At 44.0% G+C, this 121,896-nt stretch overlaps 3 protein-coding genes across 7 annotated transcripts; 1 reads left to right on the top strand and 2 right to left on the bottom strand.

The window, feature by feature from the left end:
• Positions 1-754: 754 nt before the first annotated feature.
• LOC103814651 (myosin-M heavy chain-like) lies at positions 755-44,805 on the bottom strand. Of its 2 annotated transcripts, XM_050977085.1 has the most exons (8): positions 44,724-44,805; positions 15,384-15,502; positions 12,015-13,751; positions 6,158-6,332; positions 5,240-5,444; positions 4,196-4,818; positions 3,170-3,315; positions 755-2,346 (listed from the first exon to the last, which is right to left on the bottom strand). In XM_050977085.1, the coding sequence occupies exons 3-8, from the start codon at positions 13,580-13,582 to the stop codon at positions 1,551-1,553; spliced, it is 3,513 nt and encodes a 1,170-aa protein (XP_050833042.1). In that variant the 5' UTR covers positions 13,583-13,751; positions 15,384-15,502; positions 44,724-44,805; the 3' UTR covers positions 755-1,550. The 2 variants fall into 2 exon arrangements, with proteins under 2 accessions (XP_050833042.1, XP_050833043.1); XM_050977086.1 differs by lacking the exon at positions 6,158-6,332 and having other exon boundaries at positions 756-2,346; positions 13,708-13,751.
• A 5,160-nt stretch (positions 44,806-49,965) lies between these two features.
• On the bottom strand, positions 49,966-69,066 carry IQCB1 (IQ motif containing B1). 4 transcript variants are annotated; one of them, XM_018911353.3, is made up of 14 exons: positions 68,719-69,065; positions 68,342-68,571; positions 67,360-67,522; positions 65,574-65,703; positions 62,974-63,067; positions 61,819-61,918; positions 61,265-61,437; positions 58,711-58,823; positions 57,502-57,611; positions 53,429-53,571; positions 52,852-53,000; positions 52,279-52,407; positions 51,730-51,886; positions 49,966-50,618 (listed from the first exon to the last, which is right to left on the bottom strand). In XM_018911353.3, the coding sequence occupies exons 2-14, from the start codon at positions 68,433-68,435 to the stop codon at positions 50,389-50,391; spliced, it is 1,785 nt and encodes a 594-aa protein (XP_018766898.3). In that variant the 5' UTR covers positions 68,436-68,571; positions 68,719-69,065; the 3' UTR covers positions 49,966-50,388. The 4 variants fall into 4 exon arrangements, with proteins under 4 accessions (XP_018766898.3, XP_018766899.3, XP_009086089.3 ...); XM_018911354.3 differs by having other exon boundaries at positions 68,861-69,065; XM_009087841.4 differs by having other exon boundaries at positions 68,877-69,065.
• Positions 69,067-69,174: 108 nt separating this feature from the next.
• Positions 69,175-81,836, top strand: EAF2 (ELL associated factor 2). The gene is made up of 6 exons (XM_050976707.1): positions 69,175-69,368; positions 71,662-71,756; positions 72,434-72,570; positions 73,309-73,454; positions 76,727-76,993; positions 80,999-81,836. The coding sequence occupies exons 1-6, from the start codon at positions 69,266-69,268 to the stop codon at positions 81,043-81,045; spliced, it is 795 nt and encodes a 264-aa protein (XP_050832664.1). The 5' UTR covers positions 69,175-69,265; the 3' UTR covers positions 81,046-81,836.
• The last annotated feature ends 40,060 nt before the right edge of the window (positions 81,837-121,896 follow it).

Raw genomic sequence — 121,896 nt, 5'->3', positions numbered from 1 at the left:
TCTTCTGTCTGCCTTCAGTGCTGACCTTTGATACTGGTTGATCTCTGGAGAAATACATAAATGTGCTTGTGTGAATCCTCCTGTGAAATAAATGCCTGTAATAAAAACATTTTGTTGGTAGTGAATAAAACTGATTGGCTTTGTCTTTACCCTGTGGGCCTAAAAGAACATTTACAGGCTGTCCTCCCAGATCCATGGACCAAAATTTAGGCTCCTTTAGTTTAGCTTCCAGGCTGAAATCTGGCCTTTGCTTTGTAAGTCACAGCGTGACATTTTGCAAAGTAGCGGTCAGTGTTAATGTCAGGCTGAAAAGGTTAACCCCTGTTTGCTTTTTTACCATTGTTCAGCTTTGAGTCATTTCCCTGCTAAGCAACTGAGAGAGGCTGGACCTTATGGGGCAGGCCTCAGTTGGGGCAGTTATTTGTGGCCTCAGTTTTGGCTCCAGAGCAAAAGGGTTTGTGCCAATTTGTGGTTGCCTAGTGAGAATTTGAGTAGCAGGTTTGTACCATTCACCCAGTCTCATTTGGAGTAGCCCTGAATTCTGTTCAGGGAATCCACAGAGCAGATGTAGGCACATTGCTCATCTGAATGCCACCCATATGAAGTGAAACACATACTCCGTAATACAAATATTAAAAAATATCCACCAAAAGTAACTGAAACATAATTATTAAAACATTTTATGTTACTCTACATTACAATGTAAATTGTTTCTTTCAATTAAATTTTGAAATACACTAGATTACATAATTTAAATAATTGCAAACTCTTAAATTCACTATCAATGGTAGCATAGCTGTATTTACATATACTTCTGAGATATTTCAGATGCAGCATTATGTTCCAGTCCCTAAGTCAGTTAAATAACAGACTCTCACTGGGAGTGTGCTGCTCTTCCACAGGTTCTACACACATGTGGGGTTTATGTGTTTGCTCTTTTTTTCTCTTTCCTTTTTTTTTTTTTTTTTTTGCTGTGTGCATGCAGCTGAATCTGAGCAAATTGATACCTACTTGATTTGGATTAAAGATGAAAGGCCTTTCTTTTTAAACAAGTGTTTTGACTGAATATACAGAGGTGAATAATGAAACACAGTCCTTAGGAGTAGTGGTGGAAAACAATTTTTTCCAGCTTTCATCCTCTGTTGCATAATACTGCACCTAATTGTGCTGAATACCCGGACTTTACCTAATGCTGATGAAATATAGTCAATAGTGGAAACCTCTCTCATTGTCAAGACTGGCTTTCAACACGATCCATGCAATGTCAAGCATCATACATCATTCTCCTGCAGTGCAACATTAACAAGTTAAATTATTATCCTTCGGTGATCTCGAGTGGAGCCCATCTCTGTATGTACATGAGCCACAAACAATTGTGAGTCCAGGGGTTGGAGTTCAGCACCAGGCTGTAGCATTTGCTTCCAGCGCTAGTCAGAGTCTTTGGGGATCAGGCTCCTCCCTGTGCTGTCCATGGAGCAAGTTCAGGCCACTGGGGCTCTCAATGGTCTTTGCATGTGGCACTGGTCAAGCCAAGCCTGCCGGTGCAGGACTCAGGGCCTGGTGTGAGGAGTGCTGATCATGATGTTGGGCAGCGCATTCCGCCGCTTCTTCCAGGAGCCCAGCTCCCTGGAGTAGCGCCTGATCTGCCTGAACCAGTGGTGAGTCCGTGCCCGGTCGCTGTCCCGGAACACAAACGCCTCCCGCCTGATCTCAATCAGTTCGAAGGTGTCGTCGCAGTCAGGATCAGTGGAGACAATGCAATTACTCAGCCTCAAGGGCTCCCTGAGCAAATGGAACTTCCCGTTATTTTTGTCCCTGATGAGTACCAGCACTGCGTCCTTCACAGGCCCTGGCTCAGCTGATTCCAGACTGGACTCGGACACACGCTTCATATTCACAAGGAGGAGGACCTGCATGTTCTGGAACTTCAGGGTCTTGCTGCCTTTCTTCACCCACTGGCCGTCGGGGGGCTGGGCCAGCTGCAGAGACCCTTCCATCACAAACCGCGTTTCCTCCCGCAGCCAACCGACGGTTTTGAGGGCGGTTTCTCTCATCTCGATGTTGATGACTTCCCTCTTCTTCTTGCTGTCCTGGCGGAAGGATCGGAGGGTCCACGTGTTCCCCTCCTGCTTGGTTTTCATGTTGATGTGCTCCAGGTGGGACTCGATGCGGCTCTTGGCCTCCCGCAGGCTGCCGTGGTCCGGGTGGTACTCGGTGGTGGCCTTGATGATTCTGCTGAGCAGCAGGGGGTACTTGGTGACCCTTTGCAAAGGGGCCATCAGGAAGGACCTCAAGTTCATCCGCCGCAGTGCTGTGTTGTCATTCTGGGAGACATTGAGGAATATTCTGCAGGGATTTAAGAAGACAGGATGAAATAGTGGTTGTTCTGCCAGCAGATGCTGCAATCCTAAACGCAAATGAATAGCATGGTGCTGACAGCTGCTGGGCACGGCAGCCCCCCCCCCCTTTTTAGCAACCTTGTGAATTCTGTCTTATTAAAGACTAACAACCATTTCTGCAGCTGTGTTTAGCTGCAGAATCCTGATGAGGTGCCTGGGATACTTGCACATAACATTCTAACAGCCTTCTATTAAATCATAAAATAGCAAGGGTGTGATCTTTCTCTGGTACCTACTGACGTAAACATGAGGCAGATACATCAGTTTATATCAGATTGCATTAACTTGTTATGCCTTTCATCATTAGATTACAAAGCATATTAAACAAGAAATTGGCTGAGCAGTGGAAAGAGAAATTACTTGCCTGACATTGCCCAATAGACCAAGGCTAGGAATGGGAACCAAATTTCAGTCACGTGTGCCACAAAGTGGCTTTCTGCAGTGGAAACCCAACCTGGGCTCCAGCACAGGGATTGAGAACTGATCTCAGCTGAGTATTATTTGGTGACAGTTCAGTGCAGTGGTCACTGGGCAGATACTGCTAGTACAAAACACAGAGTACAGCTGGGGACCAACTGGTTGATACCAGTGGAGATATGCAGGATTAAATATTTTTTGAGAATAAATGACTGTCCTCACCCCAAGAGGGAGCAGCAATAACTGAAGAACACTAGCATCAGACTTTGATCTAGATGGGCTGGCAAAGGCTTCACCCTCAGCCTGCTGCCTTTGTGTCCCCAAAGGATCAATGTGCTCATCCCCCTTCTCACCTGAGCAACTCCTTCTCCTTCTCCAGAGCATTGAGCATATTCACAGAGGAGGACTGCTGAAGACAATATGTCTGAAAGGCTGGCAGCATGTTCACAAATTCCAGGAATATTTCTCCAATGCACACGGTCATCAGGTCATCGTCCCCCTGCAAGTATGCAATAGGGCCCTGCTCAGTTAGCTCAGGAGAGGCAGAGACAAGGGACCTGCCTTCAGTCCTATCAGCATGAACTGCTGCAGGATCAGCTGAGCACCAGACCAAAGGTGGAGCTGGGCTCATCCTTCACAGTTGAAAGGCAGTTCCTGAAGGTCTGGGGGGAGTCAGTGCCTGGGGAGGGGAAGGAAAGCTGGTCTAACTGCTTGCTTTTCCACATGCAAAGAGGGCTTCTCTCCTCCTGTGGTCTCAGCCAGCCCATCAGAGCAAGGGCTTGAAGGCCAGAGTGAAAGAGGATGTATTGTGCCCATGCTGGTGGGGCAGGAAAGCTCCTTATGCAAGGCAAGGTGTATCAGTAGAAGTGGCCATACACAGCTGTAGAGCAGGGAGCAGCCTGCACTGCATGGTCCCATAGACAGTCTAGAGCCAAGCTGCAGTAAACTGCAAGCCAAGGCAAACACAGCCAAGCCAGCATGAAGCCAGCCAGCTCAGAGCTGCAAGAGCACAGCCTAAAAGACAGAGCAAGCTGAGCTCTGTGCCCCCATGGTCACATCTTACCAGCAACCAGGCCAACTGGCCTAAAACTAACTTTGATAATGGGACCATTAATACCTGTTAATGGGATAAATGAGCAAGACTGCTGATGTCAGTGGCATCACCATAGCACAGTGAGTCGAACACCTGCAACCTGGCACAGAGCTCCTGAAATCTGCAGGAATAGCCAAGAGAGTAAGGAACTACATAGCTGATAGCTGACCATAACCCAGGAGTACTACCTCCTGCTCCTCTGCTCCAACTATGCTGACCCACTAATACGAAACCTATTCCAGTCTGCCCAGTCCAGCCCCTTTTGAGGGCAGAGGCAGCATCATACCTGATCAAAGGCCTGATCAATCTCTTCTTGAAGTATCTCCAGGAAACTCTCATTGAGGTCAATGAGCTCCTGGATGTTGCTGAAGATGCCCTGGAGCTGCTCCTGGCTCAGCAGGCCAGCTGCCTGCATGGGGAGGTAGAACTCCTCTTTGATGATGCGCAGGTCCTCTCCATAGCTGGCCTCCGTGTTGACAAACTCCAGCACAGACTCCTTGCGCTCCGTCCTGCGCTTGCGGCACTTCTCGCAGAGATCAGCCCGCCTCTGGTTGCAGTTCTGGACATCTGTCTCCACTGGGAGGTCCCTTTCTCCACAGTCGGTGCAGGGACGGTGGGCTTCCCAGGCCTGCAGGGAGCTCAGCGTTTCAGATGCCCTGTTCCTCCACTTCCTGGCTGGCATCTGGCCAATGCCACTGTCTGCTCTCTCCACATCCGCTGACTTGGTCCGGGTGGCCACGGTGGGATCCAGGTCATCCCGGGCATCATTCACACCAACAATCCCGCTGTCCGTGCTCAGGCTGCTGACGTTGCTCCAGTGACGTCTGGAGCGGAGGGAGCCCCGTGGGGTGCGTCGGGTCTCGTCAAAGCTGCCACCATAGCCAAGGTTGGCTTTTGCTACCACTGGACCTGAGAACAGACACAAATCGTTACAGGCACTGCCAGCTGCACAGAGTTCACCCGAGGAACTCGTGCTGGCACAGCCATGAATGGCAGGAACCCTGGGGGGACAGGCTGGTTCTAGTGAAGCAGGGCTGTGAATGCCTCCCGTTTTGCTGCTGAGACTGGTGGGAGTCAGAAGTAAACAGCTTCCAGGTGAAGTCTGGGATCTGTCATCTCTGCACTGCCCATACCTGTGAACTAATTTGGGCTGCATCTTCCCCTGCCATCTACCAGTTAGGGACAGAGCAGAGCAGATCCTGATTTCCTGCACACCTGGGTACAACCCAGGATGCTACCCTCCCCAACTTTTATAGTTACTCCACATTTTCAGCAGCATGGCAGGGCGCAGCATCTGGCCCATAAGCCCCCGCGTGTGCAGTGTGTGTACCACAGTCCCGCTCCTGCCGGCGCTTCTGTGCATGCTGCCGCGCTGCAGCCGCGATCTTCAGCTCCAGCTGCTTCCTCTTCACCGAGTCTGTCGGCATCGGGTCACTGAAGTGCGGCCGCAGCCGGCACTCCCGCTGGGCCTTGGCACCATCCGTGCTCTCATGGACAATGTCAGAGCTGGATCGGCGACAGGCAGGACTGGGGGTCTGCAAGAAAGACAGGAAAGGGTTTGGAGCAAGGCTGATCTCAAAGCAGCACCTGGTTTTGCATTCACTGCACTTCAGTTGCCAAAGGAGGGAAAAGGAAACTCATCAGTAATGGGATGGTAAATGTAGCACTATTACATGATGATAAAGAAATCTGTCCCCCTGAGTCCCTCTGTCTTGCTCAGCCCTAACAAGTAAGGACCCCTCTCCCTTTGCTGTTGTATAGCTCTGAGTACAGCAGCTCCGAGGTGGTTGGATCGCGGCTGTCAAATAACCGTGAAAAAGTCAACAGCATGACCCTGGCTGTGTGTGCTGAGGGACCTGAGCTCGCTTGCAGCTGCTCTGTGAAGGTTTCAGCACTGCAGGGCAGGAAGTTCAGCCTCTGTGCCCCATCTGCACCAGCAGCTTGCCCAAGGGGGCACTAGGAGGGAATCTGTCTGAACCCCCAGAAACACTGGAAGCCATGAAGGGGTTATTGCTAAACTCCCTGCATGAAATGCAGTGGCACAGGCAGAGGCAAAAAAGTCACACCTGTTTTACTGAGTGTAATAAAAAAGCTTCTAATGCTTCTAACAGCATTTAATCACTCATGGGAGTCTTCCAGATTGCCATCTCCCAGCCTGCCCAGTTCCTACAATGAAGGGACCCTTCAGAGCTTCTAACAAGGAAAAAATCCTGAAGACATGCATGAGAGGGGAATTCCTCTCTCTTACATTCCCTGCAGGTGGAATGTCACTGGATGTCTCATTGCTTGGTTTGTCCTCCCAGGTCTCTGTTGCCATGGACATCGCTGTGGGCTGCTGGCTGTCCTCCAGAGGTGGGAGATCAGCTTCCCTCAGATCACACTGCCCCTTGGAGGGGGATTTGGCAGCAGTCTCGGCATTGCAGCTGCAAGGGAAGAAGACTCCATTGAAGGTCATGGATGCAGTTCTCCTGCTGTTCCTGACACAGATGAGACTGAGCAGAGAGCCCAGGTTCAAACAATGATCTGCAACAGTTCAGGAAAAGTGCAGGCAGGGCTTGTGACTGTTCAGCATGGATGGCTGTGCTTGTGTTTCAGGGGCTCTAAGCAGTACTCAGTTAGACATTGCAAGCTGGGTAACTGCATTCGTGCCAACATCAGTCTGGGTTATCAAGTCTTGGCTGTTCACAGGGCATTTTTGTGTCCATAAAACATGAGGTGCTCCACAGGGACCAGAAACACTCCTTTCTAAGTAGGCCACAACTACATTTGCTGCTATTTAAGGAGATGCTGCCAACACAGAAACCATATTGCTCATCTGGAAGAAAATCACCTGCTATAAACCATTATACTTTGAAGGGATTAGAGGATTAAAAGAGTATTCCCTCTGTTTTTCATCTCATATGATCCCAAGCCCACTGAAGTCACTGGAAAGATTCTATCTGTTTTCAGTGAACTCATGATCAGGCCTTTTGGAGAGCTTGAGACCTGAAAAGCCTGGCAGTGTCTGTTGCTCTCACTTGTTGCTCTCCCTCATTCATGGCTGTCCAGTGCTAACAAGGGCCTGGCCTGGCTGATACAGGCAGCCTGTCCAAGCCCACATTCCCCCCTCTGAAGACAGCATCGCTCTTCAGACAGACTCAGTCTGGTGCAAAACCACTGACTTGACAGAGTAGTTGACAGGCTGTTGTTTGTGATACTATTTGTGATATGTTTTTTTTAACAGGCTTTCTAAGACATCTTATTTCCATGCATAATGAAGCCTGTTGGGAAGAAATTTTTTTTTTTTTGTTTACTTAATTTTTATGGACTTGGATTCCTTTAAAAAGGAAGGTTGTGAGGACTGAATATGGATGCTTGTATATACAGGAAGCCAGTGTCTGGAACATATTTCAGGTTCTGCATGTGTTTTATGCTTAACAATAATCTCCTATGAGAAAAATCTGCTTCTTCTTAAAGGCTTCACTTGTGAACTTCTGCTGGTAGGTCACACTGCTAACATGCAATTCCAACAATGTCAGCTACAAGCAAACACATGAGACAGATGGGCATTCTCCTTGCAGTGAATGACAATTGGCTCCAATAACAAACCATCAGCCAATACTAAAATGACTGAAGAGGGAACAAATCTCCCAGAACACAAACTGGCTCAGTTGTCAGGCCAGAAAAGTTGGTTTGCATCTCTTCAGTTGATGCTTTTTCATCTTTCTCCATTTACGTTTCCAGGTCCCTGCTGACACAACCAGTTAAAAAGAGTTTAGCTACGGCTATGTGACAATGGCAACAGTGTCAACAGCAGGCTCCTGGCATTTGCTTTTTTGCGGTCCTTCTCCAGGTCTCTACTCCCCAGTCTGCAGAAAGGGGATACCAACATCTCTGCTGGCACAGAGCAGTCTGTGGCACTTACAAGGCAGCAGTAAGAGCAGCACAAGCTCACAGCAAGGCTACAGCCTCCCCATGGTACTGGCCTGGCCTGGTCTGGCTTGAGAGGTTCCTGTCTCCTTCCTCCCTCCTGTCCCCAACCATGCTTGGGGTACCACTCCTTAAGTGTGTGAAACTGTCTGTGTGGCCATGATCTAAAATCAGTCTTGAAATTATATGGGTTTAAAACCCCTCCCTCATGTATTCTCAGACAGATAATGTCATCTGTGTTTCATTGAGTTGTGTACAGTATGAACAGATCCACTGGGCATACCCATGGAGGTATGCCTCCCTTTACCTGGGAGGGAAGGCACAGGTAAAGGAGCAAGAGAACTCTTGAAGAGGATGTGCCACTGCTGAAAACCACCCTTTCCAAAAGCTGCTCCTGCTCAAACAGCTCCTGGTTAAAAAAACACAGAAAAGGGACCATGCTGGGGCACAGAGAGGCAGTGGGATGCACCCAAGGTTAGAAGCAGAGCTCATAATAGGAATATTATCTTCTTGATCACCCCAGCTCCCACTGTACAGAACATATTCTCATGAGAGATGCTGAGCTTTCATTTGTCATTTTCACAGTGCTTCAAGATCATCCACTTAAATATGGGAAGCACTCCAGAGTATTGCTGCTCCTCTAAGTGAAGCTGACAGCAGCTCTCTGCTGATAGGGTCTACAGACCAGATGCCACCACTTATTGCGGTTTGCATAGCCCAAAAGGGATATTCAAAAAAAATCTCCAGACGTGATCTTCAGTGGGAACAAGAGCCAATATTACCCAGAGAGCTGAGCTAAGGAAACATGACTGAAGATTGAGAAATTCAACCTACCCATGGCTGATCATCTGGAGGTAAGAAAGGCAGATATGCAGAGCCCACACTGTGTGAAAGGAGGTTTCTTCATCCCTGGTTTGACTGCTCTACTTCTTGTCATGATAAGATCCCTCCTGCTTGATGTACTGGCCACGTGGTTGGGGCAAGTGCTGCTCCACACACCACTAGATCAGTTTGTGATCAGAGGGATGTGGGCAAAACAGGGAGGATGCAAGCAGTTTTGTGGAACGACATCTTAGGGCTGCTCCTTTAACATTTGCCTCTGGCTTAGGAGGAAGAGGGGACATTGCCAAGAAAACAGCATATTGCCCCTTTCTCTAGTCCCCTCCTCCTGGCAGAGATCTGTGCAGCCAACAGGTTCACACCATTGCCTGCTCAAGCAAGTCAAGCCCCCTCTGTCCTCACAGAGGGGTGTAGAAGGGGGGACTCCAGCAGCATTCCTTCTGTTGGACTAAATCACTTATACGGACAGGAGATTGTGCCTGGGGTTGGTATCAGTTTTTCCTGTTCTCCCCAAGAGAGGTGATGCACTTGGGCCAACATAGAGAGGACCAGTTATTTTTGAATGTGTTTTTAAACTTCTAGCCATCAACTCTGAATTTCATGGAAGTGGAGGTACTGGGGATGGTATACAACTGGAAATGCACCTGCTTTCCTTCACTGTCTCTATGGGCCTCTTCATGGTTTTATCATTGTCCAAGCCAGCAGTTCTCAGCCCTTTCCAAACGTTCCTGACTCTTTCTGACTAATGGAAACATTTTTGTGCATGTCTTCCCTGCTGTCACCTGCCTTCCTGACTTGGTGGCAGTCCTCTGCTAGGGGAAGCTGGTATTGTACCCACTGTCCTGTTGTCACCCCACATATAGCCCTTCACTCTTTTCAGGAAGCCTTCTTTCTCAGTCATGTGCTTGGCTAAACAGTGCAGCCTTCTGTTGTCACCATGTCCCTCATTGCACAGACACAAACCTGAGGTATTTGCATGTCCTTATCCCAAACAATTCCCCACTTAAGCAATTTCAGAAAGTGGACGGTGTACTGAAAAGCTTACACCTAGATAGCAACACCCCTTCCCAGCCAGGACTACAACCTAAGTTAAGGGTATCCAGTGACCCAAGAGGGGGCTAAAGCCACCCTAATTATGAGACTGACAATCAAATCTTCGCTGACAAAATATTAAGTAAATTGACCTAATCTTAAGTAATTAACAATTAATTACTATGGCGACTGCTAACTTACAGACAAAACTGCTTTGTAAAACTGACACACAGAAGCACTAGAAAGAGAAGACAGTTTTAGCTATTTTACTCTGTGATGCTCCATCACAACATCTCTATCAGAGACTTGCTGAGCTGAGTATCTGTGGAAACAGGACCAAATCAGCAAAGTAGCTTTCAGCTAATTTAATTTGAGACTTAGAAAGAATGTGGTCTGGATGGCAGTGATTGTAATTTAGCACCCAAAATGCAGACAAAAATCTCCCATCTCTGCAGTGAAAATCAGCTGAAGTAGTGAATATTCAGGGACATTATGGTCTCAGGTGAAAATCATAGAAAACTGATAAATTTCAAAACAAAGGAAACCAGAGTTTCCCAACAGCCAGTGCTTTGGCAATATCAATTACCATTAATTGTTATTAGTCTGAAAACAATAACACCAGGGTGGTTCCTTCACATATAAAACTACCTCTCTAATACTGGAATCATTGTCACTCACATTTTTAGATCAACTATCATTTTGTTGTTAATAAAAATTGCTTCACAGATTTTAACAAATCCAACTAGGGAGACTGAACCCATTCACAGAAACAAAAACCACTGTGGATATTAAAAGCACAGAAACCACACATAAAGGCCCTGGGCAGGAAGTGTTTGGAGGCTGGGAGAGTAGTGGGAAGGAAGATCATATGCACTCCTCATTTCCTGTACTTTGCTCTGCATGCAGCTTGGGCTCCAGATACTGGTACAATCATTGATCTGCAAAGAGACAGCTGTTCTTGCAGCCTTACTGCTTGTGCCATTCTGTGTATTTCATTTCACATTCATGACAAAAATAGCCTAATCCATTAAAATGGTTGCATCCCATAACTTTCTCATCTACTTCTTCATTGGGTTTTCATACTGTAGAAGAAAAAACTAAGGCTGGGCTGGACAGCTGAGAGAAGCGCTGAGGGCTCTGATACCACCTCCACTACTTTGGATTATAAAGTTGCAGCATTATTTCTATTGTCACTCTTGCTTCAGCCCCACTAAAGTTCTTTCAGATGACTCTCATTCCTGTGCAGAAGTCTCTATTATCTCCTCCAAAACCAGAATCCAGTCTCAGACCAGGCATTCCAGAAATAAAAAGACAGCATACAAGGTTGATGCCCTGGCATTTCACACACCTATCTGTGGATTGCAGAAGCAGCCAGGAACCAAGTCTAAAGAAATTCTTAGCAAATCCAGCCATGAAAGCCACATGCATGGAAACAAACCACTCCACCAACACTTACTCCTTCTTTTCCCATCAGCCTCATCTCATGATATGACAGTGATAACTACTCCAAATTCATAGCTTCTAGAACTTGGCTGATTCCTACTGTGCCACCCTGCATAGGAAGGGATTCCCACTTCTTAGGCAGGAGGGAGGTAACAGGACTGCAGTGTCCAAAACCAGGATAGAGAAAGCAGTTGTGAACATCTTACCCAGAGAAGGAGAAAAACCCTGGATGGAGAAGGAGGAAGGCTCTACAGAAGTATTTTCTCTGGCCGCCTACACAGAAATGGCAGAAGGCCAGTATTTACAAGTACTTTCACTCACTGCCTGTGCAGGTCTCCAAGAGGGGGTTAAAGACTCACAGCAGCCATCTTACCCTTGTGTGCCTGTTCACTACCATCAGGCAGCAAGTGAAAGCACTTGCTGCTGCATGTCACACTATCAAAATTCGTGTCCTGCAGTGGTGGGACAGACTCTACATCTTTATTCAAAGGAATCATATCAGTACTTTGTATCCATTGGTTATCTTCTACTTTTAACAGATGCTAAAAAATAATAAAAAGAAGACATCCTGACAATTTAATATAGAAATAAAATGCGTGGGAAACTAGGTGTCAGGACTACTAATGGCTGTTGTCTTTACAGGATTAAGGTGCACAAAAATGCAAAGTCTAGATGAAAATGCTTTCTGATGTTTAATTCCCCACAAGGTGAAATTTAAGCTGAACAGGTTTAAAGACATGACCATGTGGCTATCAGAGACTCCAAGATGAAAGGCTCTGCCAACAGCACATTATGCTACAGGAATTAAAAGTACCTATCAGGAGAAAGACCAGATCATTAACAAAGGAACTGCTTTCAGGTGACCCCATGGAGCATGTTACCTTTTCTTAATAAGTTCCAAGGCCGAACCTATGAATTCATCCTTCATTTTTTGTAGCTTAGCTCCATAGCTGGATAAGTCTGTGGCTTCTAACAGCAGCGATGAACAGCAAGAGGACTGGGCTTCAGAAGCCAGTGACTGCCCTGCCAGGTGGGGGACATCATTTAATTGTCTTGGCTCTCCTTTCTGCTGCTCAGTACTGAAGATTTCCTGCCCAGCACTATGTATTGCTCCTGCCTGTAGAGGTGACCGTGGAATAGGACTGGAGCAAATAGGGACTGGTGATGTATCTGGGATGGAGGTCTGGAAGGTTCTGTCCTTCACCTCAAGACTGCTCATCTTGAAATCATCCCATGTGGCTGGGTTTTGGGAAAAGCCAGCAGAGGTATGGTTTTCATGAAATACATCATCATCCTCCTCTGCAGTGACAGCAGGTTCATTCACAGCTTTGGTTTCTGAAGCTTCTGGACAGACATTCTTACTGTTTTGCTCCTCCATTGCCTGGTTTGCAGGCAGAACCCTTTTCAAGCAATCTGCTGGCCCACTGCTGATGTCAGATGAAATTCCCTCCTTACTTCTCATTTGCTTGAACTCCTCAAAGGTGGGTATGTAGAGCCTCCCTTTGCAGCGGCCTTTCTTGCTCTGTCCCAATGCGACTTCGCCATCTGTTTCCTCACTGCACTGTTCTACAGTCTCTGCTGTTCTGGATTTGCCCATCTCATGGCTTTCCCCAGCATGCTGAAGGGGCAAATTCGGGGAGCTATTCTGCCTTCGGAGCTGAAGCCTCCTCTGAGCCTCCTGCTTGATGTCTTCTGGACTGATGATCCTGTGTGCAAAGCACAGTCCCTGTCCTGCTGTGAGGCTGTGCCTGAGAGCAGTGTGTTCCACCAGAACAGTGCAGCAGTTCACAGCACAGCCGTTCCTGCACTGCCGGCACACCTGGCATCCAAAGCACTCCTGGGCCATCAGCTCAGGCAGAGCCACCTGTGGGCGCACTGGCTTACAGGGCTCTGCCACCTTACTGCTGTGCAGCCTCAGCTTCTCCTTCAGCTCTTTTCTGGCATCCCCGGGTAGGGCTCTTTCCTGTGCGGAAGGGAAGAGCCACTGAGGCACTTTGGCAAAGGGAGGGAGGAGCACATCCTGTGCAGATTGAGACGTCTGTTTAGCACGGAGAGAAAGGTTCCTCAGAGAGTCTGATGCACTCTGTACTGGGGCCACATCCACACAGCCTTCTGTCCACTGACTGGTGCCTCTATAGTGAAAGATGATCTCGTTATCCAGGCTCCGGCAGTGAGAATACAGCCCACAGTCAGCAACTGCTGCCCAGTGCAGGTTTTCCACACTCCGATACATCCGGTTTTCCACAGGACTGGCCAAACGTGCCTTGCCTGCGTGGCAGGCAAGAGTGTGGAAGTCCCCAGAAAAAATATGAGTATCTAGGTTCTTTAGTGGATGCATGCTGCTAACTGAAAAATCCTTTAAGCCATGTTGTGCACAGAGCTGATTATTTTGGCAGCTCGAGATCACCCGGCAGTGTTCCTGTCTCTCATCAACACTGATGTATGTCATAGCAAATGCACATGGAGGCTCTAGGACAGTGGCGTCTAGGGGGAGAGGAGGGAGCTGGGGTGTCGCTTAGATGCCAGTCAATGTCCACAGCCCACAGACAGCAAAGTGTGCTGCTGGGCACTCACATAAGAGAGCTCTCACATGGGTGGAGTCGCCATGCGTAGAAGACCTGTGAATGGAAGGAAAGATGAGTTACTGAAGCAGCCGGGTGCTGACTCGCAGGATGCAGCAGCAGGTCTGCTTCCAGGCTATGCAGAATCCAACACCAACAGCTTGGGCAGGAGCAGAGCAGCGTAACTGGGCGATGAGCTGTGGGGCTTGGGGCAGGGAAGCTTTTTCTTTTCCAGCCAAGCCAAGAGTGGCCTTACACTACCTGTCTGAATTTGGAGAAGTTTATCCTACCTACCATCAGTAACCCCCTCACAATAACATTGCTCAGCTCTAGAGATAAATGCTCAGAAGTGCTTGCTGCAGGCCCAGCTTACTCACACAGCAGCTCTATGGAAACAGCAGGTTTATAAGAGATAGTGAGATTTCTTCCCTAAAATAGGGTGCAGACAAGAGTGTATGAGTTAAGGGGGATGCTGGGGCTGGGAAAGGATGACACAACTGTGGTGTCCTTGAAGACTCAAGTAGCAAGGAGGAAGAAGAAGGCTGACAGGTCGTAGTTTTGTGCTTGACAGTCAGATTACAGCCCCTTATTGCTGATTCATCCTTCAGAAGGAAGATGCATATGGTTTACTGACTGCATATGGTAGCCAAGCATTGCCAAGGCCTTTCCAGTGCAGAGACAAAGGTATCGTACAGACTTTCACAAATGCACCCTCCTGACTCCTTAGCCACAGGCTCAAATGATCATCTTCCCATTACAGCTCAGCAGAAGCCCCAAAAGAGAAAGCTGTGCTTTTCAAGGCTCCTCCTATGAGCTGTGTTCAGGGAATCTAAGTGACTAAATCACATGTTTGGAGTGAAGAATTAAATCCCTAAACTCCAGTTTGGGCCAGCAGGATGAAGGCTAAGTGACTAAGTCCTTGCTGGAAGTGGACAGAGCCTCCTTACACTGAATGGAGAGACTCTAGATTTCTTTTAGAGATTTAGGCCCCATGGACTCTCCAGCAGTCACACAAGACATTAGTGTCTGCTACAGTCTAGTCCACTCCCTTCTTTGGCAATCAGAGGCAAAGGGAATGAGTGAGTGCCATATGTAAAGGAGAGTAAGATTGGACAGGGGATATGGGGTTAACCTGAGATTTGAAAGGGCAAGATAGAGCTGGGATGGTGGGGCATGAATCTTTAATAATAAGCCAGGCAAGAACCAACCAGGTTGAACACACAGGAAGAGGTCTTGATAAAGCAAGACAGAACCAGTTACATCCCAGACTGTTCTGTAGTGCAGCTGGATTCCCCACATGTGGCCAACTATTCAGGCAGCGCAGCCACCTTGATCAGGAGGGGAATGAAGAGGTTTGTTTCTCCCTGAAGGCACCACAGGCACCTAGCCATGTGATGCACCAACAGAGATCTATCTGAGGGGAAGTCTGAGGTACTTTATTGCCTGGATGATAATCTTGCTAACACACTATGAAGTTGATTCATCCCTTGCTTAGAGTGACTCAAATTAGCATATTTTCCCCGCATTAATGAAATTATGTCTAATCTCATCCCAGAGAGGGAAGGCAGAACTGCTCCTGTAGTTCACCACTGAATGAAGAACATAATTTGCATCCTTCATAACTGCTAAAAATAAAAATTAAAACTAGCTCTCAAAGTGTGCTGTTCCCCAAAAACAGGCACTTCTCACCCGGTCTTCTCATGGTGGGGCTGGAGCTCCCCCTTCTTCACGGCTCTGGAGGAGCCCACAGGTGACAGCAGAGAAGCGTGAGGATCAGGACTTTCTGTGCTCATAGGTTATAACATAATCTGTCAAGAAAGAAAGAATTACATGATGTGAAAGCCAGTCACTGAGCAGACAGCATGGCTCCTGGTAGTGCCGGAGGGCTCCTGTGAGAAAGTGCTGTTAATATAGGATGCCATGCCCTGTCAGGTTGGTCTGTGATCAGGTCACAGACACTGGACTAAAAGCCACCACATACTTTTGGCACTATGTTTTCAGAACAAGAAGAAAGAGAAAACAGCCCTTGCTGCAGTGAGAGCAGAGAATGCAGCTGCCCTTGGCCAAGGCAGGGAGTTCCACAGAGTAAGACCTGAAGAGAAAGCAAGGCCCACGAGAGGCAGGATCCTGGGCTGGACACTGGCTCGCAGGCTCTGCATGCGTGCATGTGACAGCAAGGGGCCAGAGGAGAAAGTGCACAGGCAGGGGCAGAAGCAGTCAGGAGAGGAGCAAGGAAGCAGAGGCACAGAAACAACAGGGTGGGATCTGTCTGTGGGTGCTCCATTCACCAAGAGACGGGCAGCATTGGGAAGACAATTGATTTTTGCCCTCATGATTCTCTTCAGGTGGAAGCTCACTGTCAGGACTCATAAAGCTGATCCCTCTGTGGGCTGCAGGTCAGCGACAGAGATGCCAGGCATGGGAGGTCAGGGGCCACTCTGTTCCTGCTCACTCAAGTGCACAGCACAGGCCATGCAGGGGGGTTTACACCCCTCCATTTCTCAGGGGAATGTCCCAAACCCTCCAGCAGGTGAGGGTACCCCTCTGCACTGCAGAACAGCACAGGCCCATTTCCCCAGCAGCCATGAAGGTACCAGTGCTCTCAAGCACTGCCAGGCAGTAGGAACCTGCTGCTGCTTTGTCAGGCAGGATTTTCCAGAAAATGTGCATGTGATGGCAGAAGTCACTTCCAGGGAAGGAGCAGCTGGAAGAAAACTGCTGTGGGCACAGTGGGGCAGGCAGAGTGAGGGACAGAGAGTGAGAGCCAGAGGCAGGTTTGCAGAGCAGAGGAGCCAGAGAGAGCAGAGAACAGACAGAGCTGGCTGTGAGACAGCAGGGGACAGAGACTTTCCAGAGGAGGCTGCACAAAGTTTGCTGAACCAAAATTTACAGGATTAAGTGCAGAAAGATGGGAATTTTGTTCCCAAATAATTTATTTTAATATTTTTCACCCATTGGGGGTGAGTTTTCTTTCTCTGAACAGTGATTTTTTTGGTTTAAACACTTCTAACACAGTCCTTCTGATACTTCCAGGAGAGCTAAAAGCAAAGGTGCACATGGATATAGCTCACAGGTAGGTAAGCAAGGGGGTCTTGTGCCCTGGCTGGAGTGAGAGTCTCAGAAATCAGTGAGTTCTGTTCACCCTAACACCCGCAGGGCAGCTGTGGAGATCTCAAAACAGCCAGCTCAGGCAGCAGCACCTTTGTTCCCCGTCACTCCACTCTTGGAAGGACCACCTCTTTCCAGCTGAACTCTTGTGATCTTGCCTGTTCCTCCATGTCACTGCCCTGAAGGCTGTGCACAGCATGTCAGGCAGCTAAGCTTAATTTCACTGAGCACCCAAGGCAGCTGCTGCCCGAGTCACGACCTGGACAGGGGACTGGCTGAGGCACAGCCTCCTTCCCCCACTGCTCAGGGATGCTTGGAGCAGGAGAAAAGCAGTGGTCTCTCTAAAGCTTGTAACCAGGAAACATTGAGTCTTTCTCCCTCCTTCCCCTGTTCTTGTGCTCCATGGCACACAGCAACTGCATCATAGTTTCAGCTCAGATGCCTGCATTTGCCAGGTCATTGACACTCCATTATATAAAACGTGTGCCTACACACTCAGCTCCCAAGTACCATGGCCACAAGCCAGTTGTAGGCAGTCTACTGGAGGAGAGCACAAGATGGAGACAGAAAAAAAACCCAAACCAAGTTAATATGCTTCTGGCTGATAAGCTAGAGATGACCTCTGAGCACATACTTGTGGGCCCATGGCACATGCAGAGTATTTAGCTGCAGTCTTATATGGTCACCAACAAAGAAACTTTGGGAACCACAGCAATTTCAAAGTTTGTCCTTCCACCACCTCAGAGCTCCAAGTACATGCTATAGCTACAGCAGGTGATTCCCGGCATTGACTAGCAAAGGTCAATGAAGTGCGAGGCAACAGAAGGAAGGAAGGAAGAAAATGCTGATTTATTACATGGTGACCCAACTCTGGGTCATAATTTACCCTCTCCTAAAGGTGCACAGCAGCCCTAATGTATCCTCTGCTCTCCTCCAGTTAGATCAAGCACTGAGTTGCCCATCCTTTGTCACTCCCCAGTGTGTGTGAGCACTGTGGATTGATGCTCCTTCATTTACCCCCCTGGGCACTTCAGGCACTCTTGTCCACACTTATCCAAAGCTCAGGCTTTATCCTAGACCAGCAATCCTCCAGGCCAATGGTCACTTATTACAGACCAAATAGCAAAGCAGAGTTTAGGGTTGCTGCAGCATGTCATTGCTCCTCAATCACATTGTCTGTGACAACACTTTCCTGTTCCCTGGCTCAAAGACTGAAAAGTTTCTAGTGCTTATGAGCCTCATGCCTTAAGTGAGCATAAGACTACGGGCAATGTGTGCTCAGCTTATTTTCTACCATGTGATTCTGTTTAATCAACTTCTCCACTACTCTGATAAGTGCCTGCTTGGAGACTTGCCATTAACCTTAATTTTCCTGTAAAATCCCCCCCAAGAACTTATTTCTCAAGGATTAAAGCTTGAAGGATAAATTATTTCTTCCCAAACACATCAGAACTGTTCTGCCTGGCTGACCTTCCCAGTAAAGCATGAGACAAAGTGTCAGGAGGATGAAGCAGGCACGCACAGGGTAAGTAGCTCATTGCTGATGAAAAACACTGTGGAGAAGACCAGACATGTTCAAGGACTCCAGGAATACCAGGACAAGGGATCACACAGCCTCACAAGGCCTCAGGAAGAGAGGCCACCAAATCTGGCAGAGCTGAGTAGGTTTACTGGTTTACTAGGTTTACACAAGATTTACTCTATAGACTTCTCAAACATGGACATTTGTTCCATGAAATGGTGGAAAGCAGCTTGCATCTGTCTGGCATCTCCTGCTTGATCAGAGACATCAAGTGAGGCTGGTACATTTTCCACTTTCCATATTTACAACATTTCAGACATGAGCAAATGAGTTTCTGAGTCATGGCCATCACACCAAACTCCTGCGTCCAAGGGAGGGGAATAACTGCAGATTCTTACTCCATCTTGAAATAAGAGACTACACTAACCTTCAGGTTTTATTCTAATGTCTCTGCATTAGGTTTTGCAAATTGCAGCACTGAACAGGGGTTGGTTTATTCCAGACTACAATCTCCCTTTTATTTCAGAGATCCAGCCAGCTAGAGGGATGTGAACAGCACATTTCAAAGAGCTAGCTAAAGGATTTTAGCAAGCTATTTTACTGCTGTGAGCTTTGTGCTATCTGATACAGCAAACCTCATGGTCACAGCATGATCTGTTTACTGACACATCATGCACATCACTTCAGCTGCCTAGCAGAGTACCAGCAGTCTCAAGGGAAAGAATGCCAGATGTTTTATTTTTTTAATATTAAAGGTTAACAAGAAAAAGAAAGGTGCCTTTGCTGTATTTGCTTTCTTAGCTGTTCTCTTAACCTCCAGAAACTGGTTGATGAAGATAAGGTGGCTGCAGTTAAATTTCTTGGGGTTTTTTTTGTCTGCTGTAGAAGCTGAAACAAGAACACAGCTTATATAGTGTCTGTTAATTGCAGCAGGAGAGGTACAGCCACAGCACAATTTCCTGGGTTTCTTTCTCCTTCCTACTGTAAACATAACTTTCCCTGAGTTCACAGTATTATCACTTTCATTGTCCTCTGCATGGCATAAATCAGGATGGCTAACAAGAGGAACAACTGCCAGATTGATTTCAAAACCAGGTAATATTGGGAACACAGTAACTTTATAGTCTGCTCACTGATTTATAGTTCTCACCTTAAGCATAAGCAACAACCACAAAGTCTCAGAGACAGCTTGGCATGGGGAACCCCTGATACAGCCCAGGATCAAGAGGGTGCTGAGAGGACAGGCAATGACATTAAATTCTGCTGTGTTATAAGCTGCTTGCTTCAAGTGGTATTGTCTAGCCATTTTACTCCTTTCACATCTCTTTTCCTAATCCCTTTATGGATTTTTTCCTGCTTCTCCAAGTCTTCCTCCATCCCACTGCATTCAACACAACACAACAACTTGTTGTTAACAACTTGTCCAGAAAAACGGTCTTGGCCACAGTCAGGGCTGGCTGGTCAGAGCAGCCCAAAGGGCACACATGTGCCAGGCAGATGTGTCACAGGAGAATCTGGCCACAGTATCTGTTGATCACCAAAGGAACATCCTGCAATGGGTCAGCTTAGTTCCAACAGGGAGAGTGTAGGAATCACCATAACTTCATGTGAGTTTCTATTAGGGCCAGATTGGCTCTGAAATAGTCTCAAGGCAGTGCAGAAGCTACTCTCAAAATTTTATTGACTCACTTAAGTATTCTTGGCTCCTTTTCTGTAGGATTTTTAAGCTGTTTGGAAACTATTTTTATTGACATAAAAGGTTTCACCTGAGAAGCTCTACTGCTCCACACACCTATGCACTTGGCAGCAGTGCCTTTGATAAATTTTTCTGGCTTCTCTCTTAGTCTCAGCCTCACACCCATCATGGTTTTCCCCTTGTTCCTCTTTCAAAAAGGCTATGATGAGATAATGCTTCCATCCTACCTCCAAGGGCAGGCATTCCAGCACACTGATTTCAGGTAGAATACTTGCAAGGTGACTTGTGTTCCCTCTTGATTCGCTGCTTTGGGAAAGGGTACCTCCTTTTGTCTCAGCAATGCACCACTCAGTCTCTTGGAGGATACTGCTCCAACAGTCCTGCTGATGATGCAGCAGAGGGACTTGGAGCTTCAGAGGACTGACATTCATCTTGCAGCAAAGGAAGGCTGAGTAGATTGATTCTGTAGCAAATGCTCCTGGAAATATCAGTGTGACACCCCCATCAAGTGTCCCAGCTGGAGCTGCTTGTCATCGTCAGCTGTGAAGCATCCTAAGAGATGGCAGCATCCACCATCTGCCAAGCTTTCAGTGACTCAACACCCTGGCTGACCACAAAGCTCCTTTGGATGACTCCCTCTCAGGCGAAGCAAGTTCCATTTACAATGAAGTCTTCTCATGGGAAGATCACCCACAGCACCTATGAATCTGCAGGGTACATCTGACTGACAGATGCTGCCCTCATCTGTAACAGTGTGAGCCATTCTGCTCCCCTCTTACAGCTGGAGAGGGAGTCCACAGGGTTATAACCTGCAGAGACAATGCTCAGGCTTGAGTTAGCTCACGTTCAGGACCAAGGTGGTTTCCCCTGACCTGTGCAGACACCATGAACCAAGCATTTCCAGGCCTTTGGGTCAGACAGAGCAGATCTTACCGACCACCCCCCTTCATGTGGCACACACACACATCACTCACTATTGGCCTTATGAGGAACAGACATGATCTGAGCACCGGCTCTGACCTTGCTCCATACCTGGCAAAGACACAGGCAGTTCTCAGAGGCAAACCTGAGCCAGGAAAACCTACCCATCCCCCTGTGAGATCTGGGAATTATAAAGCCATATGTCAGCTCACTTTACAAGCTGGCACCTTCACTTCCCCTTCAAATTCCCACTCTGCATAGGTATAACATCAGCACTAACTGCAGAAAATGGTTCCAATGTGGCTACAAGTGAATTTGTTATTTCTTGGGAAGTAGGGAGAAGAAAAGATTAAGGCTGTGACCTGAAGCTCAGTCCCAACAAAGGGTCCAGCATCAGTTGTGACTTCCCAGTGCCAGCTCCAGACCATTCTTGTCTGGCTCCCTGCCAGAAGTGTGCCCCAGCCCAGCCCTGATATGCTCAGTCAGTGACTCACACAGCTTTGAGGCAGCCCAGTACTGCCAGCCCAGTGCTCTGCCTCCAGCTGTGGTCAGCAGCACATCCTTTTGGAAAGAGCAACACAGATGGAGCATGTCTGCAGCTGAAAAATGATGAGGCGGGAAACTACACCTCAGATCATCTAAAACTGTCTTGATCCTCTCTGCATGTGTTTGAGGAAGGCAGAAGGGACAGTGCAAAAAAAGCAGGGCACAATGGGTCAGTTGAGTATGAGAACTGACAGGGAGAAGTAAAACAAGTCAGTAGCAGGAAAGGGCTGGCTGCTTCCTTCCCCTTGCAGCATGTGAGGAGGATCAACAGAGCCTTCACCTAAGCTGAGTGTTGTCATCTTTTGTGCACTGAAAACTGGCATTTCAACTCACCATTTTCATTCACTTTCTGGCAAGAAAGAGGTAAAAAGCCAAGTCACACTTACTGGGAAAAATAAAATCAAGTCCTTTTTTAATATTGTCATTTGATGCTGGATTTCTTTCAGGGTGGAAATACCCCTGGCTGAACTAGCAATACAAGACCTTCACACACACAGAAACAGCACTTCCCATGCCCTATTACATTGCTTCCACCAGTCCAAGGACAACAGAAAAGCAGTCCTATCCAGCTGGCTTCCTCAGGGTGTCTGAAGGTATTCCTTCTTCCTTGTTCTACAATTGTCCCAAGAGTCTCAGCCTAATCCTTAAAATGCATAGGGCACAGGAAAGAAATCACAACCTAACTCTAAGAATAAGCTGCACGTCCGAAGTTCCTACTCCCTTCCTTGTACCAGGAATATGTTTTTTTGCAGCACAGCCACAAATGTTAAGCTTTGAGTGCACCAGTGACTCACTGCATCACTATTTCCAACCAGGCAATATGAACCTTGGCTCCCATCTTACTAGTGGGGAAAGAAGCCCCATAACTTAATTCTGTTGATCCCAGTTTATTAACTTTGCACTGGAAGCCACTCCAGTGCTCCCCAAAGCTTTGGGTAGGTGGATGAGCAGAGCTCTTCCATGCCAGCCCATGTGAGATCAGAAAGAGATCCTGGGGGAGGATGGTGAGGGACATGTATGATCTCATCCTACACCTCGCTTGGTTACATCCCAAAGCTGTCAGGTACTGTGTCATACTGCTGGCAGGCAGGTTTGCCATGAGGAAATGTGCATGAGAGCAGTGCCAGTAGTCCTGGCCGGGCATGGATGGCCACAGGCAGTAACACTTCCGGTTCCTTTGGCTCTGGAGGCACTCAGCAGTGCCTCTACAGAAAACCAGGCAGTACTGTGCCCACCACCTGTCTCAGCTGAGGGATGTATCCTCAGATGGTCCAGCATTGCATGTTGCCCACTACGAGGCAGTGGGAGTCCTGACAGGGAGCTGGTGCAGCTGGCCAGGCTCCGCCTCTGCATCAGTCCCAAGGAACATCACAAGCTCTTCCCTACCTACCAAAAAGGATTTATTTTCTTCTTTTTCACATACTTTCAACTCCTCGCACAGGCCTCTCTAAACAACCTCCTCCCTTTTAGATGCTGATGCTTTTCAGCTGATTAAACTGTGGACCAGACCATGAGCTGGGTGTAAATCAGTATTGCTTGTCAATGCTAATTTACACCTGCTGAGAATGTCCCTTCCTTCACCATTTAGCAGAATTATATGACATGTCTTTTATCTCCTCTCACAGTTTAGCCTGCCATTCCCCTTTCCTGGCCCCCGAGCCTCCCGCTTTGCTCTGAACTCCCTGGAGGTTTACAGGATAAGTTGCTTATTTGCAATGTAAAGTGTCTCTCAGAACCACAGCCCCGTGCAAACAAACCCAAGAGAGGCACATTTATCCCTACTTGTGCAACAAATCCAACCCCATCTTTTCCTGGCAGCTGTTCCCTAAGCACACACTGCACAGAACTTGCTAAGGGAAGAAGTATGTCCCTTATTGCCATTACACAATGCAGGATTTCTCTGGGGAGATGCAGAGGATGGAGAATGAAAGGATTGATTCCACAGAGACCCTGAGCTCTTTCCTTTCTCATTGAAACTGATGGTGATGGCTTGCCACCCAGATCAGCACCCTGTAAATTCTGACTGTCAATAGGCAGGACACCATTAATGACTTCTTGTTGCTATGGTGATATTGATGGATACTCTGTGCTGTTTGTGGGAATCCTGTGGAAGCTAGCAAAAAAAAAAAAAAAAAGTGGGTCAACAAAAATGTGAGTTTGCCTGCAAATGGGCAGTTATGTGACATACTTGATGAATTCAGTGGCACTTCACACCTCTTGCCTCCTCCTGTCTCCTGCAAGAACAGCAAGGTGCTCCCCAGAGCCAGTGCAAACCCTCCTGCTCGCAGCAGGGCTCTGGTGCAGAGGTGCAGTGCTGCAAGTGGATTTCATTACTAGGCATTACTTTTGCAGCTTCACCCTGGCAACTCATTTCACATACAGAATAAAAATCTTGGCTTGGCTCCAGTGAAATCACTTGGACCTGTGCCAGAGGGCACAGAGCCAGGATTTCCCCCAGCTCTCAGGATGCCTTATCGCAAGTGACAATTTCATTCAGCTGCCTGGAGAGCCACTGGGAACCCCCTGCCTCTCCAGAGCCGTTTCAAGCGTGGAAATGCCACTGTTGCAGTTTTTTGCTCTATTATGCTGAGGCTCAGTGTTGTGCTCTCTTTGAAGGTGGTGTCATGGGCTCTCTCTTGGCTTCCTACTTTGCAATGTGCAGTTTAGAGCAACCTTTCCCCTTTCATCCCAAGCAAGTGACCACTGGAAATGACAGGCTGGGCTCCAGTCACAATTGGGTCTTCTCACTTTGCACAAGTGTTCTTGGGATTTGGAGCACAAGAGCCATCTTCCTAAAATAACACTTCTCTCTGACCTTGTTTTCTCTGGGAAAATCATTCCTAACTCATGTTGGTGGCACATCAATGAAGAAGTGATAAAGATCCAGTGGAACTCCTTATTTCACTAGATGCTATTTATCTAAGCCCACCAAGGAGTGCACAAACTGCAAGATGCCTTGTTTTGGAGAAGATTTTAGTATGATTACCAAATTTTAGACTATCCTTTTTGTCTTAGCAAAGACTCTTATCTTTTCTGCTTTGTTTTATGTCTAGGAGTACATACAAATTTACTAAAGAACCTTTTATTCCTAACAGTAGTACCACTCCAGGCATGTATCACTCCATCACCTGACGGGCACTCTTAAACCAGAAAGTTTTTATTCATTTGGATCTGATATTACAGAAGAACTGTATCCACAGGGGAGCATTATCTATAGCAATACCATTACATGGATAGTTTTGCTCCAGTGCAGATCAGATTCAATGGATGTTTCAGTGTGTTCAGATCCTTTGCCTCCATATGAACTCAGAAACTGGAAACAAAATTACCCTGCCCCTTTCTTTTGCATCTTTTGATGTCCCTAGATCTAATGGCCTACAGAGTCTGAAAGCACTTTACATCAGGAACAGATCCCAAGAGAAAAATTCAGTTCCTTTCTCTACATTACATGTAGCTGTTCATCAAATTTACCGGGCAAGGTTCCTGAGCACATGGAGGCTGGACCAGCACTGACAGAAGGTCTCTCTTGTATAGCAACCCTTTGATCAGACTGACAGCATCATTTATTTACTTTTGTTTCATATATTTTTCCCAGTTGATTATCAAAGGCAAAAGCTGCCCTTTCAAGTTGGATTTGCACCTCTTCCCTTCCCCTCCATTTCAATTAGCTATGGAAATTACTTGGATTTTCTTTTTCTATCTCCTCTTGCCTGTCTGTCTATACAAGAGGCTTTAGGAACACTGATGGCTGGAGAAAACTTCAGCTGATGTTTTCCCTGTAGGAAATGTTGTGACTTGCAATTAGCACATCTAAGTGCTCTGTTTGACCTACTGCTGGCAGGGTGGAGAGCACAGATCCAGCTGCAGTGTCCCGCCTTTTCCCCTGCTAAGAGCAAGGGGATGGAGGGCTGTGAGTGCTGTGGATGGAAGAAAGGAGGTATCACCATAAACCAGGAGGGACAGACAAGGACAGAAACTGGTGTATTACACTGGAAGACAGAAGGTGATAGGAATGTAAAAGCTTCTTGAAATAGGATCTCTGCCTGTGGGGAACTGCTGTTCTGCTGCATTTGCAGCTATTACTTTTCTGCAAACAATTCTGTGACTGCAGAGACACAACAGGCAGTGAACTGCCCTGAGCAGCTTAGGGCTGAGCAGAAATGGCATTTGGACTTGCTGGAGCTCTGGGCTCCTCCACATGGAGGTGCATGGATAAAAGTCTTTAGGCACAAATCCCAGCATGCTGCGAGGAGCACACATTCCACAGGGCAGCTTTCCAAGTGTGATTTGCCCTAAACAGCTGGTCACCAAAGGTTTCTGAGATTACAATATCAGGACTTAAAAACACATAAGATTACAATATCAGGACTTAAAAACACATAAGATACGTTCAGGATAGGAGAATCACTCTAGGCTGTATTTGACACCAGCTGGGCATTAACACCCAGATGACCCCACAGGAACAGCATTTGTAGAGACTGGAGGCAGTACAGATCCATGGGATTTCTTACCACACACATCTCCCCTGGACACATCATGTCACGGTTTACTGGAGATGTTTTAAAATCATCATTAAGAAACAAATTCTAAGACTGATTAATACCAACACATATACTATTGGGATGTTCCTAACCACATCTATATATTCTAGCTTATCAACATTGCCATGGGACTGATCCTTTTTGGTTTTCTGCCAGACCCTATGCTATAGTGAAAGATGATGGAAGAGGAGGCAGGACATGCTCCTTGTTTAAAGCCAGCTGTAAGAAAATGTTTTTATTTGCTCAGATGTATTAGACACTTTGTGCAAGCTGCATCTTCATGCAGTGCAGGTTTGCAACTGTAACATGGCGAAAGAATAAATGCAGCAATTTTGCAGCTCTTCCTAAGAGAGTGAGGGAGAAGGATAGTGAATCAGATTCCTTCTCCATGTGCTGCTGGTGTTAAATATTTGCTACATCATATAGCCTGTATGACATTAAATGTGATGAAGAACCACCCTGGAACCAGAATCACAAGACACTCCATGTTACTTCTTATGCCGGTAACTTGCTTCAGGGTCTGAAGCTGGAAGTTTCCAACCAGCTCTGTGTTCTCACAGCCTGAGTTAGGTATCATTACTTCCATGCCATTTCGCAAAATATTCCAAGAGCCTAATGAAGGTCACTACATTCTTGTTAACCTTCCTTTTCTTTTACAACTGGGAAAAAATAAGACATAGATCATAGTAGCTGATGAGAGTTCTTGCATGTACATTTATTTTACCAAAATAAAAAACTCTGATGCTCTTGGTTTAGTTTTTAGTGCTAAAAACTAAACCAAGAGCATCAAGGCAGAGTTGCAGGCAACCAGCCAGGTTTTTTTTTAATAACACAGCACTCAGTGTTTGCAGCTTTTGTGGTTGTCACAAAGTATACACACCTATCCAAAGCTGCATAGCAAGGAGGCAAAACCACCCCATTGATACAACTTCACAATAACAATGAAAAGAAAGGAAACATTGTCCATGCAGACATCTAATCCTTCATGGGAAACAGGCAGGAATCCCTTGTAAACACCTTTTTTAAGGAGTACTCTGAGAAGATAGAGTGGAGGTGCTGCAGCCAACATTGTGGTAAGAGTCTCATGCAACACAGCATCTCAGAAAAGAATTTAATCTCAACCTCATAAGTACTGTCCATCAACAATTCCTGTATGTATCTATAACACCTCAGAAAGTTTAATTACCACTTAAGAAATGGAAGACTAAATGGGCCATGTGACATTTCCCACCCCAGACCCTGTAGGTCAGCATTATTTAAGACAACTGGGAGCTTGAATAGCTAAACATTAGGGTTGGCAGATGAACAGATGGATGGATTGCTGCCAACATAATCCATCTTCCCACTTGCCTCCATAGGCCTGGGTGACATTCAAAGCTAACTACTTCCCTATGCAAAGAGAAATGCATGTGGTGCAATGAGTAGGCTTTAAAAAGGACACATCAGCTGGTAGGACCAGTGGCAAAATGCTTTATGGCAGCTGTTTAATGTGCAGGTGAGGCTGTAAAAAAGAGGCATCAGGCTGTGACAGAAGAGGGGACTGTAGTGACCAGAGTGGGTTAGCTGTATGACAACATCTGAGCAAGCTGCTAAAATCTGTCAGGATGCTGCCCTTTCTTCTTTGTGCATAAGAGGTCTAAATCTAATTAACCTTTTAATCAGAGCAGATAAAATTGTGGTATTATCATCAAAGGGAATGCCTTATCTACAGCTTCATGAAAATTTCCATCTCTGCTCAACTTGGATTTGTTTTTTTTTTTTTTTTACTTGAGGCTCTATGAGTAAATCCCCCAAACACAGAAAAATAAAAAATAGTGAAGTAGGAGATGTTTCAACACAGCCAGTTACTATGCAGATACCAGCTCATCTGATTCCAGATGGGTCTCAGTTCAGAACTTTCAGCTCAAATACCTGTTCCTGAGCACAGGAGAAGCTCCTTCTCCCTGACTGAGGCAGGCACAACAGGAGCTGTGACACACTGTGCCAGTATGAATCATGCCACCCTCCCTGACCAAGGACACTGAAGCCCAAAAACTCCCACACACCCAGAACTTTCTGGTTTTCTGCAAGGATTCAAACAAAAGTAAAACAAATTCATACACCTACTAGCTATGGCAGGCTGTTCTGTCAGCTACTAGACTACAACATAACTTTTCTAAATTGATGCAAATAACTGTGACTTGTACCTTTGTACCTACAGGACCCCAAAGAATAAAGGTTGCTGTGTCTAACTGGTCTACAGTATAACCCAGATCAGACTGTATGTTGTGGGATTTTTCTTACAATGGCTGAAGTCTTCAAGATTTTCTATATCTGCTGGCAAAAATTAGTGCTGTTGACAAAGTTAGCCAGCACAAGCAGGCGCAGAAAAATCCCCAATCAAGATCTGAACCTGGGACTCCAGATAATGAAGCTTCCTGACTAACGTACTGGCACAGCTGCTTCACTGAACTTGCCTGTGTAATCTGAACCAAAAACCTCACTCACTTCCATTTACTACTGCCCATATGTCACCTCTAAATATACTTGCATACTAGCATTTATGCAAAGTTCAGTACAAAATCCATATGGCTTCTTTCAGCAAGCAGCAACAAGGATAACTTGCAATTTGAGTCTGGAGATGGAGCTTCTAAATATTTCTTTCTAAGCACCATACAACATTTGCCGTAGATAGAGGTGGAAGAGTTGTTACAAACTGCTCCAGATGGACCATGCTTTCTTCCTTGCATGAAGCTAAAACGGATTTCTTTTCTATGAAATGTCTCCTAGTGATCACTCTGGAACAGAATTTAGGTAGCCTGGCAGATTCAAGCTTAGGCTGAGGAGTTTTGTAGAGCTGCCACTAATTACTTAGGCCAGTCTCATCTGGGACCTTCACCCTTGCCTCCTGCCACCCATTGGCCTGGGAGCTGCATTTAAGCCTTTGCCCAGGCCCTTACATGGCTTGTGCTGTGTGTGCCTGTTCTGACATGCTTGGCTTTACTTCTTTGGTGACATCAGAGCTGTGCTGGAACTACAGGTTTCTCTCAGGCCTTTTGGGTGAAAAAAGATCCAATCATGGGACCCACTCAACCCTTCCTGTTTAGGTGCAGTCAGAGCAGTAAATCATGGGCCTTGTGCTGCTGTTGCTCTTAGTCTTTTAGATGATGGGTTCTTAACTCCACAAATTGTTGTATCCCTTGCGGACACATGCTGTGTTAGACTTAATCTTGACAGATAGCAAGGAATTGATCACAGACATAAAACATAACTGGTTGCTTAGTTACCAATGATCACTACACAGTTACATTTGCTGTGTGCAAACAGAGCCCTGTGCAAACCAATTACCCCTCATTACAAGTCTAAAATGTCAGCGTCAGAGAGCTGAAAACAACTGAGCCAGGTAATGAAGGGAAATTCTAGTAGAAAAATACAAATGATAATTGGGAACTTTTTCCCCCCTAAATGTTCAAATAGGCACAATCCTGTGGCTAAGGAAAGTAAATATATTGGTTTAAAAAAATAGGATTCTTGATTATTGGAAAAGTGAAACCAAGAATGTTATGTCTGTAAACACTGGGAAAGTAGAAAGCAGTAAATAAAAATGACAAGCTAAGAATTGCACAAAACTGAGTGGGGGAAAAAGACATAGGGAGAATTAAAGAACTCCAGGATGAATGATGGTATAAAGGAGCTGAAATACTTTGGGTCCAAAAACCAGCATGGTGTTAACTCCATAAATGAAGTGAGGGGTGTGGTGATTAGGGGTAATGGCTTAGGCATGGGAAACAGCCCTAAGTCTTTGTGAGGCAGACTTGAACAGCCAGCAGGTGCAATGGCTGCAGGATCTGCAAACATCCTGCCCACTTCTTGAAACACAGATATATGACTATTGCTATTTAATACACTGTGAGGAATCACCCTCATACTTCTCACAATTAGGTGCTATTCTTTTATGGTCCATCCTCAAAGAGCAAATCAATAAACCTCTCATAACTTTGACCTTTCTTTAGCAAGGTCTGTCTTTCATCTATCAATCAAACAGAGCTTTGGTGCCAGCTCTGTGGATAAACTGCTCTGCTTGGATGCCTCACCAGAAACACATTCATGAGAGGATGCACCACAGAGATGCTGCTGGTTAGATACTCATGGACTAATCAATGCACTGAATTTATCACCAGGACTGTAAACAATTCATTCTTAGCATTGCTTGTGTCCAGCCTCTCTCCTCCTCAGCAGTTCATCTTCCTTCTCCTAAAATACATGATAATAAAAGCACCTATGGAGAGTTCTGCCTTCCCTGCATGTGCTGTAAAGTGCAGCTATCTGATTGTGTCCTCATGACAATGTAAGTTCTCTGAATACAGGAAGAGTCAGAGCTGGATGCAGCCACAGTAGAAATGGGTTTGGGCTGAATGCGCTGCTCCGCTCAAGTAAAAACTGCATGGCTTGTGTATAGGAGGGACAAGGACCATAAGTGCTAAATCCTCTACAAGACCTGGGGTGGAGAAATACCCTACCCTGGGTAACCTGCAGTTTACAGAGGAGAAGAAATAGACCCATTTCTTCTTTTCTCACCTCTTTATGCAGTGCAGCACAATGTAATAAAAAAAATTCTACAGGGGACGAAGAGCACATTTTTGCCTTTGACTCCATTATGAAATTGGCTCCTATGTGGTCAGGAGAGAAGCAGAAAACAGAATGTGCAATATTGAGGCTGATAATGAACACAGAGAAGTGTGTTCCTGTCTATTCAAGAGATGTACAGAAAGTGCTACGACCACTTCAGTGTCAGGAAGCATTTTCTGTTGTTGAGTTTGAGCAGAAGCTCAGGGAAAGACACTTTACAACAGCCACCAGCTCAGCTCAGTGTTGGGAACTATTGCTCTGTGAAGAAGTTTATCAGCAGCCTGGATGGGATGTCTGCAGTGTAGGAGAGGTGCTGCTTGTATTTACATTAATAGTTGTGTGGGGCAATGCATGCATGTGTTACACTGATGGCTGATCCACATGGGATTGCTTCATAAACATCACAGTGTGCCTGCCCTGGAGAAACATTAGAGCTGTAGGAACAATGCCATGAGAGTGAGACTGTATGAAAAATGGGAAGTGCCCCTGAGCTGCTGTGGCGTCCAGGCCATCTGCCTGAAGGGTGACACTCTGCTCTGGGGGTCAGCATGTAGCAGCTGAGTCTGTTTCTGTAGAAGCAAAGCCACCTTCCCTGTGCAAGGAGAGAGCTTTGTGATCTCCTGAGAGATAAGGGAGTTCTGTTGTCTCTTCTGCTCCCTGTAGATCTACCCCAAGTCAGCACTGTCTGCTGCTAATCCCTTGGTTATTATCAAGGCCCTCAGGTATGTAAACCTGGACCAAATGAAAAAGGCCTCAAGAAATAATGGGCTTACCTCATCATATCCCAGCTGGCAGCACTGCTGAGGACATGGTGGAAAACTTGATTTATTAAAATTGATGAAGGAACTGGCTAGTCTTGAATAATTCATTACATATCAGCTGCTGCTGAGGTAATAGGAGCTCAGCAAGATCCTCTTTAGCACTGCACAGTGCCTAAAATCTTTAAATAAGATGAAGTCAAAGACTGGCTAGTTAAAGATTGAAGGGCTTTCTCCATGTGAAGTGAGAGGCCCTGGCTCCTGGTGCTGAGGTCATCCAGCTGCGAAAATCACCCACGTCTCTCAAATGGAAGCCAGCCTGCTAATGTCACTGATATTTGCCAGGGCATGAAACATTCTGCCTCAGCCATCAACTTCTGCAGAATATAATAGCTCCATTTTTCCCAATTCTTACTGGAATCAGGTTTAGTTTTCAATATTCACCACAAGCTAGGGATGTCTGAGGGTGTTGGCTTGCTTTTCTGATCATTATGCTTGAAAAGAAATCAGCCTGGTACACTAAGAAGTAGGCACTACTGTTTGAGTACACAGATTTTGAGGTGCAATCTCTGCTGCTGCTCAGGGCTTTTGTCAGCACCAGCAGAATCAAATTACCCACAGCCTGGGCAGTGGCTGGACTGGGTTTTGGAAGCATGTCAGAAGCCCTAGAACAAAATCCTGCTAACTTAATCAGGTCCCACTTGACAAACCAAGAGCTCTTTTTAACTCCACTGATGTCAATGGTAAAACCTTTGATAAACATGTAAAGCAGCAGCAAAATAAGGCACTGTTATAAAATGGCTGATACACCTCTTCCTGTATGTCATCCTGCAGAAGTCAGAGGAATTGTAGTTAATAAACAATTGGAAAAACCAATTGATGTAATGGACATATTCATGCTTCTCAGCTGCTGGTATGGGATCTCCAGTACCCACAGTTATAGACCCTCTCTGAAGTCCAACACTTTCTCTCTTTCAGCTGGTGATGATGGAAACTGGCCTCACAGCCAGTACTATTCTCAGCTTCAGCTCTGGTTTGCATTGTCTTCCTTCATCCTCCACCAGGCACCTAGGAATTTATGACGTGCTGATGGTACTGTGCCTCTAGATCATTAAGACAGCTGAACACAAGACAGCCTTTGACTTAAGGTCCTAATGAATACAGAGATTGTGATGCCTTGTTGATTTCCTCAAGCCAGATTTTACTTCCAGATGCCATTCCTGCTTCAGCCAGAGCAGACGATTTTAGCCAGTGTCTGAATTACATTGGTAAAGGTACTCTGATGTACCACTGGCAGAATGAGACATTTGACATAGCACCAGAAGACTGTCAGTTTCCTCTCCTCTCCAAAAATACTGCTGCATCAATCACTTGTGAAAGTGTTTTAAAAATTAAAGCCAACTCACCCTTGCCTTGAAATGCAGGCAGCACTTTCTCTTTCTGCTGTCTGTTAATAGCCTTTCTGCAGGAGGTCACGCAACACTGATTTACACTCCTGAGCTTTTTGTGGACATAGGTTAAGATCATTTGAAGAAGCCACTAACTGAAGTTGTGACTTCTCACCCTGAAGTGTGTGAATGAAGCAAATACTGTAATTCTCACAGCTGCAGAGTGGGAGATATTGTGAATAAACTGTAACTTGGTACATATGAGACTGATACCTGCTCCCCGATCTCCTGAGACAAGACATTCCAGTTCCTGTGTTTCAGCTCCACTACCTGTAAGAGGCCTAAATAAAACTGCCTTCCAGCATCTGCAAGAACTCTCCTGGCAGTCTCTGAGAACCAAGGAAAATCAGGTAAGATTTCCTAAAACTGAAGTGTAATTACTTGAAATTAACCTAATTCTGAGACCTGTGCTCAGGTGTAGGAGCTCCAAGCCACTGTCTGAGCACAAGCTGGCATGGCCCAGGGACATGTGCCCTGAGAAACACATAGTCCCTGCAAGGACACACTATGGTTTCAGAGGAACAGTCCATGACCCATACATCCTCTCTTTACCCAGCATAACTCTGGGTGCAGTTCTGTCTTTGCAGCTGCTTTTGATCTTTCATCGTTATTTTCTTCTTCTTTTCCTTATTTCTTGCCTTTTTTTTTCCTTTTTCTTTTTTTTTTTTTTTTTAAGAGTCATCAGTTCTTTTCTGGAAAGGGCACCTGACTAGGCACAACTGCTTTGGGAGCAGGTTTAGGAGGCACAGTGCCCCTCTGATCTGCCAGACAACAGCAGTTACTATATGGCTTCCTTTGCTTTATTCCTGCAGGAGATCAGCTGGTATTTATAGCATTTCCTCTAAGCAAGGCATCATCCCTGAGGTACACTCAGGTGAGAGTACGTCAGAGAATTCCCACTGGGGGGTGAGAGTAAAGGACTTTATTATTTAAAAACCCAAACCAACAACAAAAACCACAAAATCACAAATCCTGGAGGAAATGCCATTTCCTTTGAGGTGATTCTGTGAGGTAGGGACTGCAAGAGAAGTAGGGAAGCAAGAGTTTTACCAGTTCCAACACAATCTCATTTGTTTTCAGGAAGATATTAAAAGTCAATTTCAATGCAAACCCTTCTGGGTAAGGGTGGAAGCTGAAGCCTGTTCAAACATACACCAGGTTTTAGCTGGGATAGAGTTCATTTCCCAGCCTAAACAGTGAAAAAAAAAATTAAGAGAATGGCATAAAGCAACCTACTTCTCATTCCAGGCAGAAAGGAAGGCAAATGGTATAAATCAAGAGTAGGAAAACTTAGATGTTTTTCTCAAAGTTTGTTTGTTGTTTTGGGTGTTTTTTTTTAACCTAAGAGATATAAAATAGATGTAATTGAGTTGGCTAGATTTTTGGGGACAGTGGAGTGGCAGGGTTCACTAAATAGTTTGTTAATTGCCTGAAGAGACACATTTGTTTCTCGGGGTTTAGTAAAAGGGGAGGGAGTAAAAGGGCCTTTCTCCCAATTCTGTCCTTGGTGGTGGTGTGCTGAAGGTACACTCAGTGCCACTGATGGCCCAGCTAAGTGAGAAAACTGGCTTTGTCTATACAGCAAAAAGAAAAAGAAATGTTAAATGCTTTTCTGTTTTCTCTAAGGATATTGCGGAACTAAGCCAAAAACCTGTATTTGTACTGCTCTGCCTAAGGCAGCAAAAGAACCTTCTCTGGTGAATCACTAGGCCCCTAAGCTTTTACTCCTCCTAAATGAATGCCAAGTATCCTGGGGAAGTGCTGCCAGGTACAAGGACATAGTGACACTGCTGTGCTAATGCATGATGGGTGTCCATGGCTGAGGGGTCTGCAGGATTCTACCCCAAACTCCCTAGGATGATGAGGTTTGGGATCTAATCCTTTGTATCTGACTTTTCACTGTGCCCCAATTCACCTCAGTTTTTCTGCTTAATGCTATTTTCTGATCTTCTAAAATGCATTTGCCAAATATTTTGCCCAGTATCTTCTGTAAAGCTGCCGAGAGACGTTCCTCACTGTCAGGGGCCTGCAGGATGTTGGCAGGAAGGTGCACAGGGTATCTTTGGAGATCAAGGAAAACAGAAGATTGCTGCCACCATGCTTCTATGGACAAAGGACACACAGAAAAGTTTGGAAATGCATCTTCTGCCAGATGGAGATAAAGGGTGCAAGGGCAAACCCACTGAGATAAATTTGAGTCTTCCGTTGTGACTACAACAGCCATGTTGACATGCACTAGGTTAAGACCAGACTCAGCTTTTTGATGTTAATTGCCTGGCTGCTTTAACTGGATATAGGCTTCTGAGTCCTGAAGTCAGCTGTGTGACACAACCAACTGATATTTACCTCTTCACTGTTATATCTTGCCCAGGGCTGCAGAGTCAGTGCACATCTTCCTATGCATTAGAGTTGTCCACAGAACTGGTAGACTATTTTGCAAGAGAAGCAAGTAACATTTCACATCTGAAGGGACTGTTCAGACTTTCATTTCAGGCAAAGCTACTCTGGCCTAGGCTCAGTTTCTGCTCCAACAATAGATCCAAGGCACTGATAACCATAAGCAGCCAGACAATAATCACTGACCTGTTGGGCTACTCACTGGCAGTGCAATGACTGCATCTGGACACCCAATGGCCTCAGACTGGTGATGTGACACTCAGGCAATGCAGTCAGTGTCCCTCTGGACTTGCTGAGGGGACAGAGGTCTCATGCTCTAAGGACACACAGAATACCACAGAGTAGTGGTTTGAGCATGGCTGAGGATAAGGAAGCTTTCTAAGATGAGCCATGAAACACCAGGATTCCTGCTGCAGTGCCAATGGGCTGGCATGTGGAGGGATGCAGGACTGCTGAGTCCAGCTTCTTTCTCCTTTGAATCTCTCCCATCCAAGATGATGTAGGATAGGAACACCATGGGGGGACAGAAGACACCCCTACTGCTTCCAAGCACTGCACTGCCCTGTGAGCTGGCTCAACTAGGTGGAGCACCAGGTCTGCAGCCAGGCCCAGAAAACCACCAGCAGCTAGGAGCAGCAGGTTGTGTGGTGGAGAGATAGCAGGTGGTTCCTGGCTGGGGCTGGTCATGCACTTGCACCAGTGCATGGGCACACCCAGCCTGGCTCCACTGAGCCAGGGGTGTCACTGATCTGTGGAGCAAATTCCTGCTAATGAGACTGCAGATCATCTTGTAGTCATCCCTGTTACAAGGAGCAAGACACTGTCTCAGCCTCTTGATCTCAACCTCTGTTAGGGTTTTGTATTAAAAGAACACAGGCTCAATTTCTCATCCCCATTACAACTTCAGTGATGTAAGAGTAGAGGAAAAAAGACCTTAAATACTCTGCATCAAGCAGTGCTGGGTCTTTTTCCAAATAAGGTGGAGGAGGATCCCTCAGTAGGGTGTAGTCCCACACAAGCAGCTTTGATGACCACTCATCTGTCCTCGCAGTCAGTACACCAAACAGAAAGGCAGCTGGGAGACTCAGACTACTGCATACAGGGAACCACAGGCTAGTGTTTACCCTCATTTGCATAGATGTAAACAACCTGCTTGGAAGCAAGCAAGGATACTTGATTTTTGCTACTGCCAGTGTGAGGAGGACACTGCATGGGGTACAGAGCTACCAGGAGAAGCTACAGTGAAATCAGCCCACCCTTCTTCAAGCCATTTACTGCAACATGAGGCAGGATGAATCAATAATATGTATCGAGCTGCGAAAGTTAATCTGCATCCAGAGCATCATAACAAATTAAAAGGAAATAAAATCAGTACAATTCCACTGGCTCTCATTATGAACACAATGGAGAGTAATTAAAATCTATGGGGCGAATTCAACGCTGTAGGAACTCTCCTGAAGCCAAAGGCACTGTACAAGGGCATTGCTTTTTCCAGATGCTATATATTTCCAACAGCAGCAGGAATGGTAAAATGGGCAGAGTGGATAGGGTAGAGTAAGAGCACAATCTCCTGAGGAGCCAGGCATTGCACTGCTCACTCTTCCTCATGTGGAGTCATGCTGCACACCTGCTGCTTTGGTGCTTGACGTGCTGACTTTCAAAAGCTTCAGGCATTTGCATGTGGGCTCCCATTCAAGGACTTCCCAAGCCAATACACAACCTCCATTCATCAACTCTGGCTGTCACCTCATCCTGCCTGTTCCCTGCTCCCCTGCGTTATCCTGCTGCCTTTGCACTCCTCTCTCATCCCCACTCCTAAGCACAGCCACCTGTGCTACATGCTCTCTTAGGTGCTAAAGAAATGCCACAGAGCACCTTCTGCTATCCTGCTGCCTGATAAGACTCTCAACCCACCTTTCTGTGCTTTCCTACAAACTCCTTATCCTTAGACCCACACACATCCCTGATGAAGAAGCTGAAGGAGGACTACCACCTGCCCCAAAGCCACAGCCACTTGCACTCCCATTACAGCTCTGCTCCAGTCCTGTGTTATTTATAAGCTGGAGCTGTGCTAATTCCTGTTAAGGCAGGAATTCAACTTGAAGCAGCATTCACTGCCCAAACTTTGATACCTTGACTCTGTGCGAGGCCCTACTGCCCTGCAGCCGAGGCACTGTCGTGACTCAGTGGAGCGCCTGATTCCCATTGAGTGGAAGGAGATGTGTGAAGCACAGGAAGCACATTCCTCATCACTGCACACAGCACTGTGTCCAACTACCCAACAGTGCAGCACAAAGCAGCAGTGCAGCTGCCACACTGGCACCCAGAGGCAACTGATGGTGACAGCCAGTGGCATGGGGTTGCACGTGCAAAGTTTGGTTCATGGGGCTTAGGAGCTGGAAACTGCCATTAAAAGAGAGAGGCACTAGATGGAACAAATCAGTCTGGGGAAGTCCAATAGATGGTGTGTAGCAAAAGATTTCAGCTCAGTGTGCTTGTCCAGCTTTCACCTTTATGAACCTCTTATCTCCCGTCACCCCACCCTGTGCGTGGCTTCCACCTATGGAAGCTATGCCAATGTCAGCAGGATGATGCAGCTGCTAAATACAATGTGTGGCAAACACCAGTCTGCACACATAGAGTGCTGCTGAGGGCTCTTCCACATGGACATGTTTACCATATAATAATTATGGTAATCTACAGAGATAATCCAAAGTGGATCGTTACAAATTGATGTACTATGGTTCTGCAGGTGGAACCATGGACTAAGAGTTGTATTTCCAGATATACCATGATCTTGTTTACTGACTGGAAAAGTGGAGGTCTCACTTGACCTGGTCTTACCTCACTATGCCTTTCAGAACTTCAACCACTTTATTACCACATATCCACATCTGTAACCATGTTCAGATTCACCAATGAACAGAACAAAAGCCTCATTCTTAAAAGTCTTAAGCACCTTAAAAGTCACAGCCATATTATCACAAAATGTGCTTCAACATTTCACCAAAAACAGGTGCTTGCATCTTTCAAACAATCCAGCAAGGAAAGCAAACAGAAATCTGCCCCTTAATAAGCACCTATCTACTGGCCAGCCTCCCTCATTTTTCTAATTTCCACCTGAAAATAGCAGACCTTCTCTCCAGATATATAAATCTCATCTGCCTTTCTTATTACAACAACTTGGAGCTGACTTGTATGATATTTATACATTCTTCAAAGGGACTGCTCTTTAAGGTAGTGTTAGCTTGAGGTACAACTGGAGTTTTGATCTGAATATTACCTCACTCAAAAGGGACTGTGCTCTCATGGTCTTTATAGGAGGTGAGATACAGGTAGAAGAATGGCTTTTAGGCAAAGAGGAAATAAAGTTTCTGAGTCTCATCCCTCTGTACAGGCCAGGGGGAATAGGAATCTTCTTCCTATGGAGGTCAAAAGCCATCCTAAATGAAAAAAACATCTAAGTTTTTGGGTATGCCCTAATGTATGCTGCACTGTTGTAAGCACGAACAGGATTGCTGATGTGGTTGTGGGCTGCGCTAGTGCCTGCAGCTGCTTTGGCCAGGTTAGCTCTGTTTTATGGATTTACTTCATGATACTGCTGTAATGAAGAATAGCCTGAGGAGTGTGCTAAGAGCCAGAATAAAAAGTGTTGCAGAGTTATTGCTCCACTGTCTGCATGTGACCAGAAATATCACAGCACTATGTAGACAAGCAATGACTGTCACCCTTCGGAACTTTGTGGTATCCAGGTAAGAACAGAACCCAGAATAAAGGGCAGAAGATCCTCACTGAGAGACAGGACTGGCTGTTGAGTTAGCAGACCTGGTTCTCAGAGCCAGGAATGAGACATCGACTCTTCCTATTGGAAGGTGCTCCAAAACTCCAGTGGCAGATCAGATAAAACAAGTGAGCTGTGCACGTCAATCTTAAAAAGCTGATCAGCTCAAAGGCTGCTTAGCAGTGCAAAGGAGTCCATGGCCTACCCATTCCTCTTTCAAAATCAGATTTTCTTTTTCTTTCTTTTTCTCTCCTGTGACTTTGGCTGATGCTTGTTTTCAGTGATACCAAGCTTTTAGGGAAGCTGAAGTACTGTGTTGTGAGGTCTCCCCACTGCAGGTATGGCTTCTGCAATCATAAAGCACCCATTTCTAAAGCTGTTTCTCCTTTAAATAGGAGAAGTGCCATACTGGGGCTTACTGACAGGTTATCTTGTGTTGTGGAAACCTGAGCCCTGATTGTCCACAGAGAACAGAGCTGTTGCAACAGCTGTGGTAAAAAAAGGGGCACATCAGTGCAAAACAGTTCAGCACCGCAAACCAAGACTCCTGAGGGAGTGCTCTCATCCGCCTGTAACTGAGAGGTCTCAGCTCAGGCTTGAGGGGGGTTTTTCAGGTTAAACTACCACAGCACAGATTAGCAGTGAAACTCTATTGATCTTTTATGAGATGCAGTTACCTCCCAGGTTCTTACAAGGCACTTTCTTGGAAAGGCTCTTTCAAGACGGACCTCCTCTTAGAAGGGCTTGCTTCTGTGTACTCTTAGAAGCAGGCTGGAAGGATCAGCCACAAACAACAGCAGTATTTCAGCACAGAGCTGACTGATATCTCCAGGCACTGACACCCTGTTGGTCAACGGGGCTCAGCTTCAATCCAGTACCAGCCATGGCTAGTGCTAATTCTGCTCCGGCCAAACTCTGACCCACTGCTCTGTCTCTAGACCTCTCTGCAAGGTGTGTTTATTGAGAAAGATGCTTGAGATGTAATGATCCTTAAGATAGGCAAGGACTTGAGTAGAGGGAATTGTAGGGAAGTTGTCCTTTCAACAAGCTAGGAAGCCAGCAAATAAATCTGACACAACAGCTCCAACAGGCTGTGATACTAGAAATTAATGAGTATCACTTCTGTGCTAGGTCTGAATGGAGCTGTCTCTGCTCAGTGTCTGAGGGTCTTTAATTCCCTTTTTCCTCAGGGAAGAACCTTGCATGAAAAGTTCAGCTGTGTGTACTCTGAGTCTCGTGAATCACTTGATTGTGGTCAAAGCCACTGTCATCTTTCAGTTGCTAACTGGCTTCCTAAAAATGCCTACAGAAACAGTAGGATTGCTGTGTGGTAAACAAATTACTTTTGACAGGAGACTGCCAGCACTGCTCCCAGACGCCAGGGAAGCCACAAGATGGGCTGCACAGTGTCTGACTGGAGCAGCTCTAGCATTGCATCCACAGCTAGTGCAATGTCAGGCTGCTTCTGCAAGCACTGACAAAGAACCGAGCCTGCAAACTCCCACCACCATCTGCTGAAGCTTCATATCCCAAAGGAAAAATAGATTTTTGCTTACACGTATCTTTAAGCATTTCAACAGCAGAAAAGGCAAGGGCGTAGACACTCTCTCTAGCTAAAAACACAAAGCCAGGTTTTTTCTCTGTAAGAAAAAATTTACTGCTGTTCCTTGACTTCCCATTTAGGACAGGGTTTCTTTCAAAAGCTTTAGAACCTTTAGTCTCCTTCTGGAGAGAAATCCTTAGGACAGGTACCACTGAGTTCCCAAACAAGTTATTTCTAGAATGTGAAAATAAACACAGGTTCCAAAAGGTTTGCCAAGGGCCCTGAGATGTCACACGGCAAAGTGAATATCAGCAGACAGTGGAGATTTTTTTCCCCTTGTGCTTCACCTTGAAGCAGCTGTCAGCAAAGACAGAAAACTCCTCTGCCCCTTGGTGTATTTAATACAGCCTTGGCAAAGGAAATGCAGTCAGCTCATGAATATGGGAATTGCCTAATTCTCCAGCTATTCTTATTACCTCAGCCCGAGGATCCCAGCTTTTCATAACTAATTCCTGAAATCACAGATTTTCCACTGTCCTTTCTGTCCTTGAGCAGCAAATCACTCCTCCTCATGTAACAGATGCTGGTGCCTGCTGTGGTGCCACCAGTTTTCCCAGGGCCCTTCCCTAGCAGGGACAGAGCTGTGGACAAGGTTACTGACCCCTGCACAGTTCCCAGAAATACTCACCCTTTGTTGCTGTAACTTACAGGAGCATGTCTGGAAAATAACAAATGCTGCACAGCCCTGTGCAGTGGCTCGGGCTGGCTGAACATTCTGAAGCCTGGGCTGGGGCTGGCAGCTGTAATGCAATCTGTCTCTGGCAGCAGAGATCTCTCACCCTGTTCCTACAAGCCGACTCCCTCCACATCCCACTTTGTCTGTGACTCCCACAAAGACTCAAGATTTGCAGTGCCTCCCACCTGTCACTTCATTTTGCCCTCATTGTCATATACATTCTCAGCCCACCTTCCCTCTCTGTGCCCATGTACCTGTTTTTCTACCTCTTTATTATTTTTTCCTTATCTCACTCATCCTGACGGCCCTGTCCATCCTCCCAATACTCAGAGCTAAAGCTGTTCCTGTGCTGGAAGGTGATAATGGCTGCCAGGAACCAGCTGTGAGGGCCATTGCAAACAGAAAAACAGATGGAAGATGAGACTGGGCTAATTATGAAGTAGGGACTGCAAACTTGTGGAGATGTTGGGCAGAGGAACCCAGTTTATTCCCAGAGACAAACGGTATCTCCTTTGAATGCTGGCAGGTGACATGGGAGCAGAAAAGTCATCAAGCTGTGGACAGCTTTCCAATCCTGGCTATGGAGTGCTGCATGTGATGCCTCCTCATCTCACTAACACCCATGACTGCTGCTGCCAAGCTGCTCTGGACAAGGAAAATGTGCTCACTGCAGTGGCAGCTGAGGAAATGTCCAGGCCGGTTCCAAGGGCTACACTCCTGCAGGGCCCAGGAAGTTTAGATCATTTGTTGTAGGCCAAGAAGCAGCTACAGCAGCACAGGTTATACTCCAACAGGATCTTGGCAAGGTGGAAAAAATCCTGTTAAGATCTTCCTGTTTCTTTTATGATAGAGGATTTTTTTTTCCCCCAAGAGCTTGCCAAACGGGTAACTGCATCAAGAGAAAATAAAAACTGGATTATGTCCTCTAGTAGTTTATTTCTTAGTTCCAAACTGGCCCATTCAAAAGCTGCAGAAGAAATCACCTCCGAAGTCCATGGTTTTGTCACCAGAACCTCCCGTTCAATTAGTCATGTTATAGGGCTGTAAACACAATAATTCCATCAATACTATGGAACAGTCATGTTGCATCTGTATTAACATAAATGTGTGCTGATGTGCCATAGAGCTAATCTGATATGACAGTAATTGGCTGATGCCCAGCCATGGAGGCCCTGGAGCTATGCTTGCTGTCTCTCCTCTAAAAGAACTGTCCTCTGAAACACTGGAAAGGAAACCAACTGTGATGCTGTATCTTGCCTGCCATCAATCAGAGTTGCAATGCAAGCAATGCTTCTTGCACCTGCATCACTGAGGTGTTTGAGGTTGGATGGTAACTGTTTAGTTGGGGAAGCTGTATTTGAAGTGCAATGTGATATCCTACAAACTTAGATATCAGGATACAAACTTAAGAAATCAGGATTTCCAGACTATCTTGTTAGACTAAATCAGACTCAGCAAGCTCGCAATGGATAATAAACTCAGAAAATCCATAAAAGCATTCCTTTCCCTTTTCTCTCTGGCTACTGGGAGCTGTGCATCATCACCTAGTCTTATACAGATGAAGCTTAAGGAGCTTAAAACTTTATAAATGCTTCGGGGCTACCACTGTTACCTTGTACAGTGCTCTACAGACAGAGGCAAGCCTTATATCTGAGACTGCAGCTAGGGTTCTCTGGCTAAAGGCCTTAAAACAAATCAATAAAAGCAATGCCTAAGGATGTGAACCAGATCTCAAACACAGTCCATCTCCTGTCTGGGCCATGAAAGCAAGTGGACAGACTCAAAAACCAGGCTAGGATCAGGAGTCTTTGCAGTTGCAGGCACAATAGGAATCACTTATTTTGCTTTTGGCAATATACCCTTCAAAGAGCCTTAGTGAGGAGAGACTGTGTCTCTTTTTAAGGGATTCTACCAAAGAAACCCCAGCAGACACCCAGGCTTTCTGTATCTGGCTCATCAGCTCTGTGTAAGCTTTGTTGCCTTGCTAATGCATCCTTGTTCACAACAGAGCTCTTGGGTTCTAGCTCAGCACAAACCAAATAAGAGAGACTTGTTTTACTCAGAAACTATTATTCTCAACAGTGTGGCACTAAAAGTGCATCACTTTTGGCAATATACAGGAGCAGTATCTCAAAATTCCAGAGCATACGTGGCTGACACAGCCTAAACCATCTTAGGGAGCAGCCAGTGAAATTAGGAGAAAATTTTTTAAAGTAAGGTGGGGAACAGCACCCTAAATAGGGAATTTTGAATCTGTGCTTAGGTTCTGGATTTGACTTAAATCTTTCTAGGTCTCTTATCTGCTCCTTCATCTGTAAAATGAGATCAATAAAACCTCCCCAGATTTGCAGCAGTGCTCCCAGTCTTAATTGATGTCTGTGAAGCATTTTGAGATCCATGAGTGAAAGAAACCACTACCAAGACCTCAGGCCTTACTATAATACCAACAAATGAGCAGAGCTGTTTACAATGCTTTTCAGTGCCACAATGACTATGAAATGAGGAAAGGCTAAAGTGTAGATGCACCCAGTGCTGCCTTGCTGCAGTGTAAATGTAAATGGTGGGAGCAGATTTTTGAGATTTTCCTCCAGGAAATTCTGTTTTCAATAATGCAGTAAAACTTCTACCTCTCGGTATTCAAACAGATGCTCCTGCTAACATCTCAGGTATCAAAACCTATTATGAATTTGGGAGAATGCGTCTTGGAGCTGAAATCACATGGAAATTAATTAAGAAATGACTCACTGGGACTTGGCAGATTTAAAGAGCCAGGGGCTGCCCAGCCACCCCTTCCCAACGATTTAACTCAGCCTAGTACCGTACCAGTACATGATATCCCACCTTGCACAGGACAAAAAGCCCCCAGGCATCTCCGAGGCTATCTCCTGCCGACCGCAAAGCTCTCTGTCCCTGCGGGTGCAGTTTTAGGAGCCGAGAGCTGCGGCCGGGCTCGCCCGGACCAGCTCACGGGCAGAGCGCTCCGGCCCGTGCTGCGCCAGCGGAGCCCCCGCTGCTGGGGCGAGGAGAGAGCGAGTGCGGGCACATGCGGGACTCCGGCAGCGAGCAGGTGTCAGCCGGGGCAGGTGTGGAAGGGCTTGGGAAGCGCGTGTATCCCCTCGCTCCCGGTCCCCGCGCTGTGCGCCGAGCTGCCGGTAGGACCCGAGGGGCCCCGCTGGACCCGGGGAACGAGACCCAGCGCACCGATAAACCACAGAGCGCTCCATGAGCGGACCCCCAGCCCTCCCCGCCACGCAGCCATTTGCCTTTGTTGCAGTCCCGCGCCCGCAAGGTGAGGTGGGGCCGGGGCTGAGGCTGAAGAAGGAGCTCGCTCCCCGGCCGCTCTCCCCTCACAGCAGGGCGGTGGGGACACGTCCTGCGGGACTGGCTGCCGAGAGGGACCCGCCCGCCGCCCGCACCTGCCTACCTGCGGAGCCCGCCCGGGACGCGTCGCCCGCCGCCTTTGTTGTGCATGCCCGCCCCGGCAGCGCCGAGCCGCGGGTCGGCTCCGGCCCGGCCCCTCGGCGCCCGCCGCTCGCAGGCCCGGCTTAGCCCGTCGCCACGGCAACGGCGGGCGCGGCTCGGGCGAGGTACCGGCCCCAGCGCCCCGCCCCGAGAGGGCCGAGGGGACAGAGCGGGCGGTGCAGAGGGGACGGAGCGGGTAGTCCCCGGAGGGCCCGCCCCGAGCGGGGCTGAGGGGACGGAGCGGGGCGTCCCCATGGGGCCGGGAGGTGGCGGTGCTGGGGAGACAGGTCAGAGGGGTCCCCGCGGGGCTGGGAGGAGACGGCCCTGCAACCTTGGCTTTAGGGCGCTCGTCTCTTGGCGCCCGCCCTTCTCCCCAGCCCTGCGCCCCTCCTTCCCCACAGTGCCGGGCAGTTCCGAGCGCGGCTTAGATTAGCCCTCGGTTTCCTCTTACGGTGCTTGGGATCCCTCATTTTCCATATCCGGTAGCTTTTCTTTAGACTGGCCACCTCGGGAGTCCCTATCTCCGGTCACAGATCGCACGTTCTTTTGTCCTACAGCAAGCACGGCTCTGGTGACTCTCCTGACTATCTTCCTGCATCAGCCGCTACAGGCTCTACACGTGACGGGCAGTCTCTCTGGAAAGAGGGGAGCTGCTGTGAGAATAAAGCCAAGGCAGTGGTAACGCCTCCGTTTATCCCTGTTACTGGGCGAGGAACGAATTGTATGCTGAATTTACAACTGTTTTAATTTACCATTCATTTTAGGGATAACTATGACAGCTTGAACCTCTTCCCTTTCAGTCAGTAAGGACTTGGCTAATTAATAGTTATGTTGATTGTTTCTAGGATTAAGTACTGCAGTTCACTGGCTCTATCAGGTAATGCTAGATTGAGCTGGCTCTTGTTACCGGACTTATACACGTGTGCCTGTGTTCATCTCATTCTGAACAGGCAGGCTCTGGACTGGTGAGACGTGTTAAAAGGAAGGTCTCTGATCAGAATTGCTCACGTTCATGAGTTTTTTTAAGCGATCCAGACTAAGTAAAGGCATTGTTTCTGTTTGAAGACATTAATTAGAAAAAAAAAACCACCTAAACTCTGCAGAGAAAAGTTGATTGCAGAGAGAAATAAATAGCATAGCAACCCTGAAGTCTTTCTGTGTGTTCAATGCCTGATTATACATTTTCTTTCTGGGGTCTGTCAAACTCCTATTTAACCTTAGTAGAAAGGGATTTCAGTGGTACTGGGCTTACGGCATCCTCCAGTGAAGGCTCTTAAATTACGAATAAAACATATGAAACCTCTTCAGTAAGCCTCATGTGTCAGAGGAAAAGACAGAGATAGAATGTGCTTAAGGTTGCAGAGATGTTCTCTGGCTCAACTGGGGAAAACTGCCAGAGCTGTGGTGTCCTGTCCTTGGTCTTCATCCACCAGACTTTGTCATTCTGTCCCAAGAAGGCACCTGGGGTAAACCAAGCCCTACCTTTAGGGAGAGCAGGGGAGAAGGGACAGGGGGCAGCTGTCCTTTAGTTCCCCTTGGTCAATCTGGGCCCATATATTGCTCATTTCAGTAAACAATCTCCTCCTTATAGGGTTTTTCACTGGACACAAGGACGCTTGGAGGATGATCTGGTGTTATTGTACTGTAAAGAAGGATGATAAGGAGAACTTGGAGATCTATTGTGATGGTCTTTGCAGCTCCCCCTGCAATGAGCTGCCTCCTTTTCCGTTGCATGCTAATTTATAAATAGACCAGATTCCGCTACTCGGAGAAAGCTTTTGTCTCTCCTTGTACTCAATATATGTGATACTCTGCAGTGGAGAGCAGATGTTTCTACCAGATTCTGCTCCCATGGAAATGGGCAGTAGAAGACTCAGAGGCAAAGGGTGAAATAGCATCAGGGTTATCTCTTGTCCTCAGCTCAGAGCTCCTGTTACAGCCAGTCTGAAAGGCCAGAAGATGCCCTTGGATTTAACAGCACAGTCTCAAGTGCACGCCTGTCTCTGCAGGAGATGGACATCCTGTTGTTTGCAGAGTCCAGTTACAGCTAAAGCTAAAAAAAAAGCGTCTGTCCGCATAAACAGGAATTCTCCTCAATTGCAGGAGCTAGCAGAGGACACTACTTTGTCTCTGTCTCTGAAAGGGCTGAGTAATGTTTTCTTTGTTTGTTTTGTTCTTTTTGCTGCCTTCTTCCAGCTCCATGACTTTGGTGGCACCTTTGGCAGAAGAACAGTTGCCATTGCTCCCATTTTATCCATATCCACCAGAGGATTTTGTTTTCCAGATTGTTTGCTGTGGCTGAAGCCTTAGCAATAATTCTCCTGTATAGCTTTACTTAAGGGAGGGGAGAAACAAAACCACATGACAAATTGGTCCAATTTATCACAGCAACAGAAACCTGCAATTCAGCTCAATCGCCCCCACAGGCCAGCTTAGACAGCATCAATATTTAATGACCTGAGCTCCACTGCCTTCGGAGGTTAGGCTCCACCTCTGCCCTTGCCTTGCTGCAGGTACCCCCCAGGAATGTCACCCCACCAGTATGGAGAGCACCCCCAGAATTCCTCTGGGTGAGCAGAGTCTGTCTTCAGCCTGCCAAGTCAAGCCTGCTTGCTACCCAAAGGGGCGCAGTCCAGACCTGTTGAGTATGACTAAACTCCCTTTTTCCTGCCTGGCTGAATGACCCACACTGTAGGTTTATGCCCAAGTAACATCTCCAGGCTTTCTGAGCATGCCTGTGGTCTGTGGCAAACAGGAAAGCAGGAGTAGCACTGGATCATCGCAGCTCATGGCATCTCCTACAGTCTTTTTTTGGGTAATTGTTTAAACCAGACAGAACTGTTCACTTGGTAGCAAGCTGGAGGAGGCTTCAGTTCAGCTGTCTATATCTGTTCCCATAATTAAGGCAAGAGTATTTATTTCCAGAAGGGGCTGCAATGAAATAAATGCCAGCAACGTGCCCAGCACGTGGTGCAGGAAGACTTGAAAAGAGAAGTCAATCTACACCAAATCCCTCCCACTGTGAGCCAAGTAGGGCATCAGAGGAGGTTGGGAATCTCTGTTACTGGGCTCAGGCTCTGAACTTGGCATCCAAGAACATCTCCCAGCTCCATCCCAGCATGTGGCCCCTTTTCGGCTTGCTCTGCCTGGGACAGTAACAAGTCACAGGTTATGCAGCTATATACAGCCATAGCCATGTACCCTCATGGCTCTCTTGCCTCAGTTTCCCTGGTCTGTAAAATGGATGTGACTGCAATCTCCTGGTGACAAGCACAAAGTAAAACAAAGCATTTATATCAGGGCTGTGTTGGGGCAGAGGAATTTATGCTGCTAGACCAACAACTTGAATTCCTGCAGCAAAACAGCATCTTCCAGTAGTAGGTTTTCTGTTCACTTGAAAACCCCCACGATTTAGCAAATTGCATATTTCAAAGGGGGAGCTCATTATCCACTCCACTGGCAGCCAGTGACAGAGGCCATTACAATAAATAGCATTTTGGGAAGATGGCTCTCTAATTCACTTGGTATTTAACACTGACCATGGGGGCTCAGATCTTTATGTAAGATACATTCAGCAAAGCTCTTTTGTGACCATCTCCCTGTACCCAGGAGCTGTTAGAATAAGGGTGATTAGGAATAAATGTAAAAGCAGAGGTTTCTGCATCAAAATAGTTTGGGCCAGAGGCTGTATGGCCAAGGGGATGATGATATGCACCGAGGACTCAGGCATTTAGAAGGGAAAAGCAGGCTTGCTGCAGTTCATCCAGAGATGCTGGGCCATTTCCAGTGCCAGAGCTTAGCTGCTGAGGGATATCTTCCACCCCCTGGAGCATTTGGTGACTGCACCCAGACCCTCTGCTCTTGTAGTTGTAGGGTACCTGTCTTGTTATGGGCATGGCTCAAAACTAACACAGCAGAGTTGTGCAGCTCAACAGACATCTGCAAGTACCCTAGAAAATACTTAATTGATTGTTCCATCAATTAACTGGCCAAGAAAGGAATTGTGAGCCAATTCAGTGCATTCCAAATCACAGTTCTGTGAAAAAAAGTTAACAGAGAGCACAGCTCTTCCTCCTGGCCGCCATCCAGATATTAATTTCCATGTATCAGCTGCATCTGAATGGGCTTGGTCTTCCGCCCACTGTTTCTATTTATTTGTTTTCCATTCATCTCCACTAAAATTAAAACTCAAAGCCTTCCAGAGAGACTGGAAAACAAACATGTTAAACCAATACTGCTGTGCACATACAACCAGCACTTTTTCCTCCTTTTAAGACTCTGGCCTTTCACCTGAAAAATAGCACAGGTAGCTATGGCATTAGCACAGTCTCAAATTCTTGTTTCAGACACATCAGTAGGCAGCATCCTTCAGCTCTTGGCTCTGGGTGCTCCAGGTCACAGTGACTGCAAAGACTCAGTGCTGGAGATCTTTCTGCATGAAGCAACTTCTGCATGGTTTAAGAAGACAGAGCTGATGGTCCAGATCGTCGCATTGGCTGAGAGTTTGTGGGTCAGGGTTAAAGGGAAGGAAGGACTGGTGATATTATAGTAGGGATCTGCTTCAGACTGCCTGAACAGGAAGATGGAGCTGATAACCTCCTCTACAGACAGATAGGAACAGCCTCACTTTCACAAGTCCTGGTCTTCATGGGGGACTTCAACTATGCCAATACCTCTTAGAGGGACAACACAGAGGGGACAGGCAATCCAGGAGGTTCCCAGAATGCACTGCTGATTACTTCCTTCTCCAAGACGTAGAGGAACCAACAAGGAGAGGTGCAATGCTGGACCTTGTCCTCATCCACAAGGAGAGGCTGGTGGGGGAATGCAAAGCCCAAGGGCAGCCTTGGCTGCAGCAGCCATGGAATGGTAGAGTTCAAGGGTGGCAAGGAGGGTGCAGAGCAAGCTCACAACCCTGGACTTCAGGAGAGCAGACTGGCTTCTTCAGGGTCCTGCTTGGTGGAGTTGCCTGGGATAAAGCCCTGGAGGGCCCAAGAAAGCTAGTTAATACTCAAGAATCACCTTCTCCAAGCTCAGGAGCAATGCATCCTAACATAAAGGAAGTCAGGCAAAACCACCAGGATGCTTTCATGGATAAACAAAGAGTTTCTGGACAAATTTAAACAAAAGGAAACCTACAGAGGATGGAAGCAAGGACAGGTAGTCTGGGAGAAATACAGAGAAAGTACCCAGCCTTCCTCGTGTTTGCATGATTTCCTTTTGGTGTCTTGGTTTGTTCTGGACACATTTTTATTTCAAAGCACATCACCTGATAAAATGTTTTGCTATAAAAATCCCAGGCTTTTACAATGGCCAGATTCTTTATGCATCCCAGTGTGAATAAGAACTGAAAAGCCAAAGGTTATGAACTTACTTTTAAAGAGATACAAATTACAAAATACCTTAATTTAAAATTACAGTATTTAAATCCTATTTGCAACAGCACAATCAATAGAATCCAACTCTTGATGTACAGGAAGGGATTCTTATTAAGTAAACTGGACTAAAATATGGCCTTGGTCTTTTTCAGTCTTTTTCAAATGTTTTCCTTTCTTAAAAACATACACAAGTGAGTGCATAGTGCTAGATATGAGTCTGGTTGAATATTAAATTCTTCTGCTTGTTACCTAAAAGGATTTCCTTCCTCCAATAAAGAGAGTTTCCAGTTCTGTGTTTATAGCATCATCAGGAATTACATCATCCTCCATAAACTCATCTCCAAGCTTCTTCCACCATGGCCAACGAGTGTATTTTAGCATAGTGTTGTGGGCTTGTCTTGCCTTGGTAGCTACAGGGATTGATCGACTCATAAAGGCACCAAAATCTTTTTCTGTGGTCTCTGCTAAACCCGGGGCATCTGCAAGAACAGGAAGAAGAGTTTTCTGTATTTTGTTTGTGGTTTTACAAGTATTAAACAAACAAACAAACAAAACAACAACAAAAAAAACTACAAAAAAAAAAAGGGGAACATTACCCTCCCACTTCCCACTATCCTAGGCCACTCCTTTCCCTGTGCTGGCATTGCAATTTTATGACTACCTGATAAATCATAAATCTGATTGGAGAGGCAATCCAAATAAAGGCTAATCTGGCAAAAGAAATACACAATGGGGTAGAAAGAAGAAAGGGAAAACATGGACTACTTCTTTCAGGTGCAGTGGTGGTATCCACCAAAAGGACTTCTTGTGGAGGTTCAGACCTCAGAGGATCTCCTGGTGACTACTATGGATCAGTGCTCCTGGTGCAGGGTGACATCAGCTTGGTGTTTCCACTGCTCTGGTGCAGCAGCCTTGTGGCTTCCCTGCTTGAGGGACCCAACACAGTGTAAGTGTGTTGCTGATTTGCCTCCTCAGGGAGTGATGAGCTGCAGTGACACAGCACGTGACAGACTAATGGAATTCAGTAACTTGCTGAATTCTGCCCAGCTTGGGTGCTCTCTGGTGGCTGCAGTTTGCTACTCTTGCTTTTTCATGCAGCCACTTGTCTGGAATTAAGATAGCACAGTAGTGAATTCTGTTTCACTTAAAGCCAGGCCAGAGAAAACAAAAACATGGAAATCACAGCTCAAAGATTTCCCTCTTCATTTGGAAGGGGTGAGAGTGTTTTAACAGCAGCTTACTCACAACACAAGAAAACAAACGAAAGCAAAACAAATGTGGGTGAATAGGTTGTGTGAGATCCCCTTTTTTTAGAAATTCTATTGCCTGTTACAGTGCCATTGCTTTTCTTGTGAACATATCAGAGACTTTCAACAGAAGAATAAAGATGCTCCTTGAAAAACCAGTGTTTATCCTGAACCTACAGTAGCACTTGGATAATCTCTAACAAAGCCTGGATCTCAAGATAAGGCATTTGAAGGAAGATATTTCAGTTTTGAAATGAGGCTTTACCACTACTCAGTCTAATATTCCCTCTAAACTGGTTTAATCCAAATGGTAATCAAAGCCATGAGCAGAGCAGTCACATACTCATTAGCAGCTCCACATCGGTGTTGACCTGAGCCAGCAAAGCCTCTCTCCGCTGCGCTGCTCTCTGATCCAGCCTGTTCCTCAGCAGGAACTGTGCCAGCTTTGCCTGAGCCTGCATATGCAATTCTCTACTCGTTTCTTCTGACATTTGGGAAGCCTGGAGGAAAGTAAGTTTGTTACCATTAGGAGCTGGTTATTTTGATACAAAAAACTGCCTACTTCTGGGGGCAGAATAATGCCTAAACAAGGAATGCAAATGCTGTTCCTAATTGTTAACTTTGTAATTTTGCTTCCTCTGCAACTCTCTTCAAAATTATCCATCATCATGTATATAAATTTTCCAATTACCGTTTGCTTTGACACTTTTTGTTAGATTAATGGTTAAAATCCCCAATATCCTAGTGCCTTGCTGCCAAACAAGCAGGGTTAATACATACATACCTCAAATGGATTATCTTGATCATAATTTATGAAGATGAATATATTTCATCCCTACAGTATTTTATGTTGCATCAATAATGCAAATTATGAAATGACTAAGAAACACACCGGATGCAATTTGATGTAGTCATCCACCTTCTGCTGCAAAGCTAGTCTCTGCTCATCAGTCAGTCCCTTGGGTTCTTTCCAAGGAGAGAGAGGTCTTCTCCTCCTTCGTTTCTCCAAGAATTTACAAGCCTTTGCAAGGAACATATGAGAATATGACAATCACACAGAGGAAGTTTGTCTTTCTGCTTTGTTTGTAAACAATCAGTGAAAGTGTTTCAGTACTGCATCTGTTAAAGTCTAAATGCAGCCATGATGTTGAAAAGACAACATACAAAGTCAGCATGAACACTAAATAGTAACAACACTCATAATAAGTTAGTGACTCATCTGTAGTATGGTGACATTCCAATCCTGGGTTTCAAAGCTTTTTTTTTTTAGTTGCAAGACTGTATTAGGCTTTGTAGCCTATACAAGGTTTAACCCTTTAAAGCAACTTGTGGCTCTAGACTATCACCCCGAGTAATTTTTAATAAATTACAGCTATATTGACAGTAAGAGAATAAACAGTTTTATGAGGCTTCACAATAATCCACTCAGTCCTATCTACTGTTAGAAGAAAGTATAAATACTTACTGCTCTTTGAATGATGACAGCTGCCTTATACTCCTTAAGAGATTGTTTCTGCTGATGAAAAATTCTTCTTGCTCTATACCCTCGCCAGAATCTCTGGATAGTTAATGCTGATTTCTCCTCCATTTCCTGCATGTATTTATTCACCTGACCTACAAAGGAAACAAAAATCCACAGTTAAAAGACTGCGGGTTAGGTTCTCTTAACAATTTACATTGTTAATTCTCAAGCTAGAGAGCACCAAAAAAACTTGAGTGCTCTCAGTTAAAAGCCCCTCTTTCCCCAGGGTCTCCTGGCTGTGGGTCAGGTCTTGCAGATCATAGCTGCAATGGAACTTTGTAACACAAGAAAACTGTCTCTCTCTTACTCCTGCACCATTTTGAAAGCACCAGATCTTGATCAGTAGTTACTGAGCCCTGGAGGAATTAGCACATTCTCTTTCAGATAATTGGGTCAGGAGAAGAGACAGTAAGACTACAGTGCAAATAGACATGCAAGATTGGGAAATAGATTTGGGGAAATTGTTCCTAAGAACACCCAGACACTTTAATTTTCTGCTATAGTTTAATGTAAATCATACTGGCATGGACAACTTCCAGTAAGGCCAGCTGTCGTTCATGGAAGAGTCTCATGGCCCTCTGTCTCTGAAGTTGCATTTGCAGTTTTAGAGCTTCATCTTCCTTCTGTTTTGTTAAATGCTGCAGCTCCTGTTCCCTTTTAGCTCTGCAATACACAAATACATTAACAATTACCTTAAGTTGTACATTTCTTTAAAGTATATCTCCTTTTCTTTGTGTTAAATGGTCCAGCATTGAGAAAGAAAATCCTCAAAACAATCTGCTATGCCAGCTGTTGGCTCTTCTGCAAACTAACAAATTACCACATTATCTATAGTAACGAAAAACTCTGAACCACTCTACAAAATCAAAGTATGAATCTTTACTTAGGATAAAGTTCTAAGGACTCTGAAGGGAGTGATGCTTCATGTGGGACATTCACAGCCAGAATGAACTGGAACAACAATTTTGATTCCATCATCTGCTGAAGAGGTAAAGCAACATTAGCCATCTGCTCCAGTATCCACCTTTTCCAGTCCATCCATCAGCATGCATGGCACCTGCTTCCCACAAAACATACAATTATTTTTGTACTGACTGCAAAAGAAGATCAGAATGTTGGCTGCCAAGCTCACTTCTTAATTTTGGAGGGATTTTTTTTTCTCCAGAAATACAGACTGACACATTTGGTCCATCAACTTTGTTAGAGAACACTAGGAAATAATTTTCTTGCAAATTCGTCCTGATCTGTTCTAGATGTGATGTTAGGATGTTGCCCTGCTGTGCACTGGAAAATCTGCAGCAGAAGTTTCACAGATGAGACAGTTGAAAACTCTGCAACTGGCCCTGGAGTGTTTAAGCTACTAACAACATGTACATCAATGAAATACACAGCAACATATCAATATAGAGACTAACATAAAATACTTAATATACTGATGTATTGATACTAATAATTACTGAGACCACTTGTCCATGGTCTCAGTGAAGTATGAGGAGGCGTGAGCTAAAGCTCCCCTTCCCTTCACTCTCCCTTCTCATCCCAATGGACCCAACCTAGCAGCTTAAGACCTGAGAATGTACAACTGTACCCCATAACAAGGTAACAATGGGACTTCTCTGCTCCTACTGCTGCAAAATCACTTTCCCAGTCAGGACCTGACTACCCTCACTGGGCCCACAGCCTAGAGTTCTGCTGTCGTCTAGCACTTTTCTGGGGACAATGAAATAAGTGCTTTAAGCACTAGGAAAGAAAACCAACCAATGGACAGAGCAGAGGTATAAGGGATGCCAGAGGAGGAAAATGTCCACAGACTAGACCTAATGTCCAGGTAATTCTGCTATTGCTGCATGGCACATACCTTTAGACTCATAATACTAATGAGCTATTTGTATTTCCCATCACTAGTATAAATTGAGCTATAATTTTTCCACCAATCATACCTTCTCTTTAATCTCTAAAACTGGGAGAGATTGGGATGGAAACTGATGTGTAAAAGAAATGCTCTGGATTTAAAGATCTGACCTCAACAGATAAAAAAGCCTCCACCACAATATGACAGACCATAATCCTTTTACAACTGTAATGCAGACTTGAGGTGTGTGGGCACACCTACCTACAGAGACAGATCAAGATACATGTGATTATATCAGAATGTTTTCAAGTAAACTAAAGGTTTTCAGCCCACACATTTCTACAAATTAGAGCTGTAAATTTTTATCTTTTTAATTTAGGTAATTAATAGTTTAGCACAAATATTATATTTCTAAGTCAAATGAAGTCACAGGATCAAACAAGACTTGTTCACATTTTCTTGATAAAACTTTTAATATTTTGCCCATCAATTTTTATCAGCTTCACTAGGTTGAAAACTACAAAAATGTTTCCTGAACTTTTCAGATGCACAGCTGCGAAACCAAGAGTGTCTGTCAGGTATTTAAATGATTCTTTAATACTGATTCTTTCCTGTATAGTCTGCAAAACATATTTGTCCTCTGTTTCTCCTAATGATAAGATCTATTTGCTTGCACAAGACCACACTGTGACAGGGAACTGCCTCTGAACTAAAGTAAAACATACACAGGGTAAGATCCAAGCTTCCCTCTGCAGTTCATGGCACAGAGCAGCCTCCCTCTGGTCATCTCTTTAGAAATGTAAAATGGTTTCATTTTTGATGAATTATTAATAAAAATTATTGCCATTTAAAATGTCCTACAATTAGTTCACTAAGTAATAGTGAACTAGCTTCAAGGAGAGACCACAGGCTTTAATATTCACTGAGGAGATATTTCTGAAACCACAGTTTCAAAAGTTTATAACTTGCAGAGTTTTCTGCAGCTGTAGGTGAGCAAAGTTTGGAGTTTCAATCTCGGCACTATTTAACCACACTTGTTCTAAAATAAAGCTGTGAACATAACCAGAACTTTATTGCTAAAAATTAAAAAGTCCTCTTAAAAGCTCTTCTGAAGTCATGTTTACAGTGTTCCAAACACTATTTTTCAGTATAATGTTTTGAGGTAGACGGAAGAACACTGGCACTGTACAGTTACTGTATTTGCTCAGTGCACTGGGACTGAGTGAGCCATGAACACACACAGCTGTAAGGACATTAAGTTTCCACTCCTCTCAATATTAAACAAAGACTTTCAAAAGTCCATTTAAATGACTCGAGAGCTACATAAAAGGCACGCACTAATGTTTACAATATTGAAAATATGACACAAGGGAGTCAAACATCTGGGTGATGGCTGATAGTCTCACCATCCTTTCCCTGCTGCTTTTCCATGTTAAATCTTAGCCAATCATCCAAAATTTCTGGGCTACAAGTTTAGCTTGCAGGCTTGCAAGCTGCCTTATGAAGGAAGAAATATTGGCTTCAAGTGTATGGTGGAGTAAAAAGGAGTGACAAGGAGGTCTGACTCCATTACAAAAGTGACAAGGAGGTCTGACTCCATTACAAAAGTGCAGTGAGCAGTGACCCTCAACAGACACACTGCTTGCCCCTGCAAATATTTCAGCATTTAAAAACTACACCTTAGATAGTCCAATATCCTCTTAAGGCTAGTCTAGACAATAAAGCATAGTTGTTTGCTTTGTATTACTTTGGTCACAAAGCACTGTGATTTGACAGTTATTTATAAGATCTACTTTCGACACAGTAATGATCAATGTGCAAAAAGAGTTTGAAAAAACTTGTTGTGGAGTCTACACTTGATTTTAATCCCTTAACCTATGTGAAATTCAAACTAAATTTCTCAAAACAGTTAGCCTAACACATGCTAACATTACTGCTACAATCTTATTCAAGTGAGACAAGCATTATTTACATAACTTCCTTCTTCTCTGCTGCTCCAAGGCAGAGGATACTATTTCTAGGTCACTGAAGTAACTCTACTTCTGAGAGCCAAAGCTTTAAAAATTAATGAAGAACAAGGTCTTGCAAGCACTACACTGGCACTATGGGCCTTGGTTTCTGCAGCACTCTGGCATGCGCAAGCTCCACGATAGCTCCAATGTAATTTACAGGGCAATTTTGTGTCAAGTTAACTGTTAACCAGTTATCTGTCCTGCCACCAGTACATCATCATCTAGTGCTGTTTAGTGAAATGGGAGGGATAGAGACTGTCCAAACAGAGACAAAATTAGGGCCATGGAATATAGGATATATAAGGACAGGCAAGGTGTGTTTAGCCTAAAGGAAGGCAAATCTGTCTCTCATTACCTAAAGAAGTGTTAGAGAGCAGACACAGCCAGATTCATGGGGATGTTCAGAAAAAGGACGAGAAGCAGTGATAAAGAGTGCAACAAGGAAATTCCCACTGCCTGTAATGCAAGAATTCTTCAGAAGGCAAATCATCCAGCACAAGGAAAGGGATCAAGTGAGATGGTAGGATCTCCATCCTTGGAGACCACTAAAATGGATGTGGCCCTGAGCATCCAGATCCCATTTTAAAGCAGGGCCTACCTCAAACAGGACACTGAATTAGATGACCTGAATTTTTCCTCCTCCTTTGTGACTTGAGAAAACCCAGCCCAACCCAGACCTTCATACTAGATCCTGTTCTTTTCTGTTTTTCACAAAGTCATACTGTTTACCTGAAGCTTCTCTGTAAAGTGACCACTGCTTGGGGTAGCTTTTTCAGCCTTTTCCTTGTCTGAAATCCCCGCCACGCTGCCTGGATTATACAAGCTGCTTCATGCTGCTTCTGAAATTAATTAAACATTTGGTAGAATATTGTCTATGCATATAAAAACACTTTACTACTGCTTGCAGAATTGGACAGTATCAACATTTGGGCAAACCCCACCAGTTTTCAAATGCATCAAATTGGAGAATTTAATGTCTTACGAGCTAGTTATTAGCATGAACTCTATACTTGCCCCAAAAGCAGCTAATCTGATCACCTGTATTGATGCTGTCTGTGATAAACAAATGAATCTACAGCACAAATATATATATATATATATATATATATATATATATATATATATGTAAAATCAATATGAGACATTTGTATTCTGAAGCACTTGATATTTAGAATGGTGATTCAATCAAAATACCTACACTAGAGAGGACAGAAAGACAGCTTTGGAGAAAGAGCAGCAGGAAAAATGTTACATTTGCAGTACGATCAGAAGTCACTGAAATGCTAACACAAAAAAAATCTATTCTCTTCTTAAATGGATTTTTAAAAACAAAACACAAACAAACTGAATCACAAAACACCCTGCTCTGTAGAAGATGAAAGCAGGTCTCTGCAAACATAACTAATTTTCATTGAAGTATTGTCTCTGAGAAACCTGCATGCAAATCTTTTTTTAAGATGCTCCTGAAACACACATTGTCTCTTTTATTGGGAACACAGTCCAGGTGGTGTTCTTACTGCACACTTCCAGTATATGATGTAGTTCTATGTAAATGCTACCTAGAATTCAGAGATCTAAATTTGTAACACTGATGTGAGAAAAGCGGATGCAGTTATTTTGATAGTTATCAAAAAAATTAATTATTTTCCCCCTGTGATTATATTGAAATCTATTGTAAATCTGCACAGAAAGCCAGTCTCTTGAGTCACAGTCATATATTTTAATTACTGAGCAATTTCTTAATGTTTTAAAAAACTACAATAAAATAATTTCAAAAAGGTAATTAAAAATTAACATAGTGAAATAATAACACAGGTTTTGAAAAGTGTCTACAAAGTGATATAGTAAATCCATTCTAAACATACACAAATCACATGTAAATAGGATTTCACATCTAAATAGGATTTCACATCTGAAAGTCACATTAAACTTAATCACCTGCATTTCTCCTTTTCCACTGGATTGTTCCAAATACAGCAGGTCCAAGAGTTGATTGACCTCCCTGTCAAATCCTTTGCCTGTCCACTGTTTACTTAAAAGCCCTTTTAATCCTAAGAGAAAGAGAAGATGCTAATTCAGTAACGTGAATTTATCCTTTCAGGCTCTCAAAGTAACAAACTATGAATCAACAAATTAAATCTGATTCGATGTGCAAAGAAGTGTGAGAGCTGAAGACCATCAGCCATCTTTGAGTGTCAATGCATAATCTTATCAAAGAATGTCTGGTGCTCCAACTATTACAAAGAAGTATTATCCAGTGATTTTGCTTGTCCGAGTCAGTATTGTGTTTATATCACTGACAGTCAAATTACCAACGTGCTTTCAGTGTCTTATCAGTAAGTCATTGAAAGGTGCTAAAAAGAATTCAAAGCACCACACAAGTGCTGGGTGTTGCTAACACCTTTTTCATATTTTTTCGTAGTAAAATTTATTTATTTCCAACTGGAATTGTTTGATGTCTGCACAGAATCATTCACCTGTGAGTACATGTGCATTCAAACCATGAAACAAAAGAGCTTTTTGGGTTTGCAGTAGCTAAAAAGCACCATTGTGCTCCTCCCACAACATACACACACTACCTATGCAAGTAGACAGTTTGTGTCAAACAACTCCCAGTAGAGCCTAGGGGCTCTACAGGGAGTTGAAGGGAAGAGGAAGGAGCGCAGGAAGTATGTGCATGCTTGCCTCCTGAAGAACTGAAGATTCAAGCAACTTTTACATCTTCAAATTATTGTCCATAAACATATTCATACACTGGGCAACTCAAACACAATACTCACATGTACTTACAGGATCTGGAGCACACAGAAATGGCACCTCTGTGGCACCATGTGCACCATTTTAGGAAAACAAAGACAGTTAAACACTTCAGGAGAGACAAGCAGGACTTCAAATGGGCGCCCCAAGGCTGCCTGAGCTCTGCAAAAGCAGGGAGCCAGGCTACACCAGAGAGCTCCCTCACACAAGTGCTGTGGGTCTGACACAACCAACTGACAGTCTCTGTACAGAGCCATATGCTCCTTCTGGCTACTGACAGGGAGTACCTCCAGTGTGCCTTACAGATGTGTCAACCCATGCAGGACAAAAGGCCAGGCCCTCCAGGGAACCTAACATAGGGACTGTGCTGGTCTTGGAGGTGCTCTTACCTCCAGCAGGCTGCCTTCACTTGGCAAAGCTCACACCAAAGAACCTCAAACTGCCACTGTGAAGCCAAGGGACTTCAGTGAGATGGCCAGATGGTGGAAAGGCTTTCTCCCTTGATTTTATTCCTCAAAGTCTCTAAAGGATTCCAAAGCCCAAATTAAAACTAACAGAAGTATTCTAACTTAAAATAATAATAATAATAAAAGTAGAGAAAAAAAGATTTTTTTTTTTTTCTTTTCTAAGTAGAAAGAAGAAACATGTACAGGAGAGAGAGATGAAGAGTTTCTAAATGACTGTGGCATACTGTGATTCTAGAGCAAAATAAAGCATCCTTTGATGGAGATCCATACAACTTCAAACAAGCCAGCATTCTACAGCTGGGATGATCAGACCATCAAGGCATCTTCCCAAGAATCTACAATGTGATAGCAGCCTTAGGCACACTATACTCAATTCCACAATACAAGGAATCCCACCTCTCAGGTCTGTAGGCAAAAGAGTGGCAAAGCTGTTCATCTGCTCCAGAAACTTATCTGGCTGTTACTGTATAATAAGTAGTCAGCACAAGTGAAAAAAATAGGAATTTGACTTCTGCTTTGCATTTCTTCTTTTTACGGTCTTTGTCCTCTAAGGACTGAGGCTGCTCAAGTAGTTCTGACCCATAACAACATCCAGAACATAAAAGACATGGCAAAATTTATGCCTGTTCCTTAGTCTCCATGGGCATGATAGAATACAAAGGGGTTTCCTGGAGCTTCCTCCTATGCTAGAGACAGGAACATTAAATGGGTCATCTAATTAAGGAATGAATAACATAGAACAAATTATACACATATTCAGCCTTATCATATGAAAACATTGAGACAAAATGATAAATTAATTTAATGAATTCTTGGAAAGAGCTCATTCCAATTACTTGGATATCAAAAGACAGTCAGCTCCAACTAAACAGCCCCCTATCAGATGAGCAGAGCTGCAACAGCCAGGGTCAGGAGGTCACTAAGTAAAACTCTGGATTAGTGAGCCTTAGCACTGTGGCAGATGTGACACAGGGCTCTCTGACTGTGGCAGTACAGGCACCCTGCCAGTAGATCCCTCAGTGACCAACCTACACAGGGAAACAGAAAGAAGCAAAAGCCCATCAGGCTGGAAATCACAATCAACAACTTTAAAAGACAAGTTGCCACATGCAGAGTGCTCAGTACACAGAAGAAAATAAATCTAGGAAACATTGCAGTTTCCACCTGTACTAGAGGGTTATTGAACCACAATGGGAAACCTCTGTCTTTTATTTTCACAGGGAATGTAAGAGGAGGCTCAGTGATCAGTCCCATGCATGTTTACAAACCTTTGTAGCGAGCTGTGAATAACTGCACAAGCTGTTTGCAAGATTTTGCCATTAACAACAGCAGTTTTGTGGCAGCACTTCCTACAGCAGGATTGGTGGTAGAGGAAAGCTTATAAACAAGTTCATCCAAAACAGAGTGAAGGGTCTCTTCTTCAACTTGAAGCAAGACAGAACTTAAAAAAGAATTTTAAATAAGGGGGGGAATGGGACAGAACAGAAGTGTTAATTGAAAAACATGAGCTTTTTAACAGTGACTTATTTTTAGCTATCTCAGGCTATATACAGCAAGCCAAGATGCCCAGCTAGCTGGACCAGGAATATGATCCAGACAGCACTACTGTTTCAATCAACCAATTACTACTCCCTCAATTTAAGAAGATTAAAATCCCAGCTTTTTAATGGTTTTAATTTCTACTACAAAGAATGGGGGAAAAAAACCCCAAACAATAAAACACAACAATGCTTGCATATGAAATGATTTTATTTTACCAAGCAGTGATGAACTACCTTATATATTTATTATTAAGAAATATAATGATAAGAAAACAACCAACCTATTGATCCTCAAAATATTGTGTAACACAGACATCATTACAATTGCTGTTTCAACATCATCTGTTATTAACAACTGCAGGAAGCGATCATTTTGTAGTACTGTAAAGAAAACCAAAAACAAGCAAACAAGGAATCATGCAATCAGAACTAGACTTGAAAACACCATAAACCAAATAAACTTCATCATAAGTCATAGCAAGTAAAACCAGACACTGTTTCTGGAACAAACTCCCTCATTTATAATTCTTACCCTGAAACTTACCGAGATAACTAAACTACTTCAACCTCCAAAAAACACGGTGAATCCTGTTTTTTCTGCCTTTGGACATCCCTCAGGCACTGATGTTGCAAGGGAATGAAAGCTTTAAATCCCTTTATATTACCATAGTATCTTTTAATTACAACAGCAGTGCAGCAGTGGAATTAACACTGGGGTAAAAACATCCAAAAAAGTTAAGGACCTCAACCTTGACAGTTTGTTGACCCAGATTATTTAATGCAAGCACACAGATGTCAATAAAGCACCATCTTTTTTATTATGTATTCAGTAATTTTTCTGACCACGTGTGTTTTTAGTTACACATCTTATGATCCTTTGGCTTTTGTTCAATAATAGAAACAAAACCAAATTCTGCTTTTCAGAATCAGTGTGATTAACATCAGTTTAAATGAAAGCTTATTTTGGTCAGAAATATATAGTGAAGTTTGTTAGACATTGGTAAAATTTCCTGTCATGTCAAAAACTTCAAAAATCTGTCTCCAAATCTATCTACTGATAAGGTCTAGCAGTGTACTCTGGTCAAATTTCTGCATATTTCAATCACACACAGGAAAAGATCAATTGTCTCTTACTGGGGGAAAAAACCAAACCCCAACAACCTGATTTTTAAAAGGTATAGACTTACAAAGAGAAATTACAGGATGACACTTTAAATATTTATCTCTGAAAGACTAGAAGGGGAATTTTGAGTATTTCCCTTTAGTGGATATTTACCATTTTAGATATTGTTGTTGAGCTGACTACTTAAAAAGACTGATTTAACTTCTACTCAAGTTTAGAAGACTAGGTAGAGATTAGCTTAAGAATGAATTTTGATACTTGTAGTTGCCATAAATAAATGTTCAGGTGCTCTGTGTGTTGACATTTTTCTTACCACGTGCTGCTAGTTGAATATGCCCACCGAACAGCCAGCAGATGGCATTAGTTACCATTTGGAACCAGTGTAAAAAGTCTTGTTTTTCTTTATCCTAAACAAGAGAGAAGTAGGTAAAAACACGTGTATGTATCTTTATTAAGGACTTCATCTTGATGTCATGGGAAGGTTTGTATGCCTCAGGGATTTGGTGACTAAACTCCACCAAATTTCCAAATGAAGTTGGTGAAACTGTAGGAACTAGTAAAAAAAACCACCCCAACTTGTGAAACCTTTGAGGTCAGAGATCAGTCAAGGAGATCTGAGGATACTAAAAAAAATAAAAGCATCCATTTGGGGAAAAAAAATCAAAACCATGAGAGAGAAATCTTGTTTACGCCTTAAAGATATTTGATAGCATTGGAGGGATAAGACAGATAATAGCTAGTAAATATGCATCACAGATTTAATGCACTAAGTGGGAAATATATTACTTTAAAGAAGAGGGGGAAAATAAAAAAAGGTATGAAGTGGCCAAGGACACAGTCAAAATGAAAAAGGCTCCTGATAACTGGTATGGTGAAGCTTCGGAAGCACCTCCTAGTTGGCGGTGTGGGAGCAAACACCAAACCACTATAAAGCTGAAATTTGATCTGTTTGCCAAACAGACTACATCATGTGCTTGCCTGTGATAGCACTGGACTGGAAAAAAACATAGAATCAATCATAGAAAGGTAGGAAAGGACCTAAAGTCCATCTTGTTCCAGCCCCACTGCCATGGGCTGGGACACTTAACAGTAGACCAGATTTTGCAGAGCTTCATGAAGCCTGGCCTCAAATGCTTCCACAGATGGAGTATCCACAGCTTCTCTAGGCAGCCTGTCCCAATATTTTGCCACTCTGACAGTACAGAATTTCTTCCCAATACCTAATTTAAAACCCCCTCTTTCAGTATCAAGCCATCACCCCTTATCCTGTCACTACATGCCTTGTAAAAAGTCCCTCTCCATCTTTCTTGTAGCCCCTTTAGGTAGTGGGAGGTGATATAAGTTCTCCACTGAACAACCCCATCTCTCAGCCTTTCTTCGCTGCAGAGGTGCTCCAGTGCTCCCCTCTGACCAGTAGGAATTCAGGTTTTAATACGTGACTGCACATACAGATACACATTCCAGTCTGTATTCCAAGTGTCAAACACAGACTACTGGAAATCCGGAATCTTGGTGCGTGGAACAGCCAAAGGGTTTTTGACAGTACCACACTGTTGCCAAATGTTGTTACAAAGCGCATGGTCATACATCCCACACTCATTCAACCTCCCCGTGAAGCCTATTCCTAGATCCCAGCTGGAGCCCCAGCCCTCAGTCAAGATTTAACTTTGTATTTGGTTCAGACTGACAAGGAGAGATACAAAATAATAGTAATATGTTAAGCTGTAATATAATCTGTTCAATGTTTTGGCAACATGTCAGATTCTGAAAGCCATATCACTACTTTCCTAGACTTCAAAAACTTGTACAAAAAGCCAAAGAGAGTAGAATAAACTTTAAATCTCTACTGGTAGACTGGATTTCCAAAATTCCACTGAGGAAGCATCAAGTCTGGGTGCCCAGTCACCTCCGAGACCACGAAGTTTAAAAGCCAAAGTACTAATTATAATGTAGACTGCATTTGCATTCAAAAGAAATCTTTGCCCACAAGCATGACTCAAGTAGCATGTAGGCTGAGACATAATAAGAAAGTATGGGGGAAATTACATATTGTGGATAAGAGTCTCCTGGGATGTCATTTAGGAAGCTTCCTTGTCAAGCCCAAAATGCACTTCTCAAGTACAGCACTAACAGAAACTATGTTATTGCACTGATGCTTTCTGAGAATTGATTGTCTGTGGTGTCTATCACAATACTTTGTAGGAAAACTTTGGCTAAGTGCAAGAAGCCAGTAAGCCAAGAAATGAGATAGTGTGAAGAAGTGGGGATATTAAAAGAAACTATCAGAATCCATGAAGATGGTAATTTAAATTACTTGTGGGTTTTTGTTTGTTGGGGGTATTTTTCCTTCTGATTCTAAAACTCAGAATACTCCAGAAGCATGAGGGAACCTCACTGAGCAAAACCCTTCTTCATTGCAAAAAAGGAGGAAAATGTGAGAAAGTGTTTAAATCTAAAAATTCATGAAGTCTGCCTTTGGCATTCTCCATTTGCAAATTCAGAAATAGTGAGCATTCTTAGAATTTTTTTGCCAATTATGCAGCAGAAATTGAATGACAAAACAAACTTCAGCAAACCTGATTTAAAATCTTAAGACTCCCTAAAGCATTTTTGTAGAGCTGAATAAAATTAATGAGAACTAAGTCATTATGAAGGCTGAACTAATTATATGCAAAGTTAAGACACAACTGTGACTGGGATGCTGTCTTTTGTAGGGCTTTTTGTAGTGGCTTTGCACAAGTCATGGAGCAAATGCTGCACAATTACAGATTTCAGCTTCAGAGCTCGGAGGCATAAGAAAATCTACTGCAATTTCTACAAAATAAATTTTCCTAATACCATGTCCCTAGAATAATATCCTACTTATCCAATATACAGAAAGTTTGCAGGCATTCTCTGCTCTTTTAACCATACCTTGATTGCTCGGATAAATCGTACTTGCAAGCGTTTTCCCAAAACCAGCAGGCTGTCTATAACTGAAGGAAGAAACTTCCTGTAAAATTCCTCAGGATCTTCTTTCACCTCTAGCCCTACACAACAATGACTGAAATGGAGTAAAACAAAACAGAACAAAACAAAACAAAAAAGAAAGAAAAAAGGGAAAAAAGTCAACCCAAATAGTCAAAGGCCTGTTTGAACAACTTGAATCAATGTCACATCATCAGAGAAATGCTTCAGCGGCATGGGACAATTTCCCCTGAACAACAGCTCACTGCTGTGACTGGCTCCAAGGTGGCTGCCTCCAAGGAAGAGCAACCACTCGCAGGTTGGAGACCATATTACCACTTATTATGGCATTTCTCAGTCAAAAACATATCCAACACACTTTCTCCTTTAGCTTCATAGAATCTGTTCAGGCTTGCTCCATATTCTAGGGAAGGGCTCTGATGGTCATAAAGAAGAAAAAAAAGTAAAATAGAAAGGTAGAAAAAAACACTGATAAAGGAAGCCTGATGATGAAGGAGGTGCACATTTGTCAGTAAAAATATGTACAAAAAATATACCACAAAACCATCGATGATACCATCTACAGCTTTTCACAAACTGAGGAAGGCATGCTGGCTACAAATCAGTTCCCCAGATCTCAGCTCTCTTATTTTACTCACTGCAACACGTCAGTTATTTCTGGAAGACTTTTTACAAGAAACTGCATGTTTTACAACTGGTAAGTTGTTTCAATTCTGTACTCAGCACTGATACCATTGCAACAAAAGAGCCTTTCTGACTTTTTATGAATTTTGCTTTCTGATATCTTATCTAGGCTATATTAACATTTTGGGAATGCACACACATAAAGCTGTCTACCAAAGCCCTTGGAAAACAAATTCTAGGCATGAAGCTGAGAGTCATCTAGCTACAAAAGGACATTTTTAGAGCTAAAATAAATTTCAGTATTCTCTGCAACTGAAACGGCTTTTAAGGGATGATTTAAGTATCACACTACTCTGGTGATAACTCTTGCATCCCTGACTGAAATTCCTCATTATGAATTAAAAATTCATACTAAGAGATGGTCATAGAATTACTTCATGCCTTAGAATTTTACTCCTTAGTTAAGCCAAAACTGAACTTGAGGAAAATTTAAAATGTATTATTTTTCCTCCTGACATTTAAAATTGAGATTGGATCACTGGGGGTTTGAGTTTAAAGTTTTCTTATTTACAATGCCATTCTCACAATATCACTACATCAGGTTATCTAGTCTGTATGAATTGTATCATGTATTATATTTATAAATGTAAATAGATATTTCAAATTGGTATATTATGTAAATATTTAAATACAGTTAAGCCAAGCAGTGAGTCAATCGGGTTGAAGATCTTTGCAAGATGAAATCTAAGCACACAAAATAACAATTTTTAAATAGCTAAAATTCAACATTATATAATTACTGGGTAAAAACTCTTGCACTGGTGAGTACTGTCCACAAAAAAAGGTAAAGCCAACACAAACACTGTTCCCACCTTAGCTCCCCCAGCTCAATGAAACACAATGCAAATGAATTAAATGGGACCAACTAGGCTACGCCTGACCCCTCTGCTCTTGACTGCTTCCCTGCACTTTAACCCTGGCCTTGCCTGAACAACAAGCCTTGTCCTGGATGGGAGCCAATGTATTACAGCTTGAAAAGAGAAAGAGCAAGACGAAAGGACAGAAAGAAAACTAGAAGAAAACTTCTTACCTTTTTTTTTTATTTTACCTTAGTATCTCTGCTAGCTGGGCAGCAGTAGCCCAGGCTCCATGCAGCTGAGAGTGGTCTTGTTTAAGGACCAGCAAGCAGTACTGAGTAAGACCATAATCGTATATATCTTGCTTAATTTTATTTGATTCTTCACATCCTAAGGAAGGACTGCTTAAAATTCCTGTGGGAAGAAAGCAGGAAAGAGACAAAGAGGAACATAAGATTTGGATGTGCAGGGTTTTTTGTCCTTTTTCTAAAATGTAAGAAGAGTATATATACACAGAAGTAGGATCCAGATTAAAGTAATTGCAAAAGTGCTAACAGCAGCATTAAATATTTTGTCAGCAATTCCTGCTGCTACAGCTACAACTCATTTTTAAGATTATATGACAATTGGGAAGGATAGCTAAACTTAGGTTTCCATTTTCTCTCTACATATTTAGTAGCAAAACATACATTACCTGGGATATGAACCATTTGTATGAATTTCCTAGGCCAGATAAAACCACAGCCACTGGGAAACATATAGCTTCCTTATAATTACATCCCAATTTAGAACAGGACCTGACTTGTTTCAACCATTCCTATGAGCAGTGGCTGTATAGCAGAAGGAAAGACAGGGAAGTCACACAGGAGCTCAGGATCTTGTTTCTGTGTTAAGATTTAAAAACTGAATACGGAAAACAACCCTGGCTCTCTGCCCAAAGAGTGCTGGGAGAAATGATTTTACCAAATGTAAGATCCTTGCCGGTATCAGCAGGGAAAGGGCCCACATTATCAGTGTAACAGCTGAAAAGCAGAAAAAAAAATCTGTCCATTTGCTCCTCAATTCCTCCTCCTTATTTTTGCCAAGTCAAACGCCACTCTCAGGAAAAGCTGCCGTATAAGCCTCCCTGAGAGAGTTTCAGAAAAAAACTTCTGTATTTAAGGAGGTAGACAGGAGAAAGATTTGCCATAGTTCACCAGCTCATAATTTTATTTTAGGAACGTTATGAATTACCCTTTAACTTCAACAGCAGCAGGGGGATGTCCTGTTCTCTGCTCTCAGTGATCTGAGCAGCCAAGGCCAGGACCTGGGGGTCCGTGGCTGCCATGGAGAACAGCCGGAAGCGCACACGACCATCGATTCCAGCCTATTTCCTTTTTATGTTAAGGCGCGGGGTCCTCACGCAACTACTTCATCCCAGCTCCTGCAGCACCAGCTGGAAGCCTCGGGCTGCAGGACTCCCCCTAAGAAAGGAAACAAACATGGAGGAAGCCCCACTCGCGCTCCCTCCCGAGGCCGCGGGCCGCCGGACCGGCTCCACCGGCAGGGCGCACCTCCAGCCGGGCAGCCCGAGCGCGGCCCCACGGGGCGGGCAGCAGGAGCGGCCTCACCTCACCCAAGGCCGGGGAAAGGGCAAAGGGAGCGGTGCCCTTTCCCACCGGCGTCACTATCCCCGGGAGTGGCGGCGCCGGTACCGCGAAGCCCTCAGGCCGTGGGGCCGCCTCGGGGCGCTCTGAGGGGACCCGCACGCACCCGCGACCCCTCTCACCGCCGCGCGGGAGCTCCCCCACTGTGGGGGGAGGGAGGGGGGATTGGAACGCCGATCCCGCCGTCTCCAACGCGACAGCTCCCCCACGCCCCCCTCCCCTCGCATCTGTGTGGTCGCGGCCTCTCTCCGCCAACCAGCGCTCTCCCCTGCGGGAGGAGGGTATATTTGCATATCCTCGTGCGGGCTGGCGCCTCCGACACCCCACTGGCGGAAATCTACATGGGGACGCGCCCGCTGACCAATCCGGCTCGGGCGAGGCGGGGCTCTGCCACTCACGGCCTATCGGAGCCCGCGTGGGCGGGTCCCGCCGGCCCGGGCGGCGTGAGGGATGCTCGCTGCGGGCGGCGGCGGCGGCCCCAGGGCCCGCCATGGTGTGAGGCGCTGCCGCGATGAACGGAGCGGTCCCGTCGCTCTACGATCCCAAGGCGAGGGTGCTAAAGCTGGGGGAGAGCTTCGAGAAGCAGCCGCGCTGCGCCTTCCACACCGTCCGCTGTGAGTGCTGGGGTTGGGTCAGCTCTCGGGGGCTGCGGAGGTCGGGGAGGGGTTCGGCGGCCCCGGTGCCCGCAGTCCCCTGGAGGGCGGGGGATGGCTGCGGCCACTCTCGGTGGCTGCCTCTGTCCCGGGATTCTGGGGCGCAGCTGGGCGCTGAGTTCCGTGGAGTGCTGGTCCGGGATTTCGGGAGCGGTGCAGGTTTCAGTCGGTGCTGGGAGCACCTACGACCATTGTATCCTAGAGCTGCCCCTCGCTATCCGCTGGGCACTAACTTCGCTTTTTATGCCTTCTCCATAGTGTCTCCCCGCGGTTCTTCTGGAAACCGAGCTAACCTGTAGCTCTGTCTTCTTTGCTTGCGCTCAGTTTTTAGAAGTTCCGTGTAATTCAGCAACCAAAGGTTAAAGGCAGGCGGTGTTAATCATGGAGCCAGTACGCCCTCCCTGAGTACATAATTACTATCTAGAGAGGTGTGTGCTCAAAGATTCTGAGGGTAGCTAGGAAACAAATGCTCCCAGGATTATAGTCCTTGGTAATTTAGGACTGCAGCTTCTGGTTTTGTTGTCTGGTTATTTATAGAATGATATCCCCAAGATTCAGAGAACGTATGTTCTCTGGAGAGAGTCCGGTGTGCAAGATGGGTAATGTGCTCTCTGTGAGCAAAGGGAACGGCACTTAGATTGTCTCCAACTGTAGAAGCGGAGGGGGGGGGAAGCTATAAATGGATTTAAACAAATGCTGCAATTTGATATTTACCCTAATTTTAAAGAGGACTAACAACCCCGTCTGGTACCTCCTACCCTTGGCGTTTCATGCTGACTCTTCTAATGTGATGATTTATTCTCAAATCTGTTTTGAAATCTCTATTCCTTTCCAACAAATGAGCCATAGAAACTGGCACGTTCATCAGTTCTATCAAATGCACATGCAGAAGAAATATCCTCCAACACCTGACTTTTTAAACAGTTGAGTAAAAGGGACAACAGCTGTTGGTTAGAAGTTAAGTTTAGAAGTATCAATATCTTCATTTTCTCAATTATTAACAGCCCAATGGTCATATATAAAAGCAAATATTCTCTGATTTGATGAGAAACTTTGGAACTGTTGTATCTTTTTTCTGTAGGACATTTAGGGGTTTGCCCAAGCAAGGTTAGCAGGGGCTGTCACCTGTGTCTGAGCTGCGAGCCTCCTCCTGCGCGCACGGCCCTGCCCAGCAGCTCCTGCAGCCTGGTTTTCCTGCCCGGTTGGTGTGCTGGCTGGAGCCGTGCTTCCCAGCTGTGGTCTGTGCCGCCGGGCCCGTGGCTGCAGGCCGAGCTAGGGAACTGGGAAGCTCCCCAGCTGCAGGAATGCCGCCGTCAGTGACCAGCAGCGTGTGAGATGGGGCAGGAGCGGGTGCCGGCCGATGGGTCCCCTCCGAACCTTCTCCGGCGTGCGAGGCAGGGCACCGGCATCCCGGGGTGCGAGACTGGCCCTGCCGTACCTGGAGCCGTGAGCTCAACCCCACATATGTTATCACAGGCCTTGAAGAACCTCTTGATGCTATCCTGTCTCCCTAAATCGGCACAGACAGAGTTTTGGCTGTAGCCTTTCCCAATACATTTGTGGTGGAAATAATTCTTTGTAGGAAGTAGTATGTGACAGAGCTGCCGTGCTGATGCCTGAACATATGTTCATTTGCAATGTCTCAGAGTTTTGGAAAGGATCAGAAATCAATACCTTCTTTTGCTCAAAACTTATTTTAACAAGCTCTTTAGACGTTGAAAAATCCAAAATGTAAATCAATGTCAAATTGGGAAGGAATTTCACTTTCAACAGCAATAACTATACTGAAACACCAAGTTTTTGTCAGGTTCCTATGTGCTTGCTACAGTAAAGTTAGAAACAGAAAGAGAAATGCATATTGAGGGTTGATGTTGTTCTTTGCATTTTCAGTCACTTCTCTGCATCTCCCATGTTTGGGGTCAGCATTTTCAAGAATTATTTACTGATTCTTCTGAAAAGAATTACATGAGAATATACCTTTTGAAATATAACATATGGCTTTCTTAGCCATTAAAACTTAAAGGTGTTTTTCTAATTTTAACCAAAAGATTTAAACACTTATAATGGATCCTGAGAAAAGCAGCTTGACTTTGAATTCTATTGACTTATGGAATGATCTGCTCAGGGCAATGCTAGATGATACACTAGCAAAAAAGGCTTTTACTTAATAGCCTCCGCTGGCAATTAAGTGGGTGCCTGCATTTAAAGGATTCCTGAAAAGCCTGTAAATAATCTAGTTTGTTTTTATATTTAGATGACTTTAAGCCTGCATCTATTGATATGTCCTGTGAAGGAGACCTTGAAGTTGGCAAAGGTGAACAGGTGACAATAACGCTGCCAAATATTGAGGTGAGTTAATGTGGCTGAAGAGTGGTGGGCTTAAAAGAATGATTTATTTTGTTGTCCGAAGTATATACTCTGACTATGGAAGGGTGTAAAGTTTTAGTGCTGTTTCAGAGCTGCCTGAGTGATTTTTAGAGTAGAAAAACAATTGTTCTAAGACTGTAAGATTACAAAAGACCCAAAGGTTAAACAGCTGCATTGTAACTTTAAGTGCATTTGCTGCACTGGAAATATGCTGTAGGATGACCCAGAAGTGTTGCGTACACAGAAAAGCTTCATGTGTATGTTGGCAGTGCAAGTTTCTCTTTGGTATTTAATGCTCTAGTGCAGTTCTAAAGCAGGAAAGACTGGAAAGGGAAAATTTACTACCTGCCATGCTTTACTGCTCTGCTGATACGGGAACTGCAACAACTTTTGGTGAGAGGAGTCCTAGAGAGAAATAAAGAAATATTGGGAAATAAGCATTTAATCAGTTTCAAACTAAGCTAAGTGAGTAAAACCCCATTTCAGTCAAACACCATCTGCTTTTGGATATAGCTACTGTGAATCTAATTTGAATTAACCAGTAACATTTTTAATGGCTAGAAAGGATTACTTGTAGTGAACTTGTCACCACTGAAATTTTGCTGTTTCTAAGAAAAACAACAACAGGAGTAACACTTACTGGACTTCTGATTTAATAGGGCTCCACTCCACCGGTGACTGTGTTCAAGGGCTCAAAGAAGCCTTACCTAAAAGAATGTATCTTAATTATCAACCATGACACTGGAGAATGTCGCCTAGAGAAACTTAGTAGCAACATCACTGTGAAAAAAACCAGGTGGGTGATTTACAGGAGAAACAACTGTACTTTACTCATTTTGAAAATCAATGTTAATGAGTCTAAATTGAGATAGATAACTACATATCACTATTTTTAGGAAAAGATAATTTTAGAAAGTACCTGGCCTTGCTCAAAGGAGTGAAAAGCCTGCTTTCTCAGCAAACTGACTTCACATCTTTTAAGTCATGACTGCAGAAGAAATCAAAATGTATTTTTTTTAACCAAAACATGTTATATTATTGAAAGAAATAGTAACTATTTTCCGGTGTGTTTAGAGGGAGGAAAAAAAGATTTGTTTGGCTAGTAGTTTGCCTACTGTCTTCTGGCTTGTAAATGAGGAAATAAAAAAAAAAGAAAATTTTGTGACAGGTCTCAGTAATTGTAATGGCTTGTTTTTCTCATACCAAGCTTTTAAATATTTTTTTCTGCTGCTGAGCCCATGTAAGTAACTTCCAGCAGAATTATTAAGTGATCCTGGGTAGCAAGACATAAAAACAAATCAACTGACAAAGCATTATAAAGTTAATAGCACTGTAAAAAAATATTTTTGAACACATATACAGTATTAATAGTTAATATTAATATATTATGTGTATTAGTATAATAACTTACTATTACTATTACTATGCTATTTAGAAAGGCATGAGAAATAAATCAAGAACACCATATGTGTTCTTGCCTTTTTCCTTGCCTCTTGCCTTCTAGTAATTAAAAATCTTTCCCTTTTACACACAGAGCTGAAGGAAGTAGTAAAGTCCAGTCTCGCATTGAGCAGCAGCAGCAGCAAATGCGAAATGCAACAAAGGTTCCAAACAATGTTAAAAATTCTCCATCAAAGGAAAAAACGTTTCCATCTTCTCCTATGGATGATATTGAACGGGGTAAGCTCCACTGGCACATAAGTTTCAGAAATTTTGCTGTTAACAAGCAATTAGTTTTTAAGAGGTTTTTGCGTGTGTAGGTTGTTTTTGTTCTGTTTTGTGTTATTTGAGCTTCACACTAGAAGCTGATTGTGTGAGCAACTGCACTCTGACATGGAAATGACCACTCTGGCTCAAGTGGGTAAAAAAGCAGTATTTGTAGCTTGCTACAGTAAAAAACCAGCTGAACCATTAGGCTTAATAACGCCAAGGGTGCTGCTGCTGTCTCCTTGACTCTGTCTTCCATAGCTACTTTAATGAAGTATATCCTTGGTTGTGTTGTTGTACTGGTACTAAGTCACTTCCATTTTGACATTGCTCCTTTTTCTCTCTGTGCACTCAGCAAATATGTTACAGTACTTTACAACTCAACATACACTTTAAATTACCACATGAAGCCTTGTGGAAGAAGATGTTCCAATGAAAAAGACAGCTAAAAACTTGCATAAATTAACCCTTGAGCAGTGCTATGTACTGTTTCCTTGAGAGACTCTGTTTTGGCGTGACACTCGTATTTCACTTAATAGGAGGCCTTATTTCCTTTGGGAGGACAAGGAGGATGGCAGGTGGTAATTACTTGCTACAGAAATGCTGACAGGTGGCAGTTTCATTGACTGGAAGTGACATCTGCTTCCTAAGTTGTTCTGAATTCCTTTAAACAGATTTTTTTTTTTTTAGATGTATCATTATGAAGATGGTTTTTGTTTCCATTTTGGTTTTCACCAGCAATCTGTATTGCAGAACAGTACTAGAATTCATCTAAGGTTCCAAAGAGGAAGGAAAACATGAGCACATGAAATAAAATTATGCCTTTTCTAGGCGGTCTGTTCTTTTGGGGGAAGTGGTGGTATTAAACACTGAAAATCTCCAAAGTGACTGCCAGTGTACCAAACTCTTGTGTAGTGCCAGTTCACTTTTGAGTACTATTTAAAATGCTGAAAAAATTAAAAGGATGGTAGAGATATTATCAAGTCATCTGGTCCATCTTTCTGCCCTGAAGTCAGATTTCTGATGTAACTTTGTAACTTGGAAGGTTCTTAGAAACTTCCAATGACAGATCCTTGTACTTGCTGGCAAGCCATTCCAGGGCTTTACTCTCCTTACTGTTTGGGTTGTCCTGTACAGACAGTCTGACAGCAAGCCTATTACTACTTTCATATTTATCATGCAAGTAGAGAGCAGATTACTGTGCTGCTTTTGAGCACTCCTTCACAGACTCAAACTGTTCTGTCTTTCCCATTCTTTATGCAAAATGACACCAGTTTGTTCAATCTTTGCTTAGAAGTTTCCTTTCTAAATCCCTGATTTGTTGTCAATTTCCTTTAGCTTTCTTGCAATGAGTCCAAAAACTTCTTAAAGCATAGTCCCTAAACCCATCTACTGAAGTTTTAGCAGGGGTGACGTGAGCAAGAAGGGTGCCTCACAGGCACTATTCATCTTTATACACAAAGCACAAATAGTATCATGTCTGTAGTATCACAAGACCAAACAGTATCAAGTAATTTCCGCAGAGCATGGAATGGCAGAACAGTGTAGGGATCCACTGTAATTCTCAGACTCTTCAGAAGTGTTGCCTGCTTAATCATTCTTCATCCCATGGTTGTGTAACTGACTATTCCTGCTTAAGTACTACCTGGAACTTGTTACTAACTTTGTTTTCTGGGGTGGAGAGGCAGCTCATTGTGCCGTTATCCTCCAGTATATGTACTGCTCTTCCTTCACTGGTTAAAATTAATTTAAATTTAATTAATTTAAACTAATTTATATTTTCTCAGATTAAATTACATCAAAATTCAAGGTGGTGATGTTATTTCTTAGCTTTTGGCCATTCACTTAAATTTTTTCTTATATTAGACGTTGCTTAGGAGGAAGTGGAATTGAATGCTTGGGACTCGAGTGGTGTCTTTCAGTTAGGTGTCTTACAGCTCCAGATGCGTGGAGGATCATGTTCTCTTATACGTGTCCTTAGTAAAAGAAGGATGCTTATATGCTTCCAATTTTTATTTTCTTTCTGCTCCCCTTTTTTTTTTTCTTATGTTTGAGTAGTTCAGTCTTTCATTATCTTTCTTTTCTTTCCTAGCATTGGGTTAATTTGTCCCTGTAGCCATAGCTGCACTCTTAGGTGCCATTTTTCCTGGACACCATTTTCTTTTAGGCAGGCCTTTGATAAAGATGGCCTTTCCTTCAGACTGGTCTTTGATAACTTAGAGTCTCTTTCATGGAAGTTTGTGTTGAAGATTAATAATTTTATTCTTCCTCCCTTCTTCTCTTAAGCTTTGCATTGCCTTGCATCTTGGTGGCTTTCACCTTGAACCTGTTCTGTATTGGGTAAATTTGAAGAGAGATGAGCTACTCTCTGACTTGCTTTATTGTGTCTGATATATCAAAGCTGTTCCTGAAGGATTCTAAGAGCTTCTAAGACCATCTTAACAAATGTCTAGGTAGTTACAATCTTATACAGTGATGAACTTTTGCACCCTGTATGACTCCTCAAATCTTCCCCCTGCCACGATTCAGAGGACTGTTTCAGACTTCTCTCAGCACTCGTGTTTTGCACAATTATGTGCAGCCTTCAGCAAAGATTAACTTCCTCTGTATCTTGGACTTATGTCACAAATGCACTGTGCAGCATTATTTGCACCTCCAAATCTGTAATGAACCAAGGATTTCTCCAAATCTCCCCAATATAAAATTTGGGTGGCTCTTTTGGATATTCTTCATGCTTGATTTTGAGCAAAATGTCACATGGTCCAAACAAATGTATTGATTGCAATGCTGGCAGGCATTTTGGGTGCAGCTGCAGACATCTTGCAGTGACTGATCAGTGGATTGTAAGTGCAGTTTTTAGTCAGTGAAAGCCATATTTGGGGTGCTAAGGAAAACACAGAACATTTTCTGCTAGTTGCAGAAATTAAAGGCTATGTGGGATGCATTACCCCATGCAATGTGGGGTTAAGCATTTGTGTTCACAGTCACCCTTGTTCTAACACTTGGCTTGAAAGGGAGAAAGTGCTCAAGCTATGAGAATAGAAAACCACATGACAGGCTGGATACTCAGTTGTGCCCTTTTCTTTGTTCTGGAGATCTTTGGTGGGTTTCGACTGAGGTTTTTTCAAGTTGCTGTAGTGCATGCCTGATGTCTGTTGATTTTTTTTTTTTTTCCTTCTTTCCCCTCTTCCTTATATTTCAATTATGATGAATGTAAACTGAGAAACAAATCCTATTGTTTGCAGAGTTAAAAGCAGAAGCCAGTATCATGGACCAGCTGAGTAGCTCTGACAGTTCATCTGACTCTAAAAGTTCTTCGTCCTCTTCATCAAGTAGTGAAAATAGTTCTAGTGATTCTGAAGATGAGGAAATGAAGCCCTCTCTTCCGATGTCAATGCCGTATTTGCAGCCTCAGCCTACTGTGTCTGCCATACCACAACAGGCTGTTCCTGACAAAGATGCCAGTCATAACAGATCCCAAGAGAGCAGTGGTCATATGATGAATACACTACGTAAGTACAAAGGCTGTTCTTTTCTTAGTGCACAATTCCAGACATCAAGATTCTGAAAGGAAACCATATTGTTTTTAAGTATGTCTCAGTTATAATTAAAACTGTGGGAAGTGATGCTAGGGTTTGATTGTTCGGCAGCAGGCTGAATTAGACACTGGACTAGAAAGTTCATGGTTCTCAGTGATATTAAATTAAAGCTGAAGCAGTTGAAAATATTTCCTAAGCTGTTCTGGCTTCCTCCCAGTTCTATACATTGGGACTGGAGAACAGTAATTTTCTATTGAAAATACTGAACTAACAGGGCACTCTCTAAACATATGCTTATCGTTTCTTGGAGAGAACTATGGGAAGGATACTATCGTTGCAATACTCTGAGTTACAGAAAAGATGGTGCATTCTTAGCTGCCAGATCTTTGTTTGAAGAGATTTCTATGAACCCTGGTTTGCAGCCCAAGATCGTTATGGTTTATCATTTATATGTAAACTTGTTATACTGAAATTTTAGACTCTGGCAGATCTACTTTTATTTCAGCTCTTAGTGGATAAGATGAATGACAGTTCTTTTTCTTTTTTCTCTTTTTTTTTTTAGCTAGTATTTAAATACTTAAATAACCTGCATTGATATTTAATTATGTACTGCATGAATAGATAAGATCAGAGTGAAAAGTCCTGTGACTTTGTGTGCAGAGAACTAAATGCTGCTTTCATTTTACTGTCACTGTGGAGAACAATGTCTTCATGTTTACAATTTGTGTAACACTAGAGTACCACTCATTTCAACCCTTGCTGACAAATGCAATTTCCCGTTCTCCACACTTTAAATAAAATTGTTATGAAAATTTGATTAAGCTTTATCCCCAGTGACAGAATCTCAGGTGGAAAAGCTTCCAGAAATACAAATACAGGGGCCAAGACCACCAGTTCCAGCATAGGGAGAAAATGCTACTTAAACCATGACAACATCATGACTGTTTCAGGGGAAGTTGGTGGCTTGATGTTGCTTGAGAACCATGTTGACAGGTAGAACCTTAGGCCTCTGAGCTTGCCCAGTTCTTGAGATTACTACCATTTACTTCTTTTATGATTACAGATATATTACTGCTTAAAACAATTCCATCCCCAACTTCCAGTGCAGTTAACATTTACAGGACACCTCCACTAGTTAAAAATTAAACCAGCTACTTCCAAAATTGCTCTTCTCTAGCTGTTGCTGAGGGAATTTGGCAGGAGAGTGAAACTTGGAGAAACTAAATGGCTAGCACATTGTTCTACTTTGAATGGCAAGAGTTCTCAGTCAGATTTTGTACAGTCATTTCTTCCATCTCAAATAAGGTTTTGCAAAAATAAAATACTGAATCAACAAATGTCAGCACAAGCTGCTTGCTTGTCTAATCTTGCTTTGAGGTGTGTGCTTATGTCTGTGACTAGTTTTGTGCACCTCTGTAGAATCAGGGCCATACCAGGTAATTAGTGAAGTTTTTCTTTGACTTTCTTTGTGCGGGTAGAAGGTTGGGGGAAGTTCAGACAGCAGTTTTATCTTGCATGTAGAAATTATACAGCTGAGATTTTGTAGAACTTGGAAAATGGAGGAGGTGGTGTCTAGAACATGGCAACTAAATAATTCTGTCAGATACATACCTACCTCCTCAGGAATCTGGGGCTCAAGACTGCCCCTCACTCCCAAAATACTGCTTCTTCCCCTTTCTACCTTGAGAAGCTGATTATATAGGCTCACAACTTGCCTTATAACAAAGTCTGTAAATGGTGACACTAATGAATCTGTTCTTCATGAATATTTGATCATATGTTCTTTATGTCTACTTTTTGTTTGAACAAGGATTATGTTAAACAAAGTACCTTTCCAAAGAAAACCCAGCATAGATGGCCTATGCTGTGGCCTTGTGTTAGGTACTTAGTATTCAGCACTTCACTTCTTTTTGTGCTTGGTACAAACATAGCTGTTTTACTTTGACAAATAGTAATTTTCCCCTGTATTAGTTTGGTTTTGGTGTGACCACTAAGATTTGTGAGACAGTGATCACTCTTATGAGTTTCCCTGTCCCCTATAACTAGCAAGAATTCAGTTGAATATATTACATTCACTGATTTAAAAACATAGGAAATGTAATTTGCAGTGCAATCTATTTCCCCAATTAGTATTGCTAATAAGCAGCTGGCACCATGAAAACAATTCAGTAGTTTTCCCTCACTTCATTGCTGCCTCATAAGTACAATAGTCTAGATGTTTCTTCAGGGTCCTCATTAAATGAACTTTCTGTCTTGGCACCAAATCCATCTGAAAGCCACCAGCTCTGGATTGTGCTATTTTGCCTTCTCTCTGAAGGTGTTTTTTTGAGATAGGATTGTAAAAATGAGGCAGAAAGCTTAGCATGAAGTAAATCCTAACATATTAATTCTGACTCTGGAACTTGGAGTTCTTGCTTTTCCCATCTGCTGGTTTTCACAAGCATTGGTATTTTTGGCTGGTGTTACAGGATTTGTGTAATTTCTATTAACTGTGTTGAAATAACTTTTGAAGGCTGCAGAAACACCATTTGGAAGGTTATCTTCTTGTTCACACTCCCTGTCCTCCCATAAAGTAGCTAGTGCTTAACAGGGCTGGGATTTCTAAGAATTCACTAAGAATTCTCCTTTGAGTGATAAATACATGAGTTAAATTTACCAATACCATTCTCTGTCTTGAAAGATCTTTTAGGGTATTATATTGTTCTGAATAATTATTGACAAATAACTTGATTTTGTTTTTTCTAAAGTGCTTTTTAAATTTATCTTAAAATAATATAGCTGTCATTTTTTTATAAAGAAGATTGGAAAGAAAAAAAATTGTCCACAGTAATACTTTAAAGATTTTTGGAAACAACCATCTTCACTATTCTTTGCTAATATAAAGTGTTTTTGTTGTTGCAGAGAAGCATGTACCACTTTCCAAGCTTTATTGATGACACAGTGGAAAACAAAGGAAGGCTAAATGCAGCCATGTTAAAGACTCCAGTGTTCTGGCAGAAATTATGTGCTTGATAGTAAAAGTTCCAATCTGAGTCTTGTGGGGTTTTCATGAGAGAATAGTGTGTTGACTCAGTTTTCTCAGTTTCAGTGCTTCTTCTTTTGTTTTTAGGCCATTTCTGCACAGCCTGAGATGGTTTTTTTTCTTTTGTAATGGTTGTTTGGCAAGGGAGGTATGGGTAAAAACATACCAGTTGGAACAGACTCCTAAAAACGTGTGGGAAGTTGCTAGATATGATATAGATTGTGTAGAGCATGCTGCTGTATTTTTTGTTAGCTATCTGTCATCCTGGGAAGATTCCCTTTCTCCCACCCCCTGAGCTTATGGACATCCACAGCAAGCACAGTGTAGCCTTTTTACTTCCTCATTTTGAAATATATAGAGAGAGCCACCAAATTAAAGTGCTTTGTCAAATTTCTTTTGATGTTTTGTTTGCTCACTTGTTCCAAAACCAGTTTGAAATAGTAGGTCACTGATACATCTTTAAGTGGTATGTCAAAGAGCTGCTCTTCTTGATTGAGACACCACTTTGTTTTCAAGCACAGCTGAGTAGCATTCACATGTGTTTCCAAAAAATCCAACAACTTGTTTTTCATAAAACTGCATTCACCAGCAGTTTTTCCACTTGTGAAGCATGAAAATGTGGGTGGCAGAGATAGCTAGGTGTTGTCTTTTGTGATCTGGTGATGTTAAATAAATGCCCTTGTGCAAATATGCTAATGGCTTCCTTGCCAAGATTTTAAAATTGTAGAAAAGTGATTTCTCTAAGGTTCTGTCACTGTGAGTGTGGTTCTACACCTACTTATTCTTTTATCATAAAACGGTTTGGGTTAAAAGAGACTTGAATGATCATCTGGTCCAGCCCCCCCCTTACCTGTTTGCTGTTAGCTTTTGTAAGCCTTAATTGGGAAAGGCAGTATCGTGAAAGAAGAAAATTATTTCCTTGAAAATGACTAATATGTTGACTCTTTTTCTTCTAGGAAATGACTTGCAGCTGAGTGAATCTGGAAGCGATAGTGATGACTGAACAACTTTTTGGCCTTAAATGTATCACCTTTTTTGCTAAATAAGTCTTAGCATCTGTTTTGCACTAAGATTAGATTACCAGAGACTGGAATGAATGTCCTCAATTTTGATAATAGACATCCTAATTTTCTACTGACACATCATGTCTATAATACAGCAGCATTGATATCCTGTCAGTGCTATGGTTATGTGTTTATCTTTCAAATTACTGTATTTACAGTAAAATTGTGTATGATCTGATTTTGATTATTTTTGCCTCAGCCACCTGTTTTACTTGAAACTGATTTGTAACAGCTAGTTACTTTATATAAATAGCTATGGAATGGAGAAATTTCTGATATTTATGGAGGCAAGTTTCCTTCCTATCATTTAAATGCTGATCTCACAACTTTGACTTGGAGGGGGAGAAAGGGAGAACAACTAAATGAGGTCTGCTGTGTCAGCTACACTTTTTGTTCAGTTCACAGTTCATACCTTTAAGTAAACTGCTGAATAATGTGGTCCACTAGTGCAGTTACAGTTTACAATTGTTCAACACATTGCTGAATTCTTAATTTCATTATATAATGGGACTTTATATATTTCTGAGCCTCAAGATTCCTAAGGGAACTTTCTGTTCTCTGCCTGTTTTATGTAACTTGAATAGGGCAGTCTTTTTACAACCTTTTTGTATCTAAATTTAGGTAACTGCAGAAACAGCAATGAATTTCCTTCATTTAATTCTGTAACGGAAATCAGAAAATCTCTTTGTAGAAGTATAAAAGTAATTTAATAAAGCAAATGTTTATCATTTTCATGCATCAGATTCTGTTTTCATTGATAAGACTTCAATTATCTACATAAAGTAGTCATGCCAGTGAAGGGGTCAGGCAAAGGAAGAAAGCGGTGAAACAGTAGCTAATAAAGACTCTCCATCCTGTCTACAGGATTGAAATGTTTGTTGCTTTTGTTACATTGAGGTGACCCTTACTAAGAGCTTGCCAAAAGTTTATGGTGATGCAACTGAATGTTTATTACAGATTACAACCAAATGCCAGTGGGAAGTAATACCATATTAGACAAGAAATGGTCTTTTTCCACATTTGAAATTATACTTTAAGACCTGAAGAACTGAGGATCAGACTCCAAATTTCATCCTGTAATTTACCACTTAAGAGTTTTGTAACAGTAGCAGATGTCTGTAGGGTGAGTCCTGACAAGATAAGTCTGTTCAGTCTTGCACAGAAGTCTCCTTTGCTGGATTGCAGTGGTTGGATCACAGCTCTGTGTCTAAACTATAAGGATTGAATCCCATGTCAGCCTGAATGCGCAGGCATGGAAAAAACTGCACACTCAGTATATGTATACAATAGATGGTACTAGAGGAGCTTGTTCTCTGAACTCTGCGCTGTCAGCCCAGTGAAATATAGGAAATGAAATGAAATATGGGAAATGCTGCTTTCTGATGCTTCTAGACCTTGTGCTCTGCACCAGGTCACAGCTCGTTAATCTTCTGGCTTCCTAAAGCTGGTATTGTAAGAAGCAAAATGTTCTTGTGTTCATACTCAAAGGAAAAAACTCAAGTTAATTGCCATGGGTGAGCAGGTGTTATTAAAGGGCTAATGCGCAACCTTGAGGAAGGATGCTATGTAATAACCCCTGTAAGACAGTGGAAACTCTTGAGGGAAAGAGGATTGAGGTCTCTCATAGATCCTAGCTGTTGTTGTGGGAACTCTAGCAGAGTACCTGGCTCTTGGCACATGCTGCTGATAAAGTCTAGGGCAGTGTGAGGAGCTGAGGTGTTGCACCTTAGCATTAAGGAGCAGCCCTGTGTGCTAAATATAAGGGTCTATGATAATGCAGTGTCCTGAGCTGAAATGTCTTCTCTTTGCCTTCCCTCTGTCCCCAGTGGTTCACTTGCATCAAAGTCTTCCCTTAGGATAGTATTAAATTCTAATTCCAGCGAGAAGGCTGCTGTTTTAACAGAATAACAGGGTACATTCTGTACATTCAGGGTGTACAGAGTGAGCAGATGTGTGGAAGCACCGACCAGGCCACAATCTATATCACACAAAGCCCATGTATTCATGGATCATAATCACTCCTTCAGTGATAAAACTGTTGAATGCAGTCTGTATATAACTGTGCTCACATGTATACAGGTGCTTAAATATAGCTCAGGGAATAAAGCAGATTTCCAGGTTCCTGGGTCTCAGGACTGTAACTAAGCCTGTGCTATCTTTAGGATTTGGTCTTTGGGTTGAAAGCTTTCTAGGAAGAGAAGAATGTTATTGAAGCTTTTGTACAGTATGTAGTACAGGATGGTTAGTGGCCAGTCAGGCATTTTGTCAAATGCACAATTGTGATAATGTAGGAAAGCTTCCCTTTAAGAAATGAGACAGGAGATAAGATTCTCTAACAGTTCTTGGAGAGATAAGGGGAAAAAGATGCAAATGCATTAAAGAATATGTAAAAAAATGAAAACATGTAAATGCATTAAAGAATAAAGCTCTTCATGCCATTTCCAGCCCAAACATATGTGATTGGCTCCTCCCTTATCCATGTACCTGTCAAACAGCAGCAGGTGAGCTAAGGAGCTTGTGCAGCCTCTGCTCATGCAGAGGACTTGGCAAAGGTCTCATTTGTGACTTGCAGGAGGCATTTCCTCCCTTAAGGCTGGGGCTATGTGCCCCGAGCAGTTCTGAGCCTCCATATCTCCTGCAGGTTGTTCCCAAATGGCACGAGTGAGAAGGGGATTGCATTGAGATTTTCAAGCAATTTTCTTTTTTTTTTTTTGACCCTGATTTGAAAATTCTATTCTTCTCCCTTAAAGCCAGTTTTATTCATGTAATATCAATTTAACTAGAAAGTAATAAAATCAGTAACAGCAGTAAGTTCCATGGCCACTGTTCCTACAACCTTTGTACCTCTTTCAAAATGACTTGAAATATATCTGGCTCTATCTTATTTCTTTCAGCTATTTTGTCTTTACATCCAGAAATTTAAAGCACTTGTGTGTGTACCTCTAAGCAGCAGGTATATTTGAATAATATTTTGAGACATTATACATTTTTCTGTGACATTATAATGAAGCTATTGTGTATGTTTGAGATTTGAAGAACAGATGTTTATCACTTATATTGATAAATCAAAAATACCTTTCCAATGCAGCTGAAAACTTGAGAATTTTTTAGTCTTCAATGCTACAGACCACTGCAGCCACAGTCCATCTGCTCCTTCTCTCTGCATGGCACCTGGTACAAGCACAGTTTGTATGGTAACTACTTCAAGGTTGCAGTATTCACCCTCCATTAATTCCTGAAATAGGGATTATGTGTGTTTACCAATTGTACTTCCCTTGCCTGGCAGCTTCCAATTTTTTTAAGAACTCTGTCCTCTTGTTTTTCATGAATCCTGCCCTGGGGCATGTGGACAGGCTGGGACCATCTCTTCAGGATAGCTCTGGCACCATGGTATTCTATGATAAACACTGGGATTGCCATATACTTGGGGTTTTCTGAAGGCAGGTATAATAATTTTTCAGATTAAAGAACTTTACTAAGTGCTAACAGTGCATTATCTTAACAACAGAACCACAGTGTTTTAAAGAATTATTTGCTGGGTCTTTCTTGACTGATTTCTGGGTAACCAAATATGAACAGATCATCTCAGATAATAGTTTCATTTGGTATTCAAGATGTTGATCCACAAAAATAATATAATTTCTGGCCTACACTTTTCATTTTCTTTAGAATTTCTACAGGAAGGTTTCTGAGCACAGCCAAGCAGATGAATCCCCCTTAAACAGAAGAGACGAGGATGCATAAACTGGACAGAAATGAAGAAGCTCAGAGGAAGAAAGAGAAGATAACTTGGGTCATGATGGTTGCTAGGCTGAATGCTTGCAGTATATGTGAATTCCTGGAAGAAAGAGAAGATAACTTGGGTCATGATGGTTGCTAGGCTGAATGCTTGCAGTATATGTGAATTCCTTCTCTCACTACTTTTTGAGGTCATTCAGCCAACCATATTAGGTGCTAAGGACAGTCTTGATACATATGGGTTTCAGACCAGCTTTTTGAGGACATGTAAAAAGAAGAATGAGGAAAAAGAGTTTTGAATATTCTTAAAATATATATTCCTGCTGCTTTGATCAATGTAGGGGAAATGCAATAAGAAGGTGAAGATGTGCTGAAATGAGGAGAAAAAAACCATGAGAAATTATGTCTTTCACAGTTTAGACCTCAAATATTAGTAGTCCTCCACATCTGAGCGGGGATACTTCTGTGTCTCAGCTATTACTCTGCCCAGTTCAATGAAATTAGAGTAGCTGCTTTTCCTGGTTGTTAACTGGTTAGCAGTAGCATCCCAAAGCAGCAGCTCATTGCTTACCATATATATGCATAGGAGTGGGCTGAAGTAATGGAAGTCCTTAAAGCATCTGTTACTGTGGGGTTTATTTCCCCACTTGCAGATTCTCATGATGGAGAAAAGCTCCTGAAGGGCAAACTCAGAGGTCAAGGCTTGTGTTGGCATGGAGAACTACTCAGCTCCAAAAGAGAAATCCCAACTTCTCATACAGGGTTTGTATAAAGCCAGTGCCACATCTGCTGGAACAGCAAAGGCTTGGGCTCTAGTTGTTTCTGTGGTTTTCTGAATCCATAGAAGAAATGAGTATGTTCTCAGATTTTCCTTCTCTCAGAAGCAAATCCCTCTGCTGTGGTCAGGAAGGAATGGAGGTTAGAGGCAAAGATGAAGGAGCCTTTCATTCAACAGAGAAGGCTTTGTTGATGTACAACACATACCTGGTGAGTTAGCTGCTGAGACCTCTCTTGACTGGCTTTGAACAGGGGCCCTTGTTACAGAACCTGTTCTCCATCTCTCATCTCCCATGTGCTGAGCAGCTTGGCTTGTTCTCCTAAGTGCTTACGCATGACAGAGGATTACTTGCTCCATCTAAGAGATGAGGCCCTCTTCATGCTGTTTAAGTTTAAAGAAGAGTGGAGTGTCTTAAAAAGTTAATTAAAGAAGACCCAACAGCAACCTAAACTCTTTAATATCTTTAGTTTCACTTCCACATGCTGTGCATCTTGTTCTACCAGTTTCAGTGCTCTTGCAAAACAGTTGCACAATGGCTTCCTTTTAGCAACCAGCAAAATTAAACTTGGGCTCTCCTAACTGAATGTACCTTTTCTAAGATGTGCTGAATTTCCAATAAACTCTACAGAACCCCCTTTCTCCTTCTGTCTTTTCATTGCTACAGCTTTTGGAATAATTACTCATGGACATCCTCATATACAGCTCCCAGAGAGACATGGGAGCAGGTTGCAGCATGAAAATACCAACTCATCCCTTACCCAATTACCTTTTTTACACCTGACTCTCTGCACATTAGCAATTTATGAAAAGATTTAGGCTTCTACCAGAGTTTTGATCCAAGTGTTTATTGTAGTAATAAAAAATCTACCACTGTGAAGTTCCTAAAAGCTAAGGCTGTTTTAAAGGCCAGTGTCTGATTGAGATTCCCCTTTCAAATAAAAACACATTTGTGCCAGTTTGCTGCAATGAGGGCACAACAAACTATTTTGGAATTATCTGTCCTTCAGAGATTCTGCTGGAAATGTTTGTGTGCCTTATTATGTTCCTCTCCCACCACAGTGTGGAATAACTTCCACTCCCATGCTGCATGATGACCTGGGCATTTGGGTTTTTTTGGTGGTTTTTTGTTTTGTTTTGGTTTTTTTTCCATGTGTGAAAGTTGACATTTAGCTAACATTTTATAACTGCTTTTTGTTAGAAATGCTGGTCATCAAAAATGTTTGCCAAATGTGACCTGAATGCCGGTGGGGAAAACTCCATGCAGATTATCAGCTACACTTGTGTTACCCCCTTATCTGAGCTCTTTCTCCCCTTACAAGCCAGACTTTTCCTAGTAGCCTTCACCAACATGGCATTTGTCAAGGACAGTGATGATCAGTGGCTGTGGCTATGTTTAACTGACGATGCAAGACCGTTAAACTATTTAAGAAGTTCTTTCCACAATGACTACATTTTAGAAACTACCACCTGGAAGGAGAGTATTGAGCTTAGTGGGGACTTTTTATCCCCATTAATTTGTAAAACAAACTGACTACTAAAAGATTAGAACCCATCCCTGCCTTTGTACTTTCCACTGACTCCTTCCTGGTGATGAAACAACAGCTACTCACAGGTGAATAACTGAGGGCCCCAAGAGAGAAACTTGTTAAAATTTTAATAATGTGTCGCCTATATTTATAATTCTGTAGAGCTGAGCTGAGTGAGCCAATGAATCTACCATGTTACATCAGAACATTTGATCCAAATCACCTCTACTGTGGAAACAATACATGTTCATGCTGCACAAACCTCCCTAAACCCAACAAAAATACATGTGAGATTGTCTGTGCTGTACAGGAGAATGATTGCTGCCAGGTAACTTCAGCTGCTGTTCAGTGGGAACAGCTCTGTGATGGGAGGCTGACAAACAGCCAGTATCCTGGGATGTGTGTGAAGGCAATGTTAGATTGATCTGGTGCTTTCTGGGACTTTGAGAGCAACACCCAAGCAGGTGCATTTGTTGCTGGAAGTGCTGAGGCTACAAACTGTGCCCCCTGTGCTGTGTGGTAGCTGTGAGTCTCTTGGGTCTTATCAGCAGCTCACACCACACAGAGACCTCCTGTCTGACAGAGATGCTCAGCTGAGAGAGGCTGCCTCACAGCTGTGTTTTCTTCACCTTGTGCTTCTTTGACAAGAAGGATGGGCTGTACAGACGATAAATTTGTTTTCCAAGCTAAATGAAAACTGTAATTTCAAGCTTGCTTGCCTTGGCACTTCTCACAGCTTTCCAGTTCACCGGGATACTGGCAGGGTGCTCATCAGGGAGGGAAACAGTTTGGTCATCCCACAATAAGTGAGGTGACTGTTCCAGGTAGTGCAGTGGCTCAACAGCAGGGATCCTCACTGCTGGACTCTGCTCAGGTGACAGAGCCACACAATTTAACACACAATCAACTTGTGCTACTACAGTGTTCCCAGACTGCCACAAGCCCTGTTCGCAGACTGTCACAAGCCCAATTCCAGTGAAATCAGGCCTCTTGGCCTCACAAGTTTCTTTTTACCATGCTAGCATGAGCTTCCCTCCTCCCTTCTCATGCAAGAGAGTATCCATGCCACAGGTCTCTCACTCTACTCTTCATGTAGCTATTCTACGTATTGTTTGAGTTGATGCAAAAGTATTTTACGTCATTACTACATCTCTTCTGACAAAGGAATGAGGCCCAGCCTTCCTAAAATGGTGCCAGTTTTGAAGCATAAAGACCATCTTAGAAGGGAGACAAACCCTGGGAACCACACCTGGCAGCCCTTTTCCCTCTGGGTCTGAGTTAGTCACACATCCAAGCTCACAGTCCTGTCAGGACATAACCCACCCAGCTGCATGGTCTCCCAGCCTCCAGCACTACTGCCCATGAGGAAAGAAAAATCAAGTGTAAATGTTTGAGTCACAAACAAAGGGTGGGTGAGTAGGATTAGGTGAGGCTGTGCTGACTAACCCACCCCAGTAATAGGCAAGTATTGGTCCCAATTTGTCCTGAAGGGAATGATCTGGCTGTGTTAAAGCTCAAGGTGGTGTTGAAAGGTGCAGAAACATCTTAACTCTGATCGTGGGTCAACCTGCCAAAATGAAATCCCAGGCCTGAATCTGTCTGCATTTAGATAGAGACATCACAAAATCAGTGATAAAAAGCAAACCAGGAATATATCATTGTTGCTATTGCATCTGACAGCCAAACCCCTTGAGGCAGAAACAATTTATGTGTGGCCCAAAATGATTCATTAGGAGCTGTTTCAAACAACTGGTGTCTTTGTATTGAAAAGGCAAGTCCTGATGAAACTGGCAAGGACACGATTTCAGATTACTTTATACTCTGCTTTGGCTGTATGCAGGGTTAATGACAGTTTAGTACTAATTGTATATCTCTGGCAATTTGCAGAGAGACATTTGTCTAACTAGAACCTTGTTCTTGCTTTTAAGATTTCCAGCTCTTGAGCAAAAAAACAACTGGAAATTAGAGCACTGATTTCTCAAATGACTTTATCTGGGCTTTCAGGGTATGATACAATTAAGTATTTAATTGTGAGGCCCTCTATGGACAGTGTAAAATTTATGTATCCCCAACCATGGTGCAGCCTCCCTTGAGTGTGATGGCTGTTCAGCAGCAACCAGCAGTGCCAAAATAACTCCTTGGAGTAGCAGGCTGACATGGGCTGGGAGGAAATGAGACAGTCAGGGCACCTTTAGCAGTAAAGCAGCTTACCTGTTCAGTGACGCTAACAAACAGATGCAGAAATACAAAAGTGTGGCTTCTTATCACAGGCAACACGTGTGAGCGGGGTCTGAGACCTGGCTGCTTTTGACTTCCAGGAATTAGCTGGTAATACATTAGCTGTGCTAAGATAAACTCCTGTGTCAGCAAGGCCTGCTGTTAACTCTCCTTTGTGTGCGTGTGTGTGTGCTGAGATACACTCTGAAGAAAGAGCATTTGGTGCTGCAGGTTCTGGTCTCAGCTTCAGGAAGATAAAGACAACTCTTATGCAGCAGTTGTTCAGTGAAGGCCATTTGTTCAGCGCAGGGGATAAATGGTTTATAAATTTCATTTTTCATTTATAATGGCTTTAAATGCCCTTGAGTAGGAACATAGATTTTAAATTCTAACTATTATTTAAATTATTTGTGAAATTCTAACTGACTTCCATCTGATTAAAATGACAACTTGAATTTACAAATATCCAAGTGGCTTTCTTCAGGGCATAGAAAATTAATTTCCAGGAGAATTTAATAAATGCACATTGACATCCACAGTCCCTGTTCTCAGCTTATTTTCAATGACTGGTGTGTTTTGCTCTTTCTGCACTTCACTCTTCTACTGATTACCAGCAGGACTGTTCATCCCTATGCACTAGCACAGCTGGAACTGTCAGTGGGAAGAGAGCAAAGGTTCTGGGAGCATCCTGTCTCCTGGAGGTTTTGGTGTCTGGACGTGGGTTGAGTTAGAGCTACTCCTCAGATTTTCTTTTTCTTTTCTAGTTGCAATTAGAGGACACCCCCAGTTGGTAAATGTTTTCGTATTTCATGTGCTTGTAGGTTTCCAAAAGCCTAAACCTTGCATGCTGAATAGGTCAACCTATTTGACCAGACTGACCCACAACTTTGATTTGTTCCCTCTCTGGGCAAACCTTTGCTTAAGCCTCAGTTCCTCCAGATACAGAAATTTCCAGGAGCTTGTCTTTTCCTAAAGAGCTATAGTGAAATACTGGTGACATGCATATATAACTTTTCCTAAAAGTGGTGTTTCAGCACATGGCACTGGGGGAGCAGTTTGTGGCATTTGTGTGCAAGACAAGAGATGGTGATGTGTTCGGGAATAGTTTGACTCTCTGGACTTGTGGTTTGCAAGGAAATCTGAAGCTATTTGGTTTGGGGCCTCTTCCCACAATTTTCTCAAATTATCAGAAATGTTATGTTATTTTTATATGCTGCACACTTTCTTTGTGCAGCCACTGCTTGCTGAGGAAGGAAGACTATTTTTCCCCAGCCTCAGACTGAGAGTGACAGAACCTCTGGGGCTTAGGATGGGAAGCAGCCCCATGAGAGCTGGAATTGGTATTGGTTAGAACTCACCCCAGAGGGCTTCCCACAGTTAGCCCATGGAGCAGTTCAGAGCAAGACCTTTTACTAATGGATGTCTTAATGATTTCCTGGGTGCCACCCGACTCTCTATTCAAGACACTGAGAACTGGGCACCTAGAAGAGGACTGCTAGCAGTGACAGAAAAAAGAAAGACAAATAAGAGTGGAGGTTTTTGGAGCATGTTTTCCCTGGAGGAACTCTGGAAACAGCTGTACAAACACTCAGATGGCAGGTACACGTGTCCATATGTGCTGGGCTCAATTCCCTGACAGGTCACACTGAGCCATGACCGTAAGCTTTGCTACCCTGCTTCTCCCCAATTCCTACTGAAGGACCTTCCCCTCCCTTGCTCTTCCAGAGGGGATAACAAGCCTTGGTACTCAGGGCCAGGTCCCAGACTCAGGAGTTGCCCAAAGTTTTGCTGTATTAGAAGAATGCCATGTTTGGGATCTCCAACTCCCTTTTTAAAAGCATTCTTGATGTTTCAGTTCATCTTGTGATGTTGTTTGCCGCTGCTGAGAAATTAAACCTTGCTGTTGATTTACACATGTATGTCTACATATGGGTGAAATGAGAGTAAATCCTGAAGGGAACAATTTCCTTCCTCAGTTCCACCAGAGATTGCCATGAGTCCCAAGGACTGCCTTTCCAACAAAAGCCTTGAAAGAAAAACATATTCAAAAGAAACAGACATGTAAAACCCCCTAACTTTAGCCTAGAGAGAAAGAGACTCCCAGGGGACCTTCCTGCTCTCTTCAAACAAAGGAGGTTGTAACCACGTGGGGGTTCGTTTCTTCTCTCAAGTAAGAAGTGACACGATGAGAGGAAAAGGCCTTGTGTTGTGCCAGGAGAGGTTTAGGTTGGATACTGGGGACAATTACTCCACTGAAAGGTGGTCAGGCATTGGAACAGGCTGCCCAGTAAAGTGATGAAAGCACCACTCTTGGAAGTGTTCAAAAGGCCTGTGGATGTGTCATTTTGGGACATGATTTACTGGTGCTGGGTTAACAGCTGAACTTGGTGACCTTAGAAGTCCTTCCCAGCCTCAATGGTTCTATGATTTTCCTCTGCATTTTTGTTGTAAGAGGAAAATATCTCCTGCAATTCCCGAGATCTGCTGCAAGCACTTCATCCCACAGTCACCCTCACAGAACTCCTGACCCAGCCTGAGAGCACCAGGCTGGCATTGAAGATGTTTTGCAATGGCCCAGCAGCCATTTAAAGATTTGAAGGTAGTGACGACTGATGAAAGCGACAAGGAAAGCGCAGAGAGCCCGGCTCAAAGCAAAGATAAACATCCTCCTGGCCGCAGGTCCTGGCACCCGCGGGGGTCCTGGGCTGCTCCCTGCTCCTCCTCCAAAACTTAAGCAGCAAATGCCCGGCTCTCCTCAGGCCTCTCTTCAACCTGCCCGCTGCAGGCTGCTCTGACAAAACCTGATGTTTCCCTGCCAGGGTGACCCCATTCACTCCCGTTCCCGAGCCCCGTGTTCCCGTGGCAGGAGAGCGCTGCTCTGGACGTTCCCGTCCCCCGGAGGCCGGGGACAGGCCGGGGGCAGGGCGGATTTCTCCTTGTGCCGCAGCTCCGTGGCCCGCAGGTGGCGGCGGCGGGGCGGCCATGGTCGAGGGGCCGGCGCCACCTCCTGGGCACGGCTGAGGGGGCACAGCCGGGCTGGGAAACACCCGCACCGCGGCTGCCAGGGCACATCCCAGGGCAGTCGGTGATCGAAGAACAACCATATAGGTTCCCTTAGCCTGGGAGCCCCGCCGGCCTGCCAGCGGCTGGGAGGAGAAGCGGGCACTCAGAAAAGCCTTCAGTGTTGTTCTGTGTTTTGTATATGTGCTCCCTTCCCCTTCCTCCCTTGGTAGCGTGGGCTTTTGTCCCTTCCAGACTGGTATTTCTCAACCTGCTCAGCTCGGAGCAGACCCCAGCGTGCTCCCAAGTGCTTTGCCGGCTCTGGCGTGGGAGGGCTTCGCACGGGCAGTGTGTGCCATGCAGGCCTTGTGGAGTCCTGGGACTTGCTCTGCTCAGCAGAATACCTACACAGGAAAGAAGATGTACCAATCTCACTGGTGTTGGGAAGCCACGGGCAGGGCCCTTTTCCTGGGCGAAGGCGGAGGGATGTGCTGTGCTGGCACACTGCCCCGTCAGACACGCGTGCTGAGGGCTCGGTAAGTACCTGGACTCTGGCTGGGCGGCAGCCACAGCCGGAGGTGCTGTGCTCCCCCTGCTCCTGTTTCCAGGCAGGATTGGGCTTGTGCCAGGCAGGCCAGGGCTTGGGACTGGTGGGACCTGCGCCTGTCTATGCAGTCATGCCGACAGAGTCTGTGGAGGTGTTCAGTAGGGATCTTCATATTTGCACTTAAGAGCCTCCCGAATTCAGTGCCTCTCAAGGAGGCTAATCTCACGCTGAGATTTCACAGAGCTGTAGGAGTTAGCAAGAGCCATGGGGCACTGCATCCCTGTTCCCTCAGTTTACTCAGGGTCAGCCTCAAGAGGTTTTCATGGTTGTTATCTGATGGATCAAAAAGAAACCTCATCAGTACATCCTTGTCCTGATAACTGCTACTCTGCATGGAAGGAGATGGTCTTCAGTGAGTGAGGTGACCAAATAACCTGTGAGAAATGGGAGATTTACACAAGTGAATTGCGTTTCTTGGCTAATATACACTGATGATGAAAGTCTGGCCTAGATAAGCTTTGAATATGCTACTGGGGGAATGCATAATGAATATCATGGAATCATTGCTTCTGTGCCTTTGGAAGGGACTAGCACTTCCCATCCCACCCTTCTGTCATCTTCCCGGACTCTAAGCCCTCTGCTCCAGTGCCTGTCTCTCACTAGGTGAGGGGATGACATCTTGCACAGTGCAGTTGTTCTATCTGGTGCTTTTAGGCACCAGAGAGCGTTTCTGCTAATGACTATTCCTGGCAGGAACCCCTGTGGTGGTGCTTCTGTTGAAAAACAGGAAACTGTAGAAATAAATCCCTTCCTCTCTAGGGTGTTTTGTGGTTAAGCAGAGTTGCAATGCAGTGGACCACTTTTGCCTTGCCATTGGCTTGGTGTGACTGTAGGCAAGTAATTTCTTCTCTCTGGAGTAACTTTATGTCTCTGAAAGTCTGAGAAGCCTGTTTCTGACATGAAAAATTGGGTGTTGAATCGCTTGTGTAGCAGTAGAGGAGTGTTTTGTTCTTGTTCAGTTGTCTTTTATTATTTACCACATCAAAGAAGGAAGTGGTGGAGGTGATTAGCATAGGAGGAAATGCCTTTTGAGGAATATGAATTCACTGAAAAATACAGTTTCGCAGAATAAAATTACTTGTGAGTCTGGGTTGAGTTCAGTGAATTGTTTTGGGCAAAAATTAAGACAGAGAACTTTTTCAAGTAAGGGTTTTCAAATAAAGGTTTCTCTGACAGCCTCAGAATAAAATGTGACACTTTTGGTGGAAACTGATGTTTGTTTAAATCATTACAATTTTTAGGAAGGAAAATGGGACCTGTAGTGTGGCCTGGAGGAGGGAAGGGCTCAGAGCTGACTGAAAAAGCCTGAAAAAAAATCTGAGGTCAGACTAATTTATGGGTTATGATAATTTCTTTTCTCAGCCATCATTCAAACCTCTGTGTCTTCATCCTGATAAACCTGGACTGATGAGAGGACTCCTTGACACTTTTCTTATTGTAGAGTTGCAGTTTGATGCTCCTGCTCCCACCTGCAGGAAGAATTTGTCTTGCTCCTCAGTGAGGAACACAGTGGAGTGATAACAGTTCCAAAGAACTATTTGACACTGTTGACTGTATCCTGCAGATGGGCTTTAGGATAGGAGTGAGCCCCCAGAAGGGGCTGCCTTCCTTTCCTCATTGAGGAGAGAGTGCTCAGCATCATCCTCTACATACTTCTGACACACAGCTTTGTGTAACTCCAGGACAGTGGGAGGGAGCCCTGCTTTCGGAGGGAAATAGTGCCAGACTCAAGCTGTTTTCAGTTGTGCTGTGTCCCTGCTGTGTTCTAATCTGTTTGAACTGCAGATAGATTGTCTTATGGGGAAAAGCTCCTAACAGACAAATCCTATCTGTTAGTTTGGTAACAAGCCCTAAAGTCTTGGAGGATGAGGGAAAAACTGCTGCAGCTATGCCCCAAGATTGGGTGGTGACTGTGAGGTCTTTATGTTAGGAAGCACTGCTTTTTTCTTTTTTTTTTTTTTCCTTAAAACTGAGGGACTTGTCTTGGTGACTGTAGTTATGTTTGAATGTGCTGATGGGGAAATTGAGGGGTCCTTCTATAAGGACTTGATTAGTAAGGATCAGGAGTGATGAAATACCTAGAAGACATGTATATCATCATCTTAAAAGCCTGGCTTATCCTCACATGTGGCTGCCAGTGAAGAAGCATTCTCTCCTACATGCTTGATAGCATCCTGTGTGTCTCTGATGGAGCAGTGACTTGGCATGAGCCCTGCAGGTAGGACAGCCTGTGAGTGACGCCGCTGCTGCCGTGGGCAGACGCGAGGCGCACGGAGCACACGCCAGTCCCCGGGCCGGCCAGGCAGCGGCACTGAAAGCAAAGCTAAAGCCCGGCTCCAGCCCTGGCGAGGTGTGTGCTGCTGCACGGGAGGTGCGGGGCACGCTCTGTGCTGGGAGGCAGGAGCGGGGATTTGGGAGGAACGTCAGCTGCAGTTTGCAGAGCACAGGGAACGTTCTCTGTCCCTTGCCACTTGGCAGTTCGCCCTGTTAGCCCAAGTGCTCGAAATGTGCATCTGCATCCGAGCTGGATTCCTGGGGCTATAATTCACCGGGGCTGTCACCAGAGGAAAGCAAGGGTCTTTGTTGCTTGCTCAGTTTGCCCTGCAGAATGACAGACTTCAGCTTTCCTTTCTGCAAGAGAGGTGTATTTTCAGCCTTTTTATTCTGCCTCATCTGTCCCATGAATGAGATGCTGACTTGGCTATTGAGTGTATCTGCATAGTGCCTGGGTGCAAAGAGAAGCTAGAGGCAGAAGTGTTGTTAAAAGCACATGAAAAGAAGGGAGTGTCTGCATGGCAAAGGTTCTCACTGTATTTAGTGACAAAGGCAAAGATTTCCTATTGATTTTCTAAATTGCAGAGTAGGCACAATGCGACAAATGGTTTTGAGCTGTTGTACTTGAAATGGCTGAAAATATTTTGATGAAATAATTTTGTTCAGAAAATACTTCTCAAAAGGGGGTGGTTTTGATTAAACTCCACTGGGATCAAGGACATAGAGAGAAATGATTGCCTGCTCTATTGCAGTGCAGAGCATGGGAGTTAACAGGACTGCAGGGGTTGAAAGAGAATGCTGAATGTGAGTTTGGATTAATGTATCCCAACTTTGTGTACCAGGCTGGGTTTTTTGTGTCAAGTTTTTATCGATTCTTCCCATTGAAAAAGTTCCACTTTGTAGAAAAGAAGTATTCACTAGCCCCGAGGGAGCTGGGTTCAAGTCTCTGTTTGGTTGAAGCTGTGATGTTTATCCAGTGTGAAGAAGCTCCAGCAGCAGAGATGGTGGCATGCCCAGTAGCCTGCTTGGAGGAGACCTGCTGAAAAGTCAGCCTGGACTTGAAGAGTCTCACCCTCTCCCAGCTGATAGCCCCTCAGCACTGGGGTACACATGCATTTCTTTCAGAAAGTATTTGAGAGGCTTTGTTTTTTATTTTGAAATGGGATTTTTCGAAGTTGCAAATATTTCTATTGGGTTGGTAACCCATTTTGTACACAATACTTGTTTCAGTAAAGCAGCCACGGGAGTGAAATGCAGTGTGTTCATATCCATGCTGTATCTAATGGAGTAGGACAATTAAACTCCAACTCAATAGGTTTCTCTAGTTTCCAGATAAATTCTAAATTGGGAACATTGCCCAGAAGGCTTGCTAGAAATTTTTGAAAATACGTGAACATAAGTTTCGTTTTAAACTGTATTAGGTGTTATCTGTGAGATAACCAGGTGAGCACAGAGCAAGCTGAACCTCAAATTAAAAAGTCTCTTTGGGTGAATCTGAATTAAAATAACCCAACTAGATGGGCAGGCTCCCTTTCTGCTTTGGCTTTGCAGATCAAACACTGTGAAAACAAAAAATCTCTCCAAGTGCCTAGTGCCCTGTTTCAGAGCACCATCTGCCTTTTTCTTGTACAATATCTCCCTCACTGGTACTACAGCTATCCCCCTCCCATGTGTAGGGACAGAAAGGGTGATAGGCCAGTGCAGATCTACTGTGGGTTGCCAGCTGACTCCACTGGTAGATCACTTAGTGCCCCAGACTGTCTGAGTTCATGTGCAGTGTTGTTCAGGTTGTTCTTCCTGCAACATGGGATTACCATCTGCTTTCCCACCTTTGATTGCCTTTAAGTGCAGTTCTTTCCTCAAGGTGTCTTCAAGGAATGCAGTTACTGCAGCTTGACTTCCTCTGGTTTTCTAACCTCTGAACATGAAATCAATTTTACCTGGTGTGTTTGGCCTGTAAATGAGCAGAGGAATCACAGGGATTTCAGTTAGCAGTGGTCTGTGCTAACAGCAGTGATGGACTGTGGTGTGCAAAAAGACTTCAAAGAAGCCTTTTCTTTGGCCTGTGAGGTCCTTTGGCTTTATGTAAGCAGCATGTAGGCAGTCCCTGAGACAGGAAAGGATGGAACCAAAGGGACTTGGTCTGTCCTAAAATACAAGTCAAACCTGCTTGGGATGCAGAATGCAATTTTTCTTTTACTGCTAGCTCCACGCCTCTTTCCAGGTAGAAGGGTTTAGGCAAAACCCTCAGCTCCTGGCAGTCCCAGCCTGGCTGTCTATGCCTTACATCAGCATTCCCCTCACCTAACAGGTATATTGCTTTCCTCCTCTGCTGTCTGTCTCTGATTGATGCTGTCATTTGTGTATTGAGACAACCAGAGCTTATAAATCCTTCAAATACCCTGTTATTAAAAAGGGATCTCACCTTCAGCTTCAGGTGGTGAGAGGGGCTCATTATGCTTCTGTTTGTTAGCTGTGCTTGTGCAGGCAGTGTCTCTTGAGGCTGGAGATAGCGCTTGGGTGTGTGGTGTGACACAGTCAGCAAGTAGTTGCGTGTATCAAGACGCATCCTGGAGGGTAGGCAGGGGTTTCAAAGGCAGCAGCCTGCAGAAATTGAGATATTTGCACCTGCACTGGGAGGGCTGGCAGTGTGGAGACAGGAATTTGTGACTTCTGAGTGGCTGCTCACTCCAGAGCAATTCAGAGTGATGGCCCCATCCCAAGGACCCTTTGTTGCTGTTCCTTTCCTGTGGCTGAGGGTGGAGATGGGTGTATAACCAAAGGTCCAACCTAGCAAGTGCAAAGTCTGCCTCGCAGAGCCTGTTTGCAGGGCCAGAAACAGCCAGGGTGAGCAAGGCAGGCACTGTTACGAACAAATGAGAAGCTCCTCATCCTGCTCCTCCTGTGTCCTAGGGGCTCTGCTTCCATAGGGGAGGGCAGGTGTGGACCAGCCATACACCAAACCTCACTTACAGGCTGGAATACAAAGATATTTATAAGAAGAATCACCCACATAGACTTTAGCAGTATTGACTGTCTACTTCATGTCCCCCCCAAAAAGCCCATAAAGCTGAGGCAAATGTCTATCTCTGTGCCCAGGTGGATTCAGTTTTCCAGCATTCTGAAGGTTTCTTCCCAATTTTTTATTATGTTGCCTCAGGCAGAAAGGTCTGTTTTAGGGCCAGTGCAATAACTATCATAATTTTGTCAGGCTGACACATCAGTATGGTGCCAATCATGGTTATAGAGACCCTGGGACCACTTCATCACAGCAGCTTCATTCCAAGGCTCCTTTAATCTTTCCTAATAAAATTTAAATGACAGTAGCTGTTCCAGTCATGAACCAAGAAAAACCTCTTGTATTATTTCCTCCTTTTAATTTTTTTTTCTAATGTTGGATTCTCTGTTTTATAGTGACTAATTTATATGAGACCTTATATCTTCCAGAGATGGATATGTGAGTCTGAAACAAGTCTTTTTAGTCTGACGCTCTTCTCAGCAGGTAGGATTTTTCCAGAAGGATGTGGAAAATTGTGTAGTTGGGCCTTTGCCATCTTCATCATAATCCAGGTTGAGGTTCCTGAGGCTTATGGGTGGTTTTGACCAGGAGCTATTATTGAGCTTGGATACATATTTGCTGCAGGTTTTTCTAATCAGCCACAAGAGATCTGACCCACTGGTGATGCTGAGGTACCTGTCAGTCCCACATTAAATAGGGTGAACCAGTTCTCCTCCTATACTTTCACTTTTCTCTGCTCCCAAGCAGAAGATAGCGGAAAAAGTTTAACAAAACTGCACAACCATTTCTGTTTTCTGTTTAAGCGTGAGTGGTATTAAATAGGCTGCCCTACTGGGAAATGGGCCTGGCACTTGGAAGGAGAGCTGGAGTGATTTTTAGCAGATTTTTGGATCTTGCAGGCTGCACAGTCCACAGACTTGGACCAGCCCCTGAGAAAAAACTTTTTGGCACTAAAAGTCAACCCACAGAAGACAGTCTCAACCTTCCTCAAGTGTGAGGGGTCAGGGAGCTGTTTGGAAATCCTGTGGCGTGAACCTCTGTTTGAGCTGTTTCTAGCACTGAGCACAGTGGGATTGGAGCAATAATTTGGATTGTGCCCATGTCTTTTGCTTATTTTTCATTTAACCTGCTGATGGCCCATGTCTTGTATTGCTTTTCAGACCCACTGAGAGTAACTGCTCATGACTGCATTAGTGGGAATGGATGTTTATGACTGATCCCTTGATGGTTGCAAAACCCATCATGCTTCATCAAAACATAACACTTGCTGTGGTTCAAGTAAGTGTTTTTTTCTGGTCTGCTCCTCAGTCTGTTTCTAGCAGAAAGCTGGAGAATGATCAGAATCACTGAGGCTGTCAGAGTCTTGGCGGGAAGGAGGAAGGATGCTGGTGTGTGTGTAGGTGTCAGTCTGGTGGGGTGCATGCTGCCCTGGTCCAAACGCCCCATGAGTGATGAGCTCATGTGCTGGGGTTGTGTGCTCTGGGAGGGGAAGTGCAGGGTTGCTGGGCCAGATTCCAGGCATTGCTATGTTTCCTCTATGTCATTAATGGGTCATGAAGCTGGAGGGAAGGCAGGAGACTGTGCTGGTAACGTGAAATCGAAGTGCTGTGGCAAAGAGGTGGGAGATGGGGACTGATGTCATTACTCATTTCTCTTAACCTCTCATCCAGAGAATTTTCACTGGTCTAGTATGGGGAAGACTTGCTGCAGGTCCTTCACCAGCACAGAGCTCCTCTTTGACATAAAGAGTTTTTCTTCCTCTTAGCAATTGGCCTAGTCTCACATGTAAAGAAAATGTCAGTGAATTTAATCAAGATATCGTCAATCTCTTTTCTGTATGCACATCAGGGAAGGTTATATCTGGGGCCTTATTAGTACTGCAGCGGTGAAATGTCACTGACTCTGTGGCACAGGCAGGCCTTGATTTACATGAGTATGATAGAGATCAGACTGGGAGACTCAGACTTCAGTGTCAAAGGCCTGCAGAGTTAGATTACATTTTCCTCCCTGGTGATGGAAATGAAGTCCTGGGGGGAAATGAGTTTGGTCTTCTGAATTCTTTCTGAAGTAGTGTTGCCTTCAGAAACTCTAACTGGCAGCCAGTGCCTCTCTTCTTGGCAGTCTTAGCGGGAAAAACAAGGAATTAGTGATCTGGGAACAACATTTTTGGCATTTCTCAGCCATCCATGTTATCTCATTTAGCTACAAGAGGGATTGTTACCAGGAACATCTGTGGTGTCTGGGTGGAGGATGAGAGAGCATTTAGGAGACACACTGTGCATCTCAACCTCTGTCACTTTCTGGAGTCAATCCCCAACAGGCTCTCTTTGAAGGAGATGATATCTTTTGTTCAAATTTCCCATCTTTACACAATATCCATGTCCTTCCATCAGCCTACACCTTTCTGCATGACTGTTTGGCCCATATCCACTGGCATCATTGTCCTCTTGTGCTGATACCTTGCCAGCATGCCTTGCTTGAGATCTGGCCCTTTAGCAACAATGCATGTTCTGGGAGACTTGCCCTTCAAAGACTTCTGGCCAAACTTTATCTGTCTCAAGAGCTTGGATGTTACAAGGCATCATCAGCTCTTTTTCTCTGAAGTTTCTTCCAATTGGCTCATTCAGAAAATGCTGCCTAGACTGGTTTGCTTTCTCAAGTTTTAGAAGTTGTGGGGGAAAGTGAGCTAAGCTTATATGTCTAAGGGATCCTAACATGAAGGTAGGTATCCTGATCCTTTGGCCTAGGGTAAATCGATTTTGTAGTGAGATGGGAGTTCTGGCTGCTGCTTTTGCAAGAATGACTGTGGAGACCATGTACGTGGATGCCTGGTGGTTGGACAGGCCTTGGCTGCTTGTTCCCTTTTGTGTCTGTGGTTCTCACCTATTTCTTATTACAATGGTGTGCTTGGGTACCATTTATTATTACTTCCCTTCTGTAAGAATTTTTTAGCAGAAACTAAAAAAATTATGGGAAAGTTGGCATAGTTTCTACTTTTCCTCTTTCAGGTGTATGTTCTCCTATGACATATGTAATTGCCCCATTCTAAACTGAAAATACCCCCCTAAGTGTTGTCTCCCCAGGGACCACCTTGTTCTCACTGAGGCAGAACCAAAGTCACACATGCCAAATGGATTTCTGGTGGCAGTCTGAATAGTTCAGGGGCTGTTTCCAGGGTAGGTGGGGACCTTGCTTCTCATTTTCAAGAGACCAAATCCTTTTGAGCTCAGTCTAACCCATATCAAGATTTTACAAGATGACTAGCGTTTGCCACAGACTAAAGCCATGCAGAGACACATTCTTGAGTCTGTTGCTTTTGGTGGTTCTCTAAAGAACATTATAAATAGTCAGTTTTGGAGCCTAACAAACCCCTAGGGGGTAACTGAAGCTCAAAAAGATACAGTAACTCAGGCAATACCTTTTAAACCCCTTTTCTTTTCTCTTACATTTTAAATCCTGTACCCCTGTGCCTTTTTTTGCCACGTGAAGTTTCTAGCAGAGAGCACACAGGATTCTGTTTATAGGGGACTTGGGTGTGAATTATTACCTGTGAAGCTTGCAGTCAAGGTAGTGGGTTATAATACTAATTAAGGCAAATGTCACAGCAAGAGCATGCTGACGTTGTCAGAATTAATGGCCCAGAGCATTACTACTTAGCACACCTTTTGAAGTTAATGGAATCGTATTAATTGGGATCTTGGAGGGGCTGAGGGACACAGAGTACATCACTCCTGAGCAGCATCTCTGTTATTACATTAGAGCTGGAATAGCATCCAAATTTCTCCTGCTTTTCAGGCCCCTTTTGCACAACCATTTCACAAGTGGGTGTCTCTGATAAGCACCAGGGGAAGGTCGTTTGGTTCTAGGGTAAGAGGTGGAAAAGTCAGTTCCTGCTGTGGTTGCAGAGAATCACTCTGACTCCAGAAACCAGTGCTGAGGACTGCCAAAATGCCTCTGGCACAATACTGAGGGGTCAAGGAAATGTGTTAAAAAATACTATGTACCTTTGTCCCTGAATCTGATTCTACAAATTCTTCTCCCCTCCAGAGTGCTTGTTCCAATGGGCACAACCCAGGGTAGTGATGCAAGACACAATGTCAGAGCTCTAAAACAAAAGTGTCTGTCAGCAATTCTGAGTTCTTTTGGATATTAGCCAGCTGTGGTAACACTGGAACCAGCGCAAGGCATGGTTAGACCTAATGCCAACAAAATTCTAGTTTTGAAATAGAAAACAGCACATCATGGAGGGCATTTGCTTTCTTTGAAAAAAAAAAATACAGACTGAAAAGCTTATAGAAAACCAAAGCTCAAAACTTTTAATACAGTGCTGTGAGCAGATGAGGGAAAAGAAAAAAAGCCCAAGTTTTCTACTGAGGATTTTGATTCTAAAGCAGAATGTTCTCATTTTCATCCAAGTTTTCCACATGGGGGAAATAATTTTTAAGTATCTCTCATGTAAAGTAATTAACCATAGATGAGAAATGGATGATTTCAGAAGAAAAGGAACACATGCTATCTTTAGATAATGGTATTAAATCCATTGTGCACTGGAATGGAAGCTTTTATGACACTCTAGATTTTCTGTGCCAGTTTATTCTTCTTGAGGATAAATTTTAAAAGAATTTTAAAGGAAATTAAATTTCCTTTAAAATTTAAAGGAATTTTAAATTCCTTTAAAGGAATTTTAAAGGAATTACTTAGCTATGATAAAACCTTTTTTCAGTGTTAACAGGAGTACAGTTATTAATTGTCCTTTGCAATGTTACTGGTATGTAGGTTTGTGATTACTATTGACTACATTTGTAGGGTTTCACATTCTCTCCTGTGTTAGCATAGGGGAAACATTGATTTGATGTCAGCTCAGTAACCCACTGGGTGGAAGCAGAAACAACAGCATGGTTGAGCCAGTGCTGCCCAGATGGGAAGATCCCTCTCAGCTCCAACCTCAGAGGCTTGACTACAGTATCTATCCAGAGCTCATCCCATATGTTGCTGGTCAGCTGAGCAGAAGCTGTAATATATGAGCCCTAAATCTGTTGCAGGCTTCCTGCATGATGTTAGACACACCTCAGCCTCACTGCTGGGTCTGCTGTGCAGCCTGTAACTGGCTGCAAGGGAGGGCAGGGTTTTCCAGCAAAAGCCTTTCTGCTTAGGGCAGTTTCTCTCAGGGCTTGTTACCCTGACCTGAGGCTGCAGAACTGCTTTGCTCCCAAGCAAGCGCAAAGCGCTCCTGGCTGTTTAAATCTGTCGCAGTTCTGTTTGAACTGAAAGATTCCTCTGTTCCTCAGAGGAGTATGTTGTAAAACAGTGACATTTGTTAAATGGAGAACACGTAGGGCAAGGACTCCATCAGCTTCAGGAGACAGTGAGTAATGATCTCTTAATATCTCAGAGCTTTAAAGCTACTATAATATTCTTCAAAGTCAGGGTAGTGCGGTGGGGCCCTGCAGAGCTATCTTGTGTTCAGGAGCAGGTCGCCACTGAGCACGCAGCAAGACACTGTTCTTCAGCATCATCTCTGCAGAGGGAAGCATTAGTTGCTGTGCAGTGTGCATCCCAGCCCAGACAGATTTATGATTTACTTGAGAGCGTTCCTGTAGCACCCATCACTCAGCTGGTTACCTGCGCCTGCCAGACACTGCTTTGCACTTGGGGTGGTGTCTGCTCTGCCCTCTTCCCAACACAAATCAATGTGCTAAGCCTCAGTGCATTTGGGAAGGAGGTAAAAGTTGCACAGTTGTCACCACAAAAGGAGGAATGCAGGGGAAGGTCATGTCTGTGACTGAATAGGAACCTGTGGTATAACTGGATGTGGGTCTTGCTGTTTTGGATCCCTCAGACTTGTGATACCAGTGATCTCTATGTAGTGCCATGGCTTTGTGTTACCCCTTGGGCAAGATCCTGGCTCTGCAGAGCTCAGAAGAAAAGACAGGACAGTAACTCCATTCAGGGTGTCTCTTCCCCTCTTTTGTCCATGTCTTGGGCTGTCCTGGGCACATGCAGAATTTGCAAAGGCTTCCTTACAGCCACCACAACCTCTGCTGCCATGCACAGCACAAGACTGAGCTGATCCTCGTCTGTCACATGAAGATGTACATTTATGCTATTTGAAACTTGGCCAAATAACAACTAAGTGGTAATGAACTGTGTGTTTTTGGCTTCAGAGTCTCTGGGACAGAGGGTTCGAAGCAGAGAGATGATTTACATCCTCAAGCCTGTTATTTACAAGCACTCATGCTCCTCATCTTTCTGTAGACAAATGGAAGGAGTTGTAAATTTGCCATATAGAGTCCCTTGAGCTAATGCTTATGGGAAATATAATTTAAAACATTCACTTGTCCTGGAGAACTGAGCCTGAACCACACTGCCATGGAGATAGGTATAAGACCCAGGAATAGGTGGATGCACTTCCCTAGCATCCTCACTATAAAGAATTTGCTATCCATATAGACACAACAGAAGAAGCAGGAGGGAAATAAGGTCTCCTGAGTTGCAATTCACCTTATTAATCAGTGCAACAGATGACTAGTTAAGGATTAATTAAGGGCTAGCTGTGGGTCAGGAGAAGTGAAGCAGCTACCAAATAGGCATGACAGCCTTGGGCATTCATTCCCAAACAGATCACATAAACCTGAAAGTGTATCCCCTACTTTTAGTGAGCATGGGACTACTCACATTTTAGAATTAATCTGAAAAACAGTTATGCCTTGTTTCTAAGGAAAAATTCTTGTGTGTATGTCTGTGGGAATACAAGCATTACATGAGATAAATATAAAGTGTGTGTGTCAGGATCAGGCCTTAGAATTTTTGCACTTCTTCCTTTCTGGACACTTTTATGAGGACAGTGTTGTTCTGTAGAACTCACCCTATGCAGAAGCATTTGTTAGAGCAGGGGTGGTGAGTTTTGTTTGCAAATAGTCTGGTGTTTTAATATCATCACTCCCCCATGCCTGTGCTTACCACCCACATCAGGAGTTTAAGGAAGAGGTGAAATATAGCTATTTTGTGCACTTTGTAAATCTTGCAAATCTTCTTTCCATCTGAAAGGGGGATTTTTGAGGGCTAATGTTAAAGTCAATAGATCCAATTAAATTGAATAGATTCCCTTTTAATTCTAGTAGTTATACTGGCTTGACTGGAGTTGTTACTGATTTATAAGGAATTACCATTTGTGCCATGGACTGCTTCAGTGGAGGACAAAGCCAAGCCTCTGTAATACTTTATGTCTCAGTTTCCCCTCTTCCACCTTCACAGTCTTGTTCCTTGGTGGGAGTGGAATGAACCAAGTGCAGTGAATGCCCAGTGCCTGCTCTGGCTCGTGGGCAGAGGTAATGACAGGTTCCCAGGGTCCCAGCTAAAGGCTATGGCAAGAGCCTTCTGCCTGTCCTGCTTAAGGCTTTCACTCATACCTGAAGCACATCATTTTTTAATACTTGAATATTATAATGAATGGGGATAAGACTTTGCCTGTTTGTCTGGGACTACATCAAAGTAATGTTACAAGCAGATTGCCAAATTCCTTTGTGCTCTGAATCTGCCATTCTTCTGGTGTGTACATGGATCAGCCATGCCTTGGAGCTCTGCAAGTTATGATGAAATGGGGCTTCACGGGGTAGCTGCAGCAAACTCATAGTCTTGGGGATGTCATGGTTCTGCTTGCCTGCTGGTTCCTCTGGTCCTGCTTGGGTATCTCAGTGCTGTGCTAATACACTGTGCTCCTTTGCTAGCACTGTTAGCTTCCATAGATCTGATGCTCTCTAGCTGTTATTTCCATTTCCTACACAGCTGTTAAGTGCATTTTCTCTTTTAACTGCGTGTTTCATGTATCTGGCAATGGTGACTGCCCTATATTTTCCAGCACCACTTTTGTGGTTATCTGCACTTATTTATTTCTCTCCCTCCCAGATATGTTGTTTCTGTCATGGCATTGGGTCCTCCCTCATTGCAAAGAGGCAGAAAGAAAAAAATCACTTCATAAATTCCCCCATTTCATCACCTGCTGACTCCAGTTCACCCCTAACATTTTTACCGGAGTAATTGTCTTGTTTACTCTCTGTCTGGTACAGGCTTGTCCACAGTGCATTATACTTCCTGGGAACCTCTGTGTAAGTCTGGTACTCAATATCTCTTTCTGGTTCCTTAATAATCCTCCTAACTCACTTTGCCTTGTTTTTATAGGCCTTCTAGTCCCCTTGCAGGTAGTTCATATCTTTAATACAATTCTCTTTTATTGCTTCTACTCCTTTTTACCTTCTGGCCTAAAAACATTGCCCTCTAATGCCTCGGGTTTTGCTCCTAGTCTAGACTCCTGTAATTAGCACTGAGCTCACAAAAGATAAAATAGTAATTTTAGAGAGCTGCCCATGAACCTGTGCATGTGAGAGACCATCCAGGGGCACAGCTTGGGTTTTTCTGCCCCTCAAACTCTCTGCCCTCCAGACTGTCTGCCCTGGGTGCTCCAAAGGCCTTGCTATGCCTTGCCTTTTCTGTGGCCTATTGTTTTTTCAAGTAGTAACTTTTATTCTTATTAGACCTGTTTGGCATTTACCACTGTGGAGCTTGGCCTGCAGGTGTCTCCAGCTTGCAGATAAGAATGATGCTTTTCTGTTAGTACTAGGAGGGCTGTTATCTCTCATTTTTCAGCTGATATCTGCAGAAAGTCCAGTGCCGGGTCAGTGGATGCAGAGGGGTGGATTTGACTGGGTGCTCTAAGGCATGTGGAAATTAACACCGGTGTCTCTACATGGAGCCTTTTCAAAACTTAGGTGTCTAAGTTAGGAAAAATCTAAGGGTATTCTAGTGTTGTACTAAAGTTGGGAAGAACTCAGGAAATTCATGACTGATGGAAATGGATGCTGGGGTGTTCTGTAGATCAGGCTCTCTCAAAGCAAGCATGAATTGTCACATTAGTTTGTTCTGCTTCACGGGTCCCTTTTATATTTGATGTAATTGATTGTGTGTGCAGTTCTTCGGATGGACTTGGGACTGCTAACAGAAAGGGAGCATCTCTACAGGCAACTTGTTAACAAAGTGAAAATAAAAATCCTTTCTCCTTCACATTGCCAAGATAAAATGAAGAGCTCTCCATGTCCCTGACCTGTCACCCAAATTCCCATCTTGCTTTTTTGTCTGTGGCAGTAACAATAAGTGACCCAGCAGGATGACTTTCCATTGATGGAAGGGCCTGATAGCTGAAATTCTGTGAGGTTATTCAGAGAAGCAAAGATCCTGAGGAACAATTACATCTTTTCCTTAATGGCAAAAAATGCTATGTCAATATGACTTCATCTTCCTGCTGTGCAAAAACTACAGATGTGCTTTTAAGGCCCTACAGGAGTTGGCATCTACATAGCATGCCCTGTGCATTGTATTGCTCTGCTTTGGTGCTGCAACTTTGAAACACAAAGGCTTGCATTAATGTGAGGGAGACCACAACCAAATAATACATAAGAGCAGCACAGGGAGGATGTATGATTCTGGCATAACAACAAAAGGCAGTGAGGGCTTTGGAGAGGAGAATGGTTCTTTTGTTTTCAGAACCAAAGTATGCCATGGAAACCTGTTTGCATTTTTCCCTGGGTACCATTTCAAAAATTAATAGATAAAGGTATGAACACAGTGTGTCAAATGAAATATTAGAGACACTGTTTCATGAGAAGTTACAAGCAAAATTAATTTCAGTTGTCTGGAAAGTAAATAATACCCCAAGGCTACAGGGACACATTTTGGTTGGTTAGAATATGAAATGCATGCTCCTGTCTCAGAGAGGGGGTATGTGTCTGATTTTCTATTATTGTTTATTAATGTGTATGTTTTCTTTGTCTTGCTGGAAGAGATAAAGAAAGACAGAAATGAGGAGTGTTCTGATTAGTTCCCCCTGCATGTACTTCATGCATGCAGAGCTTGGCATGCAGCCTTCTGAATCTTTGGGGGCAGAGGTCCTTTCCTCTCCCTGCAAGTCATCTAATGACAGGCTGAGAAGACTTCACCTCTTCCCAAGGAAAGGGTTGAAGATGAGCGGGTAAATTGCCTGCCAGAAGAGCTGGTCTCCCTCCAATGATTAGAAGAACTTTCTCAGTGAGAGTGGGTCTCATTGGGTTAGACTACAGGGGTCACTTTTGTTTAGCTACAGGTATATGAGGGGTGTCCCACACCTATGGTCATACTTCCAGAGATACAGAGTGGGAGTTACCTGACTGCCTCTATGATTAAAGACTCTCGGAATTCTTTTATTATGTAGAACACAAGGGAGTACTGAAGGGAGAAAAGTACTTTCCAGTTTGAGCAGTTGAGGAATTAAACAAGATAAAACCCCATAATTCTGTTTTCCCTGTTAGCTTCCATCTTTTCATATTAAGCATATTCTGATATCAGTCAAGAGAACAACTGGCTGTGGAGTTAAAGCTGCACTATGCCTTGGAGCAGGGCACACCATAATTTCTGTGCTGTCTTTGTTTTGAGGATTCATAGGAATCTTGGACCTGAGGTGCAGTCTGGGAGTTAAAGCAAGACAGGCATCAGAAGGAGATGATCCTTTTGAAAGGATTTTTTTTTCATTCTCATTTTCAAAATAATCCATATTGTCTCCCATTCCAAATTCCTCATCACTTTCAGGACATTTAATTAAAAGGTCATATCCATCTATGCCTGGTGCCCTAGATAGCTTCTTCCTCCACTTTAAAGAGAAGCTAAATTTCCCTAGTGAGGATAAATGGAGAAAGTATTAGGCCAAAGCGGATAGATACAGTTTCTGTGGAACACGTGGAGAAGGAAAGCATTTGTAGAAGTCACATCTCCTGACAAGACTGCTCAGGCAAGACATTAGTCACAGGCTGGGAGTCAAACGGCTTCCTGAGTAACACCAGGAAACAGCAGTTTTCATCAAATGACGCATCGCAATATGATCGTTTGGGGCAAATTGCTTGATGCATATGCATTTCAGCTTAAGTCACTGTGAAATAAGGACAACACAGTGTTCACTCATCCCAAAAAGTAAATACGTGGGGAAGGTAATAAGTTTGCCAGATATTCATGTCATGGAATGATTCATCGGAATGTGCTTGCACTGAAGCTTTTGCACTGCAGCTTGATCTTGACAAACATATCATTTCATAAGGAAATACCTGGAAGCATCTACTTAATCATCCTGGATGAGAGAGGTTTTGCCATGTCCTGGGTGGGAGGTGACATCCTGTTCATGAGGAGTGCTCCTACCTTCTGATACATGACAATGAAATTTCTGTACTCAAGCACTCCAAATACCAGATGCATGTTTTTGATGTGTGCCCTTGTGCCCATACATGGGGAAAACTAAAGAGGCTCCATTAACCCTTAAACAGAAGGTTATTAAAATGTGAAGTCCGCAGTTAAAGCTGTAAAGCCAGTTTCATAACTCATGTAGTAATGTTACCTCTTTAATAAAGCTATTTGTTGATCTGCAGCAGCAAATTGTACTTTTTGAGCATTTAAGTAGTACTTCCACTTGGCTTCCAGTTTATGAGGCAGTTTAGTATTTCCCTGGGCTCACTAGTGCTGACCCTACACAACTTCTGGTGTTGGGCATTTAGTCAGCATAGAAGCTTGTACAAAGTTATTGCTATTTTGTGCACAATATGGGAAAATTTCCTTTAAGCTATCTCCCCTTTGCTCAGCTACCTCCAATCCATTGGAGCATACCCAATTCTAGCAAACAAATCTAAAAGGAATGGATTAATCCAAGTGAGTTACATAGGCAGCCAACATCAAGAAGGCCTGGCCCATAGAGGACATAGTGTCAGATTTCTAAAGCTGGCTTGACAGGTTCACCCTCTCTTCAAAGGCACCAAAGGACCTTGCCTGGATAATGGGAAGAATTCAAACAGAGGAATCAGGTGCCTTTAAGAAATAGATACTTTTCAGAAGTATGTATTGAACAAGAAAACCAGTTCTTGTTCAATAGATACTTCTGAAAACTTTCAGAAGTATCTATTGAACAAGAACTGGTGGTGTTTTTGTTTGGCCCTAAATTATTTGAAGATGATTTTGTATGATCCTAAAGCTGTTTTGGTTTTCTTCTTAGGTCAGCTCATGTACTGAGAGATATTGCTCCATGTACAAACCTCTCATCTGTGGTCTTAGACCATGGCAACCAGCATGGTCACAGCTGGGGTCCTCTATGGACAGCAGAAGTTCCTTGACCCCATCCACTTGCCATCATGGCTATTAAAAATCTGCCAGCACGATATAGCTGATTCCATGAGACAAAAATATCCTTCTTATAATAGTCCTGTTCCCAAATGGATCATTCTTCAGCTAAAAGCCCACTCTAGCCTGCATTATTTCAGCATATTTCAGAACATGTTTTTCCTGGGATATTTCTGAGCATTTTTGAGGCATTTCCTTTAGGTGGCAGCAGGAGTACAAGAATATTCAGCCTTCAAGGTCCCCTGCACCACTGCGATGGCACAGCTTTGTGCTGAAGAATGTAAACCCAGTTTAACCACCCTTTCATAGCCTAACACACGTGAAAGTTTATTTGCATTATTAGAGCAACTTGCTGATGAGCTGAAATCATGAGTCAAGACCCTGTCACCTGTTTGGGCAGTCCTTTGGGTCTCTGCATGTAACTGCTATGACAGTCTGGACACTTAACAATAATGGAAATGAGGCAGGCACTGCTTAGGGGATCTATCTGGACTTGGTATTGCCTACACATAACATTGTGATGGAGTGTGAAAGGCAAGGAGATGGGGAGGAGAATGCTCAAGATTGTGTTGCATGTTCACCTGCTCTAGGAGTTGAGGCAAAACTGACAATATGCTAAACACAGTTACAGTAGCTGCTAAACTGCAGAATTCCCAATTTCTGGGATAGTCCTACTTTTTGGTTATCTGCTGGTAGGCCAAAAGATGTTTCTCTATACTGTCCCTAATTTTTAGACTCCCTTTCTGTTTGCTTTGAAAGGAATGTGTCCATCACATTTCCTGGGAAATGCTTTAAAGTTGGTGGACTGCTTGTGAGACAAGGAAATCTGCAACATCATTTTCTTTTGAATGCCAGTATGCTATGGAGTCTCTTGTGATGAGGAACTGTCAACTGTGCCATTCAGGCATTTCCATCCAGCTGAAAATGGGCAGTAACTCTCAGCACTGAGGGGGACCTGTTTCATGGCACTGACCCTTGGGCTCATGGGAAGCAAGGCAGAGGCTGAGCTTTCGCTGTTCTCTCTCACACCTGAAGTGACTGTGGGATCTGGCTGGAGATCCATGGCTGGGGACCTCAGGGAATTGCTTGTATGCTGCTGTGTAAGAGCCTGCTCTGGTTCAGACCCTTGTACCTTCTGCACTTGTTAGCCTCAGACCTCATTTCTCAGTGCTGCTCCAGAGGAGCAGTGATGTTTCTCCTGTGTGTTGGTCCCCTGCCTTCTCATTAGGGCCTTGAAGTGGCCTCACCTTTTTGAGGAACAAGCAGATACACCTGTTGCAGTGACTTGTGAAAGCTGTTGGTACTGTTCCCAGTATCCTGATGTTCTCTGTCACGCTCAAACCTCCTTCCATTCATCTGTCAATGAACAACTGCTGTTGCCTCACACCCTCCTGGAGCCTGGCCATTTATCCAGCTTTTATAGAGAGTAAATAATATGCTCAGTTATATGTCTGGAAATAGTGTTCTGTACAAATTCCTGGGGCAATCAATATACAGAGTCATTTTATGTTAGAAATAGCTTGTTCCAAATGGCCATATATATCTTTATTATACTGTAAATTCTCACACTGTCACAGGAAGCCACATATGCCTTAGTGCAGAGCTTTGGTTGCAGAGCAAGTTCCTTCCCTTCTTCATTTCCAAGCTTCTCTCTGTTTCCTCCCATCCACCTGGATTAAGGCTTAGGAATTGACTGAACTCTCCAACGGCACCTGAAAATCTCCTTCTCTTTCTAATGCAAATGTGCCGTTAGGATATTTTTCTCACCTTGAAGGCCCACTGAAATTCTCTTCCAAAAAAAAACAAATAAGTCTATGAATGTCCATGCCCTCCCTATAGCCTTACTATTTTGGTCATGTTTCTTCTGTCAAAATTAATTCTACGGCAAAAACCTTGAGAGCTCCAAGCCAGCACCGAGCCCTGCTCTCCCAGGTGCACAATATGGCTTTAGTCATCTTGAACCAACAAATCTGCCAGAGGGAATCTGCATCCTCTGGTTATGATCTCTCCATATCTGGGGACTAATCTGAAAGGCTTGTGAAATATAAAAGCATGGGACCTGAGCAGTCAGATATAGTGAGGACAGTTCCAGCCAGATCATGGAATGAAAAATGCATTCGCACTATGGGCAGGGATGAGGAGATTGGTGGTTACTGCCCCTCAGCAGCTGAAGGGCTGCTTCACAAACATGTCCATTAGCTACAAAATATCTGTCAGTGGTATAAGAGGGGATTTTGGTAACTGTGAGTCTTCTCTGTAGGGAAAATGAAAAAAAAAGTCATGTGAGAGGCAGAGTGCAGTGATACAGATAGAGAATGAGAGTCTTCACACACAGACACATGCTGTTCCCCTAGAAGCACTCTCATCTCCTTCCTGTGATGGGGAAATGAAAGTTATGTGCGGGGTTAAAGTTATGGGCATTTGAGACAGCAAAATAAACAATAATGGCTTGGAGAGAAGACAGTAAGATGAAGCATGGCTGTGCCTTGGGGACAGTCACTGCTTGCACAGCATGTCTTGCTGCTGTACACCATCTCAGACTGAGTCCCACCTTCAGAATTTGAATTACTTTAGGGGAGATATTTCTTTTTTACTGTTTTTAGCCCTGTTGTGCCCAGAGAAAGTGAGCAGGGCTTGTTCTGCTCTGGCACAACTGGAACAAAGCTCAGGCTAAGTGAGAGCCAGAAACTGCCATAAATGAGAGGGATGATTCTCATGGGGCTGAGAAACATGGGTTGTAGTTTACTGTGGGTCTCAGCTAAGCTCAGAACAAAGAAGTTTCTTTGCAAGTCCAGCAAATTTTGAGGAGGCACTAAAATGTCTTGCTGGGAAACAGTTTTTGTTTTTCAGAATGAGTGTGGCTATCAGGTGCATCCACTTTGCAGGGCTGGGCCTGGGTGGAGGGGCTGAAACGTGGCCAACAGGTCTGGGGCTGAGAAGTTTCTTCCCATCCAATAAGAAGTCCCCTTGGAATAAAGGTATTTCTGTGTGCCAGGAGCTGGTGCTCTCCTTAGCACAGAGGCACCACATCTTCAGTTGAGACTGAGTCATGACCTTGGACAGCCACTCTTAGGGAAGATGTGTTGCCACCTTCATGGCCTGACAGAGAGGGGATTAGTGAAGCTGCTCAGTGTGGTTGTGTGACATATTTAGGAAGGCTGTTTGTAAAGTCCTGACCCCTGGGACAAGGCCCACATCTCTGTGAGCATCACCTCCCTAGCCTGGACAAAGTGTGAAACCCCAGCACAGCTCCCTGAAGGCCTGCACTGCTTGTGTGGGGAGGCAAAGCTCTGCTGGAAAAGCCAATGTAATCCTGCACCATGAAGTCACAGCTGGATGCAACAGGCCAACAGGCACATCCTTTGCCAGTGTAAATTACTGTGACCTGATTGATTTTGGGGCCAGCCTTAGTATTGAAGATGTCACCAAAAGTTCTTTCAAAGGAGCCTTTAGAGAAATGTCTCCCCCTTGGTCTTCTGTTAACTTGCCTGTGATAATACATCTGCAGTTGCTATCACTGTAGAGCTTGCTCAGAAGAAGAAGAAAGAAAAAGAAAGAAGAAGAGAGGCTGCTGTTCATCTTATTGACCGCTTATTCACTTCCTTAAAAGTAATTAGGAGTTTAATCAGAGTTTCTATGGATTTTTGGGGGAATCTGTAATTAAAATCTGCACAGTCAACTTGCATTATATACTTAACCCTCTTCCAGAGCTGCTCAAATATCTTTAATATTCTCACGTCCTCTAATGGAAACTGTCAAGTACCTCAACATAAAAATGAGCAGCAAATCCCCTGCAACAGGGTGCCACACTGCAGCCCCCAACAGTTTTTTTGTTGTGAGGAAAGGTCTGCTTTGAGATAACAGCTCAGGCTGTAGGTTAACAGGACTGATCGACTCCGAGGTGAATTTTCTCTAATGAATAGAGATGTTTCTTTTCATCAGCATAGAGTGCAGTGTATGGAGAGGGGGAAGGGAAGCAGAAGAAAAAAAAAGCTGTCTGACTGTGTAGGGATGGAGCCAGTCTCTTGATAAGCTTTCAATTAAGAGCAGATTAAAATTAGGTTTATCTTCTCCTGAAAATGGCAATGACGTTAATATAATAATACAATGTAATAACTTAATAACCCAGTTGGAAGTGACTCATCCTTATTGGAAAGATCACATTTTTGCTGCCTAGTTCTGGGAAGGTTAAGTGAGTCTGTCCCTCATTCCTGCAGGTGTACAGGCACCCGTGGGGATAGGGAAAACTGAACAGTAGTTCACAGCCTGGCTGCTTCTCCTCCTGGGAGGTTTGGTGTGATTGACAAGGGAGCTTTATGGTGCAGAAGCGTGTGATGGTTCCATTTGTAGAAACAAGTGTTGAGGCTCAGCAGAATCCTCCACTGGCTTATCCTCATTGCTTCCTGAATCCCATTGTTCCACCAGGGACAGGACAGAGACCCAGAGCTTTGAGGTGTAGCAGCTGGTTTCTGGCCTTGCTAGGAAAAGATCCAGATTCAAACAATCCCAGCTGACTGTTCCTTACTCAGTCCAGCCCATCCTCAGCCCTTACTCCTTCTCAGTCCAGCCCATCACATGTATGAAGGACTATGAAATCTGCTGGCCTTAGTGGGGGTTTATTCCTTCTGTTCAGGTAAAGGAAATACATTTCCTCTGCCACAGGAGACTGTGTGTGTAAGCTTCCTTGTGCAGTGTTTGCTGCCCCGAGCTGAGGTGTTGACCCCTGAAGTTAACCCAGATTTTCACCTGAGAGGAACCTGACTGAACTGGTGTCATGGGAGAGTGCAGCTGCTCATTCTGCTCAGGCTGGATGATCTCAAATGTGCCATTTGGCTGCAGGGACAAAGCTGGTAAATCCTTTCCTGCAATCAGCAGATCTGATTTGGCTGAGGATGACTTGCTCATCTCATTTCATGGGATGATCAACACTAGCCTCTAACTTGTGTGTTGAATGAAGGACTTGTGTCTGTGCCCTGTGAGGTGTTTTATGGAAGATGGTACAAAACACTTCTGCTCTCTTGTCATGAAGGCTGTCATCGTCGTCGTCTTGGTTCAGAGCCTGAGCTTTACCCATGAGAAGTGATCTGATTAAATTTATTGTCTTATGAGAGCGCCCAAGACCTCTAAATAATAAAGTGCAATGATATAGTTATTTTCAACTGACTATGTTTAAACGTTTGAATTAGTTATTGTGATTTTGTGTGCTGGCCACTCTGTTATGTGCTGGAGATTTCCTGCACTTCAACATGTCTGTTGAAGTGGTTTGCTTGTGTTCTTTAGTTTAGTTTGTTTAGCTGAGAATAATGAATTAAAGCAGCTTCCCAGTAAGACAAACACCTGTGTCCAAATACAAAACCCTTCAGGGCAGTATTTACTCATTCCTGACCTCTCATGTGGGTTTAACCATTTACCTTTTGAGCTGAGTGACTCACTGTGATTAACTGCAGGATGGGTCTGCTCAGTCCAGTCCAGGTGCAGGGCTGACAAGTTCAGTGGTAAAGAAAGTGCAAAACAACAAAAAGTAACTGAAGTTACAAGGAAATGCCAGGAGAAAAAGGAAGTGCCTGGAGAAAGAACACCAGATTTCTTTCCCTTGGCATTATGGCCAAGGATTTTTTTTTCATCAAAGAAGTGGAATGTGTAGAAGTCTTTGGTGTTAAAACTCTAGCTTTAATTCAGAAAAGCCTCTAATGCACTGAAAATTCATCCCATGGAGAGTGACAGCCCAACAGTAACATGGCCATGACTAGCCCAGTTCCTTGTGATCTTCCCTTTCCCACTTCTGACCTTGCAGCTGGGGATGTTAGAGTGGGAAAAGAAAACTTTGCAGCCTGTCCAGTACTGCTTGAATGTTCTTCTTTCTCAAGTATTTGAGGATAATGAAGGTAGCGGTTTCTTCTTTGGATTTATGCTGCTTTAGAACATTAAGCTGTGGGCTGCTTTTGGGTACTTCTGTGTCACATCAGCCATGTCCCTTGTCCAGTAGAACAACTGCATACATTTTTTTACACTGTTAAGGGAAAATTAAAAACATGGAGTATTTTGCTACACAAGTCTAATTTTTGTTGTAGCAATGATATAGGCTATCTTCTTGGGCTTTGGCCTGTATTATTTTTGCCTGAATTTAAAGCAGTTATTTTTTAATAGTTTTCCATTGACTGACACGGGAGGCTACTTGTAAAATTATAACAGAGAAATTCAAATGTCACACTTTATAGAAAAATAAGGCATTCATGCTGAATATCATAAATAGGGAAATTTAGCCTTTGGCAGCAAGAACAAGTTCAGCTGATTGTGGATGTTTCTGAGAGTGCTTTTTAGCTTTCTACCCTTTCAACATCATAGTCAGGTCTGGACCTCCTACTCGTGTGTGTGAAAGCTCCTTGTCTCTATTTCTGGGCAGCCAAGGCTAGCTAACTGATAACTGTATTCAGTACTCAGTAAATGGTGTTTCTTGTTGTTGGAAAAAAGTAATTCCCCTTCTGGCACTGAAGAAGGTGTGACTTGTAAACAGAGGTCTGGCAGCAGTGCTGTGCCTGCTGATACAGCAAGGGTTTGACAAAAAGGCAGCAGAGCTGGATTAGGTACGTGTTGGTCTGCAGAAGCAGAACAACCCTGTCAAAATGCAGATTCTGCTTGCGGGAGCCACCCCTGGATGAAACCTTGCAGAAAGGAGTTTCTGTGCAAAGTGGCCCAAGTGCCAGAGTTCCCAGCCATGCTTGCTAAGAGGGAATTCTCCAAATTATATGGGACAGCAAAAGCATGTTGCCTAAATCTTTGATATAATTTCAAATGTGAAATGTCTTTAAGAAAAATGTTGTTAACTGGCCATGTTGTAGAGACTGAGATGCCCACTAAGGCTTGTCACACAGGTCACAGCTGTTTTCCTTTGAAAATTGCTTTTACACAGAGATCAGTGTTCTTCCCAAGCATCACCACTCACCTGGCACACTTTTGCAGGTTTTCAGCTCTCAGGAGACTTTACTCTGCTCTGATCTCCCACCTGGGGTTCTCTGTCATTAATTTCCTCTGGGACAGAAGCACCTGAGCTACAGATTCAGAACCTGGAAGAGCTGGAGGTGCATTTGTGATTGTGGCATTTGCACTGTTGCTGCATTTTTCCCTAAGTATCTTTGGCTGCAATTGGAGGCAGGCTGTTGATCAAAGTGGGCACACACCTATCCTGGTAAAGGCTGGAGTTTTTTTTTAGTTATTCTTGTTTTTATAACCCGCCATTTTACTATGCTCTCTGTGCTGAGAAGTTGATTGAGGATGTACCTTGGTCTCTTCCCTAATTTGAGCCTGGCATCATCTACAGGTAAGATATGGAGAGGGCAGTGAGCATTTCAGGTACTGGTCCTTGGCTGCCAGTTTATGCAGCAACCCCACTGGAGAAGCCTCCTTTTCTTAAGTATAGGATTCTCACAGTAACTGCAGATATTGTGGATTGTTTCTTGTAGCATTTATCTCCCTGATGTGTGCAGCCATCACATCCCTGCCTGGAGCCTGGCAGTCCCACTGCTTAGCTGGGATATAGATGTTTAGTCTGTTTTAATCTGATCCTCACAAATCAGGCCCAGAAGCCATTTCTGCTGCCTTCCTCCCAGTGTCATGCAGCTTGTCAATATCCAGCCTGCTGCCGGGGATTTAAAATGTATATGTGTATTTTTAACCAAGCGGTTCTGCACTGAGCTCTTGGAGAGCAGAAACTGAAGGCTGTGTACAGGGAGGTGAAGCTGGAAAAGGGAGGAAGATCAACCAGGATGCTTGCTGTCTCTGAGTGACCCCATTGAGGACCTGCTCAGAGCCCATGCTTTGTTTGGAGCCTGTCACCTCAGTCATTGGGGAGCTGCTGGAACAGGCTGGGAACAGGCTGTGCTAGTGCCAATGGCACCACACAAAAAGGCATTCACAAATAACGAAGCTCTGAAACACCCTGAAAATAAGTGTCAGCAGCTTGAATTGGGGTCAGTTGTGTTGTGGCCGTTGTGTTGTGGAGAGAAGCAGGCCAGGCTGGGGAGCAGGGAAGAGATCTCCCCTTCTTCTGCCTGCCTGGGAGAAGGGGCTTCTGAAGCAATGGGGAACATACCTGTTCCTGCTGACTGTCTGTGGGAAAGGCAGGCACTGACAGGGTCCTTAACCCTGCTGCAGATCAGGGTTTGGTCGTCCTGACATTCTTCAGACCTCATGTAGATATGCAAAAGAAGCAGAGCTTGGTTTTCTGAGGCTGTGGCAGGCAAACGGATGCTGCTCACAGACCAACAGTTCATGTAGCCTCCTGACTGTCTGAAATTCCCGGAGCAGCCATGGACAAATTGCCACCTTGCTTTCTGCCTCAATTTCCTGTTTTCATATCAGGATAACACCTTGGGGAAAGAGGAGGTAATAAGGGGTTTTGTGTCATTATGGCTGTCACTGCTGAGGGGCTGCTGCTGCTGCCAGAGAGAGAAAGGAGGTTGGTTTTGAGACTAAGGCAGAAGGATATTTGCCTTTGCCATTGAACTAGTGGCTGTCTGTGGCCACGTGATGACACCTCTTAATGCTGTTCCCTTAAAACAAGAAGGAGGATCCCCACAAGGTTCAAACTGTACCAGGGCTCTTTAAGCTTAGCTCTGCACCAGCCAGTCTGTGGTCCCCCTTTGAAGATGTCATGTCTCTGGCTAAAGAGTCTTTATGACTCTTTGAATCATAAGGACTCACCACAGCAGGCCATGTAAAACACTGGCTTTCCACAGGCTATACTTGCTTTGAGGAAAGAAGATTTTTAATGCTGAACTGAGTGGTAGCAAAGCCTGCTCCTCTCTCCCAGGTATTGAATAGCAACTCAGCTGCTAAAGGACTTTGCTAGCAAAATTGCTCTGAAGTACTGTGTGTAGGCTTGAGCCACCAGTGCTATCTGCTGTAAGACATGAGGTGCAGACCTGAGAACATACGGGATGCAGTGTTGCTGTTCCCCACACTGGAGTGGTTAGTAAGTGTGCAGATACCAGCTGGACAAGTGTTCAGCAATCTTACAAGTGCCATCACCAAATGCTGTCTCCTGAAACCCTGGGGCTGCTTGGCAGCAAATGAAAGAGAGCAGATGCCTGTGTTTTTTCACTGGTCAAAGTGGGGAGAACAAATTAAAGTGCCTATTTTTGCACACTGAGACAGCTGTGCTCTTCTCAAGCCGGTTCCTGAGGAGTCACCTATCCATGATTGATGGAAGGGAAAGCATCTGGTGCAGCAACAGCCAGTTAGCCAGAAGTGGAGGAGCTGGCAAAGGCTTCCTGCTGTGGAAATCTTTGGATGACACCTTGGCAAAGACCAAGGGACAGATGGGAGCCCCAAACACTTCCCCCTAAGCAGTGTCAGGTGCCTTTCATGGGACTGTCAAGTGCCAGGTGAGAGGGGGCTGTGATCTACACAATGGGGCATTTCAGGGCTCAGCTGCAGTGGGTGTCAGGTGCTGAGTAGGATTTGTTCACTGTTGCTTATTACTCTGAGTTACCATCAGTAGAGTGAACTTGGCTGCAGGAACAATCTTCAGCTGCTTCCCCACAAAGGCAGTCAGTTACTTAAAGAACCTGTAGTGTTTTTAAACAGTACAGATGTATTAAGTATATCATGTTTCTTTTAAGCCTTGGTGCACTCTGGAAATGTCTGGCATTGTTATTCTTCTGTTAGCAAAATGAGGCTTAGGAAGTTTAAGTGACCAGAATCGCAATAGATTCTGGGAATGAAGAGAAAGTGGAAAGGTAGAGGTGTTGTCATGCCATACCAAAGGCATCAGAAATGATGGGTGGATGTTCTTAACTGTGCTTCTTTATTTCTGACATAGCTCTTGTAACAGAAAGGAAATTGGAGGAAATGACACTTCAGTGTTAATAGATCCCAAACCCAAACTGATCAGAGGATGCAATCCCTCCCCATATATCTACATAGATGCTGAGTATATTTCCCTGTTTCAGCATGCACAATACTATATAATGATTCTCAGCATTTTATTTTACCCCTTGCTTAGAGTGGTTTATATTTCACATGATATGACTTAATTAAATTAAACCACACCAAGTCCAAGCTGACATTTCTCTTATTTGATGATTAGGAGCTTACACTTTGGAACAAGTTCAGCCTGTGACATGCATGTTTGGGTGCTCCTGAGCTATTCCTCAGTGGTCCAGAGCTGGGAAACAACACTCTATTAACAGATTTTAGTTTCCCAAGCAATGTGTACCTGTCCCCTGAAAAAGTTCTTATGGATCCACAGTCAATAAAAGGTTGCGTGTGATTGTTACAAAGTGCTGACTGCTTTAAGACAAAAGAATAATTCCTTTTCTTTTCCAGGTGAAAGCAGATCCCACAGATGAAGTGCCTTGCCAAAGGTCCCTCAGAAAAAACGTAAAGCAGACTCAGGAGATGAGCCCAAGTCACTTGACATCCCACCTTAGCCAAACTGTCTATGGGATTATGGGAAGCTTGGCAAGAAATAAGGGTGATGAAGCTGCCCAGCTGCCTGGAAGAATGTTTCTGCTGCTATACAGCAGGTAATCCTTTAGATTTAAGAAATGGTATAACTTTTAAGGAGGAAATTTACAAAATATGTCATCTGAAGACATTGCCATGTTTAATGCATTTGCTGCCAGTGATTTTCTTTCCCTTGCTATACTGTTTACAGAGCAGCTGGTACAGAGCTGTTGAGCTTGCTATTGAAGATGAAAGACTGGTTGTTTTTCAAAGTCTTTTGTGCCTGTTTGCTCCTAACTGGAGCTGTCAGTGTAGATGTTTTTTATTTCCTTTATCACTATAGGTCTGAAGTCCCTTCTTTAAAGATTTCCTCAATTCAAAGAAAGATTTCTTTTGCTCTAAGTCCCAAAAGACCTGAAGGGTCTTTGCTCTTTTGTTTGGGCTGAAGACTCCACAGGCAATGCCAGTGCCTTCGAAGGGTTGCTGAAAACCTTTAACCCACAGACAGCCAATGTCCCATCTGAAGCCCTTTGAAGAAGGCATGAGCAATTCAGTCTGTTCTACTTGTTTCTGTGGCCTGGGAATGAGAACAGCCCTCTTGAACTATATAGATGTAATGGAAAACTTCCAGTGATTATTAATTAGTGGTGTTTTCAATAGTTCATAAAGGATGGAGCTTTTCCTCTCAAAGCAACTACAAAGAGCATGTGTTAGGTACTGTACAAACCCCCACAGAGATGCTCACTCAAGTTGTTTAGAAGCCAAATAGTCAAGGCTGCAGAATCTTCCCCATTCCAAAACTGAGGCACTAAAGTTATGGGAGGTCAAGTCATTTGCCCAAGATCATGACAGGAAGATGAGACAAAGCTGAGAACTAAAACCAAGGTACCTTAATAATCTGATTTTCTGTTTGTGTGCCACCTCTCATGAACTAGGCTGAATTACAAGATTTTCTCTCTCATATAGTCTGTCTGCTGGTAGTTCTGCTACTTTGGTGAGGGA

Source organism: Serinus canaria, chromosome 7, assembly GCF_022539315.1.
Source record: "Serinus canaria isolate serCan28SL12 chromosome 7, serCan2020, whole genome shotgun sequence".
In the NCBI taxonomy this organism is placed as follows: Eukaryota; Metazoa; Chordata; class Aves; order Passeriformes; family Fringillidae; genus Serinus; species Serinus canaria.
This window is presented reverse-complemented; position numbering and strand designations above follow the sequence as displayed.

What these genes read in the sequence shown, in the direction of transcription:
- LOC103814651 (XM_050977085.1), bottom strand. Translation starts at nt 13,582, where the DNA reads ATGACATACATCAGTGTTGATGAGAGACAGGAACACTGCCGGGTGATC. An exon ending in CCGGCAGGAGCGGGACTGTG is followed by an intron (nt 4,819 to 5,239) that starts GTACACACACTG and finishes GTCTGTTCTCAG; the next exon opens with GTCCAGTGGTAGCAAAAGCC. An exon ending in AAGGAGAAGGAGTTGCTCAG is followed by an intron (nt 2,347 to 3,169) that starts GTGAGAAGGGGG and finishes AAATCCCTGCAG; the next exon opens with AATATTCCTCAATGTCTCCC.
- IQCB1 (XM_018911353.3), bottom strand. Translation starts at nt 68,435, where the DNA reads ATGGCAGCCACGGACCCCCAGGTCCTGGCCTTGGCTGCTCAGATCACT. An exon ending in ACTGGAAGTTGTCCATGCCA is followed by an intron (nt 53,001 to 53,428) that starts GTATGATTTACA and finishes TTTCCTTTGTAG; the next exon opens with GTCAGGTGAATAAATACATG. An exon ending in ACTACATCAAATTGCATCCG is followed by an intron (nt 51,887 to 52,278) that starts GTGTGTTTCTTA and finishes ACTTTCCTCCAG; the next exon opens with GCTTCCCAAATGTCAGAAGA.
- EAF2 (XM_050976707.1), top strand. Translation starts at nt 69,266, where the DNA reads ATGAACGGAGCGGTCCCGTCGCTCTACGATCCCAAGGCGAGGGTGCTA. An exon ending in TATGGATGATATTGAACGGG is followed by an intron (nt 73,455 to 76,726) that starts GTAAGCTCCACT and finishes TATTGTTTGCAG; the next exon opens with AGTTAAAAGCAGAAGCCAGT. An exon ending in TCATATGATGAATACACTAC is followed by an intron (nt 76,994 to 80,998) that starts GTAAGTACAAAG and finishes TTTTTCTTCTAG; the next exon opens with GAAATGACTTGCAGCTGAGT.